Here is a 144,179-nt window from a genome sequence, read left to right on the forward strand (position 1 = left end):
CGCTTTCATCATCAGACTCTTCTTGAACGCTATCGGAAGCGACGACACTGACGATGTCGTCATCTGTGATTGCAGAGAAGGGATCCTCATTGCCGACCTTCTCAGTCTGAAATGACCAGACTGCTCAGTGGACTACTTTTGTGTAACATGCAAAGTGGGAAAGGGAGAAAAATCTTCCTAGCAACAGCCTCTTTGTGTTAGTGAAAAGGAGGTCACAACCAGGGTTCTCGACCTCGCTTGACTTGGTGTGGGCCAAGCGTCCTTCCTGGACAATGACCAGATAGCTGAAGCAGATTGTTGCGTATTAGTCACTTCTGCTCCCTGGAATTCACGTCCGAGTCCGGAAGCTGAAGTCTGGATAAACGAGGGCGAAATACATGGGGAGAAATCCCATCGCATGCTTTTTTATCCGGATAGTGCAGGATCCAGATAAATCAAGTCCGGATAAACGCGAGTCGACTGTATTTGTTTGTGTGTTGTGCGTGACGAGGATTACGTGATTAGAATTGTAGACTCCACCTGCACGTCATGCTTCTAAACTCTCCCATTTGCATCCCAGCATTTGGATAATAAGTTCCTTTCAACATATATTGTCAAAAGATGTTATAGACATTCTTCCCAAAAGATTAGTGTTCCTGTTTTATAAACAAAGATTGATGTATCATGCCTTTCACTTTCAATCACATAATTGTACCGATTCTTCTTCGTGAATTCTATCCTTCGGATGTTGAAGTTGTAAAGATCATGCTTCTCAGCATTCTATTGTTGACAGGAGAGAGAGAGAGAAATAGTTTATTGGTAGTCAGGTAAAATCTATTCAGCTCTGATTTCATGCGAGAATTCTTGCACATAGTGTGCCATATTCGTTTCCTTAGCAATGATTGTTCTGAATCTAACCATGCTAACAACAATCGCAATCAATCTGGTTTCGTTGCGATGCATAGAATTCATTATAGTGATGAAAAAGAAATTACATTTATAATTTCAGTTATACACTTGTTTATTTTGATAAAGTACAGTTATCCATTCAAAACTCTGAAGTTTTCGTTTGTTGTCTTGTTTGATGAATTGAGAATGCATCATATAGTAGTGTCTTATTACGGATCGCTTCAATCCAGCGTTGCTTAGTGGAATCGATACGATGTCGCCGTATTGGTATCGCTTCAGTAAAGTGCATTTAGTTGCCACAAACTTCCACAATCTCTTATTGATGTTTTCTGTCTTTATATGGGATTCTTGAATGGCGTACAAGAGAGTGTTAGATGAAAATCGTCTGGTGGTCCACCGCAGTTGAGTCGTCGCAGGTGGTCGTTGAGTTTCAATAAGTGATGATACATCAGACCTTGTACAACAATATTGCGACATCATTGCAAGAACAGGTAGAAGAAAATAATTGCGTAGCCATGGAATGGAACATATCACGTGACAGGATTTTTTATGTACTTTCCATGTCAATAGTTAGGTGTAATTTAAACAAATCTGTAATGTATCATGCGATATAGACCGCTTGTATATGATATGATATGGTACGATTTGATCTCACTGCTTTCTCGATAAATGCAGTACCCTTTGCAACAATTACGATTACATCTGGAGTCGAGTACTTTGATTCTTTGTTAGCCGACCTCAAAAACTCCACCATCAATCCCAGTGGTCCTTCTGATGTTTATGTGCAGATATTTTTGTAACCATTGCAGATTCGGCATACAAATTCTTGCAACTTCAATTCTGTAATTTCTACCATATCTCCGAATACGACCATGTCTATGATGTATCGAAATGCAGTAATATCGAATTCATTTCGAGGCTCTTCTTTTTCGAAGCAGTTTTTTTATCACATCCTTTCATGACTTATGGTAACGAGCACAAAATCTGTCCAACTCTTAGATGTGGAGCAGTTGTGCATTGTGCATTCAAGTGTGTGTCTACACTTACTTAAAAGCATATCTGTGCTCATTTTATTGTTTAAAAATTCGTTATGCTATTGGGTTTAGAATGTTATTAATATACCGCTCGTGTAGGCATGAGAATTATGGAAATTGATTTACAAAAATATGTAATTTGTAACAAAAAACATATGCTTTCAATGATTCTATGTACAAGACAGCGCGAGAATCCTCCCCTCCCTATGGGCATAACATTGACTTGGGTGTGGGGGAAGTTTATGGTCTACGGCTTTCACCTCTTACTTTATTGTTTGAATCCACTAGTTGACCCTGTTTGATCATTGAAGAAGACAAGTTTCTGTACTGATTCTGTGGTGTATTCACTCTGCTTGCTTAGAAATGATTTGTCAGAATTAATTATTGTTTAGACTTTGTGTTTCAAGTGTTCACTCGATTGATATTAAAAATAATCTGTGAGTTGGGAATTATGTATGCAAGATGTATCAGTTATGTCTGTTGATTTCCTCTGTAGGAAACTTTTAAATATTTCTCGCTTGCCTAGAAAATGACTGCCTGAAATAATTATTGTCTAGTATTTCTTTCAGCTGTTTACTCGATTGACATTAATTAAAATAATGATCTTGAGTTGAATATTCTCTGAGCTGGGAAAGCCGCATACTTCTGAGTTGCATTTCACATGTGTTGTTTCTGTCTAATTCATCTGTGTAGAACTTTCTGCAAGAACTATAGCAAGTTGGTATAAAAACTTGAAATACATTAATTAAATTTGCAACATTTCTCGTTTTGACTGAGTATTGCTTCGCTGGTGTTATCACAATATTTCTCGTTTGCTTATAAAATGTTTGTCTAAAACCGGTGTATTCTGATATTGATGTCTGTTCTTAGTTTTTGCTGGTTATTGATTGTTTTGATAGAATTCTTGTTGTGTTCTTTAGAATCGAATAATGTTAATATCTATTTGCGATAATTGTACAATAAAATATATCGCCTTTGTACTAACTTCGCGGTAGCAATCGGCCTTGAGAACATCATGTTTGCTGAAAGAAAGGAAAGGAATGTGTGATAGAGTGAGCCCCCACCCCTTAGAGTGACAAATCATACACAATTTCTTCGCTTTGGTTTTATAGATAAAGATTAGGTCTCTCCGCTTTGACGAAAAGGATAAAAAACCGAGAGCCTTGGATGTTTCTCATTGTACCATGTCTATTCTAAACAGGACACATATTTTCTGTGTGTTAGATTCATAAAACAAAGTAAGGTTTGTAGTGCTCCCCACTCTATATATCTACTTTTATATTTTACTATTGTATTGGCAGGGCGACAGAGAAAAAGTTGCCAGATGAAAACATGAAGAAGCCCTTGCCTTATTGTGCAAAAAAAAAAACGTGCTAGAAACCCCGCTTTCGCCGTTGTCGTTTTGCATTCCTGTACATCCTATTCTTTTTGTATTCAAGAAATGTTGTAGTTGATGTAGGATATATTAAAAAAAAAAAAAACTATGGAACCTTGGACGCATATTAAAGGGACGGTCTCGTACAGCCGGGGCGATCCGAAACTTACCCAAAACTATATTCACGAGTGCTCTACAAATACAACCGTGAAAGTTTCATTCGGAATAACGCAGTCGTTTTCGAGGAATTTGTCGAAACACATCGTAATAGCAGACGACGGAATTTGCGCTTCACTCTCATGCAACGTCACGTATGACGTCGGCCTGCGGGTGGCTCTCGTAGTGCGCCCATTGGCTGAGCAGAAAGGAAAGCAACTGTGTGCATTCGGCGCGGTTGCCATGGCAGTTGTAGGTTGCTGGGGTCGTAGGTTGCTGACGCGCGACGTAGTCATGTCTGACAGCGAATTTAGCAACAGCGACGAATCCCTGTCGCTCAGCGGTGACGAGAATGATTTCATTGACATCGATCGGCTGAATTACGAGGATATCGACGATCCTTACGAGGCTGACCCTTTGCCACAACAAGGTGGTCAACAAGTGGAAGTTGTAGACGATATTCAACCGATTGACTTTAGGTACGTAAGACTGTTACACAGTAAATGTGGGCGATTTTGCGCACATTGAGTCGTTTCGTGACCACTTCTAACTTGCACAATCATTACAGGTGCATGTGTAGCCACTGCTCGCCGCAGGAGGTTGACGAATATGTGTGTTGCATGGCTGTTGATCTCGTGGTGCCGGTTGTTAACGGCGCCGGCGTTCGCTGCATCACGCAACGGATGTAGTTCCGTAGCCGGGCTAATGGCTTTTTTAAACAAACGGAAGTAGACATCAAATAACGGATGATTTTACTAGAAAGATGAGAAAATTACGGATGAAATGGAACAAAAATCAACGTCCTATAACGTACCAAACATACAAAAATTAAATTTTATCGCTCGTTTATTTGAGGCAATCCGCCATCTTGGATGAGGACTTTCTGACCTAACACGAGGCACAGTCTCGACGCCCGCACCGCCTAGTGCGTGCCTGAAGTGGGGGGGGGGGGCGGCGCCCCCCCAGACCCCCCTACCCCAATCTGTAGAACCTAACTTAACCTAACCTCACTAAAGTGAGGTGGTTTAGCCCCCTACCTTTCGAAATGTGACAAGTTTCGAATCCGTTAGGCTTAGCACTCCCGTGTTTCTCCAGCGCTACAACTGCGTCAGATGGGGTTGTTCAAATGCATATAAAATAACTTCTAGACCAGAAATTCTTGTAATTCTTGTTTTTTTTATATTCGCTATATCGTCTTCTCTCACTTCAGTGCATTATTTCTCTTCTGAACTCTCCGGCTAATTAGAAAAAAAACCATAAGCCCGTCTACGGAACTACACCCCACGCAACATGTGTTGTTCCCCGACTTCTGTACACGCCGGGAACTTTTGATAGTCAACGGTGCTCCGTATCGGCGACACAGCCGTGATCTACGGCCACTGTATCCGAACGACAACAGGTATGTTGTATCCATTTTCCATTATTGGGAATGGGAAGGCATACGGGATATGTGGATGAAACAAAGGCACAAGAGTTACAGGGATTGTTTAACAGACCGTCACGCGACATTTGTTCTGACACACATATAAAAAAAAAACGTAGGATTGACTTGCATTTCAATTACTTTTGACAGGTGCATCAGATATGCAGCATATGCATGTTTCACCAATTGGATATGGGGGCACCTTGGCCCAAGGAACAGGCGTCAGATTCCAGGCTGTGTTGTGCGCACTATTTGGAACCTGTTCCCATCTGCCACATACACAGACTACTTCCCGTGAAAGGTAATGTATTGTTTTTGTTACACAACTTTTTATTTGCATTCAAGAATGTTATGTTCCACGGTCCTTAGATAACATTTCAGCATTTTGGCTCTTCATCCTAAGAATCACATGCGCCTGTCACCATTTAATTGGTACCGAATGGTTACAGGGATAAAAAATTGTTGCCGTCACTACTGCAGGAAGAACATAGTCTTGGATGGACTTCTGAAAGATGCTGTTCTCGGCATCCACCACAGGAAGCATTGGAAGGTTGTCAACCTGGTGGGCAGAGGCATTCCATTCATCGTCATTGTGCCAGGAGGAGATGACAGACACAAAGATCCACATAAGCTGATCTGCGTCGGGATCTTCACTTACCCTTCGTCTAAGGAAAAAAAGGCCCTTTTCAGGGCCATCCTACATGTCTGTAGCAAAGACCGTGCCTCTGCATAGAACAAGCCCTTATCTTCATTATTTTGCATCAATATTTCTAGGAGAACATGGTGGAAATTCCCACAAATAGAGAAAGCTTCAATAGAATACCAGTATGACAAATAGACAGCTTTACGCAAACACGCAATGCCATAAGATTGGAGCTACTGACTCTGCTGATGAACATAGCAAATTTCCAAATCTTTCTCTCACACGCTTTTTTGCATTTATCTACTACACATGCATTGTTTCTTGCAGGTATCACCTATGCAAAAGTGCGTAGTTTGTCAAATGAATATATGAGCAACTTATCTGAAGGTAGGACATTTTCACGGCTTACAGTGTTAGGAACCTTTGTAGTCTGGTGTCAATATAGGTTGCTTTCTATGGTTGTACCCAGAAGGGGGCAAGGACGGTTGTGGCCCCTCCCTAGAGCTTCAGTATCATTTCTGAAATTTGTTTACTTGTTATCCATACAGGGTGCCCCAGAAAAAAGTGTCATTGAATTATAATTTAAAAAATACGCCACCTAGAATCATGCGGTCAACGGCATTTGTTCTTACTAGGTTTTCGCCAAACCCTGATGTGAGCGTCATGTATCGTAAGTTTAATTGTGTAAATATTTGCGAAATGAACTCGGAAATTTGCCAAGTAAAGGTCACTTTTTTACCCCACCAATATGAAGAGCGTGCCGAATTCACTCAATTTCATGATAATTGACAGTGATATTCGCGAGCTATCCCATTGCAAAAAATATCCGAACATCGTGCTTTTCGTAGCACAGAACCATAACGCCAGACGACTTTTCGAGCGCAATCGCTCTCAGTCCGACGAAAGGAGGTTCCAAGCCCAGCCCACAGAGTGATAGTAGAAAAAGTGACAGTTCCTGAAATTGGAAGAGGGAAAGTGCGATCCCAACGAAAGTCGGACGCGATGCGCAATACCTGTGTTCTCTTTCTACGTTGCAAGATGTGAGCTGGGTTTCCAACCTCCTTTCGTCAGACTGACAAAGATTGCGCTGAAAAATTTGTCGCGCGCTAGCTCCGTAGAGCATGATGTTTGGCTATTTTTTTGATGGGATACTGTTAGATCCGAGTTTCCGTGAGTTCCTGATGGCTTATAAGCATAAGCGAACACCGATGTCCATGGATTACCTTTTATTAGTAGTCCCCTGCGTACAGACAGTACCGGCTTGGCCAGCGCACTATTCTCTTTGTCGCGCGCCCATCGTCGTCGTCTTCGGACCGCGCTTACATAACCCATGTGATAACAAAGAACTTGACACATAAACAACCCAATACATAACACTTTCTTCCCCTTAGGTTAAAACCCAAACCACAATGAATCTATTCCGAAACAAAGTCTCCATATCGATCTGGTTTCCTTCTGACTCTCTTAGGCCGTCCTTCCAAAGGAGGTGGAACGGACGACGTTTCCTCGTTCCTGGTAACTTGATCCTCAGTATCGCCTATGTCCCAAGCCAGAAGAGGCGAAGTGCCAGTGTCCAACAGTTGTGCCTTACGTCGGAGTAGCCTAATGTGATCGATATGACGTCGGCACTCGCCGTCCTCTGTGCGCACCATCCACGAACGGCGACCCACTCTTCTGGTCACGTCTCCTTGCACCCATGTTGGCTTGCTCCTGAAGTTTCTGATGAGGACCACGTCACCTTCATGGAGTGTCCTTGATTCTGGTAGCTTATCGAGCTGGCTGGTGTGACGTTTCGGTAGGAGACCATCCAGAGCCGAGGGTAATTCTCGCCCGAACATCAGTCTTGCGGGGGTCTTCCCCGTTGTCGCGTGACACGTTGTGTGTTGCTTAAACAATATCCTTGAAACTTGCGTAGCCAGCGTTCCCGATGTTTCTTTCGACAGTGCCCGTTTAAAATAACCGACCATTCTTTCGGCTTGCCCATTGGTAGCAGGGTGATAAGGTGCTGCCGTGACGCACTTAACCCCGTTTCTCCGGTAGAATTCCTTCATCTCCTCGGACACAAAAGCAGTTCCATTATCCGACACTGCTTTTTGCGGAATTCCAAATGTCGCAAAGAGGCCGCGGAGCACTCGTATCACAGTAGCTGAGTTTGGACTTTCCACTTGCCGAACCTCCATCCACTTGCTATAGGCATCCACTATTACTAGCAATGTGATACCTCGAATAGGTCCAGCAAAGTCTAGATGAATGGTGTGCCATGGGCTGCTGGGTCGAGTCCACTCTGGCTGTACCACCTTCGCGGGAGACTTCTGATTCTTCCCGCAAATGATGCACGTCTTGGCCATCTCCTCTATGTCGTTGTCGATACCGCACCACCACATGTAACTCCGGGCACAGGCTTTCATAGCCACGATGCCACGGTGACCAGCGTGCACCAACTCTAGCGCCTGCTTCTTTTTGCTTTGTGGAATGACCACTCTTGATCCACGCAGAATACAGCCTCTGTGGAAGGAAAATTCCGTGGCTCTTGCCCGAAACTGGCGAAACTGTGCGTCTCGTAACTTGTACAACGTCCCTGCTTTAATAGCGGTGTACACTTCGGAAAGAACTGGATCGCTCTGCGTTGCTGACGAGATTTCTTCCGCAGTTAGGGGAGGACGGCTTAATGCTTCGAACATTAGCACATCCGCTGGGTGGCACGGCTCATCATCTGTAGACGGCAACGGCAGCCTGCTCAAAACGTCGGCATTCGAGTTCAGCTTTCCCGGACGATAGCTTAGATCGTAGCTATAGGCAGCAAGCTTAACGCACCATCTCAGCATTCGGGGCGACGTCAACTGTGGCACAGGTTTCGTAGTTCCGAGGATCCCGAGTAACGGCTTGTGGTCAGTGTATATTTGCACGTGTCGACCCGCTAAGTACATGTGGAAATGTACAACCGCATACACGATTGCCAGGCCTTCTTTGTCTAGTTGAGAGTAATTTCTCTCTGCTGGTCCCAAGGTCCTGGATGCGAAAGCGACAGGTCTTTCGTTGCCTTCATTGTCTTCTTGCGCGAGTACCGCACCCACGCCGTACGGCGAAGCGTCGCATGATAGTATCAGTGGTCTGTGTGGGTCGTAGTGGGCCAGCACAGGAGCATGGCAAATCTGTTCCTTGAGCGCCTCAAATGCAGTCTTGTGTTCCGTGGTCCACTTCCACGTTGCGTTTTTCGCAAGCAGTTTATAGAGTGGTGCTGCCGTAGTTGCTCTGCCTTTCAAAAAACGATCATAGAAGGCTAACATTCCGAGGAATGACTGTAAGGTCTCTTTCGACGTTGGCTCAGGAGCTTTCAGTAGTGCCCGTATTTTTGCATCTGTCGGCCGCACGCCCGAACCTGTGATGTTATGTCCTAAGAATTCCACTTCGGTACATGCAAATTTGCACTTTGTTTTCTTAAGTCTCAGTCCGGACTGTTCCAGTCTTGCCAGTACTGTTTCCAGACGTCGATTGTGCTGTTGTTGGTCTGCTCCACTGATAATGATGTCGTCTAGGTAGACTGCGATGCCGTCAATGCCAGCTAGAAGCTTCTCGACAAACCTCTGAAATATAGCAGGAGCTGCTGCTATTCCAAATGGTAACCGCTTGACTTTGTACAGGCCTTTCACGGTATTGATGGTCAACTGCTGTGCGGTTGTCTCTGTCACTCTCAACTGTTGATAGGCCTGTGTCATGTCCAACGTGGAAAAGAGCGTGCCTCCTTGCAGTTTGCTCATCACCTCGTCTGGCGTAGGCAGTGGATAATCCGCCTTCATCGCTGCTGCATTAATTGTGCTCCGATAGTCCCCACATAGTCGTATGGTGTTGTCCTTCTTCCGAACGCACACCACCGGAGTTGCCCACTCGGAATGCTGCACCGGCTCGATGATCCCCTGCTGTTCTAGGCATTGTAGTTCTGCGCATACGGCTTCCCGTAGGGCAAATGGCACAGGCCTTGCCCTGCAGAATTTCGGCGTTGCTCTATCCTGAAGCTGGATGTCTACCCGATCGCCTCTGTGGCCTTGGATGTCCTTTCCAAAGACCTCTTTGTGTTCCTCGAGTATTCGTTCTAGGCAGTCGCCGTTGACATAGTTGATTCCGCTTACTTCGATCTGTAGTGGTCGAAACCAATTTCTGCCAAGCAGACTTGCTCCTGATCCCCTTATTACTAGTAGCGGCAACATGCACTTCTTCCTCCTGGACTGGACCACGACAGTTGTGGATCCCAAGATGTCGAGCCCTTCACCCGACCATGTTTTGAGCTGTACTGTTCCCGGAGCTAGTGGGGGCGGCTTCTCTGGCCACGTGTTTTTGTACATTTCCTCGGCAATGAGTGAGCAAGCCGCGCCAGAGTCCACTTCGAACTGTACTGGCTTGTCGTTAACGAGTAACGTTGTTAAGAACTTGGAGTTCGATACCTTCTGCGCGACATGGTACAGATCATCCAGTGATGTTGCTCCATCCTCGTCTTCTGTCAACAGGTTGGTGTCGCTTTTGCCAGCTGCTTTTTTCTTACGACACGCGGCTTCAATGTGGCCCACCTTCTTGCAGAATCTACATCGGGCATTCTTGTACTTGCAGTCTCTTGCAAAGTGTGCCCCTTCACAACGGTAGCAACTAACTTTGCGTTGGTTTTTCCTTGTCCTATTGCCGTCTTTCTGTTGGAGCTTTATCTTGTGTACTTCTTCCTGAGATGCTTTCACGCCATCTTGCTCAGCCGCTGCACTTTCTGCCCGCAACGCAAAATCCAGTGCTTTGCTGAACGTTAGGTCCCTTTCCGCAAATAGTCGTTGTTGCAGATTGCTATCCTTTATGCCACAGACAAATCTATCTCTGAGCATAATATCAAGCGGAAGCATCGTGGACGAAGTCGCCGGTGACGTAGCGGTGCCAGCACCTGTTGATGACGCCGCTGTTTCCACCGCTGTTCCTGTCGGAGTGGACGCAGCACCGAAGTTACAGTCAGCTGCAAGTTTACGCAGTGCTGTTACGTAGGTATTAATGGATTCCCCAGCTTGTTGATCTCTCCTTTGGAATTTGCATCTGCTGAAAACCTCGGAGGGTTGCGGGTCGTAGTGCTTCCGGAGCAGTTCCACAATCTCCTGGTACGTGGCGTCATACAAGCTCCGAGGAGCGAGCAAAGCTCGAATCGTCGCAAACGTCTGGGGTCCGCATCTTGTAAGCAGTTGGGCCCTTTTTTTAATAGGGTCTGTGATTCCTTGCGCTTCGAAGAAGAACGTCAAGCGTTCCGCCCATGTGGCCCAGTCGGTACCTTGAAACTGTTCTGAATATGCCTCAGTCGCTGCCATCCTGCTTCCGTCTCGTCGCCAGTGTTAGATCCGAGTTTCCGTGAGTTCCTGATGGCTTATAAGCATAAGCGAACACCGATGTCCATGGATTACCTTTTATTAGTAGTCCCCTGCGTACAGACAGTACCGGCTTGGCCAGCGCACTATTCTCTTTGTCGCGCGCCCATCGTCGTCGTCTTCGGACCGCGCTTACATAACCCATGTGATAACAAAGAACTTGACACATAAACAACCCAATACATAACAGATACCCCTGAATATCACTGTCACTTATCATTAATTTGAATAAATTAGACACGCTTTTCACATTGCTGGGGTAAAAAAGTGACCTTGGCAAATTTCCGACTTCAGTTCGCGAAAACTTACATTATTAAACTTACTTTACACGACCTTCACATCAGGAGGTGGCAAAAACCTAGAAGAACAAATGCCGTTGACCGCATGATTCTAGGTGGTGTAGTTTTTTTATTATAATTCAATGACACGTTTTCTGGGACACCCTGTATACCGATATATATTTTTCTCAGATATCATAATATGAACCTATGAGCAACCACATGTCACCACCGTCCGTCTCCAGGAAAACAGACGGATGAGCTTTGCGCACTGCCCCCAGAAGCACTTTGCTCCACTTGTAAAAAATCCTGATTACGCCCATGTTGCTTTCATGAAAATTGGTAGAGGCGCAGACATGCCCCAGGCAGCACAATGTACCGCAAGTCGAGTGCAATAGGGGTGGATGGTATGTGTCTTATCAATGTTCTTTAGTTGCAAGAGCGTGTTCAAGGCCTTCCACCTACCCGTCCACCCCTATTGCACTCGACTTTCAGTACATTGTGCTGCTTGGGGCACATAGGTCATGCAGTTGCTGTACTTTGTGATTACGGAGAGGGTTACCATTTGCCATGCTGGTCAGTGACGTAGTGAGTATTGCTGTCACTGTGACTGGTAATGCACATTTCGGTGGAAAATGTCAACGGAGGACACGGTGCAGCGACACAAATTATGTGAAAATAATTGTGGAAATGATAAAATGCCCACATGACTCTGTACCACATACACACATCACCACGCACACATACCACACCACATACACACATCACAGAGCTGGATGCGCAGAAAAAATATACAAATGGCCAATAAACGACACACTAGCCGCTGGGTGGGCTCTTACCTACACATGTTGGGACATAAAATCCCAGCTGCCACTTGATAAGGACAGTGGGAATGTTGGTAATCCACACACAGTTGAGCACAGCAACTGCATTTCTCATTAGCAAGGGTTTACGACGCAGCGCTGGGCTCTGTTGAAGACATTTGGGTGGCCCTGATAAGGGCCGTTTTTTTTCTTGTCTTCTTTGAAGAGAGGTAACAAATGAGGACTTTCTAAGAAGACTGGGGCCGGCTTCAGAGTCATCACGGGGTCCCTCAAATGTTGAACCTATTTACAGAAGAGGTAACAATGTACTCAGCATTGCAGACAGCGCTGTAAACTTAGTAAAATGCTGAGTAGATACACGAGTATAATCATCTGCAGTATAAATACCTGGCTCTGTGTTGCTTAACAGCATCGGCAAAGGTGGGATTCTCACCATATATGACCACATATATCCCATTCTTCCCACCATATATGACGCTCAACAACGTATACGTTGTTGAGCGGGCCAGCTGAGCCTTGAACACTAGTGCCTTTTTTGCCAATTCAACGGTTGGGTACTGTTGCATGCGGCTCAAAACTGCATTAGTTAGTGTCACTGTGTAGTCTGCACAAAAGGAGAAAAATCCGTAATTATATAATTCCAAGGCCACAGTGTTCTGTGCAGTTATTACATCTTTTGCTAAGTCACAATGTTTCTCATTGCATGCCTAATGTTTGTATAGCTTACTGTGTGTGGCATTTTCTTTCAGTGGGACGGCAAGCCACGTCTTCTTCACCTTGGATGGTTTCAGGCGGTACTGCTTTGCGCCATCTTCCACCAGCTGGACGCGGTCTGCATTTTCGTTATAATGCAAGATTGCTAGTTGTGTTCTGACAAGAAACAATGCATCTTGCTTGTGATTTCACCTTGCTAGCTTCTTTCTCTATAACATCAGAACCTTCAAGTGCTACTATTACCTTGCACGCATTCCAGCATCTGAGAAGCCATGTGTTTTTGGCAGAAAATGAAGGAGAACGCTATGAAATGCTTCCAGGCCAAATGTCTGATTTGTAGATGACAGCATCGGAATGTCTTTCAGAAGTGTAGGAGCCATCAGTATATCATGCACGCGCATGTAGGTCTCACTTTCTGGAATTATGCGTCATGAAATTTTATTACACATCATTCTTTATAGATTTTCAATTGCTCACCTTCCTTCAGCCATTCCCTTGGTGGGGACACTGGCCCGTGGTAGCAGACAGGGTACCAGGGGTCTTCGTGTTGATGGACATCAACGATATGGTTCATCAAGGACACCCATTTAGCCCGGCACAGTTCACCATCATCCCCACTGGTTTTGGGGCACCAATAGGCATGCCGAACTATACTCTCGATCCACAGCTGCACCACCTGATGCTTTGCTGCGCGACCGAGAGCAAGAAGTTTCTTCTTGATACCTGTTATAAGCACACATGTAAAATTTTTCTGTAAGCTTCATTTTCACTGTGATTTCACCTTTGGCAACATGCCACACAACAAATCGATGCTTAATGTGGGGGCACAAGTCTCTCATCATGGCTTTGATGCCTGTGTGCCGATCCGTGACAAGCATGTCTACTACTATGTCATGCACCTCGGGAAATGCAAGACACCTTTGTAGCCCATGATTCTCCATGGCGTTGCTGCTTGTCACCTCTGTGACCTAGTAGTTAGAAAGAAATCCAGTGAATTCATCAATGTATACTGCTAACAATCTGTGAGGTATTAAAGCGTTTACAGGGCCGACTGCCACGTGGATTGGTCCTCAGTCTGCTGCTTTATAGGTGCATGTGACATAATGTGGTAGCCAGACTGTGTTTGCAGGTTTATATTTTGTAGTCAGAAATAATCAATAAAAATATAACAGCATTTCAAAAAGAGTTCTACCAGGAATTTGCTACCACTGATGGCCCCATAAAGTTTCTGCATTGCAATGTACTTGGCATAGCACGCACAGATACACGTTTACATTGACTAACTCGAAGTGTACAATGCGATTGGCAGTGGTCTCCAGTAATGTATACGTGCCATAGAGCAGTGTTTCCCAAAGTGTGGTCCGCGGACCCCTGGGGGTCCGCGAGAGTGTCCGTGGGGGTCCGCGACCGTCTCTCACATTTCAGTGAGGATTTTCGTCCCCACAAACACGCGCTCGTACATGCTGCCCGATTTCCAAACACCCAGAACTTCCAAAATTGCTACAAGCATGCTTCAACGGCTAGCTTCTAATTTCTGATACAAAAGTCCTGCAATGCACGTTTGTCCGCGTCATATATATACAAACAAGAGGAAGAAACCAGCCCGGAATCGTTTCTGAAGCTGTATCGAAAGCACGCAGCAGCTGACGAGGTTGCTGGTTATGCACTGGCTGTGATGGTGTGTGTGTGCGTGTGTGTGTGTGTGTGGGGGGGGTCCGTGAATTGGTTCTCATCGCTTCCGGGGGTCCGTCACCGCCAAAAGTTTGGGAAACACTGCCATAGAGAGCTGTGTGACCCGGAGAGTCACACCTCCCATCACCAGCAAGTGTTAAAGGCACTGGGCGCAGCTCCTCCAGCAGTTTTTGTTGCTTCGTCTCGTATACCTGTAAATGAACAGCGCTTATATTAATGTATGCTTTATGCACTGCATATGATTTTGCGCTCTCTGACTTTGCACTTGTAGTAAGACATATTGCATGAAAGCACTGACCGATGTCATTTATAAGTCACACAGTCAGCTTATCCTAAATGTAAGAGATACTCACATTGTTTACTGCAGGAAACAAATAACATTGCTGCGTTTTGTAGAACTGAGACCTCCTGAGTGCTGGGACTCCCATAATTTTCAGCATTCGGAGGGCTTTGGCAATGTTTGTACCAGAGAAAAGTATCCTGCAGCACAGCAAAACATTCCCCAGTGGCCCATTGCCCGCCCATGGCTGGCTGTACCACAGCCTTTCTTTTTGGCAACCGCAAGTCATCTTTGCTGTTACACAGGTGCCCTTGAGAGTGATATCAGCTTCAACATCCTCTCGCTGACATGAAGGACACACTGATAGCAGCTCTCTTAAACAAGGTTCCGCTACAATAAACAGCCTCTCATCTGCTGCACACCTAAAAGATATATAAAACATGATTTTCAAAATTCAAAATGCTTCATTGTGGCACAATGCAAGTGTTGTATTATTGACGGAGAGTGGGCAATTGCTCACCAATCCATGCTGAGTCCGGACATTTGCTCACTCGTTCTATTTTTCACCTTTTATGCTGTGTGACACAGTGAATGATAATCAGCGTTGTATTTTTAAAATCGCAATTCTATTTTTCGAACCTCTTAGAAACCGTGTCGGCATCTGTGTGGTAATTATTTTACAAGAAACAAGGAAATAAGGGGTGTGGTAAAAAGTCTTCCAGTGCTCGTTATCTGTACAGGGGATATTTGACGAAGGAACACAACCTCACATACACAAAGCTGGACTGCCCTGTGAGATATGAAGTACAAAAAGACCTTTCTGAGGTTCATCTTTACTCGTCGTCATAAAAGCTACTCGTCGAAGCATGAAAAGAGAACAGCTAATTTTGTAGCCTCGACTTTTCATGACACAATAACAGAGAGCGTATTTGTATGCGTACGCACTGCATTCCGCGAGGTCAGGGTTAAAATTTGTGATCGGATTAGTTTATGTAGCACTAATCCCAGTATAACCCTCACAGTATTACGAAAAGGTGGCATTGATCGGTACACATTATTTTTATACGGTTTTAGACTTGCCAGGCACGCAGCATTTTTGCTAGTTATATCAGTCCGCTTCATAGCTATTAAAGATATGTTTTGAAAGTAAATGAACAACAGATATGTGTCCTTAATAATGGTACACCCATGCTCCGCCCTTATCAACATACCCTACTGCCATGTGAGTCCTACAGTGCTTCTGTGTTTGTGCGCATGTATGAAGTATTTATACTAATAAGAGGCTGTTGTCATAGGTGCGGTTGCCAACATGACCCACAAATTTGATGTTTCCCAGCAGTCATCTCCCCCCACCCCCACCCCGATGCCTAACGAAGTATACTTGTGAAATATACTTTTTCTATTCCACTTGCACGAACCACCAAACACGACACATAACTTGCACAAACAACAAGCACGTCAGAAACCTTGGTGAGTATTTGTCCGCGTTTAGCTTTCAGTCGGTGGGCAATTGTCCGGGGAGCAAATGTCCTGGATCCATTATTGACCTCTGATGAGATACAATAAACACAATGAAATGTTTCACACTTACGTTTTATGAGTATAGGATGTATGCTGCGACCTGAACGGCTCCTCGTTCTCAAACCTGAAAGCATCAGTAGATTATTTGCATTCATAATTTGCAAGCAAATCGACAAATAAACTGCACTGATTTTAGTCATGTTAGCTTACTCGTCAGAGTCTGTGCCTTCTGAGACACTGGAGAGCTGAAATGTCGTGTCATGCGGATCACGTGGGCTGCAGAAAGAAAAAAAAAAAGAAATATTTCATGGAAACTGCGTTCAATAAGCAAAGCAACAGGACTGTTCACAGATTACTTTGCCCAGTTTGTTATATGTGGTCTCTTCTGTTAATACGTATTTTGACGTAAATAATCTCTATGCGCAGTTTTCTGTCCAATTTTTTCCCCCGTTTAGAGTGCATACTGTTTGTCTGTACTAAGCTACGTACTGTTCAGACTCAACAGTTATGTTGAGCTCCTTTGGTATCGGAGTGGAGCTCCTTAGCAACGGTTGGCTGGTGTCGAGAGTCAAGGCAGGAACGTGTTTCGTGGTGTCATCTCAAAGTGGCTGCCCATGCCGCTGTCGCCACACTCGGGCATGCAACTGCTGCTGCTTGCTGAATCCAGTGACACCTTACTGGCAGGATTTACAGAAGCCTGTGAAGCCTGTGTAGACACTCTAGGACGGTGCAGATGAGTCTGTGTTCCTAAAAGGCATGTACAGTTTGTAATATCCACAAACAAATCTAGATGAAGAAACCATATAATACAGAATTTAGGAACATAGATGTGCATACTAAGAGTGCAAGTTGGAACAGCTGTCTGTGTGGCCTTGTCGGTAGCTCCTGCGCCTTCGTCTGGGTTGTATGGCACAAGTGTATACTTGAACCCGTATTGGCTTACAGTTTGGTAGGGTATCAGGGGTTGTAAGGGCAACCCGTCAAGCACCAGCACGTTGACTGTAAAAGACGTTGAAATCAAGAGCTATGCTATAGGGAGCTTTCACCTACGGCACATTGTGACGTGGCAATGACGTGGCATTGTCGTAAGCTCCTCCCACTGATGGTCATTTTTCGTGCTAGCGGCGTTGAAAGATGACGAGCTGTGCTATTTTTCGATGCGACAACCATAGATTTCATAAAAGAACAATGTGAGAACGAGAATGGCGAAGCGTCTTTGGGATAAAAGAAGGGTATGGACGCGTTCCTCATTTCAAAACACCATTGAAGGCTTCGTTTTCGAGCAAATGCTAGCTAAGCGCGGCAGCTAAGCCGAAAAAGTGACCACCACCATGGAGGACTAACAGGTTCGCTTGACTTCATGTGAAAACATCCTATAGTTAGCCACCACATAATTACACCCTGTATTTTCTATATTTGATGTGCAATGTGTTCATAGCAGTGATGTATTGACATGTTGGGAGAAGTCACAAAGTAGAAAAGTAGAAGATAAAGTAGAAAATAAATCAGACAACATAAAAAGGAAAAAAATTAAAATGTGGTATTTATGCTAGTGTTAAACTAATTTCTCAAAGTGAGTTTAATCATTGTTGCAGTTGAAGCTAACTTTGTCACGACATGTTAATGAGCTAGATATAATATTCTATATAGATGTTCGCATCAATGAAGGAGAAAAGGTAAGAAGATATGTGACTGAGTAGCTATACATGTCTGCTGGTGACATACCATCATCAGATATTGACTGTGGCACAGGAAGGAAAGTCCCTCTGCTCTCGCATCTTGCTCTCTCTGAATTGTCTGTCACTAAAAGGGTAAAAAACGATCAAGTGAGATGAAAGATACAGCTGTTGCAAGATATGTGCAATAAGTAAAACGCAATATAATAAAATCCAGTCCTCGTTTTGTGACCCTAGAATGCAGCCAAAATACAAGGATACGTATATTAGCGTGTGAATCGTAACATTTCGATCTTGCGCGTTGTGCCAAGTGAAACAGCTGTTGTTGCAATCCCACCAGCATACTATTGAACCAGGGACGGGGTCTAGGGGAGGGGATCCGGATGTCGTGACCCCCCTCCTCTCAATTTCAGTCGTTACAGAGAGTTTCAGTTGACTCTGGTAGCGGAATAGCACGCTATCCAGGGCAGCCCCCCCCCCCCTCAAAAAAAAATATCTTGGATCAACAGCAGTCAAACGTTGGTTATTTTTCGCATGTGCGACGTCAAGACATAGCATGGAACTCACAATGTTCGGCAATACACGATTCCGTTTGGGACAGCACCTGGCAGGCCTGGAAAGGCGATGTACGCAACAATTACGGCATGCGGTTGGTTCAGTACTCATTCGCGTTACGCTCGCGGCACACGTTTCGGGGTTTCGCGGGCTCAAATAAAATATACTGACCTCGGAATTATGCACATCAGATTCGTTACTGATGTTAAGACCATTGTCGCCAGAAGTTGCTCCGAAGATCGTTGGGACGGCTCCTACATCGAGCCGCATCTTCTTTGGAGCCATCCCGAACCGCGCTTGCAGAAGATCCCTGACCATATATGCGTCATCAGCGAAATGTGCGGAACACACTCGTTTCACATTCAGGACTTTCGTTGAAGACGCTTCGAGTGTGTGATTCTCGATGGTTGCTTCCCATTTACGCTTCGTCGCTTCGTCCTTCGGGGCATAAAAACTCAGATTGCCATTGACAACAGACCTGTTGTTACACCCAGGCACGCTGCAATAGTTTCCACCATTCGGCATGTTCCGTAGGTGTAACGATGAGAAATTCACGAAGCACAGAACGATAGTGTACTAGGCAAGCTCAAGGCGCCAAGCGATTTTATTTAGGTCGAGTCATCCCAGCTTCCCTTTGCTCTCGAAATGGGGACGCAAAGGTGGATTGACACCGTTTCTCTAAACCAGCAAGTAGGCCGCTTCTTACAATATGCGTCTTTCTCTTGGCAACTGAAAGAAAATGTACGAGAGTTCCACGGTCTCCAGTCACTTCTCAAAGTCGTCTGCTAGCGCGCGCGAAAGCAGACGATTTCTGCATCCAATCACGGAGTTTCTCGCAGTACCCGCAGGCCGACGTAGCGGTTGTTGTTGTTGTTGCCAACACAAATCGCGGTATGCTGTGCAATCCTTATCGATTTAATTCGTTTATTTAATAACCGTGACGTGCTTTGTCGGGTAAATTCGCACTATTCCATTTCCAACACAGGGCGATCGAATGGTGCACTTTATGAGGGGGCCAGGGGGTACGAGACCATCCCTTTAAAACACAGAGCAAACGCTGTCAGACAACTATATTTTCCTTCCATAGGTGGAGTCGCCATGCCGGGTATTAATCTTTGCTTAACCCGTTCCATGCATTGCCCAGCTGCTCTCGAGCGCCTAGTGTTAATGCTCATACGCACATCATTCACAGCATAGAATGCATTCGAACAAAAAAAAAAAAGAGAACGGTGGTCGACAATACCACATACTTTAGATGGAGTACAAGACAAAGCGCAGACTGAATTGAAATACGGCAGCCATCGAAAAAGCCAGATGGCGGCATGCTACCTGTTTGTACATGTGGAAGGAATACTCTCAGACGGAGCCGTTCCGAGGGGGGAGGAGGGCATCCATCCCAGGAGTCCTCTCCAGAGGTTGCGAAGGACATAAAATCCTGGGGGTTCAGTTGGGTAATAAAGAAAGCCCCAAGGTATTGTTCGATATCTGAATATAAGCTATTTAGGGCATATTGTTGTAGCCATTTTTAGACCGTAGCCCTAGAACGCGGGGGCGGGGAGGGGGAGAGGGGTGCCGAGGGAGATGTTAGCGTTACCTATAATGAATTCAACATGGCAAATGGGTAGATATACAGAGCCCGATGTATTTGTAGGAATTAGCATAAGAGAGAGCATTGTTTTCGAGAAAGTAAGGGAAAGGAGGAAGGCTCGTCGAGTTACGGCGATTAAATGTCATGCAACTGCACTTCTTAAGGTTGAGAGGCATCTTCCACGTTAAGCACCAAGAGTGGATTAGTGATAGGTCCTGTTCGAGAATTAGTTTATCAGAGATAGATGAAACCCTGCGATAAATAACGCAGTCCTTGGCAAAGAGGCGCGCAGTAGAGGAAAGGTCGCTGGGGAGCTCAATAACATCGATTAGGAATAGATAAGACCTAGTGCAGAATCCTGTGGGATTCCGGAAGTTACAGCCACAGTGTCGGATAGGTTGTTATTACACGACAAATCAAAGACCTGTAGGAGAGAAACTCTCGTATCTAGCTCAAGATGGGTCAATGTTTAGGGGAGGCAGCTTTTGGAAGAGATACTCGTGAGAGACCTTCTCAAAGGCCTTTCGAAAGTCGAAAAATATCGCGTCGGTCTGGTGTAACTAGTCTAGGTTAGAAAAAAAGGTCGTGTAAAAAGCCGACGAGTTGAGTTTCGCGAGATTAGTTCCGACGAAAACCATGCTGTAGAGAGAAAAGTGTATGACTTAAAGCTATATTTTCTTTTCTTACGTGGCGTCGCAATGCCGGGTATTAATCTCTGCTTAACCCGAGCCATTCAATGCACAGCTGTTCTCTAGCGCCTAGTTTCAGTGCTTAGAATGCATTCGAAAAAACAGTGGTCGTCGACAATACCACATATTTTAGATGGAGAATAGACATGGCGCAGGCTGAATTGAAATACGGCAGTCATCGAAAAAGACAGATGGCGGCATGCTACCTGGTTGTGCATGTGGAAGGAATACTCTCAGACAGAGCGCCGCTCCGGGGGGGGGGGGGGGGGGGGGGAGAGCCATCCCAGGAGTCCTCTCCAGAAGGGGCGAAGGACGTATGATCCCGGGGGCTCAGTTGGGTAATAAAGAAAGCCCAAGGTTTTGTTCGAGATCTGAAGATAAGCTTTTTGGGGAATGTTGTAACATTTTGTAAGCGGGGAGTGGGGCAAGGGTGGGGTGCGTTTCGCGCTTTTCCTGCCCCACGGTCGGCACTAACCCTGAGAACAAGAACACAGCGCAACACAACCTTCTAATGTCTTCCACCACGTATTTTCTCGGAGCGCCCTCGCTGCTTGGCAGTACTTCGGTGCTTGCGTCAAGTGAGACTCTTGACCTCACTCCACATGCGTGCCAGCTCAAGCTAGAATAACCGAGGACACACCGTAAATGATGTCATACAAGTCTCCACAGTGTTATTTGCTAAGGTGCTTTGCTGCTGTTATAGAGGGTGTTTATTTTTATTGTTTACAGGATTTTTATGAAAACGCCATCAAAGCAGCAGAGAGGTCGTTATTGCAGTTGCGTTATACGGCCTATGTACCGACGACTTTCGGTTTCACGACTTGCTAGAAATGGAATGGCCTTCAACAAGGTCTCTCATTCTGCTATCTCCCCTTTGCCCAAAATTAACGGACCTTAACTAATTAGTCATCTTGTAGTTGCATACTTTCTTCGAGAGGATACCCGCCTGGACGAATAACTCAACTGCAAAAACGATTGATTGATTGATTTTAAAAGAAAAAAATGGAGACGACATAAACGACAAAAACGACATCTGTCCTGCTCTCATAGCTTTTTCTACAAATTCCATAAAGGACAAGAATAAACAGCATGCATTATTATCTTGATATTGACACAGTAGCAATGCCTTGCTTTCCGCCTGCATTGCAACCAGTAGCTGCCATTTCAAGGAGCAAGTTTAAATGTCATCGGTGCACCCTTTTTTCATTCAAAACACCCCAATGGCATTAAATGAGGGGTGGGATAAGGAAGGCATTACAACAGAACAACTAATTATAAAAGAATTGTACATACAGAAAACAAAATTACAACAATTGCTGCGACCACAACGAGCCATGAGCACAATCTTGACAGCGGGAAGATAAACGATTGACTGTGAGAGTGGGGTGATTATGAAAGATGGGGTAAGCGTCCGACAAATTTAGGATGATCCATGATATCGGCTCGTTGTGAAGGTTAGTTAGTCCTGTCAAGGGCTGTCCTGCGGAAGAACGATCTAGAAAAAAACGTCTGTGTCGAAATCGAGGCGTTTGACTTTGTATTGATGATAGCGACGGGGTAAGATTTTTGAGGAACGAGATATGTGCGAGTGGATAACGTGAACTAACTTATGGAAAAGGGATAACCTTGAGAAAAAGGGACGATTCGCTAATAAAGGAGGGCCAAGTTGGTCCTTTTTGCATGAAGTAGAGGAAAAAACGAGAGCTGTCGCTAACAATAAACGTAGCTGCACAGATTAAATTGCTCTAGATATACAGGGTGTCAAAACCAAACGCGGACAGACGTTTTTAAAAATATATAATCACTTTTTTCGATATGAAGCCAGTTGCAATGTAACATATGCTGAAGGGCACTTCTTAAGAGGGCACAAGCAAACTCCTAAGGCAATGCTCTAGTTAACTTTCAATAATTAGCTTTTTATTTATAAGAGCTCCGAAGTTGTCCCAATCAGAAGATCTGGTCTCTTCGGTCACCTGATACCGAGCCGCTGTCAGAACAAAAATCCGTCCGATAGATCGTCCGCAAAAAAATTCGAGAAGGGAGACCAGTTTTTTCTTTATTTTGTTCATTGGGCGCATCTCCAGAGACGCGTCTCCCCTTTACTCCCAATGTGAGAGGGTGAAGGAGCACAGTGCCGCCTCATGCGTCGAAGGTGAGCTTTAACATGCGGATGCAAAACAGAAACAAATGTATTGGGTGACGCTATCGGAACTGCCCTTTCCTTGGGTTGCATTTTCTGTTTTCTTTTAATCTTTTTCCAGGGCGCAGGAGGCGATAGGGGGGGGGGGGGGGTGAAGGAAAGACGCGTCTCCGAAGATGCGCAATGAACAAAATAAAGAAAAACTGATGTTCCTTCACGAATTTTTGGCGGACGATCTACCGTACGGATTTTTGTTCTGAAAACGGCTACGGTATCAGTCGACCGAAGGGATCCGATGTTCTCATTTGGAGAACTTCGTCGTTTTGATAATTGAAAAGTTAATTAAGACATTGCCTTAGGAGTTTGCTAATGCCCTCCAAAGGAGTGCCCTTCAGCATAAGCTATATTGCAGTTAATTCAATCTCGGTAAAAATAAAACAAATATATTTTAAAAAAAATATGCTCGCACTTAGCTGGCACACCCTGTATACTGTTGAGAGGGATCCCACAATGCGGTTCATGATGACGAATAGCAGCAAGAAGAATGTTCCTATCGTGCCACAATGCGGGAGCATAAGAGCGGGAACGGGAGCGGGAGCATGTGTTCTTGTACGCTGATGATACTACCTTACCTATCACAGGCCAGAATTCAGAAGAACTGATGGATAGACTACAGGTTGATTTAGATAGTTTGGAACAATGGTGTGGCAGCAATCACTTGAAGTTAAACTCTGATAAAACTGTTTGTATGCTATTTCTTTCCCCGCAGCGTCGCGTAACTCTTCCGTCCCGACTATCTATCACCAGTACGCTACTTAGTTTTAGTAATGAAGCAAAATTTCTTGGTGTTGTGCTCGATAAGCACCTCCGCTTTCAGTCGCATATTAGACATATCTCTAACAAAATTTCTTATGGCATTAGTGCACTTGTCAGGACACGACAATGCTTTTCTCGTTCAGTTCTCCTAAGCTTATATTATTCTTTTGTCCATTCCCATATCGCTTACTGTGCCCCAGTCTGGGGCCTTACTTATAACTCTCACTTACGGGCACTGCAGGTGTTGCAGAATCGTGCTATAAAAATTATATTTAGCTTACCATATCAGTTGACTGTTTCTCCTGTGATGACTAATTACAGAATATTAAGTATTCAACAAATAATTTCCCATAACGTCCTACTCATCGCGCGGTCGTATATTATCGGCTGTTTAGAATCAGAAACGCTTAGTTATAACCATATGAAGGCAAAACATCAAAGCAAGGCTGGAGCGGAGGGTCTGCTCAATTTACCACTAACAAAAACTAATTACCGTAAGCACTCATTTATTTTCCGCAGTGTATGCGAGTGGAATTATTTACCACCTGAATTAAGGAGGATTGCTAGCCCCAGAGCGTTTAAACTCCAAACTAAAAACTTCTGACTATCCTCTTTACCTATGTAATGAGTTGTTATACGGATCTCTCTTTTGTGTACATTTAGCTGTCTTACTGCTACTGTTAGTGTCTTCTAACCAGTTTTCAGAAGCCTTCTAGAAGTGTAATGCCGAATTAATGTATGTGAATGCTTGGTGAACTGTCTTTGGTGTATTTGTTAATCACTATGGAGAACACTTTAACAGGGATTTATTTTCTTTCCTACTGGGTTCTCCACCTGTATGTAAATATGTATCTATTTTCGAATAGAGTTGACTAATAAATATATTGAAATATAAGTCGTTTAGGTCGTAGGAGTCATAGCAGTTTAGGTCGTACAAAGGTGGAGTAGGCAAGCTTTCGAAGGTGTCGTGGCGCCATTCTTAGGTTACATGTTATGAAACCGAGGTAGCTGTTGGAGTTAGCTATAATGAATTCAACATGGTTAGTTCCAATACAAGTCGGTAGATATACACAGCCCGACGTATTTGTAGGAATCAGCATGAAAGATAGGGCATTGGTTATCGAGAGGGTAAGGGGAAGGAGGAAAGCTCGTCGAGTTACGGCGATTAAATGTCATGGAACTGCACTTCTTAAGGTTGAGAGGCATATTCCAGGTCAAGCACCAAGAATGGATTATTGATAGGTCCTGTTCGAGAATTAGTTTATCAGAGATAGATGAAACCCTGCGATAAATAACGCAGTCCTTGGCAAAGAGGCGCGCAGTAGAAGAAAGGTCGCTGGGGAGCTCAATAACATCGATTAGAAATAGATAAGACCTAGTGCAGAATCCTGTGGGATTCCGGAAGTTACAGCCCCAGTGTCGGATAGATTGTTATTACACGACAAATCGAAGACCTGTATAGGAGAGAAACTCTCGTATCCAGCTCAAAATCAGATGGGTCAAGGTTTAGGGGAGGCAGCTTTTTGAAGAGATACTCGTGAAAGGCCTTCTCAAAGTCCTTTCGAAAGTCTAAAAATATCGCATCGATCTCGCGTAAAGAGTCTTGGTTAGAAAAAAGGTCGTCTAAGGAGCCGACGTGTCGTGTTTCGCGAGATTAGTTCCGACGAAAGCCACGCTGTAGAGGGAAAAGTGTATGACTTAAAACCACATTTGCTTTTCTTACGTGGCGTCGCAACGCCGGGAATTAATTTTTGCCTATCTCGAGCCATTCATTGCACAGCCGCTCACGAGCGCCTAGCTCTACTACTCATACGCACATCATTCACAGCACAGAACGCGTTCGAAAAAACGACGGTCTTCGACAATACCACATACTTTAGATGGAGAATAGACAAAGCGCAGATTGAATTGAAATACGGTAGTCATCGAAAAAAGCCAGATGGCGGCATGCTACCTGGATGTACATGTGGAAGGAATACTCTCAGACAGAGCCGTTCCGAAGGGGGAGGGAGGCGAGGAGGGCAGCCATGCTGGGAGTCCACCTGAGAAAGGACGAAGGACGTAAGATTCCGGGAGCTCAGTTGGGTAATAAAGAAAGCCCCAAGGTATTGTTCGGGAAGGATAGGGTAGGAAAACTATTTTGTTCCAGGAATTTAACATTACGAGAATAAATAATATGCTCAAGGATCTTGCGACAGACGCTGGTAAGAGAGATTGGACGGTAGTTAGCAGCCAGTTGTGTACTACCTGTCTTGAAAATAGGGACAGCCCTTCCCACTTTCCAGTCGGCGGAATTACTCCCCATTTTTGTCCCCTAACACCCAAACTTACTCCACGCAGGACTTCAAATAGTCGCTAAACTTCGCAAATGGTCTTCTGAACGCAACAGCAACAACAAATAAGTAATGGTGATGGGATGTTTCGCCGGTGAGGCAGCTCCCTATCCCATTGCTTGAGGGGGAGGAGATGGTCGATGATGTTCAGAGTTGACGGAGGGTTCCTCAACGCAACAGTCTACGTAAATACGTGCTTTTCGGGAACTTGCTAGAACATGACTGTTTAGATAACTGGCACTTAGCAATTTTCCAACCGCACAGAGGAATTAGGGTTTCTTCCTCGCGAAATTGTGCCCTATGTTTGTCGGAACATTTTATATCGCTCGACATACCACGGTTGACGTTTTAAAGTAGCACAGAAGTCATTTTTAACACCCCGTTTTCTTTGTATAAAACTGCTAAGCAGGCCATTAAGAAGCACCATTAGAATTAGAATTAATTCGCCCCATGCAGTCATAATTATCGCGGAAATTGAATTTAAAGTAGGCCGCAAAAAGCGACAGTGCGCCACGGCGGCGGAGAGCAGTACCAGCCAGTGGTCTGCCTGGGACCTCGCGCTGACGCTACAGGGGCCATGCTCGCCGATTGGTAAAGAGAAACGTTGCCTGCTACTTCGCTGTCGTCTGCTAGTCGGCAGTTTGGGGCTCTGAAAAAGCATTGCTCCTGACTCGGTCATGATTCGACCGCTCCTCCTATCCACGGCCATCTCTATAATATTATGAAAAAAAAAAAAAAATAGCCGGAGCCCTTTGGCTGCACGTATAGCATATGTTTGTAACTCAAGCGTCGCCATGCCAGTCCTGGACAGACTGACATGTCCAGGACTGGCATTGCGACGCTTGAGTTACAAATCTATAATATTATGTATTATAGATGTATTATACAGACGGTCGTGCTCCTGTCCTCCAATTTTCCGGGGGAACTGGCAAAGCTGGTTTACGGCGGCAAAGGGAAAAGGCGATGACCCCCACCGACCAGTGAACCAGAACGAGTTGCCCCTGTAACGTCATCCGTGACGTGGCATCATACCTTCTCCTCCTCGTTATACCGGGAGTGGCGAGTTTAGGGTGAAGGCGCGGAGCCATGTTTATCTGAGCTTCTTTTTTCTGGGAAACAAATTACACACATCAAAACCCTTCGCGCTATTCAGTAAAATGACACACACACTTTCATCAAACGTCAAATTTTTTGGATGGCCCTCTTAACTGCTTCAATGCAGAGTATTTTGATTAATGCACATTGCATGCACTAGTATTGCGTATCGTACTTTAAGCGCTTTTAGGTAGGATTTTGCACATGTCTGCCACACGGAGGCCACAAATTATACTGGTGTGGCCTCTGTATAGGAAGCGTGAAATACGAGCCTATTGAGAGCTTTCTATATAAAGAGAAAGCACTAGGCCTCCGGCGCAGTCCTCGCTGTGCATTTGCCAAAAGAGCAGGAATCATGTCTTTCGTGCAAAAGTTGCCTGCAATGTCTCCCGAAGTTGTGAAATGCATGATGCGCATTCACAGGCAACACGGCCTTCACGTCTATTATGACGTAAGCATACTTCATTCTGTCCTAGAGCTACATGTTAAAAACATTTCTTAAGCGCATATCTGTCAATCTTTCAATGAGGATGGGCTAGATGGGCTACAATGATTGAGATCACTGATAGAGAGATCACCAGGACAGAACTATACTTTTGTTTTGACCGACATTAAAATGAGTTAAAGGTACTACGAGGAAGTAGAGCTGTAACCTTAAAGGGACCGAAAAGTGAATATAAACCTATCGAAACTTTATGTTCAGCGAAAAGCTTGAACCTTCAAAAGCTCAAATGTCAAAGAACTCCGCTGAAATCGCTGTAGTTTTTCTGTAATCGAATTTTCCATAATCGCATGTCCAGGGACCTGTAGGAAACCGAGCAGTCTGTCAACAATGGCATGACCGCGCGCCATCTGTCGAGGACGCATGTAATACGCGCACTTCCGGGCGCTAATCCGGCGAAAACGAAAATGGTAGTGGGCGTTTGTGACCGCTTTCTACGTCGAGAATGTCGAGCCTCTTGGAATAAGTGCGCTGGAATTCCGCATTCGAGAACTGTCACTCACACAGAACTGTTGTTCGTGCGTTAGCGTGGTGGAAAGTGTGTTCTTCGCAGCAGAAGATTCCTCGTCCATAGATTAATCGGAGTCACATTCGTCCTCAGGAGTAGCTCACCGTGCCGTGAACATGGACTGCTTTGTGAAATTTCCATGTATCAGGGAGAAGCACTTATGTAAGCCGAAACAAGCGCTGTTCTTTCGTCGTGCAGGTGTTCATGTGTGAAATGCAAGCCGACGGATACTACGGTGGATACTACGGTTTTTGCTGCCGAGAGGTAGAGAATGCGTGTGAAAAGCAGACAGACGATTGCATCAGAACTAACGAATATTTCGAAATACTGTGCCTTGACACCGAAGTACTGCCAGTGTCTTTTACATACATCCGAGAAACCGAAGAGCATGGCAACGTACACGGCAGCGCCATGTGGTCTTTACGCGCTACTTGAACGGCAAACTGGACGGAAAACCCTTATTTCTGCAGGAAATTCAGTTTTACCACCTGTTGGCGATTCACAAGGATATGGGGTGCTCCGTGAAAATACAATAGAAAATACTCCACTGGATCTCGATCTGCGTCATGCATGCTATTAGGGATGCTGACCTGTAGAAATGTTGTCAGCACATTTTCCTTTCTTGTTTGCTGCAAGTTTTTCTCATTGCTTTTTCTTCGCTGTCACAGCATATTATGATTACTAGTTTGTACCTGGAGGGTTAAGTAACCTGTGGGCATAGATGTATTTGTAGGCTATATTCATGTCTCACTTGTATATGTGAGGAGTAAGTAATACAATTTTCATCAGTGTCATTCAGCTGAATTGTGTTCATAACCTTTTAGTATACTTCTTAGTGACCACGTTTCCAATTGTCAACTAATAATTGAACCAAGATTGGGATTTAACACTTAATTAACTCTGCTTTGCTAAACGGAGTACTTGTAACTGATTCATTATCACGTCGCCAACTAACATTTGTAAAGAAGGACTTGAGGGCTGACTTCAACTATTATTAACCCTTGATCTGGGTTCAAAGTTAACAATGCACCATTGGTGTGCATAGTACTCCAAAATGGCTAAATAATTTATTGCATAAGTTCTCTGTTACTGTAATTGAGATGTACTTTTGTAAAGTACTTTTGACAGCCCTGCAAATCGAAACTGGCTTCAGCGTACACTATAAATGCATTGTAACATTTAATTGAAATATAATATAAGAGCAGAAGCAACGTTTTGTCCCAATTCAAACTATATCTTTCTTTTTTATTGTCCAGGGATTTAGGAAATAGAGTAGGACTTCCTGCCCTGTGATGTTTTGACGTACTTGAACGTACAGTTGTAAAACCTACAACAAAAAATAAACAAGAGAAGTATAAACAGTTTTGTCTTTCCCTTTTGACTTTAACAAGCTAGTTATATTTTACCATTTGTTCACTTTTGTATTCTCTGTCGGTGAAAAGATTACAGGGAAAATGATGCTGCAGATCAAACAATGACCTGTCATCTTGATGAAGATCAGAACATTTCTTCAGGCATGCTAAGTGAGACAAAAGAAATGTACAATGAAGGTTGTACAAAAACAGCAAATCTCCGTCGACTAAAACTTTATATATGTGGATGTTACCACATTGTGTAGTTTCCACCCAAAAGTAGGACTAGGCAAGGTTGTTTGGAAGGTTGTTGGGATGTGGATGTGCTATACTGTTAGAGCACATCAATATAGATGAGGGGCAACCACAGTAGACTGCATAATGGCTGCAAACTCAAGTGAAGATTTATTCAACAGAATAACAAACCGAAAGCATGAGCAGAGAAAGGCAGTGCCCATGCAGTGTATGGTGAACCATATTCATTTCTGAGAAGGTAGGATCGGAAGAGCAATAAAGAGAAATGACAGCTGCGTCCGAGAAAGGGGAACTCTGCAAATTTTGGGACCAATATGATGTGGTAACCTTGCATGGCTCACTGCAGCTCTGACACACATTGAACAATTCCAGTAGTTGCGGCTTCAAAGACAATGAACGTTTGCTGTTGCACTGGGTATTCAAGTGTAGAGGATGCATCTCTAGAAAATTAATTAGTGTTCCTTAGTCATAAAGTCATAACTCCATCTCAACAGGAACTATTCTCGTACCCTTCAAACATGCTAGTAGTTCTCATCGGTTTCTTCTCCTCTTGTTGACGTCATACTAATGTTCTGCACCTGTCCAAATACTAAAAAAAAAAAAAAAAAAAGTCACAAAGTCTGCAACACGTAACAAATCTAGTGCTTCCATCTGTCGACTTTGCATACCTGCTTTCAGTTATTTCTGTCATGTCAACTTGAGTGCCTGGATCACACATACGAAGCAGTCTTGCGCCACTTCAACACTGGAAGGCCCCTAAAATTAAATTTGTTGATGTTGACAAAGTTGAGTACGGGACAAGAAGGATAACATAAGTTAAATGGAATACGTCGTCGCTATATTGTAACTTATACGTGTGTGACGCCTGTACATACCTAAGACGTTGTGTTGAACTCGTCACCTCGGTGAAGCAAAATCACTGGGTACTGAGCATTAGTGTGCTTCGGACGTCTTCGCAATTCGCCTTCTACGGCATCTTCGTAGTCATCGGCAGCAAAATGAGCTCAGCACATACCACACGACTGCTACATCTAATAACCGAGTGCTTTGAACCACATTCGTTTTCGCGCACTCTCCTGTTGAATCTTGTGGTAGAAACGCCTGCCGCCGATGGTGAACGAACATGATTTTTGCATCCCCGAACGCCAAAACCACACCACTCATATGTAGGACTCTCGAATAGTTGACACAACAACCACGAACATGTCATTCACTTCTCTTCGCACGACCAACACGACCGCCCACGACGTAAACAATAAACGCGATAACACAGACGACCTTGCAGATGGCGCGGCGGATCGTAGCTCGTAGCGGCGAAGTAGCTGAATGCTTTATTAACGTAAAAGCTATGGAAGTCAGCGTCATTTTTAAAATAGTGTTTAGCTGTAAGATAATGTGCGCCAGCTTCGTTCTCTACAAAATTAGCTCTCACGTGGTACGGGTTGACCAATCCTGGGAGCCCTGGACCTGAAACCCAAGTTGCTCTTTTTCGCCGTTCGCTGGCAGCACCGTCCATGTTCCGGCAATCTTCAAAATATTTATACGTAAAAAATATGCCGAATTGAGAAGTAATGCGTTCTGTGTCTTACCAAACAACGATGTTGTGCACGACAGTGGTAAAAAATATGGGGGTTATTTTTCACTTTTCGGTCCCTTTAAAAAATTTATCGGTTCGACTGTCCATATATCTATTTATTAATTCACCAATTTACAATCAGTTACGATCAGTTAAAATCAATCAGTACAGTCAGTTACAATATGTTACCATAGATGGCAACCAATTTAAAATCAATCTACGGGATGAATTTGGCAAGAGTTACGCACTGTTATTGACTCGTTAAAGGTCAGATATGCCGATTTTGAAGTGCCGCAGAACTGAGCGATACTCGCGCTGTGTGTTCATTACCTAACACTGAATATGTGTGCGAAATATCTTGCTCCAACTGTTCGTAGTTTTTTAGAAAACAGTTTTTTTAGTTCCCACGCCCGGCCGTCAGACCGTCGGCAAACCCTGCGCACGGGCGCACCGACGTCACTGCTCTCGGTTTATCTGTCTTTGGCTTGGCATGGACTCTTGGCTTGGCTGCTTGGCTTGTTTCGTTTCCTCCTCTGTGCATCGTACCACGACCTAGTCATGACCTACTACTATACTAGTATAGAGTAGGTCGTGGACCTAGTATAGTAGTAGGTCATGCATCGTACATAAGCGAACAGCTGTTATGTTGTTGCTAAGCCGGAAACAAAGCATGTGTATGTTTTTTTTTTGGCACAGCGTCGTTTGGAAAGTGCACTTCCTTGTTCTGACCTTGCCTTTTATGGGTTGGAGCGATACGATTCGTGAATATGCCACGGCGAAGTTGTCGAAGATGCGACAGTGCTACGCTGTTAGAACAATTCATCGGAGCATTCAAGTGTTACCTATTATAAGCTGCCAAAAGACCAAGCAGTGCGAAGCTCTTGGCTGACAGTGGTGCCTGCTAATTTCCACTGCAAGGATTTCGTCAACGAATGTTATCATAGGTTACGCGCGACTCCAGAGGCAATTTGGAATATCGGCACGAAATCGTCGGATGAAAATCTGAGGTGCCCGACGCACAACATTTTGAACGTGCCACGGAGGATCAAGGCAAAAAACGAGATCAAAAAAGGTAAGTCGAGGTTCAGATACAAAAAATAGCAAGCCTAATGAATCGATTGTGCAGCTGTCCTACTGCGCTTACTCTGATATAACCACGATTAACAACACAATAGTATTGATAATCTAACTTCTGAATTGTCACAGGTGCACGCTGAAGGCGGAAATGAAGCATGATCTGGCTTGCATCTGGTGCATGAAGAAATTGCTGGCACGTTAGTTGCAGTCTACCTCCACCAACAGGTACGACAGTGTGATGTTATAATTTGAGTATTCACCTATGTTCAACTTTTCATGTGCACTCGCATGCAGACATCTTGACACCACTTTTAACTCTGCCCTCAAAGTTACAGCCTGTGCTTTCAGGGTGGAAAACAAAGGTCGCCATTCCGATTAGCTGCTATCTCCCAAGTTCAAGCACTTTTGCTGTCTGGACACTGGTTCCTGTGGATGGGCTGTTACAAGCTTCACTGTCTGATATAGAAGGTACGTTACATTAGTCCAGTTAATTTGTCTTTTGCACATTTTTGTTACTGTTAGTTGGATTACTGTTGGACATACAATCCTTTGACACACAGAAGCTGATGTCGCCTCTGATAACGTTTTAGAATTTTCAGTGTCATCAACGTCCATTGAGGAAGGTGCCTTTACTATCTGTGAACCTTTAATTGAAGAAAAGCCCAGAATTCATGTTAACATTGTCTACTCTTATTAATTCACTGTCTGTGTTCTGAGAGCTTAGAAAAATCGAAACTATTTATTTGTCACAACTTCACACTGGATGTGGTACTGGCTTGACATGTAAGCTAAAATACCTGGATTCTACAATAATTGTGTTGAACTTGGTGCATTACCGTGGGCAATGCCACATTCACTACATTTTTAGTGGGTCTGGTACACAAATACTGTGTGCATACTGCATACATACATACTGTTTGATAGGCAAAAATACCTGAGCAGTGCTGTGTAGTCTTTTTACCCAAAGTCCATACTCTTACTGCAAAGTCACAGTACGTAGAACAGCAATGTGCAGGTATGCTGCGATAGAGATTCACAACAGAAAGAAGACTGTTGAGAGCATCTAAATTTTAATGGGACGAGACTTTCGTGCACAAGGCTGCTCTTGTTAATGTGTAGCATGAAGTTACTAACTCCCAGAATATATAAAACATGTTGTAATGTAGAGAGCGAGGGTTGCTACAGACATAAAAATAATTACACAATCATATATAATAAAATAAAAAGGGGGTACAACTCCCCCCTCAACTCAACTCGACAACTCAATAACTCTACTTATTCTCTACCTTACAACATGTCATATATTCTGGAATTTTGTAACTTGACGTTAGACCTCAAGAAGTACAGCCTTCTGTGCGAAAGTCTTCTTTCTGTTGTGCACAATCATTATACAGTAAATACGACTATCCATTTCTTGTCATTAAATGCTTTTTCTTTCTTTTTTTCTGCAGTGATTAGCATCCATAAGGACACATGGCAGAAAGGGAGTCTCTTTGAGATGACAAACCCTCATCACCTCATGAGGATACAATGGTTGACGAATGGTTCTCAAGTACATCGAAACTTCAACAAATAATTCATGAAAAAGCCAGTCAATGCTAGCACCAGGAATTGAACGTGGACCGTCCTGCTACCGCAGTCAGAGATGTTACATTTCAGGCGCTCATTGACTTTTGGTGAATTACTTGTTGACTTTGTCCCAAGGTGGGGCTCGCCACAGCTCATTTGTCTATCTGTTAATGTTGTGGCGTGTGTTGCGTTTTTCTCTTTGTGTGTTCCAGACTCAGAACGGTTAATTTGGATCAGGTCAGGTACGTTTCATTTAGACATGGCAAACATAAAGTGGTGTTTCTCAACACAACTTAGCAGTGGCCTTCATGCATTACTGCCACGGCCATTAAGCGTGAATGGAAGGCTGCACATTATGCATGATGTAAAACCCCAAGACTAGGGAACACGAAGGGACAAACACAAACATGTCCCTTTGTGTTCCCTAGTCTCGGGGTTTTACATATGCATCACCTTCACCAGCTCACTTGCTTCCTAGCCATTTTTTCTGCACATTATGTTCACTCTACTTCTATCGTGTGCTATGTAATCTTGTTCAAGTTCTGTCAAACGACGTGTAATGCTATAAAAAAATTCAGTACACTGTTTATGTGGGTTGAATGGTAGCGCATAAATGCAGAAAGGGAACTGTCATGTTGTGGAAAGTGTTTACGTATTGTACATTTAACTAATAATTTTATTGGTTAGCTTTCGCCGGCGTATGATGTCAAGCCATGTTATATTAATTTGGAACATGTTCTTCTTAGTAGCGAGAGCAGCTGACACACATTGAGAACATAGCCCGTGTGTGTTTGTCTTTTCCACCGCAGCCCTTGGGTTTCCTCCCTGATGGCTACACATGTCGGGGATAGGTTTCAGAACCGGTAGTTCCCGCCAAGTGTGAATTACTTTTCAGGGGATCATCGCGCTGGCAGATGAAACATATCGTTTAAATTATTTGCAGGACAGGAATTGCGTAGCTTCACACAAATACTACTACTACGACGTAAGAGTCGTTTCAAATCTAGCTTTTTTGTGTTCCTGACATTATCGCACGAGATGTAGTATCCACTATGATCCTTTATATGAGGGGTATGTACAGTGCAATCAACAGATGCTATTTACAAATCTGTGTTTTCTACTGTGTTGAAATGGGGTAGTTTGTATCTGAGACATATAGTGAAACACAGGCAGCCAAGGACAGACTTTTGATGCCCTCGAGAAACATGGCAACACATTGCAGGGATTCTGGATGCTGCATAAATTTCCAGAACACACAGCTCAAGGCAGCGGTTAAATAACAAGTGGTTAGAGAAATACAAGACAGTTGCACGTGTAAGCAGTCTGCTGTTGGATTTGCTTCTGTCTGAGATACGTTATCTCAAAGGGAACCCACGGACACACTTCGAATGATACTAGGGCTGCCTGTGAAATAGAATGAGGAGAGGGGAAGATATATAACCCTTTTTTTCTTGTCTGTTATTCTATTGGTTAACTTGTCATTTGCTTAGCAGCATATATGTGTATATTCCAGAGTCTGCTAATAAATATATCAGTTGAGAGCTAGCAGTCGCATTGCAGATGTCTCATCCTGTCCCTGGCTGCTTGTGTTTCACTATGGCCATGCTTGCTATTGCAAAAACAGAAAACAAAAAAAGACAATAGAAAAACACGAAAAGAGCGACCTAAAAAGCTGCCTGTGCTAGTGCTCACATGGAGGGAATGCAATGAGGTAGCATGTTCCATTCATGAACTGTGCATAGTAGTACATATCACAACAACAACCGATTATTCAGATTTTTTTGAAGTACTTTGTTTTTTCTAGCTTTGTTCGCACAGTCTATTATTGGAGCTTTATGTGACTTCCCTCTTGAGATACTTTAAGATTGCTGATGCTGTGCAGTTTGTTAATTTTGAAACTGTACTGTGCTGAGGTACAAAAACAGAATTGTCATATCTGCATTTGAGCACATAGGAATAATTTGTAAGTACTTTCCTTGTTGACATTAATATTTGCACCAGGTCACAACATTGTTGATTGATGGAAAATGTAAATAAATATATTTATTTGCTTGCCAAACAATGCACAAATGTCTTCTTTTCTAGTGAGATATTCCCTGTTGACCAGAAATAAACGTGGAAAAGTTAAAGGGGCACAATGATGGTAGAGTCTAGCATTGCTTTTTGCCACTTCACATATATTCACTGTTGTTCGTGTGCACATGTAGGAATAGGAAGGTAGAGCATGCGCATAAAAAATTTCGTATGCAGCCACACATATGGTTCAGAAGATTAATTAGATGATGTCCAAGCATATATAATTGGGCTTCATGTGCAATGGGTATGCTAATGGATTGCTTCCATGAAGCCTTTTCATTTATTTTTTATAAATTATTTTTATAAATGTTATTTTTATTTTATATAAATTTCATATTACATATTGTATACTTATATTTTTATAAATTAAAAACTCAAATTACACGGCCCCTGTAAGTGTGCCCTTTTTAAATGGTTTGGTAACGTGTCTCAAACTGTAAAGGTAAGAGGCCATCGAGAATGCTGCAGACAAGGTTGCAACTTACATATTGCTTATCATGTCCTACATACAAAGTGATTTGTACAATAATTCCTGAGCACGGAATTAATTCCGAGGATGGCCAGTGATGTCACCCGGGACGACAAGTCACATAATTGCCTCTAACACTTTTACACCCCATGGGCTGAGTTGTGAATTGAAAGAGCACTCTACAGAAGGATAAGGTGCACCTGACTTCTAGTATATATGCTATGCTCTAACTCTTCAGACACCACATTTCTAAAAACACAATTTCTAAGTGGCGATATGTGCTCTGGTACTTCTTTTGCGTCTGCATAGTGTGCAACCACATGGCTACTGGAGCTTTCGTGTGCATGTTTTTGTGCGACGGTGTTCATTACAAACAATATCCAGATGTTAGACATAAAATGCAGTAGTTTGTAGCGTGCCACACAACGCAGCATGGGGGTGTGATTCAAAGATAGCTTCTGGAAAATGCACAGAATCCCACAAAAAGTTTAAAATGTGATTTGTATTTCGTTTTACGTCTCTCGTCGTTACATACCATCGTCGACGCTGTTGCACATTGATAAATCGTACGTAAAACTTGTCCCATAGTAGTATGCGGTTTCTCAAATACATAGCACAATTTTTTCCTGCAGGAATAAAACGCTGTCGGCATTTTCTTGCTAACACGGCTGTCGAAACGTCAGTCTCTACAATGGGCAAGTGCTGTAAAGGGGCTAACGCAGACGAGACTTGATACAAATTGTACATGCTCACAAAACACAAACGACGAATTCCAGTCACAACATCGCACAGAGGTTGGTTCGCGAATGAGTTCGCAGCTGCTGCACTGTTTACTTATCGCGGAACGGTGAAACCCAGCTGACCGCCATCTTCAAGCACAGATACGTGAAGCCGGGAGAAGCCGTAGCTGGAATCCACTGGTAAGTACGAAGGCGCGTACACGTCACAATGCCCGTTCGGGTGCATCTACGTCATAAAAATGGCTGCGCCCATGTGTGTTTCGGAATGAATTATCTATTTTTTTGACATGGTACTCTACCGAACTGAGAGAATGAAGGTGCATTTTGGGGAGAGCTGGATGTGGGCTTTCAGAATATCACAACCGTTTCGACTATTTGGGATATCGGCATAGCTGACCTTTAAAACACATGGTAACATCTGTGGCGCTTCAAACTTTGCAGGCTGACAGTCATTTGTCTAAAGTTTTATCGTTATTTTTTCTGAAATGCTATCACTGTGTAAAAAAAAATATGTTAGAAGCAAAGCAAATTCCCACCACATGCATAGCCTATTGTCAATACCGCCTGCAAACCGCAATGTTTCCCTCTGTCTGCTTCACGTATTCGTGGTGTTGCCTTGAAACCCTGCACACCCTGCTTATGGTCCATCTTGTTTTTGCTTCGTCTGCAGGAAGCGCCACCTATACGTTTTCATGTGAACGTGAAGCAGACAGCGGGGGAAAAAAAAATGGCGGTTTGCGGCCGGTATAGGTCATACATAATGCATGGAGTGGGAATTTGCTTCGCTTCAAACCTTTTTTTCCAACAAAGTGAAAAAGAAAAGGCAAAAGAAATACACAACCTCAGGCAAACCACTATCGGTACGCAAAGTTTGAAACGCCAGAGACGTTACCTTGTATTTTTACGACCCGATCGAAATGTTTAACCTTCGCTATATTCGCTCTGTATTTATGCATTATATTTATCTATAAGCATTCATACAGTGCTCCTAAGCCAATTTTCGTCCCAACAGCGCTCGTAGTTTTTTTTTAGAAAACTAATATAGGAAATTACGGGCAACAGCGTGTCGAAGTTGCCACCGACTGCTGATTGCTCGCCAGTATATGGCGGCGAAACTACATTCCATGCGCACAACACTGGGTCTAGAAGGAGAGAAGTCAGCTACGTAGTCATCGTGAGCAGCAAGCCGATCGGGAACATAGATCACTGTCTCTTGACACATTGGCCCGCCAGACGTCGCACGGGTGTTTTACCGCAATTTTACTGGCAAATTTAAAATATTTAGCGTGTTTACAGGCAAGGTGAATAAGCAATATTACAAGGTTAATGAGCAATGGTACAAGCAAAGTTTAGAAGCAACGCGTCGTTAGAGTACGCCACCAACATAACCCGCCTGTCTTCAACTGAGCTGGCACACTGTCGGTCCCTGCTCTCCGTACCATGTTGGAAGACATTCGGCAGATGTCACGAGGAGCACGGGGTGGCATAAGCCCGTCATTTTCCTTACTACCTTCAAAGGGATGCTTTTTCGCAAAACCGCCATCTTGCCGTGGTCACACGTCAAAGGCTACGTCATTTTAAGGTCACTACGTTTCAGCGCTCGACGACATATTCCCTAGAGCATAGAACCTGGGATGAGTTTTTTTTTTACCAGCGTAAACTATGTACGGTGCTTCTTCAGCGACATGGTAGTCCATTCCTCCGAATTTTAAGTATATCGCATCGGCTCAGTGCGTCTTGAAGTGCGACTACGGACTAAATCTCGTGTCTTGATATCCTACCAAAGTTATGTAACTGAAATCTTCTTGTCTCGCTTTACAGTCCTGGCAAATATTTTGGCTCCACGTGAAGCGGAAGTTAGAGAAAATTAATTTTTAGTTTCGATAACTGTGACGTCATGTTAGGCTCTGATGGAGCGTACGGCTCTCATCTATTGATTTTGTATCTGCTTCCCCTTGGTTGACCGCACAAATCGGTCGAGTCGTATTGACAGCGGTTTATCTGCGAATGCGGCTTATCTGCGGTGCGACTTATGCACATGATAATAAGTGTATGATAATATAATAACAATAATAATAATAATAATAATAACTTTATTGTACTGGCTTTATACATTGAAAAGAAAACAGGGTGGTCTATGCCTTTTGGCATGTGGGCCGTCTTTGCTTGACGGAGACAGTCACTAATACCAGTATCTATCCACTTAAATAGCCCTGAAGGAAGAGAAAAAAGGAACAGAACAATTAAGGAATAAAAGAGAGAACCCATTACAGTAATATGTGTAGCAAAGAACAATACAATTAATGAAATACATATTCAGAATACCGTATTTTCCAGACTATAAGTCGCCCCTTTGTATAAGTCGCAGTCACCAGGCAAGTAATTCAATACAAGATGGAAATTGCAACGTACATGTGTTATTAGTGCCATGCCTGTACTCACCGACGTTTCAGGAACAAACATTTTCTGATTAGTTTCCTCGCACCACGTTTTGTTTTTTCGGTAAGTACATACATAGGTACTGAAGCAGTACCTGTACCTAAGAAGCAGAAAAGAAGCATAAGAGAAGGAATTAGAAGCAAGTCGAACGTCTAATGCTAACGCGTTGCCATCGCATTAATTATATTAATCGCACTCATTTTTTCTTCGAATCATCGTTAGCAAGAAATTTCCAAGCGTATCCTATCCCTGTTCTATAATCTATCCTGTCTTCTTACGCTGTTCCTGCGGTAACAGGTCCCGACCAAGGAAGTAATCGGAGAATTGCCCGCCCACTTGTTCGTTGGAGCATCGGTGGCTCTTTTCTTCTTCACATACGTCACTCCAGTCAGGTATGTACAATTGGCCTAATATTAAAGTGCCGCCACGTACTAAAGCTACGTCCTCCCATCCCACTATCGGGCGAGCACCCGCAACGGCTGTCGTAACGGCAGAAAGGTCGCTTACACGTAACGAGAGGGACGTTTTTCGGCGCCGTCCAAACAGTCCCTCCTCGCGCGACTGACCACCTCTGGACGGCATTGCCCAACCAATCAAAGGAAAGAAGATGAGGGTAATTAATGGTCTGAGGCTGGAACACATAGAAAGGACAAATGCATACAAAGCCTCCAGGCCTAAGACATTAAAGGTACTATAAATCAGTCTAGGTGCAACCTCATGTTTTGTGAGCCCTGAATTGTGTAGGTCCTCAGGAGTAAAATGCCGCAAAATTTTCTCACGCAGACATTACAACTCCCGAAAAATGCAAATTTAGATATACTGGCAACACTGTGACGAAGCAGATCTACGAAACGCCCACTCCGCCAAGTACGGCGGCGAAAATGTCTCATGCGCATGACTCTGGGCCAAACAGAGCGACGTACGATAGCAGGGCCACGGTGCTGAAACAAGGCCCAGGTATAGACGTTTAGCTACTGAATGCAAGATTCGGCTTTTGTTTATTTTCTTTCACGCAAATTACATTTTCTCAAAAAGTAGTATTGCAAATCCCAGCAGGAAAGCCATGTGTTTATCGGTCTCCTTGTTTACAGGGTTGCTTGACAAATTGAAGACTTCTTCCCACCAGGCGTCGCCCCGACATTCTTGACTGCGTTTTTATTTACCAATTAAAAATACTTAGAGTAAACTCCTGCGCATATTACTTGTTGTGCTGAACCTTTGAATCCAGCACTCTCACGTCAGGTTGATTGCATAGGTTCGACCTCGACTGCTTTATAGTACCTTTAAAGGCCCAAGACAAGAGGGTACGCTTCCATTTCTGACCGCGCTGTTTATTTTCCGCTTCGCTATCCACGTGCTAACCACAGCTGGCGCGTGCGGAAGTCTCGCTTATCTCGCTCTCGTCGGTATATTTCGAGACTATGGCGAACGTTGGTGTGGACACTCTCGCCACCCTGTGTTCGGCGTCCCCCAGAGCTGTATACTAAAAGGGAATCTAGACACTGGGAGGAACACAACCTTCTACCTTGGTGCACTGGGAGGAGTCACAAAAAGATGCTCGACCTGTCAGTCACAGTTACGGTCCTCTGATTAGTTTACTTTTTACCAAAGGGGCCGCAATGACACCTTACTGCCATCCAATATGGCGACGAAAACAGAAGCAGTGAAGCGGCGTTTTCGTGACAAAAAATTTTCACAGACTATTCTGATTTCATACTGCAAATGTATATCCTCATATACGTTTCTCGGAAATCACTTTCAACTTATGCTCATCCATCGACATCTAACTGAAAATAATACGTCTTGTCGCCGGTGTTAGGCATAGTGAACACGGCGCTCACAACGAAATCAGAACAAAACGGCACTGTGCTGTGCAATCTTACATTTAATTGCCTGACTTCATGGATATAAACATTTTTGCCTTTATATTCCAATTATTAATGTAGATTTGTTTAAAAATCGTACCGGCAACGGAACGTGTCCCAGCAGGTGGTTCTGTCGGCAGCGGTACAACGACAGAAGCAGACGATAATTCCCCACGTGCCTTACGCTCCCTAGGTGGCGTTTATCAAATTTGTACGAAAAATCCACTAGTTTTGCAGATTGCGAGAAGTATCAATTGCAATCCCACCCAATACAGTTGCCACCCAAAATGGCGCTGCCGAAGTTGGATACGGGGACGAATGGTCAGGATAGGTTGACCGATAGCGCCCTATATTTCAAGACCTCATTGGTCGGAAAGCTGAAAAAGTGGGTGGAGCTTCAGTGCTTCTACCTTGGTGCTTTCTGTGTCACCTAATTGGTCGCCAGCTGTCGTTCTCGGCCGCTCTCGCCGACGTCGTGAAAGAAGGTCGGCATGGCAGTTTTTTTTCCCTCGACGTCTCTCCTCTCCAGACTCCGGAAATACGCGTCTATTTCCGCCGCCCGCTCACGACTCCGCTTCGGGCGTCGCCAAGTGATAACTGGCCCTTAAATCTAGTGTAATCGGAATCCTACGGGATTTATGACACAGCCAATCAGCGTGCGCATCGTGCTGTATTCGACTGACACTGCGTTTCTGTCTGTGACGCGCCAGAAATTAATTTATAGTTTTGTATGACGTGCGAGGCCCAATCTATCTGGCAACGTTAATCTAGTTAACGTAAACGTTAAATGTTAGTAAACGTTACCGTTAAAATCTAGTGTATTCGGAATCCTACGGGATTTATGACACAGCCAATCAGCGTGCGCATCACGCTGTATTCGACTGAAACTGCGTTTCTGTCTGTGATGCGCCAGGAATTAATTTATAGTTTTGTATGACGTGCGACGGCCCAATCTATCTGGCAACGTTAGTTTTCCCAAGTTCAATTTGTGAGTCTCAACCTTCCAATGGGGTGCCGAGACGCGCTGTTTCAAAGTGAGCAGCTTCAGAAGCGCCAGAGCTCCCGACGACACCATCTATTCTTTGTGAACCCGAAACTATCAAGTTTTGCGTGTTCCTTCGAAGATTCCTGGAAGCGCGTGGTATTCACAGATGACATTCACATTTTGCGTGGGGAATCTTTGAGCGAGGCTGACTTATGATATAAATAAGTAATGCAACTGGTGAAACGTGAGGAGAAGTGACTCCGACACAGAGGAAACGCACAAACAACGAGAAATTCTCTCTTCTGTTCTTTCATAAGCAAGTAGCGGTGCATTAAAACCAACCTCCGTGGAGCGAATGTACAGCGAAAACGCTGCGAACTTCGCTCAGCGTCGGACGTCCCGCGCGAGGCGTCAATAATATAAGCGCCTGCCGGTGATCTGCCCATGACAGATATTTTCGATCAGCGTCCGCGTCTACGGAAGCGTGGTGGTGGTGGTGCTGTCGAAAGGGCTCGCCGTTTTAGGCCTCACAGAGGTGGAAACGGTGGGTGGGTGGGTGGGTTAGGTGGGTACCCGGGCTCGAATCCCGGGGCCGGCTGGGGTCTGAGGTTTTTTCTGGGTTTTCCTCAGACGTTTTCAGACATATGTCGGCACATTCCCCCAGAGCGACAGTCGTGGTTCCGGAAGCGTCAACTGTGAATGAACACAAGACCACTACCACGACCTTATTTCAGACGCAGAAGAGCGGACAGAGCTTGGTTGAGAGTTCCACAACTTTTATTTCGTGTGAGCGCCGCGAAGCAGCTGTGGCTATGAGCGTGTACAGACGAGGACAGATGGAGAGAGGACAGCAGGAAGAGGGGGGAGAAGCAGGGGGTTAGTATGCGTTCTGAGCCGACTTCAGAAGGAACTGTGCCGACATTGGTCTGAAACATCAGCCGGAAAACCCAGGGATAACCTGAGGGAGCCTTTGCGGGAATTGGAAGCGGCGTTACATCTCGGTCTCAGTGTGGAGGGCGGTCATTCCTACCACTACGCCACGCGAGCTCTTTTTAATGCGTTAACATTAGAGTCCTCGCTACGAAAGAATCGCGGCGTGGTCGGTCTGTGGCCAGGGAAGTGGAGAGAGCCGCTCCAAGGGGAGACAAGGAGTACAGGTGAAGCGTTCGCGGAAGTAGGTCAGGGGGAGAGGAGGACGGCACGGCGCGCATACGTGGTGAGTGGAGAGGGATGGAGGAACGTGTTGATCCAGGGACATGAAATAGACCCCTTTCAAAAGTCAGTCTGGCCACCTTCCTGCAGATGACATTCGGCCATATCTTTGACACATCGTACATATGGTGCCGTGTATGGTAAGCGAACGCGCGATGGCGAACGACAATATTCAGTGGTCGAGAGACTTGACGAACATACCAGATGGGTTTTCCTAAAGACTTGTGGACGCCTTTTGTGAACATATGAGTGCATCTGGCACGGCTGGCCGCGCTGGCGGGAACAGCTATTGTGCGTGTCATATACGAATTCAACTTCCATTCGCGTTGCCTTGTCGACTTTGAGATACGGTACACCACATTTATGCATGCTGTGTTGTTTCCTATGCACATTTCAAGACGAGTCGTGTGTTTTGAATGTGTGACCTTACTGTGTTGCTCACCATAACCTCAGTTCGTTCTGTCGTATGTTGCAGGTTCCGCGTAGCAGTCATGCATGTGTTGCATGCTTTCGCCGATGCTTCCTACTGTCCTACTATACATGGTGTTCAAAATTAAGCTTTCATTGGCACTTTATAAATAGGCGAGCAAAAGAAAACTGGTGCTATTTTTCTGTCCCTTGAGTAAGAAACAGGTGCTACATAGTTAGCAGTACCTGTTTCTTACACAAGTAGCGTAAAGTTATCATCCGGTTTCCTCTCATCGCTGTGTTTGCGTAGCGCTCGTGAAAGCTTAATTTTGAACACCCTGTACGTGGTCTATGATTTTGCCTGCGAGGTATTTATACCTCGTCCGTTTAGAATGGCAACAGAACGCTTCTGACGATAGTTATTGGGAAAGCCATGTATCATGTGAACTTCAGCCGCCAAACAGTTTGTGCACACGCCTCGTTTCCTTTGGCGTCTCTCACGTCACGTTGGCTGCAGAAGGGCACGCAACAACAGACTGATATTACATATATGGACGTTCCACTCATGAAAAGAGCGATGCTTCGATGAGAAAGCAGACCAAGTCCCAGGCTGCAGACGACAAAAGACCACCCCAGACGCGCGGTTATAACAGAGCCATACTGTCCGCGTGCGGGCAACGCTTCCATCCCTGCCCAAAATATGGCGGACGCGCGCTGCCAGAGCGTAGTTGGCCCGCCTTAAACTAGATGGCGCCGCAGGTGACCGAAGACGCGCTCAAGGAGCTGATAACACAGCAATTTCGTCGGCTCGCAGGAACTAAAAAAAACGGCTCCTGCAGTTCGCTTTTATTTAGGCAGCTTATAAAGAAGAAGAGAAAAAAACGAAACTATGCGAACGGTTGACAACGTGCAACCAACAGAAAGGAGAGGGCACATGGAGAGCGCCACGTGGCCCGCCGGCGGTCAGCTGTGGTGGTCGACAGGTTCAGACGTGCGTGGCGTGGGGGCACCATGGGTTATAAAGGTTTGGCGGGGGAGCGGCGGCGAAAGAAGGATGAGGCTGCGCCAACCTAAATCAGAGGAAGCCCGGAAGGCTGGTTTGGCTGTGAGCGCAATCATGTGTTAGCGCTGTGAAGGGTTGTGTAGCGTTTGGGAAGGGTCGTCGAAGGGTTGTGGAGGAGTGCTTTAAAGTGCTTTAAATTTCCGTCGGATCCACCAACAGATCGTTTATACATTTAATTTGCAGTAATAGGACATGTATACATACACTATAGAAGCGTAATGACAGAGTGTGAAAGATATGTACATAATGAAAACTGGTCGATGACAGACTAAAACATGCTAGTTTATGTCGTACTATAAAAGAACCTGGCTCAAAGACTGAGTATATGTAAAATATATATGAACATCACAACCTTGCACGAATTTTCCCAAGAAGTGCAAGGACTCGGATTGGCCTGGAATAGATGACGTCATCTAGAGTAGGCACGCGTCTTTCTCCTAGCACCAGCGCAAGCGTCTCCACCCTTTTCTAAGCGTTGGAAATTGCCAGCAGCTGTGGGAAAGAGGCGGAAATGGACTCTCGAGGAGCAGTATTGCCAGACGCATGGCTAGGTTGGGCACATCATGGCGTCACAGTTGGCAAAAGTAGCAATTTTATGCTACTTCACGTAGCGGAAGAATATCTTATGCAGTATCGGGCACGTGGATTCCAATGACATAAATTTAGTAGGATCCCGGAAAACACAAGGTTTTTGTCTTTAGTAGCACCTTAAAGGCTCATGGAAAGACTCGAGAACAAATATATCGGGAGAACTAGAAATTATCGTTACAAGCCCTGAGACACACACGACAGATTTCAATTTCGCGGGTAAGAAAACACTGGCTGACAGGCTGCAACGTCATGTGACCGCCAATACTGAGGTGATCGCCTTCGTTCTTTCTTTCTTTTTGCAGCGCCCTTCACGAATTTCGACTGGTAGCTACGTGCTAGCAGACGATTCTCGGTGGCCAATGAAAAACACTCTGACTCCCGACGTCACGAGACGCGAGGAGCCGCTGGGTGAGGTCGTTGCCGCTGCGCCCTCGCTTGCAATGCAATTATCTCAGTAAATTCGCACCTCCCCAATGAAATATTTTGCGTGACGGTTCCTGAATGAAGTCTGCTCATATGACGCATCTAGATCATATGATCATATGACGCAGTAAAAAGATACATGTTCCAAGTGCTTTCCATTCTTCTTTAAGGATATCATTTGCTGTCCCTTTTTTGAAGCTTCCCCCCCCCTTACTAGCCTGCGACCCATCAAGAATGTGAAATGTAGCGGCTGGGATCCCCTCCCTCCCCCGTGTTTTTGCGACTTCAATCGCATCCTTAGATTTCAGTGCGAGAAGCGTATCACGTTACATTAGTGCTGAAATTTGGTTTGACACTTAAGTTCGAGTGAGTCAAGTAGAAACCATCGCAAAAAAAAAAAAGCCAGTAGGAATGACAGTTCATAAGCTTTAAAAATAGAACTTCGCTGCATAGCACCCTGTGCGCCAACCACTGCCACGAATGATAGGGCTACCACTTCTGATTTGATAAGAGATGGAGGTGTACGCCTTTTTGTGGCAATTTAGACATATGAAAATTGTCCTCCTGTCACAAGCGATAACCCTATCATTCGCGGCAATAATTGGCACACAGTGTGCTTTGAGGTGAAATTCTGTTTTTAGAGTAAAGTGAGTTTTTCCGTTAGAGCAGACACTCTTAAAAATGGATTCCATCGCACAGCACCGCTCCTAGCCAACCATCATCTGGAATGATATCGTTATCTGGAAACGGGACGCGTACGCCACTTTTTGACATTCAGTTTTGTTGTGACATTTATGCTGTTCATAACTGTCACAAAAGGTCTCGTTCTGTCGGATGCTGCAGGTTCCGCGTAGCAGTCATGCATGCTGGCGAAAATCACTATGTCGAGATGGGCCTGTTTGAAAATGAGTTTGGGAAGGAGAAGCTCCACTACAAGTACGCTGAGCGTTTGGGAAAAGTGGCGATCAAAACACAAGAAGGGTATTCCTCGGACTCTGAACCCGTTCCTCACTACGACGTAGCAATCGATGGGACAAAGCCTGATGTACATCACTGCATGGAGTATCGCTTTACTGATGTAAAAACTACAGAGGTAAGGATGCAATGTTTTCAATTCAAGGGAGAGTAACGGACGTATTTTCGTTACCGTTTCCAGCTTCGTCACTGCCATATTTTCGTTTCTGTTACTGTTTCTGGTGATGGAACGGCTGTTACAGAGCTGCGGGAGGCAGACTTGTACAAAATACTGCGCAAAAGTATTTAAAATACAGTACAAAATACTCAAAACTGAAAGTAATTTGAGTAGAGTACTAAATACTCTAAGAAGTATTTAAGATACTCTTTAAAGTACTTTAGTAGTAGCAGTAAGTGAAACGCGTATTCTGAACATGACCTTACAAATGAAAGAAATAAACTTCATCAGCCATGCTTAAGCATATCTTTCATTTGCAACGTCTTGGGTCAAGTATGTTTGGTGTACTTTGGTGAACCCAAGTAAACTTTGTTGATATGTTCTGACCCAAAACTTCATAATCCCTCCTGTATGTCCATTCGGGTCTTTCAACGACTGGCACGTGTTTATTGCTTTTGTGACCAAGGAAATAAATGCCGGGATTCTCTTGTACCTAATCCCCTGGTGATTCACCTGGCAAAATGAATAGGAACGGGTTTCTGACGAAGTTGGCTATTGACAAGCAAGGCCAAGCGTGGGACCAGCCTATTGTACAAGAGGATAAATGACAGATTCGCGAATTCCCGAAAAAAGAAAGAAAAAAAGGTGCTAAATTCCAGTTAGCTGAAAATCTCGGCACGGCGGGAAGTGTGCTGGATATGGCTTGACGAGGATGGAAAGTATTTTGAGTAGCGAGTAGAAAATACCGAAAAAAGTATTTTAAATAGATTAAAAATACCTGTCGCAAAAAGTATTGAGTAGAGTACCAAAATATCGGCAAAAGTATTTAAAGTACCGTATTTTGAGTACGCACTCAAGATACGTACAAGTCTGGCGTGAGGACAGCCCGTCCGGCTCTGTCAGCACCCTGTTTTGCTCAAGTGCAGCTTGGGTGTCACGCGTGCACGCTAAACAAGTAATTTTACGACGTTGGGGTGCGCACAGCTTGAAAGATTTCGTAAAGACATATAAGAACTTGTCTTCAGTCACGAAGTCATGAAGATAGAACTCAGACTTCTATCTTCAGTCACTCTGAGTCCAGCAACCTAAGATGGGCGTATCCTTCATCTTATAACGCATTCATAGGCGGACGCTCTCAGTAGTAAACAATACTGCCACAGCCACGGTGAAATGAAAAAAAAAAAGTAAAGAAAGTCGTAGGTTGTCATCCTCGTGCTATGGTGGAGTAGAGTGCGTGGAGTCTGATGTTGTATAAATCTCATGTGTTGATGTCATGGAGTTATGAAGACTGGGACGAGTAGGTAAGGGAAGGATGCACCCTTGAGATCCAATATTGCGCTTTGTTTTCATGCTCTCGTGTAGTATTTAGAGCATTACTGGGAATGGAGTCATCAAAATACCAAAATAAAATGAAAATATAGTCAAATGTCATCACACAACCGGAATAGCCATTAGCCGAATTCAATACCGGACGATAATTTTCGTTTCCCTTTCTGTTTCCGGTAATGGAGGACAGTGGTATGCGTTTCCGTTAGCGTTATCATCTCCAATTTCGGTAATATACCGTTTCTGTTTCTGTTACCATTACCGTTACCCTTCTCTGGTTTTTATTTCCAAGGTACATGTGCTCTCTGTTTTCCCTTCTTGCAAAAATCTCACCCATAAAGTTGAACACTTGCAAAATAACATTTCGCGATATTTTTCGCCACCAGCGTCTCGTGATGACAAAGCTGTGAGCAGAATAACAATGAGAGGCCACGTGACTTGCACCCCGCTTAGGCGGTTATATTGTGAGACCAGCGGGGGTCATCGGTCGGCTTCTTTAATTGTTATATCTTGTAACCGGTGATCTTGTGTGCTATAACCGGTATGTCCAAAATCGTCCTGAAATGTCATAATGACACAGAGTAGTCATCAATCCTTGCAATACACTGTCTTAAGGAAGTCTGGTCGTGGAAAGTCGAGTTATGACCCATATATGCAAAACAATATTGAAATGTCATAATGACAAGCAGTAGTCATAAATCATCGCTTGGCACTGCTTGAAGCAGCTGTAGGGTCGCAAAGTCGAGCTATGACCTGTATGTCCAAATTCGTCCTGAAATGTCATAATGAGATGTGGTAGTCATCAATCCTCGCAATACACTGTTTTAATGAGCTGTAGCCATGGAAAGTCGAGTTATGACGCGTATATGTAAAATAGTCATGAAATGTCATAATGACAAGCAGTAGTCATAAATCATTGCTTGGCACTGCTTAAAGCAGCTGTAGTGGCGTAAAGTCGAGCTAGGACCCGTATGTCTAAAATCGTCCTGAAATGCTATAATGACACGCTGTAGTCAACAATCCTCGCAATACACTGTTTTAAGCAGCTGTGGTCGTGGAAAGTCGAGTTATGACCCATATATGCAAAACAGTATTGAAATGTCATAATGACAAGCACTAGTCATAAATCATCGCTTGGCACTGCCTGAAGAAGCTGTAGTGGCGCATAGGGGAGCTATGACCGGTATTCCAAAATCGTCCTGAAATGTCATAATGACACGCAGTAGTCATCATTCCTCGCAAGACACTGTTTTAAGGAGCTGTGATCGTGGAAAGTCGAGTTATGACCCATATATGCAAAACAGTCTTGAAATGTCATAATGAAAGCAGTAGTCATAAATCATCGCTTGGCACTGTTGGAGTAGCTGTAGTGGCGCAAAGTTGAGCTATGACACGTACGTTCAAAATCGGCCTGAAATGTCATAGTGACACACAGTAGTCATCAATCGTCCCAATAAACTGTGTTATGGAGCTGTAGTCGTGGAAAGTCGAGTTATGACTTGTATATGCAAAATAGTCATGAAACGTCTTAATGACAAGTAGTAGTCATAAATCATCGCTTGGCACTGCTTGAAGCAGCTGTAGTGGCGCAGAGTCGACAGACAGTAATGACAGACAGCACCCTGGAAGTCGCTGAGGAGGTGTGTTAGCTTGGCTCAATTGGCAGAGCCCTGGACCGGTAATCCAGAAGATGTGGGTTCGAGTCCTACAGCTGGCTAACCTTCTCAGTGACTTTCATCTTTCATAGTAGTCATCAATCCTCGCAATACACTGTTTCAAAGAGCTGTAGTCGTGGAAAGTCGAGTTATGACTGGTATATGAAAAATATTCATGAAATGTCATAATGACAGGCAGTTGTCATACATCATCGCTTGGCACTGCTTGAAGCAGCTGTAGTGGCGCAAAGTCGAGCTATGAGCGGTATGTCCAAAATCGTCCTGAGATGTCATAATAACACACAATAGTCACAGAACCTAGCAATACACTGTTTGAAGCAGCTATAGTGGTAGAAAGTCGAGTTATGACCCGTAAGTGCGAAATAGTCATTAAATGTCATCATGACAAACAGTAGTCATAAATCATCACTTCGCACCAGACTTGTACAAAATACTGCGCAAAAGTATTTAAAATCAGATACTAAATACTCTACGGAAAAAGTATTTAAAATAGAGTACAAAATACTCAAAACTGAAAGTAATTTGAGTAGAGTACTAAATACTCTAAGAAGTATTTAAGATACTCTTTAAAGTACTTTAGTATTAGCAGTAAGTGAAACGCGTATTCTGAACGTGGCCTTACAAATGACGGGAATAAACTTGATCAGCCATTCATATCTTTCATTTGCAACGTCTTGGTGTCAAGTATTGTTTGGTGAACTTTGGTGAACCCAAGTAAACTTTGTTGATATGTTCTGACCCAAAACTTCGTAATCCCTCCTGTATGTCGGTTCGGGTCTTTCAACCTCTGGCACATGTTTATTGCTTTGATGACCAATGAAATAAATGCCGGGATTATCTTGTACCTAATCCCCTGGTGATTCACCTGGCAATATGAATAGGAACGGTTTTCTGACGAAGTTGGCTATTGACAAGCAAGGCCAGGCTTGGGATCAGCCTATTGTACAAGAGGATAAATGACAGATTCGCGAATTCCCGAAAAAGGAAAAAGAAGAAAAAGGGGGTTAAATTGCAGTGAGCTGAAAATCTCAGCACGGCGGGAAGCGTGCTGGATATGGCTTGACGAGGAAGGAAAGTATTTTGAGTACTGAGTAGCAAATACCGAAAAAAGTATTTTAAATACATTAAAAATACTTGTCGCAAAAAAGTATTGAGTAGAGTACTAAAATACCGGAAAAAGTATTTAAAATACTGTATTTTGAGTACGTACTCAAGATACGTACAAGTCTGCTTCGCACTGCTTGAAGCAGCTGTGGGGTCGCAAAGTCGAGCCATAACCCGTATGTCAAAATTCGTCCGGAAATGTCATAATGAGACGCGGTAGTCATCAATCCTCGGAATACACTGTTTGAAGCGGCTGTAGCCATGGAAAGTCGAGTTATGACGCGTATATGTAAAATAGTCATGAAATGTCATAATGACACAGGGTGGTCATAAATCCTCGCAATGCACTGTTTCAAGGAGCTGTAGTCGTGGAGGTCGAGCTATGACCCATATATGCAAAATAGCCAGAAAATGTCATAATGAGAAGCAGTAGTCATAAATAATTGCTTGGCACTGCTTGAAGCAGTGCCAAGCAATTATTTATGACTATAACACTGCTTGAAGCAGCTGTAGTGTCGCAAAGTCAAGCTAGAACGCAAATGTCCAAAATCGTCCAGAGATGTAGTAATGACACGCAGTAGTCATGAATCCTCGCAATAAACTGTTTGAAGCAGCTGTAGTCGTGGAATGTTGAGTTAGGACTCATATATATGCAAAATTGTCATGAAATGTCATAATGACAAGCAGCAGTCATAAATCATCGCTAGGCACAGCTTGAAGTAGCTGTAGTATCGCAAAGTCGAGCTAGGACCCATATGTCTAAAATCGTCCTGAAATGTCATAATGACATGCAGTAGTCATGAATCTTCGCAATGCACTGTTTGAAGCAGCTGTAGTCGCGGAAATTCGAGTTATGACCCGTATATGCAAAATAGCCATGATATGTCATAATGACAAGTAGTAGTGATGAATACTCGTGTAGAATATGGCAGATAGCAGTAGTCATCGAATTTGTAGTCATGATAAGAATCCCAAAAATGTTAGTGCAAATTTCAGTTTGACACACTGCATTATGAATACTGTTGCTTGGATTAAATTGGGTAGCGGTTGGATTAGACTGGTTGGCGTTTGGATTAATTTGGTTGACAACTGGATTAAATTAGGTAGCGCTTGGACTAAATTGAGTGACCAATGGATTAAAATGAGCGAGAAAACCTGTAGTCCTCGTTTCGTATCTCTATAGTGCAAGCAATAACGTCTGTATTTCTCATCACTCACGGATGTGTATTATAACGCTTTGGAAGTAGAGCTCTATCTGCAGGCTGTCCTCGTACTAAAATCGTTCCGGATGTAATTTTGTCTCGCGCTTTCGCGGTGTTAAACTACCAGGTCTTGTATATGGTTATGATGGTTGTGGCGTTGTCTTCTCTTACGTATAAGTTTGTTTTATAAGCGCTAGACACGCGTAAGTCACAGCAGGAAATGGGAGACCGGGCTGTATTCGCTGAGTAATCGGGCTGGGCCAGGCCACATATACACAGGAAGGCCCGGGCCAGGCCCGTGTCGAGCTACCTCTCAATGCACTCGGGCCGGCCTGGGCCCAGAATAGTCGGCCCGTGTGCAGCTGTAAACTTTAATCCTAGTGCAGACCACGATCTCAAGAGACTTGCAGAAAAAACAACAAACAACACCCTTATTTTAAGTTGATGAATGGGGAGTTTCATTGCCAGGGGCGATACTCTACTGCTGGTGGTGATGCGGGGAATGAAATAATGAACCCCTTCACAATGAAGATTGAAGTCCTATGGTGTCCAAAAGGTCAAAAGAGCTTTGAGGGCAGAGCGTTGGTCGGCTGGATTTGGCCAGGGATCGAGCCATTTTGAGAGGGCGAGAGTCCAACTGATTAGGAGACCTGGAGAGTGTCGTTCAGGAAGGCTGGTCGTGTGGGCAATGAAGAAGGATTTGCTCTTCTAGATCTTCTAGAGCACACTCAGTGACACCGTAATGGAGAGTCAACTTGTCTCAAGCGGTAACGCCATTGAGCTGTAAAAGCCCCATCGCTATGTAAAAGTCACATCCACTTTGTGTTGTTGTCACATCCACTCGCATCCGATGAATTAATGCTGGACGTTGACGAGAGGTGTTTCGTGGCATGCGGAAAGCGAGCGTTGGATCAACTCTTCTCAGCATAGATGGGGAGAGAATGTCAGTTGTCCATTGGCGGGAAGCCAGAAGTGTCACGAGGAGTCGAAGAATGGAACGGCGCTCTCCTCTCAGCAGCGCAATAGTCGTCCGTCTCAAAGACGGGAGAGCTGCTTCTGCGTCGCTGTGTGCCTGTTCGTTCCCCATGACACCACAATAGGCTGGAACCCACTGGAGAACCAGCCTGTGACCTGCTTCGTACACAGTGTGGTAAGCCATTAAGACATCCGTCACTAGGGGAGCAGAGGAGTCTCGTACGCCGGAATGTTCAATAGCTTGCAGTGCAGATTTTGAGTCAGTGAAGAGTGCCCAAGTCAGCGGGGTAAAATCAACAATGTGCCGCAGAAAGAAAAGGATGGCATAGAGCTCCGCAGCTGTTGATGAGGTTATATAATCGAATTTTCTGCATGCATACAACTTTGGCCATTTGATTCCATCTGCTTATGTTACGGGATTAACAGCTCATATCGGTGGATGTCTGTGTACGAAGAAGCGGTTCCGCCGCTCTCCCGGTCAATCAGTTTTGCCAGCAACCATTTCTGCTACATTTCTGCAGCTCCGAGTCTTCCCGACATTTCTCTCTCCATGCAGATGGCTTTGATAAAAGTGGCTGCAAAATCCATCGATTTGCATCAGAGATATCCGTTTCAACCCAAACCAATCCAGTTTCCCCAACATGGTGGCACCTTGTAAATAAGAGTGAGGTACAACTACTGGATAGCCTGTAATAACAGGGAGCTGTATTTCGGCCTGTGATTTGAGACCTCAAAAAGTGGGCGGAGCTTCAGGTATATGCAGGTCCAACGAATGGCCAGACTCCCCTTTAATACACTGCACTGGTGACGGTAACTTGTTGACCGTGGGCAGAGGTGTTGTCAACTGTGTGTGAACTTTGGTGGCTTCATACCACCATCATGGTCTGTTGTTGTGTTGCGTTCCACTTGTAAGTTCACTTCTTACAAGTAATGCTCAGTTTGTAACGTGTTCGCCTTGTGATTCCAAGGTTGCGGGTTCGAATCCTGCTGAGTACGGCAGCAGCTTGATGGCAGGGAGCAAATTGCTATGACACGCCGTTCTCCGCGAGGGACGTTAGATACGGTGTGCGGTATGTTGACATTTCGGCGCACGGTGGCGTCGCTCATGATCATAGTTATCTCGCGACGTAATGCCACTAATGATTAATTAATTAATTAAGTAATGCTCATTGGAGCTTCTTTTGTTTATTTAGCCCTCGTACACGCTCTGGCCCTTCGGCACTGATTCCCTTCAGCGTATTCCTAATGTGCGTCCTAATTCCCCGTGACTGTTTGCATAATATCGATCATTGTCACGTGGTTTAGACCAAGTTGTTTTTCTGCAGATGTAGGATAAATAGGTGCACTCAGCTTCAATAAGGCATAAAATCATGCTGACCACTAATCCATCGTGCCTTTCAATTTATTTTCAGTTTTTTTTTGACGGTGTCAAGCTTGGAGAGGAAAAGAAGCTGGCAGCTGCCCTTTTTCACAAGATCTTCAATTACGTTCCAGTAGAGGGTGAAATTTACAATAACGTGATGTTCACAGAGTTGCATGTCACTTGTCCAAAGAACATGACGTTAACGCTCTTACCAGAGGTGAGTGTCGTGAAGACGTTCGCGATACATATCTCCGCACAGTCATTACTGTAGCGAAGATTAAATAAAAGGGGAAGGGGGGACACTCTTACCCATGAACGCCTAGAACGGAGTGGGAGTATACATCTCGAGAGGGCTGCGAAGACCCGGCGTTTGGCCAGTGTAAACATTATGGCACCTACATTATATTTTATACTATTGAGACATACTGCCAGCCACCAGTTGGGGCCAGGGCAAGAGTGTACACGTGTACACAAAACGTGTACAACAACAACAAAAGTGCAACGTGACCTAATTGAACGCACACACAAAGGGAAGGCACCAGCACTGACAACACTAACCGCCCTCCAATGTATCGCTCCATAGACGAAAGCGTGACATGCTGCATGACCGAGCACCTAGATACAGAAAGCCTGCGCGCTCGTCGACGTGACGTAGCAATTAAGAGTCAGCCAATCAGGACTGTGTTTTCAATAGCCGTAGCCAATCACGAACGTGCTTTCAGCGGTCGTGGCCATGGAGAAGAACCGCTGTCGTCTGCGAGTAGTGACTGAACGTCCCCGCATAATAAATGAAAAAAAACTTGGAAGTAAAGCGCAAAATGATCTCAATCTTTCTCAAAACTAATTGCACTTGCACTTTTACCGTGAATATTTAGGTGTGCAGGTTCCAAAAGAGCTGCAATCATTTGCTGGTTCTTGAATTCGCAGAACGGTGAATCGCAGTTGCAAACGAATTCTGACTTTATATGTCCACGTAGCGAAGTAGGGAGAGGAGGCAATGCGCAGGCTTTCTCTATCTTGGTGGCGTTGGTTAAGGCCGCAAAACGTGAACACTATGTGGAACTCAAAGGGCCTGTCTGCACAGTGCTTATAGAATAGCGTTTTCGTGATGTGGTGGCGTAAGGCCGCTTGCTTGAGTCCGTCGCTTGCAGCCCAGTTGCGCCTCGGAATCACGACTTAAGCGAGAGTAGAAAACCAAAAACACAGAGGAATCACTCTTTCGAAGCAGGCTTGGTTGTTCATAATAAAAAAATATGCTATCGCGAGGCAGTCTAATGCGGATGTCCCAGCGGCATAAACACTTCCTGTGACACTGCACGAATGACACGAAATATTAAGACATTAAACAGTCACTGTCTTTTTGCGCACCCGCTTAGCAGTTGCGCTTGCGTGTTACATCCGCTGATAGCGAATCATTGCAACGGAACATCGTTCAGGATGGAGCGAAGGGATACGCAATACGCTGTACGCAGCCGTATAAGCGCGGTAAGGTGAATCAGTCTTTCCCGTACACCAATAGACCTTTTTCTCTGTGCCAGGTGGTGCGAACGTCAGCGGCCCAAAATATGCAACGAGCGGTAGTTTTGCAGACGGCGTGGCACTTTCAAATACATGGCCTCGGGTTGTTTGCACTTGGCAAGACGCACCGCTTTTCCTGTGGATTTCCCTCTTGCTCTGTAACTCTCCTATAGACGCATACCGTTCGAAAAACCAAGCAGAACCCGCCGATGAAACTCCCCACTGTCTGTATCCGTGGCCGCTAGGGCCTGCAACGGCGTTGTAGAAACTTTGCTGCCAGTGCCGTGTATTAAAGGGGAGTCTGGCCATTAATGGGACCTGCCTATACCTGGAGCTCCACCCACTTTGTGAGCTCTCTGGTCAATCACAGGTCGAAGTACTGTTCTCTGTTATTACATCCATCCAGTACTTACCCTTATTTACTGGGTGCCACCATTTTGGAGAAACTGGGTGGATTTGGATTGAAACGGATATCGCTGGTGACAGACCAAAACGACGGATTTTGCGCCCGCTTTTATCAACGCATCTGCATGGAGAGAGGCATTTTGGGAAGACTCAAAATTCAGAAAGGAATGCTAGCAGAAGTGATTGGCCACGAGAGCGGTACAACCGCTTCCTCGTAGCAGACGACTGCCGGTATGAACTTTTAAATAACGTAACCTAAGTTACGCAAAAATGCGCAAAGATTGATGTATCAATAAAATTCAACGATGTGATGTAAAGCCTTACCGATCACGTACACTTGCTATTTTCTTGGGATAACGGCCTTAACTAGGCCTAACGTTAGCGACGGAACATATCATTTTCGCGTAAATAATGATGGCAGAGCGAAAGTTGAAGTTGACTTTGCAGATGCGTACATGACGATATAAACTCACAGTATGAAATTAAAGTTGTCTGTGCAAATTTTGTTGTCACGAAATCTTCGCTTGGACGTTCCAAGCAGCATTCTCCATTTTGGAGAAATTTTAGTGTCATAGCCGCCCCTATGGAGTACGACAACCAATGAAATGCGCCCAAGTTTGATTGACAGGTCGAGCCTCTTTCTTAGGCTCCTCCTAATGTCCAGACTCCCTTTTAATACAGTGCACTGTTTGCTGCAACAGCCCTATAAGCGGATACGGTTCGACCGCGCTGCCTGCTAGCTACGGCGCGACTACTAATATAATATATATATATTATCTTTCTCTCGTAGGATGCCTACATACACGTGGACAATCTGGTCTTCATCGGTACGGGTGGTTCCATAACTATCACTGGGGAATTCAAGAAATCAGGGGACACCAGGTTGGTAGCTGATATCACATTTTAGAGAACGAGTGATTCATTGATTGTGATGCATACCTTGGCTATCGTTCCAGGAGCGACTAACGAACATTGATTTTACACGTGGAGGTTAATGCCAACCTTCATCCCGACCGACATCGGCCTCTCCCCTGATTTGTTGAAAACGCGAGGGGTTAGCCGTTTTCTTTTCTTTTTTTGATACTGCTTATGCAGTACATAATTGGTACAAAAAGCGTCCTGTTTTCAACAAATGTCTCTAGGGATGATAGTTGGCTAGGGATAGTTGGTCTCTAGGCATGATAGGGATGATAGTCGGCTAGGAGCGTGCTATGCGGTGAAGTTCATTTTTAAGGGTCGGGTGGTGGTGTTTTCCCCGTCAGCTAACGCTAACGAATGGTCTCATTTGCTGCGACAGCACTTCCATTGTTTTACGGTATCTCCAACCCTTCGAGCTGAACCAGAAAGCACGCGTCCATTACTAAACTAGACCATTAGAAGGGCTGTTCAAAATCGTAGGAATTCCACTGGTTAACTCCGGACACCTTGCGAGTTCCTGGAAATGGCACGGGGTCGTCTCACGGCGTGTGCTTTTCTTTACCCTCAGTGTAACTATCGAGTCAAAACATGGGTACACTGTGAAACCGCCGAAGACGTTTTCGAAACCTGATGGTGCTGACGGAGAAGTGTTCCTCGTGATTTTCAACCGAGGACATCTCCTGACATGCCTTATCGGCGGAAAGGAAAAAGAGGTTGCTTCGCTCACTACGTCATGTGACGTGCCTGCAGTCAAAGTAAAAAACTTTGACACCTACAACGTGGAATTTGTGAGTGATTCATTTTTAATCATCGTGTAGCGGCTTCTAATGGAGGGTGTTTCACGAAAAATGAGCCACAGGTTAAAAAAAGGGGCTTATCACACACCAAAAGACGGGCTGCATAGTGTTTCCAGTGGTGTGAGGGTACTCAAACTATTTTTGTTTTGTAATTCATAACTCATTAATTACATGAAATTTACGTTCTCAAAGAGGGGCAGGGCCTGTCCAGAGAAGCTGATCTTCAACTTCGCCGTTGTCGTTAAGGTAACAGAGCGCGCGTTTACACAAGCCTCCATGGAGCGAATGTAGAGCGAAAAAAGCTGCGAACTTCGCTGAGCGTCGGACGCCCTGTGCGAGGCTTAAAAAATGTGAGCGTCCACCGGCGATCCGCCCATGCCAGATATTTTCGCCGAGCGTCCGCGATTCCGGAAGCGTCAACTGCGGATGACACGAGGCCTGTCAATGAAAGCGTCTTCCGCTACGAATCTGCCCCAACTGGGCTGCCTTGTCACCTACACGTAGTCGTCCGCTCTCGTGAATCGCCTTCTTCTTCTTGGTATGGGGTGCTGCCGTCTGCTTGCCTACTGAACCGCTAGAGCGCCTGGCATTCTCTGCCAAGAAAGATGTTTTCCTTTAGCAGTGTTGAATATGCCTTTTCGTACATTACTGCGCACAATTCTTTTGTTACAGTCGTTGGATTTAGTTGCAAAATTTGTTACATTAAGTGCATTTTTTTTTCTCGAGCAACTGATTCCACTACGCTTTCACCTTGTAGTGTGGCAACAGTGACATCAGAGCTTGATTTTCTGACTCAGTCCGCTGGTTTCTCGTCCCATGAAGCTGGTGCCGGTGAAGTTCGTTGCAAGAAATTCGCCCTATGGAGGTTGGCTTTTATAGTAGCAGGGCACACATTAGGCACTCACGTTAGGTACGTACGTAGGTACGTAGGTTAGGTACGTTAGGTTATTCTTCCAGGGCGTCAGTCATGACGTTGCCGACATATGTGAGGCCGACTATTGCGAGCCTCGGTCTCGCGAACCTCGGGAGGAGTCTCCCTTTCAAAGGCAGTCTGGCCATTCGTGGGACCTGCCCATATCCGAAGCTCCACTCACTTTTTGAGGCATCTGGCCAGTCAATGTTCGAAATACACTTAGATACTATTCGAGACTACCTAAAGTGGATGGGGAAACAGGATTGAATTGCATTGTTGCATTGAAACGGATTTCCTTAACGACCTTTCAATACAACGGCCCTCGCAACCCCTATTATCAATGCCATGAGGGCGGAGAGAGGCCTGTTGAACTTCGCATGAAGATGCGGAGTGGCAGATTCGCTTGCTGCGAACACTGATGGGCGTGCAGAAAGGCTGTACCGCTTGTTGGTAAAGACACCGATGCCGGAACGATCCTATGGGTACAAAACATAAGCAGATGTAATCAAAAATGGACCGGGGGATTATGTAAACAGTAAAGTTGGGTAATGCAAGACAAAATTTTACCGTTTTTTTTTCTTGCGGTATTCTTGGCATCACTGTCTTCACCAGGTGTAACAGCAGCGAGGAAAGTCGTGATGTTCACGTAAGTTAGGATAGCCTCGGTATGCCCATGTCTCCCGGTGTGGCAAGCGCGTGCGAGAGAGACGGAAATATAGGGGTACGCGTACCTTGCGGGCAGTCTATCTCGCGACCGTGTGAAGTTAGAGCGCCGATCGATGTGTCGTTGGAAAGCGCTTGAGAGGTCCTACCTGCACCTTAAGCGATATCAGCTCCAACAACAATAACCAATATTTTGTAAAGTTGCAAAGTTGAAATGCAATGCAGAATGTCGGCATACTATAGGAAGCTAAAATTGTGCCCGCCATACTAAAATAAGATCAGAATTGAAGTAAACGGCAATCAGGAGAAAGGGCGGCTCGAGAGGAACCCGGAAGGCCCTCAAAGTCTAGGACCGAGCGATCGAGAGAGCTAGAGGAGCGCCAAAGACAAAATAACGGCCGAGGCAAATTTGACTGGCGGCGCTCTCTCTTTCTGCTGTTGACGAATGGCTAATGAATAAAATGAATAAAGACTCGTATTTCTTTCACTAAAATCCCACAAAGGAATTGGAGATTATGATACTCGTAACTTCATGGAAAAGGCTATGGCTCGGACACGCACGACTGAGCCCACACCAACCTTTTTTAGGTTCAAAGTAAATGATGGATAGCTAGCCTTTAGTTGCTCGTTTTGTAGCTACACTCTGTGCTTTCTCTATGAGACGCGTTGTCAAAAGAACTCGTGTTTCCTTTCCTTAGGAAAGCATGAGCTGCGTTCAAAACTGTCACTAGCTAAAGGAGGCGACCTTCTGACGAAAATAGTCTTGTGAGTTCCTTAGGAAAGGAATGAAAGCAGCTGAACAAAAGTCATATTCTGAAATTACAAGAGGATATGCATTCACAGACTAAAATTCAAGTACTTTATGAAATACTTTTGTCATTAAATCCCGGCTTCGGAGCTACGCGTGTTCGAAGCTACGCCTCCATTTTGGGAGAGTGCAGCAGCTGTTATTGCGACCCCAAGAAAAATAGTAACCAATGAAAAACCCTCTCTCCCTTCCCTTTTAACAGACGGCTCTGATGACAGGGGACATGATTCTGATTTCGGTCAAGGTCCCATTGCGGTTAATGTCTCATTACGTTAAAAAACAAAACGAAAAACAAAAACAAAGCTCTCATTTAGACTAAGTAAAGCATCATGTGAAAGCGCTCAGCTACTTAACTCCGTTATGGGTCGGTGACACAAGAAGTTCAGTGACATGTGAAGGCGTTTTAACGTAGTGAGCCAACGTTGACCGAAGTGATGTTGAACGTAATAAGAAGACAATGAGACAGTTATCGTAACGTGATTTTGACAGAAATGAGATGCTACCGAGATGAATGTCCTCCTGTGCTGACTTCTGAGTAACACATACAGAGAATACCCCAAGAACACGCTGACATCCCTCACTCATCCTGAGGATGTCATTGCGGGACAGCAGTGACATTCTTGGAATATCCCCACATGATCCTCAATTTGTTAGAAAAGTGTTAGAATGAGACCCCAGAGATGGTCCTAGGGACAACATCTGGGGACAAAACTGGGATACTCTCAGGAGCACTATAGGATCATGAAAAATCCTCCAGTAAATCTGCTTTCATTTCTCACTTTTAGAAGTGAGCAGACGTTTACAGTGAAAACGAACTCTCTCTCTTGCAGTTTTCAACCTTGGCCATCAGCTTGTCATTTTCCGTCTCTCATTTTTGATTGTTTTTCGATGACGAACAATAGATGCCGTGGTATAAAAAGCAAAAAAATATAAAAGGCCATGTGTCACTAAGTGTAAGACTAAGGCAGCCGACTTTGAAAGGAATATCCAACAGTGGCACTTTCTTTCTTTAGAAAAAATCTTCCCGGAAACAACACCGCAAGCGATGTTGCCCCGACGACCGTTTTACGGGCCGCGCATTCCAAGACACGGCCCAGCCGGGGGCGGACCGTGTACTCCATGCACTGGGTTCAATGTGCGATAAAATATAGCTTGCTAGACCTTTCATTGTGATCTTATTGCCATGAACATCCCTGCAACGTCCCTGATGGGATGCTGCACGGAGCATTTCCGTGGAAGATGCAGAAAAGTGATGGCATATTACAGCGCGTGCTTGACTTTCGTTGGATGTTTTAAATCAACTAAGTAGGAAACACGGACGTTACCTTGGTTGTATCCATATCATCCAAGGAATTCGTCACTGATTTGTTGCTTATACATGAAATTGAATTAAACTTAGGTACTTCACCCTTGATTTTGACTGCGATGCTAGGAGGACTCTCGCACATGCGGGAGTTTGCAAGATAGGCAATACATGATATATGTTTTATCTGCAAAAGGCACTGCCTTTTGCAGATAAAACATATATCATGTATTGTCAAGTAATGTCAAGCACGCGATGTAATATGCCATCACTTTTCTGCATCTTCCACGGAAATGCTCCGTGCAGCATCCCATCAGGGACGTTGCAGGGATGTTCATGGCAACAAGATCACAATGAAAGGTCTAGCAAGCTATATTTTATCGCACATTGAACCCAGTGCATGGAGTATCCGTTGAAATCATTTAATTTGTATTTGTACCACAGTTTTTTTGCATTTTCTCTTTGTAGTATTTTTGTAGTTTATAAATGATCACTGCTTATTTGGTTGAATTTGATAATGACAAACAAACCGAAACACTAATTAATTGGCGCAGACATACAAATGCACATCGCATTATTAAACTAATTTACTTCTCCTATATACAGGGTGTTTCAAAAAACGTGTCATTCGGACTTTATAAAAAAACGGGGCGACGGAAAAATACGGGGTAAATGGCACTTGTGTGGCAACTGAATTTGCCATCTTGCAAAAATATTTTCATTTGATTTTAATTAAAAGAAATTGAATTTCTTTAATTGAACTTCAAAATTTCCCAAGTCAGCCTCACGTTTTTTTACAGAATTAGAGAGCCCGTAGCGAACTTAGTCAAAACCACCAAGAAATCCGCTCGATATTGCAAAGGGAACTGCCCAAAAAAGTCCCGAAGTTGAGGCTTCAGAGTTTCGGGTATTCAACAGCGCACCAAATCAGTCGCAAAGATGCGCGGAGGGCAGGACATGTTCCTGCCTACATGAAGCTAGAAGAGTTTATCGCCGGACCGGCGTGCAGCACAAGACGCGCCGATAACAAGGCGGGTGACATTCCACCATACGTTGATAAGCGGCAAATAAAAATGATTCCGCCTCTTTTTTCCCGCCCTGTTTTTTTTTTCGACCTTCTATCTTTCATGGGGGCAGGAGCAAGACCTCCTCTCCACGAATCTTTGCGTCTGATTTCGTGCGCCGTTGAATACCCGAAACTTTGAAGCCTCAATTTCGGGAATTTTTTTGGCAGTTCCATTTGCAATATCGAGCGGATTTCTTGGCGGATCTGACTAAGTTCGCTACGGGCTCTGTAATTCTGTAAAAAAACGTTAGGTTGACTTGGGAAATTTTGGAGTTCAATTAAAGAAATTCAATTTCTTTTAGTTAAAATCAAATGAAAATATTTTTGCAAGATGGCAAATTGAGTGCCACACAAATGCCGTTTACCCCATATTTTTCCGTCGCCCTGTTTTTTTATAAAGTCCGAATGACACGCTTTTGAAACACCCTGTATGTCCTCCGGCTGGCGGCCGCTGGATGTACGCAAATGACTATCACTGGAAGGTCCTTAACACTCTCTCCATAACACTCTCTTGATCTCCTCCGGACATCTCATCACGGACGAGGACGCGATGACACTTTGAGGACGTCCTGAGGATCGCGAGTGTTCTTGGGGTAGCTTTTGTAGTCGCACATGCTTAAAATTAACATAACACTGTATGCTCTTGATTCACCTTTCAGAAGACAGGCCTCAGTGACAGCGGTCTGGTGCCAATTGTAAAGACCCCGTGAGTCTGGAGGACAGGATCCCCTTCCTTCCATTTAGTTTCGTTTTTTCTTTCTTCTCGCGTGGTTGATGTGAAATAAAAGAGTGCAATCACATGTGGCGTAAGTGCAAGGTTCTTCTAGTGAGCACATCCAAGTGTAGAATGAACAGTTTGTGGCAGTTGGCTCCAGTGTTCTGGTCGTTGCGCGACGTATCACTGATATCACGTCGCACGTTGACAACGCTGCCGCAGAAATGACGACGCGAAATAATTTGAAGCTCGATGAGACATACGAAGCCAAACTACTTGTAGGGAGAAAGGTAATCAGTAGTGCCCGCGACTTTATGCAGAAAAACCTTCCAAACTATGCATGCAAATACACAACGCGAAACGCCCAAGCATGAACACGATATCTAGAAATATTACGATGTCCTAAACCTTTCGCGTACCTGGAACTATTAAATACCAAAATTGTCTACATGAATGTTCTAAAGAGCGATATTAAACGGTAGGAGCAACTTATTTATTTACATATGGTAAGCAAGACTTTCGTGCAGAAGACTGCACTTCTTCAGGGTACAAAAATATGAACATGGTACAGGCACGTAAGTAGTATATGATCAGCTCAAGTAGTCGGCAACTCACATAGTGGCCTAGACGCGCCATTAATTAGAAATTAGAGTAATTTGGGATCCCCTAGAGTAATTAGGGTCATTCAGTGAGTCATTACACTAATTGAGGAGCATTTAAGATGTGTCCAGACCACTGTGTGAGTTGCCGACTACTTGAGCAGATAAAAATAAAAAAGAGATAGAAAATAAAATAAAAAGCTAGAAATTGATTGGAGAGAAACAATTTATTTGAAAATCAACGACGCCGTGTCGAAGAAATCGGGTGAAATCATGTTGCTTCTTGACCGCCGTGAGTTGCAGAGATTAATGACAAGTGACTACCTAGTTGCAAGGCATCACGCCAGATGCTGCCACAGTCATGGCTCTATGTGTGAAAGATAGGAAAAAACACAACAAAATACTAACGGAGGGTAAAAATTGCAACAAGAAAGACACTGCTACACAAGTCTAAACATGCGAGAATGTGTACAAAACAACGGCGAAAAGGCCTAACCGCTATGGCAAATGCTAAACATGCGACAACACGGAGAAAAGGCTTAAGACGCACAACGCTAAGAAGCTCAACGAAAGTCACTGCTAAATAAGTCCAGTCATGTGGGAAAAAGGCTTAACACGAGCGTGGTAAAGATGCGCAAACATCGGGAAAAACGCCTATGGCAAATCACTCACCTTTCCCCGCGGCAACGAACTGTCCGCTCCTGTAGACAGCCAGGGCTTAACTGACGCGGCGGCAGCGGAGCAACCAGCTGCATGTCCTCTCTCCATGAGAGCCACAGCCCGACTGATGCAAGCGTCGCTCTACAGGCGTACGCATGCGCGCGCTTCTAGCACCACTTTTCTGGTGACCACCAGTGAGAAGTAACACGACCGTTCCTGTGAGAAGCTAAGAGAGAAGTGAATTACTGCACTTACTGTGAACTACTGGGCCTTACTTCTTGGTCGTGACGTCATCCCATTGTCCCAAAACTACAGCACCTTTTTCACTAACGGTCATCACAACTTCTAGGGACCAGGTCCATCTGCAATGAGACCACAACATGACGTCATTATTTCCTGTCCCAGGCATGCAGCTGCATGGTTCAAGAACGCGTATGGCTGCACTCTAGACAGGAGACATATTATTTATTGAATCATTAGCCCAAGGTTCTTTTCTTTATCCCACTATAATGATTGCATAAAAACAGAAAAAGTATTGCAGAAAAGCACAAAACACCATGCATGAAATCTGATCATAGCAATTAAGCATTTTTATCCAAATGGCTTACTAAATGTGACTTACCAAAATCAAGAAAGGACAAAATATACTAAAAAGTAACACCATCGATAACTAATAACGAGGTCTAGGTACACAACAAATCAACCCAGAACATCGGTAACAAGGAGCGCAGAACGAATTGTCCGTTTCATCTGAAAGTCAGGCAGAGAACTGAATCGTAATGCTTTCTACCTCCAGAATATCACTCATGAATGTGACACATCCACCCCCCTGCAGTTACTCTCTGAACTAATTGAATCGCAAAATTATTAAGAATCATGCCAGTGCTACTCACGTCCAGATCAAAGGTGTGCAGCACTAGCGTCATCGTCAAGACAAGAATGATCAACAAGAATCTTTCTTGCCAAAAAAGGAAAAATACAGAGCTAGATGCATCAACAAAAAGAAAGCATGCATCATAAGACAGAACAGGTCCAGGCACGTCAGGAGATTGCTCAACGAGTACTGTCACACGAGGAAAAGCTGCATGACTGCCAGACAACAAAGGAAAGCAAGCACCGAGAAACCACTTGAATAAAGTGGAAAACACACTATCCAGCTTCAAGCTATTTCTAGACACATACACTCCACTTATTCAAAAAGTCCTCATCGTAAATCCGCTCTTCACAAAATCCAGGGAAGCGCACACCACCCACCAGTGATGACCCATATATCCGTACCCCGTGAGAGGTAAGCTGAATCATACTGAGGCTACACTTTTCCACAAATGGCCAACACAACAGCTACTGACAGAATCAATGCGTGCCATCTACCAGTAACACGCCCGTACCTGCGAGAGTCTAAAGAGAAGTGAATCCTTGCACCCTCTGATGGCCTTACTCATTGGTCGTGATGTCATTCTATTGTGTCAAGACTACACTGTTTCTTTTTTTTACTAACACCCAACACAACTACTAGGGACAAGGTCCACCTGAAACAATAGAGTCGCGGCATGACGTCTTCACCCAGGCGTGCAGCTGCATGGTACAAGGACGCGTACGACTGCGCTCTGGATAGGAGACCTGTTACTTATTGAATCACTATCCCAGGATTATTTCCTTAATGCTTCGAAGATGATTGCCTAAGAAACAGAAAAACTATTGCAGAAAAGCACAAGACACCATGCATGAAAGCTGATCGTAGTAATTAGGCATTTTAATCCCAAAGACTTACTAAATGAGACCTACCAAAAACAAGAAAGAACAAAATAACAAGAAACACCATCAATGGCTAAATACAAGGAGCTCAGTGAGACATGTTCGTTCCATCCGAGAGTCAGGCAGAGAACTGAATAATGGCGCTTTTTTCCTCCTGAATAAAGCCACACATCTGTCCCCCTTGCAGGAGCTGACATGAAGCAGGCTGACATCCAAAGTGATTAATTTACCAAATACCACTTTGGGAGGTGTGCTTCATAGGAATTTCTACCCTGCACTCAGATGCAAGCATTTCTGCACAAATACCTACAACTGCAAACATCTTACTTCATCAACATACCGAACACCCAACAACATCTAACAAACAAACAAACAAACCTACTTCTCATGATAGAACAATATTCAGCTTTAGAAAGCGGCTTTCTTCTGCGTAAAAGCAGTGCAATAAGGAAAGAGCAGCAAAAAATTGCATGCACTTGTGCTCGAATGGTTATGACTTCGCAAACCGAAGTATACGTTGATAAACTGAGAAAAACACACCCATTCCTGCTATCGGCAAATTATTGCCTAATGCGATACTCACAACTGCATTGTCCCTGCGTAAAGAAAGCACAGGACAAGGGTACACAAATTCCCTTAAGCGATGAGGGAAAATTACTGCTACTCGGGCAGCAAAACACGATATACGCTGAATTTTTACAGGTGAAAATTGCAATAAGAATGGCACTGCTAAGGAAGTCCACACGTACGACAGTGCATACAAAACACGACGGGGAAAAGGCTGAAAGACGGAGCGCTCAGGAATAATCGCAGCACCACCGCACATCGCTACGAAACTCAACGGCTAACACAAGACGACAACAACAAAATACTAGTGGCGGGTAAAAATTGCAACAAGAAAGACATTGCTAAACAAGTCCAGACATGCGACATCGCATACAAAACACTGCTCATCGGGGAAAGGGCATAAGCCTGCGATAGAAAATCATAGAGCATACACGAGTTCATTTTACTATTTTACGTTAACTAAACGCGGATCACTATTTCTTGACTGAAAAACGACGCATAAATTCTCTTAATTGAGCAGAGGAAAATAACTTCTACTTGAACCACACTCTGAATTTTTATCAAGAAACCAACAGGGTAATACGCGACAGCGAAGCAATAGAGATGCGGAGCAGATGTACTAATGGATATTGTCAGTTGACGTCACAAATCAGAAAAAAAAAAACACTACAGCTCAGGAATTTCTACTTCAGGCTCAGATACCAGCATTTCTACTGAAATACACATAACTGCAAAATTAAACACTTCTTACTTCATCAACATATCGTGCACCCAACAAAATCTAACAAACAAACAAACAAACCAATTTCCCCTGATAGAACACTCTTCAGCTTTACCAAGCGACTTCCTTCTGTATGAAAGCAGTGAAAGAAGAAAACAGCAGTGAAAAATTATGCGCACTTTTGCTCGAATGGCTATAACTGCAAAAAACCGAAGCACACGCTAATAAACTGAGAGAAAGACACCCATTTCTGCTATCAGATAAATCTCGCATAATGCTACATACACAATCGCGTTGTTCCTGTGTAAAGAAAGCACAGAGCAAGGGTACACAAATTCCCTTAAGCGAGCAGGGAAAGTAACTTCTTGTAGGACAGCATAATATGATAATGTCTTCATGACAATTCGCTGTTCGATGTGCGCGCTCACCTTGTTGTTGGCCATCTTGTCTAGCACGTGTCTCTGTTTTGCACAAACTTTGGACCACTATGTGGTGAACACAGAGGCCTGTCGCGTGTGAAAATGATGAAAAAGAAGTAGCGCGAGCCATTTGTACACTCAGGAGACAGGAAGTCCCGGTTTGACTTGAGCACCTCTCGTAGTATATACGTGTGCGCCGATGAAACAATAGAGCTTCACTCCGGATATAATAGGATATCGCCAGTCGACCGTCGCGAACAAAAAAAAAAAGAAAGCGGCTCAGGAATGCATGTTGGCTATACATCCAAGAAAAAATGGTGCCGTGCTTTTGTGCAGCAGTTATGATACTGAAGGGGATTCATTTAATTTTACTTTGGTTCGCTTACAGCCATATATTTTGTAAGAATACTATTGAGTAGAATGGGTAAATGAGAACATCATTGGCTACACGCTGTACCTCTCATCATTTTTAAACCAAACCAGTTTACAAATGTTCACAAGCACAGGACCCTTCACAAAATAGGTGAGTCGCTAATGACTCAAACAAAATAAAACAGAATAGTCATTCCAACATCATTAACTGCAAGCTTCAGAACCCAACACAGCAGTGCGTGGCCATCAACACGCATTGGGCTCACCTCACACACTCGAAGCCTTTCTGAATACATTTTACTGGCACTGGAATAAATGATTCATAGCAAGGATAATCATCTGCTGCACGTCGTATTTTTATAAGAGACTAAGTCAACCTCTCGTCGTGTTAACACTATGTAGGGATAATGATAACTACAACAACGATAGGGTATTTTTTTATTGATTTTGTCATTTTCAAGAGTTCATTAGTTTGTGTGAGTCATCGAAAAATTAAAATGTCAGCTCTGCTGCTGTTAAAGCTGCTGATGTCACCTATTTTGTGAAGGGTCGTGTGCTTGTGAATAAGGAAATAATCTTGCAATTCAATAAATAATAGGAGGGTTTGCCTCTGCCTTCTTCATGTGGCGCTCTAGTGCTTCAGGTGAACCTTGTCCCTAGTAGTTGCGTGGGGCGTTAGTGAAAAAAAACAGTGTAGTCTTGACACAGTGGCATGACGTCACGACCAATGAGTAAGGCCATCAGAGGGGTCCAGGACTCACTTCTCTTTTAGACTCTCGCAGGTACGGGCGTGTTACTGGTAGATGGCATGCGTTGATTCTGTCACTACCTCCTGTGTTGGCCGTTAGTGGAAAAATGTAGCCTCAGTACGATTCCGCTTACCTCTCACGGGGTTCGGACGTATGGTACTCACTGGTGGGTGGTGTGCGCTTCCCTGGATTTTTTGAAGAGCGGATTTACGATGAGGACTTTATGAATAAGTGGAGCATATGTGTCTAGAAATAGTTTGAAGCTGGATAGTGTGTTTTCCACTTCGTTCAAGTGGTTTCTCGGTGCTTGCTTTCCTTTGTTGTCTAGGAGTTATGCAATTTTTCCTCCTGTGACAGTGCTCGTTGAGCAATCTCCTGACGTGCCCGGACCTGTTCTGTCTTATGATGCATCGAGCTCTGTATTTTTTCTTTTTTGACAAGAAAGATTCTTGTTGATCATTCTTGCCTTGACGATGACACTAGTGCTGCCACACCCTTGATCTGAATTTGAGTAGCACTGGAATGATTCTTAATAATGTTGCGATTCAATTAGTTCAGAAAGTAACCGCAAGGGGGTGGATGTGCGGCTTCATTCAGGAGGAAGAAAGCATTACGATTCACTTCTCTGCCTGACTCTCGAATGGAACGAACACATGGTTCTGTGCTCCTCGTTACCGATGTTCTGGGTTGATTTGCCGTGTACCTAGACCTCGTTATTAGTGATTGATGATGTTCCTTTTGAGGATATTTTGTTGTTTCTTAGTTTTGGTAAGTCGCATTTGGTAAGTCATTTGGATAAAAATGCTTAATTGCTATGATCATATTTGATGCATGATGTGTTGCACTTTTCTGCAATAGTTTTTCTGTTTTTTATGCAATCATTATAGTGGGATAAAGCAAAAATCTTGCGATAGCTATTCAATAAATAATAGGTCTCCTGTTTAGAGCACAGCCGTACGCGTTCTTCAACCGTGCAGCTGCATGCCTGGGACAGGAAGTAATGACATCGTGTTGTGGTCCCATTGGAGATAGACCTTGTCCCTAGGAGTTGCGACGATTGTTAATGAAAAAAAAAAACGCTGTAACCTTGGGACAATGGGATGACATCACGACCAATGAGCAAGGCCCTCAGAGGGTGCAGGAATTCACTTCTCTTTTAGCCTCTCGCAGGTATGGTCGTGTTGCTTCACACTGGTGATCGCCGCAAGTGGCGATAGGAGCCCGCGCGCACGCGTAGTGCCCGTAGAGCGGCCCTTACTTCAGTCGGGCTCTGGCTCTCGTGGAGAGAGGAGGTAAGGTCGGTCGCTCCGTCGTCGCCACGTCAATTGAGCCCTGGCTGTCGACGGGAGCGGACGCTCCGTCGTAGTGGGGGAAAGGTGAGTGATTTGCCGTAGGCATTTTTTCTGATGTTTGCGCCTTTTTACCACGTTCGTGTTAAGCCTTTGCTCCACATAATTGGACTTGTTTGGCTGTGACTTCCATAGAGTTTCTTCGCGTTGTGCGTCTTGAGCCTTTTCTCTGTGTTGTCCCATGTTTAGCATTTGCCGTAGCGGTTAGGCCTTTTCACCGATGTTTTGTACGCGCTCTCGCATGGTTAGACTTGTATAGCAGTGTCCTTCTTGTTGCAATTATTACCCACCGATGGTATTTTGTTGTGTTTTTCTGTCTTTCATGCATACAGCCATGACTGTGGCACCATCTGGTGTGATGCCTTGCAACTAGGTAGCCACCTGTTGCCGATCTCTGCAACTACCGGCTGTCAAGAAGTAACATGGAGGACGCTGGTCACTCTGGACGGTTTTCTTCGACACGGCGTCATTGATTTTCAAATAAATTGTTTCTCTCCACTCAATTTCTACCTTTTTATTTTATTTTCTATCTCTTTTTTATTTTTTATCAGCTCAAGTAGCTGGCAACTCACACAGTGGTCTGGACGCATCCTAAATGCTCCCCAATTGGTGTAATGACTCACTGAATTATCCTAATTACAAGGGGGGTTTAGATTACTCTAACTGCTAATTAATGGCGTCCAGGCCACTGTGTGAATTGCCGACTACTTGAGCTGATCATACAGGGTGTCCCACCGAAAAAGGGCCAGGGGCTAATGAAAAAACAGAGTGATCTACACAAATGGAATCAACTGTACGTGCTTGGCAGTTGTGTGGTCTATCCACAAAAATTTTTTTCATCGCCCCTTGTCAATTAATTAGTGGTAATTGATTTTCCAACTTTTTAATTATCGGTTTTAGCTCTCAGATGTCAATGAGGAAGTTGTAGTACATTTCGAAAAAGACGCAACTGAAGTGGTTCGAGGTTGCTATGGCTTGTGGTTTAGTATTTCCCGGGTTTAAAAATTGTTTTCTGAAGCCGCGCGCACCACAGAGCGCTTCCCATAATTCGGCGCCCGCGTGCGACGATTGCAGTGCACTCTGATAGGTGTGCCATGAAACAGGCGAAATATCTTCCTCTTGTGTGAAGTGGCCTAAGGATGGTCTCCAAGTGCTAATATCAAAGTCAATGTACGCCGGAGGGCGCTGGAATCGTCGCGCGCGGGTGCCGGATTGCCGGACTTTTAAGCTCGGGAAAAACGAAACCACAAGCCATAGCGACCTCGAACCACTTCAGTTGTTTCTCTTTCGACATCTACTACAACCTCCTCATTGACATCTGAGAGCTAAAACCGATGATTAAAAAGTTGTAAAATTAATTACCGCTAATTAATTGACAAGGGGCGATGAAAAAAAAATTTGGATAGACCACACAACTGCCAAGCACGTACAGTTGGTTGCATTTGTGTAAAGCACTCCGTTTTTTTTTAGCCCCTGGCCCTCTTTCGGTGGGACACCCTGTATACTACTCACATATATATAGTTGACGGGAGAGTTTTGGCATGAGAGGGTAACAGTTGATGGAACGGATGCAAATACAGATAAAAAAAAACATGTATGCAAAAGCAGGGGTATCAGAAACGAAACATAAAGCGAGCCCAGGGGATTACACAGCAAGTGCGAACGCATGTAGGTTATGTTCCAGGAATTCAGGATAAAAAAAGGGGGAGGGTTGTGGCGACGGAATGAGGACAACAGGTGCGGAGTACAAAGGTGACCAGTGAACGTGAAGACGAAGGTAGCCTCAGGAGAGAGGCAAACGGAGAAAATATGGAAAGAAAAATGGAGAGTTCTTTTAGGGTTTGCCCCCCCCCCCCGTGTGTTTATCATTATTTTATTTTATATTATGCGAAAAATGATATTTACGGGTTAAATAATTCAAGTGGGCCTGCGTGCATGTTCAAACCGTGAGGCTTCAGGGACTGGAATTTTACGATTAAAAAGGAATCGCGATTTTTACGCTTCACGTCACTGTTATAGCCTGGTTCAACGGTAGCGATTTTGAGGTCTGTACCTAAAGCACCCGCATTTTGGATGGGCTGTCAGGAAAGTGGTGGTGGTACTGGTGAAAGGGCTCGCCGATGTCAGTCTCAGAGAGGTGGGCAACGTCACGACTGACGCCGTGGGGGAATGTGCGTTGTGGGCGGACTTCTAAGAAAACTCTGCCAACATATGCCTGAAAGCGTCTGAGGAAAACCCAGGAAAAAACCCCCAACAGACACGGCCGACACCGGGATTCGAACTCGAGTACATCACAGTCTCGACATGACTTGGCCAGCACGCTAACCACTGTGCCACGGGAGCTGGTCTGTCACGAAAGTTCACGCCCGTGTGTACTAAAGCCATGGGGATCATTCTTTCCTTTGCCACAACTAGAGTGTACTAGAAGAGGGAAAGTGCGCCAACCGAAGCCGCCGGCCGAAGCGTTCTCCTTGAGGCGCCGGGCGTGGAAAGCCATGAGGGCGCTGCGAGCGAACTGGCTTGGGCCAGCCGCACCGGCAGGCGGTTGTGTGCATGTGAAGCTGCCCGCGTTTCGGTTTTTGTGCTGGGAGCTACCCTGGGAAACATGCAGGTAGTTTCATTTATAATCGAATGATGCCCACCGGTCACATTTTTTATTTCTCTCGAAAAAAATATATGTTATCATACCCACAAAGAGATGCAAAAGGTGCCTGACCGCAGATCTCTGCGATATTTTCTTCTCCGTCCACTGCGCTTCGAAGCAACCGGCGCGATTTCGCGGCTTAAATTTTTTCCAACTTTGTGACCTTGTATCTCTTGAACGAGACGTCCCATTTGGACGCTTTTTTTTCCTCACAGGGTGGACGGTGTACGTTCCACCGTGGGCTATTAAATTTATATGGTCAAGAAAAAATATACAAAAAAAAAACGAAAACGCAACAGATAACCTTTTTACCGCACGTCTGGAAGGTCAGGGCTGAGGCCCTGGATCTCGGACTGTGATGTTCTTCGAATGAGCAGAAAAATCATTCTTTGCCCTTTCGTTTGACGTCAGATACATTGCTTTATCGTCGGTCATTATGCCGTAACAGTGGTGTGAACACGGAAGAGTAGGGGAAAATTTTCATTTTCGCTGCAGTTCCTACACAAAAAGGACATCTTCAAATTTTCCGATATTTAGTACTAACACAGCTGAGACGTAGCTCTTTCAGGATATGCAATAAAATGTTTGCTTATTTTGGTCCCACGGGGCGCGCAATTTTTTTCCCACCCCTATTGGGCAGCGCTTGCAGGGGTCAAGCACACGTACAAAAAGTGGACTTCTACCCCACCCCCTGTCTTGTTTTTTTTTTTTTTTGCTTTCGGTGAGGGTGCCGTCATGCCGAAGGCCGACTATAGTAATATGCACACATATCTGTGATGTCCGCAGACAAGTAAAAGTTCGTTGATTAGGCTTTCCCACCCGGTTAATCCCTTCAAGGGCAAAAAGAGAAAGGATACCAATTCGTTTGGGTGCGAAACGGGCGCATCTTTGTTCGACGCGCAGACGGAACAAAGGCCATTCAGATAACACACACTGAAGACCTCACGACGCTGTAGAGCGAAGCGGTACATCGTCCAATACTTCTTTGAGTTTGCTGTAATGTCTTACCTTTCATTAGATGACTTATCTAACGCTGTTTTTTCTCATCCTCTTTCGCTGCATCTTAATGTTCGCAGCCTTCCCAGACATTTAGATGACGTAGAAGCATTTATTTCTGGTTTAAAAAGTGACTTAAAATTTTTCGCAATGTCTGAAACATGGACTAAGAAAGAAAGCTCATGAACCATTCCTCGACATTGAAGGATTTAACGCTGAGTTTTGTCATCGAGACGGCTCTTATGGTGGCGTAGCGCTGTACGTTAAAAGTAACGTTAGTTACAGTGTTCGACGAGATTTATGTATTAACACACCTATGGTTGAATCTCTATTTGTGGAAACTACCACTTGTCCCACTGCTCTTTGCTGTTTCCCCCGCCACCCACTGGTTTTCGGCGTCGTTTATAGGTCACCAAGTGGTGATTTCAATTCGTTTCTAAGTGCATTTGAAGAGTTGTTGCATATGTTGTCATTTTCTAAGTTCAATTGTGTAATCGTTGGTGATTTCAATGTTGATTTGCTGAAGAAAGATTATGTGTGTACCTCTTATGTTGAAGTACTTAGTTCCTGTGGGTTCAATCAATTAATTTCAACTGTAACCCGCTTTCATTGTTCTGATGACAGTAGGGGTTCTTTACTTGACCATGTGATCACTAATTTAAATGAGTCGAAGTTGGCGTATGGTTCTGCAGCCTGCGACATATCTGATCACGAAGTAATTTAACTTGGCGGTCGTCCACTTGCACGTCTCACAGAACTACTTCCACCCCGTACGTTTACGGACTACAATGCTGTTGAAGCTTGCCTGTCACAAGTAACTTGGTGCTTTGACAGCTTTAGTACGTTTACGGACTACAATGCTGTTGAAGCTTGCCTGTCACAAGTAACTTGGTGCTTTGACAGCCTTAGTACGTTTACGGACTACAATGCTGTTGAAGCTTGCCTGTCACAAGTAACTTGGTGCTTTGACAGCTTTAGTACGTTTACGGACTACAATGCTGTTGAATCTTGCCTGTCACAAGTAACTTGGTGCTTTGACAGCTTTAGTACGTTTACGGACTACAATGCTGTTGAAGCTTGCCTGTCACAAGTAACTTGATGCTTTGACAGCTTTAGTACTGCCCAGGATAAATTTACTTATGTTCTTGCTACGCTTTCTAATATCAAAGAGTGATATTAAAAGAGTGATATTAACTCCCCCTTCAACTGTATATATGTGCCTGTACCATGTTTACATTTTTGTAACCTGAAGAAGTGCAGTCTCGTGCACGAAAGTCTTGTTTACCATGTGTAAATAAATAAGTTGTTCCTACCGTTTAATATCACTCTTTGATTTACTCACCACCGGCAACTTGACATCGCCTATTTTTTCTGCCTTCGTATCTTCTTTCTAATATCCTTCAAAGGTGTTCTCGTCCAGTCTTCCGCAGTAGGCGCGCAACGGTTAGGCAGCCTTGGATTACAAATGCAATCATGAAAAGCATTAAGCACAAGAATGACCTGTACAAGAAGACCCGGCTCAACCCCACGAATCGCGATCTCTGCGCCAGGTACACGAGATATAATAACATCCTAAGAGACATCCTTCGGCTTGCAAAGCGTAAATATGTCTCGTCTAGTCTGGAAACCTCCTCTGGAGATCCGAAGGCTATTTGGCGTACCATAAATAGCGTCCTGTCAAGGAATACAGAGAAAGCGGCACCTGGTGCGTGTCTACTCGCGCAGGATGGAGTTAAAACCAGCAGTCCAAAAGATATTGCAAACATATTTAATGATTACTTTTGCAACGTTGCTAGTCGTCTTAGTCCTCAGACTGATCCCCCTGCAGACGTCCCTCTTCCTATCTGTAACCCCAGATCCTTCTTTCTGACACCTACAAGTTGTTATGAAGTGATGTCTATTATTGATGGTCTAAAGCCACTAACGTCGTCTGGACACGATGGCATATCATCCACATTTCTCAAAAGGTTTCGTAACTACCTTTCTCAACCGCTAGCAGAATTGTTTAACGAATTTTTTCTGCACGGTGTTTTTCCCGAAGAACTGAAGATAACTAAAGTGTCACCCATTTATAAAGGAATCGATGTGACACTTCCAATTATCGTCCTATTTCCTTGCTTCCGACTGTTAGTAAAATGCTGGAGAAGATAATTCTGCAACGCTTGGAGAGTTTTTTTGATTCAAATCAGCTGCTAAGTTCATCCCAGTATGGATTCCGGAAAAAGAAATCAACCATGCTTGCGTTAATTCATGTAACGGAAAAAATTAGAATGAATATCGAAGAAAAAATATTGTCTCTGGGCATTTTCGTTGATCTAACCAAGGCCTTCGATTTAATTAACCATAATATTTTACTTCAGAAGCTATACAGATACGGCATTAGAGGCACCCCTTTAAAATTAATAGAAAGCTTTTTGACCCATCGGAAACAGTATGTCATTCAGTCTGGTTGCAGTTCCGAACTCGGAACGCTCTCTATGGGTGTCCCCCAGGGTTCAATATTAGGTCCCTTCTTATTCCTCGTCTACATAAATGATCTGCCTGGCTTTCTTTCAACTACTTGTTTTCTTTACGCAGACGACACCACTATTTTTGTCGAATCTAAAAACCTTACAACACGCATGGTTTGTCTATGGTTTGTCTATGGCTTGTCGTTGTCACTTCTTCGTCTTCTTTCTCGTCTTCACCTGCATCTTCTCGAGAATATCTCACAGCACTGATGTAACCACTGGTGTAAATACGATGAAAGGGGGAGCATGTCATTCTGTACACAGTCGTGAAGCAATACATGTTCGTTTCTGCAGAAATTCCGTTTCTGCAAATCTCCAAATGAAGATGTTTCACATTCTAACGAGTTGGTAGACCCACTCGTTAGGCAAACGATTTAATTCGATCGTGACTGGACCGAGAGATTACGCCCCTGTCACTTTAACGAAAAGAGCGCGTCATACACCACGTGCTCGAGCTCCCGAGTGCCTCGTTAGGTCATGAGCCATGTAGGCGATGAAGCCTGTGAGCACGTGAACACATTCGTTAGGCAGACGACACCGTCGGTCGTTACGCGAGCAAGAGATTACGCCTTTGTCCCGTTAACGAAAAACGCGCGTCACGCGGCACGTGAAACGTGTCACGTGTTCGTGTTAACGAGAGCTCCGCCCCTCGTTGGCTCGCGAACGATGGAAGTGATTAAGCCCCCAGAACGAGTTCTCCTTATAACGTCATCGGTGACGCGGCATTATACCTCCTCATCCTCGCTATAACTGGAGCAGTGAGTAAAGGGTGAACGCGCGGACCCATGTTATATGTGAGTTTTTTTCTGTGAAACAAATTGCACACATCAAAATCTTTCGCGCTATGGGGTAAAATGACACACACACTTTCATCAGACATCTTCATCTGAATTTTTTTTGATGGCCCTCTGTACTCCTGTAAGGGCTAGTGTCGTGGAGGTGGGGGCATTAGGGTAAACTAGTTATTTGGGACGGCATGTTTTGTTGTCTAATGGTCGCTATTTCGTGGGCACGCATGTCTCGACTTGGGGACGTGCGTAGTGCCTCTATCCTTTGTGCTGCTTTGTGACAAACTTCCAATTTTCAGAATCGAAGCAAGAAATGGATGACTACCTCGAGCGACGGCACATAGCCTTCGGGAGGCAAGTCTGCGAAAAGGAAGAAAGCTAAGGTAGGCAGCTGTATTCAACCACTATGGCCACGCAAGTGGTCCTTACCGAACATCGCTTGGAACACCTTTGAAACATCAAAATGGCAGAATGGGCCTGTTGGTACATGACTGAATTAAAACCCCTATTTAAGGATTGCTGCCATTAAAAAAATCTGTAGATAGTGGAGCAAGTGTCGTCTGTGTGTTCTTGTCCGTGTTCCGGTTTTAATTCATTCACCTTTGAAACACCCGAGCATGTACTTGTGCTTAGAAGAATTGTCACGCTTATTATTTTTTTTTTTTTGCTGTCTTCTGTTGTTCCCTACCTACCCTGGCTGTCTTTCGCTGTCATCTTCATAATGCACTGTGCGTTGTATCAATGCACCCATCAAACCACCGACTGCACACAGACGAGCGTAAGACGCCGCAACATAGATATTTAGATATCCAGTGGATTTTCGTGAGGGTCCAACTTACATCCACTGGACATCCATGGAAGCTGGACTTTACCCCTGTTTTTTGATCCTAGGAATCTCCAGACAATGTCTTTCATGGACATGTGGATATGAGGTGGATATTGTACGGTGCCAGTATAAAAACCCCGTAATTCAGTCGTTTTGATACTGTTTGTAGTTTGATCAGTAAGTATATTATAGTATCATAGCCCAAGGTTATTATTTAAGGTGTTATTGTTAAAAATGCACTCACCCCCCAAAAACGCTTAAAAAAAGCAGGCTCCCTTTTTGCCCCCTCCACAGCGAGCGCGGATTTGAAGGGAGACCAGATCATTCGCAGCTGCCTCCCTTGGCGAAATGGCCGGAGGCTGGAGCATATACTGAAGTACATGTTGTTGGGGCACGTTCATTCTAAGTGTATTGGGTGTAAAACGTTTGTTACGGTGAAAGGGGCTGTCTTTGCAGTAGCTCACGTAGCTGCAGAGTCAAGGTATAACCAATAATGTGACTCACATTCCTTCCTGCCAAATACTATGTTTTTAATTCAAGCTATCGTCTATAATGTGATTAGCTGCTTAGTGGAGCTGTAACAGTGATCGAATTCCACTGTTGCTTGACGAGCGTTACGCATAGATAAATACTTTCACGGCTTGCAGCACGTGAACGATAAAAATATATAACGATTTTACTTGTTCCTCCATATCCAGTTAGCGTTTACAGAAGTTTTTGCTTGCTTTCCAGCACAACAAAAATGTGGCTGTCGGAACAAGATGTCATAAACTTCACATGTATCCGTATATCTCCCTGCAAAGTCCTGGCGACGTTCTTGTGACGTTCGACCAGTGCCCAAAATCTCGTGTACTGGATCTTACATGGACATCCCAAGGCTGCTTCCTCCAGTCAAATATCCAAAATGCGATATCCTGCAGATGTACCTAGGACATCTGTTATTCACTCAGTAATACCGAAAGGCGAATGTCGTTCTGAGACATCCATTAGATATCGCATGGTTGTCCAGATATTCAGGATGTTCGCGACCTTATATGGATGGCCTATGGATATGAATGGTTTACTGGGCACTGTATCATGCACTGTCATGTGGATATGAATACCAAAATAACGTGTTTGAAAGCAGAATTTCGTGAATGTATTTTCTTTCAGCTCAGAAAGTGTGACAACTTTTTCATTAGTTCCTCCACGAGCTTGCTTGCATTCATGTCATACTTTTTGTGAAAACGTAATTACTGTGCGACTGCCATGTATCACATGAACAACTCTAGCCGTTCTTTTGCACAGGACATTGCTCGTGCACAGACCATGAGAAAAAAGCAGCAGCCAAGAGCAGTGGCGGCTTCTCAAGAGAAACGCTTGGTAGAAATCATCGACTCATCTGACGAACATGAACTCGTCCTCAAAAAAGAACTGATCGAATTGCAGCAAAAATACAAGCAAGTGCAGGAGGAAGACATGAAGCTGAGGATGCGGAACCTGGACCTTGAGAGAGCATTGTGTTTAAAATTATTTCAAACATGTGAACTGCCTCTGTTGCTGGGCCTGCTTCACTTGTTGCGTGTTTTGTTACGTACAGTTATTCACAGTGTGGCGTCCTGCACAGTGCGAAGTGTGTGTCAGATTTGATATGAACGGCATAGTCGTGTGCACGCCAGGAACAGCTAAAAATGAGACCGGACTAGGACCAGCACACACTCGCAACTGCCGTTTAATCAACAACCGAAAGGAAAATACACGGCTCTACAGGTGGTTTGTTCTACTACGGTTCCATGCTTGGTCAAGAGCAGAGCGGTTATTAAGGAAATTGGTGAAAATAATTACAGCTGTGCCCCTTTGGTCACTTCTGCAACGACATCGAGTCAATTACTGGTTGCCACATACACCCCTACGGCCTTACCTTGAACGAGCAGTCAATAGGACCTGATTCAATATGCAAGCTGGTCCAGATGTGTAAATTGATTGTGACTGCATTTTTTAGTGTGAAGCCATGTGGCCTCTAGGAACTCTCTTTTCATTTTTAGACGCCGCTCGCCAAGAGACACAGGGGACGTCTACACCTCCTCGCCCGGGTACGCAGCGCGGAGAACAGACATCGGCCCCACTTCACCGTGAGACCAGGGAAGACCCTGTGACGCAGCGCAGAGGGATAGGTCAGACATTAGCACCACCTGTGTCATACACTCTTAAAAATGAACTTCACCGCATAGCACGCTCCTATCCAACCATCATCACGAGTGACGTCGTTATCTGCCCTGATTTGTTGAAAACGGGAGGCGTACGCCTTTTTTGTGACAATTATGAACAGCATAAGTGTCACAAAAAAGGCGTACGCCTCCCGTTTTCAACAAATCAGGGTAGATAACGATATCATTCCAGATGGTCGTTGGATAGGAGCGTGCTATGCGGCGAAGTTCATTTTTAAGAGTGTAGCCTTACCCGTGTCACTGCTACACTCCTAAAAATGAACTTCACCACATAACACGCTCCTACCCAACCATCACCCCAAATGACAACGTTCTCGCCTTAGATTTTTTGAAAACGGGAGGAGGAGCCTATTTTGTGCCGTGCATAATGGCCACAAAATAGGCTCCTCCTCCCGTTTTCAGCAAATCAGGGGCGAGAACGTTGTCATTCGGGATGATGGTTGGCTAGGAGCGTGCTATGTGGTGAAGTTCATTTCTAAGAGTGTAGACAGTGGTGATGCTGATGAAGGATTAGTGCCCCTACCACCTTCGCCCTCTGTTTCAGGTAACTATTTATAATGTACAAGCAATGTAGGATGTCTAATGAGCCTTTGATATCCCACGTAAGTGATATTTCGTCACGCTAGTGACGTTCTATGTGTGGAGTCCTGTGGGGGTCGCTCTTTGTTCGCCCTCGCACCTGACCCACCACTCACGCTTCACATGAAAGCTGAACCCGCATGGCACCTGCACATTTTCTAAAAATCGAATCAGCACAATGTACACTTTCCCGCAGTAACACGGTACAGTTCAAGAAATGTGAGAAAATTACTATGCACTTTACTGGCGTTCCCATTTATTTGATACGATCATTGATGGAAAAACGATGACATGACAGAGCAAAGGATGCCGTCTGCGTTCATAACAGAGTACAACGGAAGTTTCGGTTTCGAAATTGCTATCTGTCTATGATGGACTAGCAGTCGCAGCCTGCGCTTGAAGCAATGATGATACCCCGCCACCCGCGCAGTGTCAAAAACAGGAACCCGCATCTGCAACGGAGTACGGATAACCCGTGGTTGGTGCAGGACTCCAACCACATGACATATCTGACATGCCACGTTGTAGAAGATAGAATTGCACATTGTTGTTTTGTTCTGTTCATTCACCTCTCTTCAATTACAATGGTCTTTTTTTTGCTTATTTCTCTCTGGAAGTTTGTGTCGGTTTTATAAGGTTTTCTCTTTGATTAGGCCATGGTTCAGGCAGTATGCAGTAAGTTGTCTCCCAGGAACCTCTGCCACCAGTAGGAACAGAAAGCAACTCAATGGTAAAAAACCTTTGCACATATTACATGTTGTCCGAAAAATTTGGAACGAAGTCATAATGCAGTTCCATAAGGTGACTACCGAAGTGTAGCTGCATAAACTGTTGTACTCTTCTGGCTTCAAGTGCATGTGTGCTGAGAGACCTGTGATTGTCGCTTTGAACCGCCAACAATGTCTATTCAGACAAATCGTACACTTATCAGGGGGAAATTCAAAGAAGCATCAAAGTGACCCCCCATCAATTCTTTGATTTGTTAGCTTGGCGGGCTGGGGGAGAATTTGAATATGATTCCCAAGACCCCGGGTTATGTGGGGTCTGCCACGGAATTTCGCGGAATTATGGAATTTTCTGTAATTTTTGTTAGAAACGGACAGACTTAATTGGTTTTGGGTCATTTCCAGTGGTGCACAAATATTAGATTTCCTACTGTTCCGTTGAATAGAAGAAAGCAGAACGCGGTCTTTCCGAAATGATTGTATTTTCCAATATTCTTCAAATATTCTCGCGGAAAATCGAGGAATTTAGGAACCACTGTCGCAGAATCTAAGATTTGCCACAACAGAAAACCAGGGGCCTTAATGATTCCACACAAAAGCCATGTTTCTATCTCTGCTGCAGCCGCTTTGAATCTGCGTGACGCCCTCATTCCGTTTAGAGCCTGTCTTCACCTCTCCTCTCTCTTACGCTTGTAACCGAGTACATATGTTTTACATCATTGTCATCATTGTGCTCCAACCAGGCATCTAATTAACTGAGATTTGTTAATTGGGAAGGACTGAGATAGCAAAATTGTAGCTGATTGTCAAAAGCATCCATACATTTGAAGATTCATTGCCGGAAACTTGCATGCAAATTACAAGCAGACTACGCTCGAAGGCGTGGCTTATCTTCACATCAGACTGGCCCATCCGTGCGTCTACTCCACTCGCTTTGTCGGATCAAGTGCGCCAGTCATCACATATGTTGTCTGTGCACCCTGCCTGGCGCTATTTTAATTCGCACCTTCTCTCTTTCTACCTCATTTTCATGTGATCTATGCATTCAATGACTGGTGGCACGCACAGCTTTTTCTTTTCTTTTTTCAGATGGATGCTTTTTGATGATGGGCTACAACTCTGCTACCTGTTATTCCCAGAGGCAAGCACACACCGGGCACACCGGTAGTTTCGAGATCGTAGAAGCTGTTCTCATCAAAACAAACTGGAAGTGGCAGAAACATGCACGTCTCGGGCTTTGTTGTGATCGCTTGCCTACCGCCTTCCGCAGGTGTTCATCAACACTGTGCAATGCGGAGATGGTGTGTACTTTAATATGGCTACTCGCGCCATTGCTCAAGTGACTTTGGGACCCGACCAGAGTGCCTTGCTGTTGTACCCTTGGAGCCTTTGCTTCCGTAACCTTCGTCTACTTAGTACAAGAGTCAAACTGACGGCCGGTCCTTGAAAGGTCCTAGAATTCCTATGTCAGACTTGAGTGGGAACCATTACCACCTGTCCGCATACACTGTCCATATCTGTGGCTGTTTAGCAGCTCGATCATGACATGTCCTAGTCTATATTCACCTGTTCATGTGATGTCACTAAGCTGAATCATGTCTTAATTAGCTGCTGCAACTTTATTGCTTTTTTACTTTTTCTCAGCACCATGCAGCAAATGATGTCTGGGTGGCCAAGGCAGCCTGGGACAGATTTTCTCCTATAAGGAGGATTCCATGTTCATTAAACAGGCTGCTTTGGCTATTTGTTCATCACCAACCTTGCTGGAGAGCACAGTTTCTGGGACTTTGTCTAACAGAGCCATCTCCCATGGACAGACCGAAGTGAAGCCCGCTCTGACACCGCACAAGCTAGACGCACGGTACTGTAAGTTTGGTTTTTCTTCATTCATTAATGCTGAATGCTGTTAGCCAAAAAAAAAAGCTGCATGGATCTTCAGAGGTGCAACAAATCATGTCGACAGCGGAATTGAGATTGGTCACCTAGTGTAAGCTCTTGCGTTGCATGCTACTTGCCAAGCTAAATTCATACTTTACCACAAAGAGCTAGTGGACCAATACCAGCAATTCAGGAAGCAATAGTGGCCACCAATTATGCTTGTGTGCCATGGCTTAGCCACCAGCTTAGGTATAAGTAGGTTGTTGCAGAATTCTGCGGAATACACTATATACATGAATCCCAGGAGACAGCACAATGTGGTGTACGCTGAGAGCTTTTTTGTTTCCCGTGTGTTCTCTTTGGTTCCCTGTGTCGGCCTATTCATCCGCCTGGCAAATCGCGTGAGGGTGAGGGCAACTGTGCTTTACAGCCTTCCTATTCTGCACAGGATATCAACAACTTCATTAAATACGCTTCGGTCCCTGTTTGCTCGAAGCCTTCGTCGATGCCTCGGAGTTCCACGAATGGCTGAAACACGACAAGTACTGGCTGAAGCTGGTGAGCTCCCGCTTGAAGTTCTCCGTGAACGGGAAACGGCTCGGCACTACCTCCGTTTGCGTGCTCACATTCCCCGCCACCCGCTACTCAGGAAAATTCGATACCGCCCTGGAAGCGACTTCTATCGAGTAGCGCAGAGGACACGCCAGACTCTCACTGGCTTCATAACTAAGGACACTATACCGCCGGAAGCCCCCTGGTCTCTCCCGGTACCGCCCACGTTTGTACGCCTCCCAAACCTTCTGCAAAGAAGAGATCAGGTCCCCCCTCAAGTCCTCCGAGCCCATTTTCATGCTCTGGTAGACGAGAAGTTTTCTACGTTTACGGCAGCATATACTGATGGCGCATCCCGAAACAACAAGTCCGCCTCAGCCTTCGTCATTCCATCCGAAGGCGTCGTGCACGGAAGACGCCTTTCACATCCAACCTCCTCCACAGCTGCGGAACTCTATGCCATCCTTTTCTTTCTACAACACATCGCTGATTTTCCACCCCGGAAATGGGCAGTCTTTACAGACTCCAAATCTGCACTTCAAGCAATTGAAACTTCCGGCATACGAGGCCCATCCGCACCCCTCGTCACCGACGTGTTAATGGCTTACCACACTATCTACGCCGCAGGCCACAGGCTCGTTCTCCAGTGGGTTCCAGCCCATTGTGGTGTCGTGGGGAACGAGCAGGCCGACAGCGCCGCAGAAGCAGCACTCTCGTCTCGGAACCGGACCCGTATTGTTCTGCTCAGAGGAGACCGCCGTTCAATTCTGCGACGTCTAGTGACACCCCTGGCTTCCCGCCAACGGACAACCGACATTCTTCCCCCCTCTATGTTGAACAGAGTTGATCCCATGCTCGCTTTCCGCATGCCACGAAACACATCTCGTCAGGATGCTGCATTAATCCACCGCATGCGCCTCGATGTGGCCTTTACAGCTCAGTGGCGTTACCGCTTGAGACAAATTGATTCTCCCACCTGTTGCCACTGTGGTGCTCTTGAGGATCTGGAGCACATTCTTCTTCATTGCCCTCACTACGAACCTTCCCGAATCACACTCTCCGAGTCTCTTCGTCAGCTGGACTCTCGCCCTTTCTCCCTACCGAAATTGCTTGGTCCCTGGCCCAATCCAGCCCAGCAACGCTCTGCGCTCAAACCTCTTCTGACATTTCTGGACACCATCGGACTTCGATCGTTATTGTAAAGGGGCTCGTTATTTTATTCCCCCCATTCCACCAAGCACTGGGGTAGAGTATCGCCTGTTGCGATGAAACTCCCCACTCTCCAAGGCCGAAAATAAAGTTGTTGTTGTTGTTCATCCGCCTGCACGCTTTTGCTGTTACTGGAAGAGTGTGGTAGTCCCATTACAGGAAGCTATCTTGATCAATACCCTGTGCCCTATTCAAAAACTAAAGCCCGGCGTACTGCAAGGGGCTTTATCCACGAACAAAGTGACTTGTGCACTGACGACCGGGATACTGGTTATTCAGATATGTTAGGATTTTATTATGCCTTTAAGTGCCTACTTGAAAATTTTAAATTGCTTCACTCCCCTAAACTGTTGTAAATTATTGTAAGTATGTGCTGTGCATGTGGATGAGCTTTGTCATTCACTTAGTGTCATGTTTTTTCTCTGCAGCCCTGTATGACCGTGGATGCACTCGTGGCAGTTCAGACCCACAGCAAGTGAAAGAACGAAGAAAGTCCGGTATTATGTATCCCAAAAGATATCTGATTTACGTAGAATTCATAAGCGGTCACCAAATCCATAAACAGGGTTGTTGGCAGGTTGTTACACGTATGTATGTCTCTATTCCTTCAGCAGGGGTCCTGGACCACTAGCACAGCGGGAGCTAAACCACTCCTCCAGTGGAGTTCCTGCTGGTGCGTCACGCTAGCAGAATTCCTGCTGGTCCATTAATCCAGTAGAATTTTCGCTGGTGCATTAATCCAATAGAATTTCTGCTGGCCCCCGTGGGGGTGGGGGTGGGTGTCGATGTAGCTTGCCGTTGCTGGCCGCACTCAAGTGGGCATCGTCACGACTATAGAAAAAAAAAAGGAAAAGTGGGAGAGGGGAGTTGAGGACTTCAAAGTGATGCATAGGCAGGATAACCGATACTGAGGGGACGGAGGCACACTGTAGATGAGAGGTGCACTAGAGTGGTCTTTCCGCTAGGCCCGTCCCAAATTACGTGCTTGATGGTCCAGCAGCCTACTGGCTTGCTGGAATTTTAAATTATATAATTTAAAATATATACAGGGCAAAATATATACAGGGTGTCCGGTGAGAAAGTGTAATTAAATTTATCAAAAAATAGGTTTAACTTCATAAAATTATGAAACTACTTTGAATACACACACACATACTTTTGCCACAGATTCGGACCGTTTGCATTCGCGTCACACATTACTTAAGCTAATTTTGCTAATTAAGGTTAGCCAACAAAAGTTAACGTTTTTCTTCATGAATTTAGAAGCCAACCAAAATCACATTTTTTTTCTGAAGATTTGTACAAAAATTTGACAGCCGCAAAACCGTCCCCGTTTGAGGTGCGCTTGCTGATATTTACGTTTGCGGAACTTTTCGCTCCATCAAAATACCCTCCCTCCTATGCGAACAAGAACATAATCACGCCTTCCGCCCTTATCAATGTGCATACCGTCAATCGACAGCCACTGATGACGTCGGTTACCGCGGTAATGCCCTCGATCGGGTGTGGCTGTTTCCACTTTGTCTCGATAAAGGCAGAGCCAGCATTTACGCAAACGCAAATCTCATGAAACACGCCTTGCCAAGTGACGGTTTTGCGGCTGCCAAATGTTTGCACAAATCATCATAAAAAAAAAACCCTGTGATTTCAGTTGGAATAGTGTGCTATGGCCATTGGCTTCCAAATTCATCAAGAAAAACGTTACCTGTTGTTGGATAATTTTCGAGTTCAATTAGCGAAATTAGCTTAAATAATGTGTGGCGCGAATGCAAACGGCCTGAATCTGTGGGAAAAGTATGTGTGCACTCTAAGAAAAAAAGGAGTACTTTTACTCCTTTTGGGGAGTAATTGCATTGCCACAAAAAATAGTCCCTTTCGGGAGTAAATGCACGGGAGTAAATGAATGTCACAGAGTGAAGACCGTATTTCACGCGCTGTTGTAAGAGTCCCAGGTACATAATTGGTGCGCATGCATGAAGATACTTTGAAGCAAACCATCAACCGTGATATATAGAGCGATATAAAATCTTGCGCCATACTAGGGCACAATCTGCGAAGAAAGATGCGCTAACTGTTTCTTACTCTTTATGGCTGGAAAATTGCTACGTTGTGTGAGTTATATAGCCTTATGTCGTTCAAATTGACCAAGGGCACATATTTGCGTAGACTTTTGCATTCGGGAGACCATTCGCGAAGTTTAGTGACAATGTGCAGTCCTGGGGAGTAAACGTCGGGACTAAATGTTGGGTTAGGGGACTAAAATGGGGAGTAATTGCAGACTAGGGGAGTAGAAGCTGCAGTTACTCCCCATTTTACTCCTTTTTTTCTTAGAGTGTGCGTGTATTCCAAGTAGTTTCATAATCTTCTGAAGTTAAAGGTCAGCTACGCCGATTTCCCGATGTGTTAAAACGGTTGTGATATTCAGAACGAGCACGCCCAACTGCACCCGAAACGCACATTCGTTTCTCAATTTTGTCTTTCTATTACGAAAATTAATTAATCAAAGAAACCAAAACAAGCCATGGGCGCAGCCATTTTTGTGACGTAGATTGGAAAAACCTGCTCCATATACGTAGATAGAGAATTCGTCCTTCTGATTCTATGAAAGCTGAGGCTTTCTCCGACTTCCCTGGCGGCTTCTCCCGTTTGCGAGGAAATCCAGTTATGGCGGCCGGTTACGATGAGCGTTTCGTCCGAGGTAATCCCGAGAACTATTGAACGATGGAAACAACAACTACGAATTCACCTCAACAACATTTTCGACGTGAAATTGTGATTATGTGCTTGAGAACTTCGCAGTTCAACCGTTCAGCTGCCATTCACGTCGACCCGTTTGCTGCTTTTACTGCACACTCTTAGAAATGATGGTGGTGGTGGTGATGGTGAAAGGGCTTGTCGTTGTCGGCCTCACGTATGTGGGCAACGTCACGACTGACGCCCTGGGAAATGTGCGTCCTGGGCCGACTTCTAGGGGAACTGTGCCGACATATGTCTGAAAGCGTCTTAGAGCGTATGTCTTAGAAATGAACTTCATCGCATAGCACGCTCCCAGCCAACCATCATCTCGAATGATATCGTTATTTACCCTGATTTGTTGAAGACGGGAGGCGTACGCCTTTTTTGTGACACTTATGCTGTTCGTAATTGTCACAAAAAAGGCGTACTCCTCCCGTTTTCAACGAATCAGGGCAAATAACGATATCATTCGAGATGATGGTTGGCTAGGAGCGTGCTGTGCGGTGAAGTTCATTTTTAAGAGTGCAAGTGCAGGTATGGGAGCGATTGAGCAACAACGTGAGGCTTGGTGGTCGTTTGAGCATATACCTGCAGAGGACTGGTCTTCAAAGAAAGAAGACCGTATTTCTGCCCGTGTGCACATCGTGCGATTGCCAGGCTTGTTACACGAGATACATAGTGTGCAGCATCATAGCGTGACCGCAATGAACGACGTAGGAATGTACCGTGACCATTCGAACTGCATCCGTTCAACCATTCGTCGGTTATATGAAAGTGGTCATTAGAGTTGCCCCGCACAAAAAGTGTTGGATGTAGTTTTGTAGTGTGTTGTTTATCTCGTAGAGCGCATCGCGGCATGTAGATCGAGAGCCCGTATACGTATTTTTGCATGTTTACTTGAGTGTGCGCATTGCTCTGTAACACACAGGCATTATATCATTCATAATAGTTTCGCAAATAAAGACGTACGGGTCGATCTGATACTGCTTTTGAGTTAGGCATAGTGTCTTCAAATCAGGGTATATGTATCCTGTTTGCTGTGCCCAACAGATGTTATTAAGGGTAGTGCAACATTTCCCACCTCTTGAACCCTGCTAACATTGCCAGAATAAAGAACATTACACTGTGCTATGTATTCCACACTCAGTTGTCTCGCGACGTAAACCCCCCATTTATTATATTGTGTACTCCACATGTTCAACCAGGCAGCACTTCCCATACCACATTTTTTTAAACATGTGCTTAAAATTGCACAACTGCCACTCAAGTAACTTTGCCACCAAATTAGTCAGTGACAAAAGGCATATGTACTTTATCACAAACTTAATAACCTTGGTGGAAATGGTTGATGCTGTCCTCTGCCTTGTACGGTGCATTTCGTAGCAAAATACACAGAGTCCAAATGTTTTCCTTTTCCAAAAATGCTCTGTCAAAGCTGAAAGACCCTTATCAAAATGGGGAAGCCCGGGCTTGCTTCTCCAGAGAAACAAATATGAAACTGCAGCGCTCAACGTAAATAACTGCATGCTCAGCAACTAAGGCTGGTGATGCCCAAGACCTAATATTTCTACGTTAAAAGAAGAAAAAAAAAAAAAGAGCACCGCGGCGTATTAATGTTGCTTCAAAAGTATAACACCACAAAATTTGTGAGAGTCAGTTGGTGTATTTAGTTATGTTGGTCACCTCCTGCACCAATTTTTAATAAGGATCAACTGCGTTGCTACCAACCAGGACCTAAGGCTGACCTATGATCTAATAATAATAATAATAGTATCTATCTATGACCTATATGGACCTTCAACACTAGTTTGGTCTAGGTTTCACACGTGGCTTTTAGTGAAATTCGAAGCTGCTCTGTAGAGCTGACAGGAGACTTGCAGAGTAGAGAATTTGTTTATTTATAGTTTCCAAAGAACATAAAACAATGTGCTGTACCAACTGTATTCAAACATATACAAATATACTTTGTTTTAGCTATGTGCATGTTAGCAGATTACAGGTGACCGATGACAGACAATCAAGGGTGAGAACAGAAGTATACTACCACTGCAGGCACTGTCCTGAAATTCGAAGTCACCATTTGTCAGAAAGCAATGACCAAGCACAGCCTAAGGACCATATTGCTCCTTCCATTATTCTTTTTATTGACAGCACGTTGGCTGCCATCCAGTTCATGAAAGTGACCTTTATCGTTGAAAGCACGGTTCAATAGTAAGCGAGCTGGTGATAGTGTCCATGATGGCGAGACCCGAAGAGGAGATACAAGAAGGGATATACACACACTATGTTGAGACATTGTGTATGTCCCTTCCTATCCCTCATCTCATGGTTTTTGCTATGGATCTTCATCATGTTTCCTTCCGGAAACTTTACATAGTTTATGTAGAATTGTGAAGGTACAGCCAGGCGCTGTTCGCAAATCACACAGTACTTTTCTTGAAACAAGAATCCATAGAAGGTACACAGTCATCTTCAGCATTGCACATATCTATGGGACATGTTAATCACTTTGGAATGTCACAGACATGTCATGGAGGCCGGCACATGATTAGTGGTGTTGAACAGACAACTATTTGTCATATTTTAGGCACAAAAAGCAGTTTTGCTACTTTATCATGGTTATTAGTCAACACTGCCAAGAATGTGGGAACACAGTCTTGTACCACCTACACTCTTCAAAATGACCTTCACACGCAACACATTGTAGGTCAACGAGAGTCCAGAATGATGTCCTCTCCTTCCCCATTGGCTGAAAACATTTTTCTACGACTTTGCATAAGGGGAAGTTAGTACAAGAAACGCACAACTTCCTTTTTTGAGCAAATCAGTATTCAGAGCGTTACCATACTGTGGTGGGCCTGCAGTGCATTACGTGGTACAGCACACACTGTAAAAAAATTCACCGTAAAACATGTCCCCCGTTCTAATGACAGTCTTCTCCAGTTTTTCAAACTGCCATTTCCCATGGTGGTTTATGGTATGACACAGTATTTCTAAATCTTTACTGTAGTTTGCCGGTTGTAGCAGAAAAAGATACCATTATTTCCGATCACAGGACGCAAGCCATTAGTGCTACACGGCAACAGTACATGCTTCTGTCTAGCAGTTGTTCGTGTTTGGACATGGTATGGCGCATGCAGAGTAAATTCCACGGTTAAAATATCCAAACGTGAACAACTGTTAGATTACATGATGTAGAATGCTGTATAGTATTTATGTCCCGTGTCATGTGACCAAAGACACTATGTGCTTTTGCTCATGCTGCACAGCACAGGCAAAATGAGCTGCATGTGAGGATAACATGAAACCCTAGGCGCAGGGGAAAAGGCATGACTTTACGATCTCTGTGCCAATTGTTTCATGTTGTAATTGCGTACCAGCTCGCCTGTACCTGAGAATAAGTTTGATGCATTGTACACGCACCTTAGACATGCAGCGTGTGGTGTGTTCTGATAGTAATGCCACTGTCAATTGAAAAATAATGCTCCAGGTGGATTGTTTCGGTACAATCTTGAACTAAGCATACCAAGGGAGTAGGGGATCTGCGTGACAGGTTTACCTGGAAGTAAGAACGTAAATGTTAGCTGAAGTCATTGAATAATTAACATTATCAATATACTGCTGCAGATCATACCAACAATAGCACACAAGATGCTCCGATATGTTCTGCAGGAATGTCTCTGTACTCACAATATTAGTACGGGATCACTCTGGTTTACACTTCGCAAAATAAACTTCGAGAATAAACTCCTCGAAATAAATCACGAAAAAATCCACGGTGTAAAGATAAAGCCGTAAAAATCAACTTTTGCGATACAAACGCTTCAGATTCAAACTTTCAAAATAAATCGTCTCTGATTGGTCGACAAGCACGGCAGCCTCAGAGCAGCGAAGGCTTTTGGCTCCCGCGTCTCAAAATAGTTCCCCGCAGGGTGAGGCTTTTTGCGGTGGGCTGGGAACGAGAGTACCGAGTCTGGACGAATCGTTTACTGTATTCTCCGCCGGCTATCAGGATTCTGTTGACACTGCAGTTAATGATTTGCTCTGCTGCTCGCCTGTCAAATTTGAGTATGTCGAACTCTGAATTCGTGTGGTGTCACCGAATGAGTTCCCGGTGTTGGTCCCAGCCGTCCCAGCTATGGTGGACACCTGCTATATTATGAACATTGTCGCGAACATCGCCATTCTCCTGCAGCTGCCTTGGTTGTGAAGTCGTAGAGTTGAAAAGTGACGATCGACGAAAAAGCCTGATTCCGATACCGTGTGGATGTGTTGTGTTTATCCGTCTGTATGTGTTTGTGTGTGTTCCAGCCTCAGAACCGTAGAATCGTGAAATCGGAACCTGCCTGTGGTTTTCCTTGTGAGCCTACGTTCTGATTTTCTGATTAACGCACGGAACAGGTACTGGACAGACTCTCGAAATGCATTTCTGCAAATAAGCTGCATATGAATGTGAAGAAATTGTGTGTTTGTTTGCAAGAAAAAAACTAGTTTCTCTCGAATGAATAACTTGAGTCAGCAGAGGTCCTAATTTTTTTGTAACCAGCATACGGTAATGTCAAAGTGTAACGAAATAAGATTCTAATTTCAGGAACATCCACATTGATTCGCGCACCTTCCTAGACAACGATTTGCCATGCAAAAGCTGCAAAAGATGTATCTAGACATAATACTTCAAGCACTTTGTTTTCACTGGTCTTTGAATACACTGGAACCGAAGAATGCCATTTTCAAGGTATTAAAAACCATGAAATTTTCTCACAGGAATTTTTGCATCTTTTTTATTCGCGTGGACATACAGTGTAAATTCTGGTTATCAGATGTCGGAACTGAAGAAAACTAAGAGCAATGAAGTAACTGAAATCAGAAGTGTGAGAAATGAATGGCACCCTCTGTTGTATTTGTTTGCCTTCCTTTCTCTCCTGTGATCTTCGCATTCAGAAATCCCCAAGTACGTTTATTAGCAGTCACTCTTTATGCCTAGCACCCACGCCAAGAAGAGGTCTAAAATTTACGGTACCAGCTACTTCACTGTATGGTACCCTTGCACCCATTTTTACAGCTTATAAATATTGTGCTGAAATATGAAATCGCTGTAAAACTTGCATCCTGTACGACATTACATTAAATGTGCTGCTTGCAGTTCTGCAGCGTTGTTTCTTCCTCACGTTCAAGTGAAAAGGCAAAAAGAACGCTCCGGGACTTACTCTCACACAGCCATTATTTCGGGGCCATGCCCTCGCACTAAATGGTCACGAGCATTCTTTGGAAAACTATAGCGGCACATAGGGAAACCGACATTGCATTTGCACCGACCTTCTATTTCTAATAATTAAACGAGACCTAATTAGTACATTCGCTTCGGATGTAGAACATGTTGTCATCCTTTATAACTGCAAAAATATTATTTCTCTAAGAATAAAATATCAGTCCATGGACATGCTATATGCACTGCACCTACTAGAAATTAACCAGTGCTTGCTGAAAATATACCGGTATTTGTGTCTTATGTGATGTATGGCCCACATTTTCTTTTTGACCAGCTATGCCAGTGTGAGAGCTCCTACGCCAGACTAGCTAATTCTCCTCTTTGTCCTCTATGTGGTCACATATATGTTACGCTACAAGGAAGCTACCTGATACCACAGTACCAAAGAGGTGAATTTACATGAAGACAATCACATAGCAGAGTGAATAACAACCACCATTATTGACTTAGTTTGCTTGGTCGATGACAACTGAAGGTGGCATATTTCTTTCCTCAGATTTTTTTTTATTGGTTTGTTCCAGCTAAAAACAGAAGCCATACACTGAGCAGCAGGGCATAATAAAACCCTCCATAAGCATCACTTTGCCTCTTTGGCTTTGGCAAGCGTGACTTTGCCTCCACAAGCATAACTTTGACATAATTGCTTTGTGCCGTGATATAGGGTACTATGACTGTGTTCGCAGTATGATTTAAAACGTTGGCACCTATAGGGCTAGATTGTAGCCCCTTATTGCGTGCAAATATTCTGATGCCTGCAGAGCTGTAAGCTGTTCTTCCGGGTGAAAGAAAGCTTGAAGACTGCATACGTTGTGGCTCACTGCCAAAGAGATGCGGTTGGAGAAGAAATTACTGGACATAAAGCACAGTGAGGCATGCTCCACCCAGGCCACAAGGAGGTACACAATTAATTTGAGCCACCTTCTGTTAATGCAGCAAAAACACCTATTTCCACTGAAAGAAAGAATGTTTTTTTTTTTTTCTGTTGTGGTTGAAGGGCACACGAGATCATAATAAATTGTTTCCAAAAGCTGTTACGTCGCATTCTGACATGATCTGAGGCAATATGGTCAGCTTATGCTATAAGACCTACAGAAAACACATGCCAGCAGATTCTGAACATGCTATAGGAGAGGGTATGCCCTTGAAATGATGAGATTTGTTCACTTTCCAGATGACTTCAGGTATGTGAAAACAATCATAAATGTTGACAAAGCTGTTATGAAGCAGCGACTGCAATTAATCTGTAGAACTGGGCAGAACGGTTGAATGCAGAATTTGTTCAAAGTGTGCTATAGCGTCATACAGATGGGATATGAATGAGCTAACGAAACATTTTTCTTGCGTAAGAGCAAATACACCTGTAGGTTCTCAAATTATTATTATTTTTTTGCTTCCTAGATGGCCTCAACTCACGAACAAGCTGCAGCACATTATGGTGACAATTTTTTAAAATTTTTCTTAAAGAAAAATAAACCTCTAGATTTTCAATATGTTGCAGGAGAGGACTAGTTATACAAATAAGGGAAGATTTCTTTTAGACGACCTATATGTGAATATACTATCTGAAAAAAACAGTAATTTTTTGCAAGTGCTTGTTATTCTCAAACACATGGTTAAACAATTAATATAGATCAGCTTGATATTTTTATGTGAAGCTAATCACAAGCAATCAGTTACAAGCATAAATAATCTGGGGCTCCTTCAAGAATGCTAATGTGTCAGAAATTTATTGTAAACTTGACTCCAAATGCGTTCCTTTCTCGAGTTCTCACCACGTCACCAGATTTATTCTACAGATTTATTCGTTCTACATACCCTTTGGGATGACAGAGCCATGGTTCCCCTCTAACACCAGGCAAGGAAAGCGCACAAATGATGCATATGTAGATGTTAGAAGGAAGCTCGTAAGGGACAACTTCATATTTCGGCACAGTTTAATGTGCCCCCGTTGTTCAAGAAAACAAAATGATGAGTTACATTCGATATATGCATCATCTAAAAAATGCACAAAATTTTTTTCAGTGATATTTAACAGAGTCAAGCTACATCTCTGGCTGGTTTTGGCTGGAATAGCCCAGGTTGACAGTTACACAAGCTGATGTATGTCAGCACTGAAAATATAAAGAAAAAAGGCAATTTAAAATGCCTCACTCAATTTACTACTTTTCATAGCTTACACCTTGACAGGTGTTTTTTATCCTAAAATGGTTTCATTGCCAAAATCAACGAGAATGACCGTCATCACATTAACAAGTTTCAACTGTATACCAAGTAATAACAAACATGTGCTTACTTTTTCTGCAATCAAGATGTAAATTACATCGTTGAGTTGCAGGCTTCAGTGAAAAATCACTGCTGAGTGAGTACGGCACTGCTAGTGACGCAACATGGGATTCCAGTGTCTTTCACCCCACCCCACGTTATTTCATGAGCAGTTGGCATCAGAATCAATCAGCTTGCATGATGCACTTATGAAGGGTAATTTCATGTGTGCCAATAAACATACTGCAGTGCTAATTTACAATGTAGTTTGTGGCTGTGGAGCACACTCATATTCAGTATGCCATGTGAACTAGGGGAGCATTTTCTGGCATAAACATTAGATGAGTGAAGACCCCAAAAAAATTTAACCACTGTTTACGTGCATTTGACAACCCGCATTTTTATTGCTGAGAGGCTCTCTTCGTAGCAAGAGGGAAAGGGTGCTGGCAATGTGGCGCATGTTCATAAGATGTAGAACCAGAGACACAGAAAAAAATTGACAGCATATCATGATCTCAATCATGTCATTGTGTCCATGTTTCTGTCTCCTGTTCTGCATTTGTTAATCTTTTTGTGTAGTTGCTGGATTTTAGCCCAACAGCAGGGGTCAGCAAATAGAGCACATCGAGAACATGCAAGGCATACATTTCCTCATTCTCCGCATTCCTCATTCAAGTAATGTTGAAGAAGTAACCATGCGAAGAAACAATACAACAGTGAAGCTGGCTTCAGTACACTACAACATGTAACAATATACAGTATGCCTCAGTGTTTCCCAAACCGTGTGTCAGGACCCCCATTGAGGCCACGATAGCCCAAACGGGGCCCAAGAGAAAGCAGATGAAGTGAGGGCAATATGCCACAAAACCAAGGAAACTATTTCTCTACGACTGCATTATATTGAAGTTGTTTTACAAAAATGCAAGTTCAGTTCAGCACACAATTAGTCGGGAAACAGGCTAACTCGCAGCAATGCTTTGAATCAAGTGTGCCGCAGTATCATGACGAGAGCGTGGACCTACATCAGACGCTACGTGCACGCACTAGTATAACATTCATATTTCTTTATTTATTTCGAGAACCCCAAGGATCCGGAGGACATTACATGGGGGGTGGGAACTGGAGCGTAAGATACATTTACAGCAACTTGATAGAAACAAACAAGTAAACAGGAAAATAAAGAAACGACGACAGTACAATCTTATATGAAAACAAGTATTAAAGCGTGAAACAGGGAGTTCGTTCACATAAGTACAGATAATTAACAAATATGATAAGGGGGAGGTGAAAAATTTCATAGCAACTGACATACAAGCGTGGTGGTCTTGTGGGTGGAGTGAACGGGAGAGGGTGTTACAAAATAGTGTATGGTAGATAATAGTTGCGAGAGGTGATGGGAGGTTGTTCCATTCGATGGCAGTTGAACAAATGAATGATCTGGATAATGCATTGGTATTACAATGAAAGCATGTGACCTTATTAGTGTGGTGGATGCGAGGAAAAATGACACTCAGGCAGGTGATGGGCGATTGGTGCGGTGGCAAGATGAAAAAGAACCAATGGAAGAGGGCTAACTTGGCAAGACGGCGACGATGTTCGAGTGAGTCGAGATTAAGGTTTGGTTTTAACGCGGTTACAAGGGATCGAATTTGTAGTCGTTGGAAATGAAACGGGCAGCCCGATTCTGGATGGCTTCTAGGGCGTCGCAGAGATACTTTTGGGGAGGGTCCCAAATAGGTGATGCATATTCCAGCTTGCTTCGTACAAGAGCCGTGAAGGTTAGGAGCTTAAGATGGAGCCCGCCAACCTGAGGGTGCGTCTAACAAAGCCTAGGGAGCGAGAAGCGTTAGTTATTATGTGGTTGATGTGCTCATTCCAAGTTAGGTTGGAGGAAAGGTGAATTCCAAGATATTTGTAAGAATCTGCTCGGGTTAATGTGATATCACTTAGAGTGTAGGGGAAGGGAGGAAGGCAGGAGACCCGTCTTCGAGAAAACGACAAAATGCGACACTGTGCAATGTTCAGAGGCATTTGCCACTCATTGCACCAACGCCGGATTAGTTAAAGGTCGCTTTGTAAGGTTAGTTGGTCAGAAGGAGAGAGGATTTGCCTGTACACTACACAGTCGTCAGCAAAGAGACAAATCGTGGAAGATATGCCTGAAGGAAGGTCATTTATATAGATAAGGAAAAGGAGAGGGCCGAGGACTGAACCCTGAGGGACACCAGAAAGCACAGGTACATCTGGGGATAGGTGGTTGGTGCAAGTAACAAATAACGTACGATTAGTCAGAAATTGAACTATCCAATGGACGACATACGGGTCGAGGTTAAGCAGATAGAGTTTGTATAGAAGCTTAGAGTGCGACACCATATCGAAGGCCTTGCGAAAGTCTAAGAAAGCGGCGTCAGTCTGATGATTATTGTCCGCGTGGAGAAAGATGTCGTGAACAAAACTGACTACTTGAGTTTCACATGAAAAGAGGTTTCGAAACCCGTGCTGCAAGTGATAGAAGAAGCATTTTTCTTCAAGGTACTTAGCTACGTTGGAGTATGCGTTCGAGAATTTTACATACTATAGATGTGAGTGAAATGGGGCGGTAGTTATTAACGATGTGGCAGCTGCCTGATTTGTGAATAGGGACAATCTTCGCCATCTTCCAGTCCTGCGGTATGGCAGAATCTTGGAGTGACTGAGCAAATATGCAACATAGAATCTTGCTGGAAATAGATCTCGTGTTGTATAGAACCTTCAGGTTAATAGAGTCCGGACCAGCACTCGACGACAGCTTAAGTGACTCAATGATTTTACACATACCATGAGTGCTGATATGAATGGGGACCATAGGTGACAAGGCGATTACTGATAATGGAGTTTGGGTGTACCCGTTATCGGTGTTGAAAACGGATGAAAACAAGGAAGTTAAAGCGTTGGCGCAGTCGCTGTCGGCGAGTGTCAGTTAGACTGATACGGTGGGATTTTGGTGGAATAAGATTTTCCAAAATTGTTTTGGTTTATTCGTCAAGAGAGACGGGAGGTCGATGGTAAAGAACTTATGTTTCGCTTCCTTGATCGAGCACCTGTATTCCCGTTCACAGTAGTGAAATTTAGCCCATGATACGTTGTCGCCAAGACGCTTTGCTTTCCTGAATAAGCGCTTTTGCTTGGTTAGCAAGATTTTAAGACTTTTCGTGAACCAAGGATTGTGATCATAAGATTTCACTCTTATCTTTGGAACATTGTACTCGGTAAGGTAGTTTATGTTGTCACGAAAGAGGGAGCAGTTATCCTCAATGGGGTGAGGCAAGGTGCCATGAAATGAATTTTCATACAGAGCTTCAAGACCCTCGTTGATGGCTTTGAAGTGAGCTTGGGCAAAGTCGTATATGGTTTTATCGTTGAATTTATGAACATTTGGACTACTTGAAGAGATATCTTAGAAAATGGTCACTGAGACCATCAGTGACATGCAAAGAAGTGATGTGCTCAGGATGGGAGGTTAAAACCAAGTCAAGGGTTGACTGCGTGGCATGAGTTATTCGGGTAGGTTGTGGAACGGCATGCGATAGATTAAATGTAAGGCATAAATCCACAAACAGTGTCTCTTGTGAACTCCGGGAAAGATTGCCGTGGAGCAAGTCCCAATTTATTGACCGTATATGTATCAGCGTATATTGAAGGTGTATATTACTGTATATGTATCAGGGCAGATTTCAAGCTTCCTGAGCGAGCACAGACGGTGATCTCAGTTGTCTCGCGACGTAACAGACGGAGAACAGACATCCCGAAGGCTATGCCCATCTTTGTTGATGCACCCACGAATCCACAGGACGACTGCCGAAGCTCTCCCACTCGTATTAAGTACCTGTAGCTTGAACTACAAACAGTTTAGTGCACACTCCACGAAACGAGAACAGCTGATTACTGCTTTCATGGGCGCGGCCATGCGAGCGGCCATGCGAGCCGAGAAGGACCGTTCAACAGAGGAGCAATTTTAGGTAAGTTCGAGCGTGGCGCCAGTCGTCGGTGGAACAATTTCCAGAGTGAACCGAGTTCGATCAGCTCAGATAACGCTTTATTCATTCTTTTTCTTTCTAGTAATATTTATCATTCTTTTTGATTCATTTCCAATTCTAATTCCAATTCCAGCTCAACCGCTCAGCGCGCTGACACTAGTGCAACGTAGAGTCAATAAATCTTTCGCTTCCTCGCTTCCCTAAGGAGAAGAGTACTTGAAGTATATTCGTGTTGTGTGATTCCTTTTTCCCTCTCTACGTTCCAGAAAGATACGGTTTCTGGGCCAAGACAATATAGTTGCGAGCGCAGTTGACTTACAGAAGTATCCCAAACAGATCCCGTATCGTGAAGACCACCACCCCAAACGTGGTTGCCACGGTTTCGGTTTTGGCCATTTGCATGTCAAAATTCAGGGATTGATATTTTAATACACGTACGCGTTTCAGAATTTTCAAACGTGGATTTTAACTAGGACAGTCTCTGATATCGGTATCTGGCTGTTGTTCAAGACGACCTTATTAGAGTTAATTAATGAATTTAATTGATTAGTCATCCTTATTAGTCATTACAGTCTCTCTTGGAAAAGATACGCGCCCGTAGAACTCAACTGTGAAAATGACGTGCTCTCGTGACTTTTTTATAAAAGTTTGTTCCCCCCCCCAAGCTGAAACACACACACACACACAAAATAAACAGGGTGCCACAAACGCATACTTTTGTGGTCGTAGCCATATTTTAATGGAGATTTTTTTTAAATAAAACAACTAGGACTATGTGTACATTAGTTTCGCACGTACGCGTACGCGAGTGGAGGAAAACCTTATCTGCAAGGTATTTTGGCATTCTAATTTGCATAATTCACTAAGATGTTTTTTTTGTGTGTGTGTGTGTGAAGCGCTCTTTTTCTTTCTTCGAGAAACAGAAAGAGCAGAATTGCTGGCAATCGGTTTAGATATGAGATGAATCCTTCATCTATATGCTTCAAATTATTATCCCCAGAGGTGACATTTGTTTTTAGTGCACCGTTTCAGATTTTCCATTATCGAGATACTTTCGCTCGCACTAACTCGGAAGTCGGCAAGGGGGAGCGAGCTCTAACCTAACCTAACCCAACCTAACCTAACCTGAAGGAGAGCACTGCTGGACATGGAGTTAAAGATTGAGAAGTACGGCATTTTCAAAGAGGCCCCTCGGAGGGAAAATTCGAGGGTGGGGGGGGGGGGGGGCAGAGCCATCACTGTGAAAACTCGAGGAGCGGTGGACTGTTCCCCCTCCCCCCACATTCCGATTTATACCGAAACTAAACAGGAGCAGCTTTCCAAGCTAGGGCTCCGGAACGAACCGACAACAGTAAAAAACAATAAAAGAAAAAGAAAAACAAGAAAGAAAAAAAGAGGAAGGAAGCACAAAAAAGATATATTCGCTTGAACCGCAACGGGTCAAAAAACATTGTCTATCTTGTTTATCTCTTGCAAACTCGTTTTTCTTGTGCCAGTCATCGGCATTTTTAGCAGCTTTTCTGAACCGTGATATGGATTACAGGCCCAACTAATCACAAATGAGCAAGCACGCATCCTCGTTGCTTAATTTTTGGTCACTTTACGTCCTTTACGTCGTTTGAAGTGCAAATTGTTGCGCCTACCACTAGCGCCACATTCGCGTTCAAATTGCTCCTCTGTTGAACTGTCCTTGTCGGCTCGCATGGCCGCGCCCATGAAATCGGCAATCAGCTGTTCTCGTTTTCTGGAGTGTACACCAAACTGTTCACAGTTCAAGGTAGAGATACTTAATCCGAGTGGGAAAGCCTCGGCGGTCTTCCTGTGGATTCGTGGGTGCATCAACGAAGATGGGCATAGTTTTCGGGATGGCTGTGTGTTCGACAGCTGATATCTGTGCGCTGAACTAACTTCTATTTTTTAAAAACAACTTCAATATATTGCAGTTGTAGCTTGATAGTTTCCTTGGTTTTGTCGCATATTGCGTTCATTTCATCTGCTTTTTCTTTTCGCCAACTGGTGTAACCCCTGCTTTGCTATTGCGGCCTCCCTATGGTTTATGTGTCAGTTTTGGAAACACTGATATTGTTACATGTGACACATTGTAGTGTACTGCAGCCAGCTTCACTGTTTGACTCATAATTTGCACGGTTACTTCTTTAATATTATTTGGATTACTTTCATCTGATACTGTACCATTAAATAGGATAGAAATTCATTATGGTTCAGAATTATTTTTCCTTTGCAATGTTCCCACACTGATCTTGATGACAAGTTGTCTCTCATTAAATTCCTTTTGGGTTGTATTTCACACTGCTTACAGCATAATGTGAGAATGAGAAAATGTATGCTTCACATGTTCTCAGCATCCTCTACAGCAACTGCTCCTGGGCTTAAAATCCAGAAACTACACACGAAAAAAAAAACAAAAAAAAACTGTAGAACAGACGACACATCAAAAAGGACACGACAAAATGATTGGGACTGTGTTATGCTATACTTTTTTTTTGTGTGTGTGTGTCTCTGGTTCTGCATTTTTGTGAACATGTGCCATGTTGCCGGCACCCTTGCCCTCTTGTCACAAAAACACCCTCAGACATAAAAATGCAGACAAAAAAGTAGAGAACTCCAACTTAACATAACAAGAGAGAACAAAGATGGGGACACAGGAAGCTTCTAGAGTCTCGGAACATACGCAGTGACCCCTCGGTTTTTAAGAAAAACCGTGGCCCTTCCCCGAACAATACTCCCATCTCCTTAAATAATGACCGGTTGTGCAATCGCTCATTCAGTTTGGCACTGATGATGTCTGTCGCATGACGGATGAAACGTCTGAGTAAACCTTGTTATTTTGTTATGTTAAGTTGGAGTTCTCTACTTTTTTGTCTAGTTATGTCGTCTCCCGGCTTTTGGAGTACTTTTGCATAAAGATGCAGGTTGTGAGAGGCACATAAACACTGCTTACATTGCTAACCTGTCTATCACAAGACATGTGAAAGGATTGCCAAATTAAAATTCAGTAATACAAAAATGATTCTGAAATACATAATTCCAATAGAAGGGAGAGTAAACATTGGAATAACAGGTAAACGTAAAGCACTGAAGTGTTGGCATTCTCCTGATGTGTATGATATACTGCTCTATTTAACCCATGACATATATGTTGTCAAACATTAACTTCTTGCATTCAACATCAAGATGCTGTACCTATTCCATCTAAGCGACTCGTCTTTACACGGATACGTGGCACACCATTTTGGCACAAAGATTTGATATCTCTGCTTGTTGGACATATCAAGCAAATACTGTGCCAAAATTGTGTTACCTACATGACATACTGCTTTGCTGAGATATGTTACGGAAGAAATACTCCTGAAGCGATTAAAGGAAGTGCATACGAGTACATATGCTTTGCAAAGTTGTTCCAAAGTTCCAAGTGTTGAATTGGCAAAGCGTTAGTCATCTCATAACAAAGTGATGAAAGAAACTAGTGAGAAATGCGGAGCCGCAAGCACTGTTGCATGGCCATGTTCACAATGGGCAATGACGCTTTTCACTTTGTGTACCACGGACTGACTATGCTCAATGAGTGGTTTGCAGTATCTATGATTGATGTAGGCCATGGCAACTACCGATGCACTTTGCAGAGTGTGCAATGATGTCTTTTGTGAATGAGACAAACCTCAATATATTTCCACGTAATTTTGATCCTACAATTAATTGAGTTGAGGGTTTCAGGTATTTAAGTGTGCAGCTCTCTTCTGATATTTAGTGGGAATCACGCATTAGTTACGCATCCTCTAAGCCTCTTAAAAAAATTGTCTTCTTGAAGTGGACACGGAAACTACCTTTCGCAGACAGTACACTGCTGGCATACAAAACCCTTGTACAAAGTGCCTTAGAAACGGTACAAATGACATCACACTGTCCATCATAAAAACAAATGACATCATACTGTTCAACAGTGCCACCAATTTGGTACAGTTGAGCTACGCTCAAAGCTAGGGGGGACGAGTTCGCATCAAAAAGGCACGGTCTTGAGGGGATTATGGTGGTCTTTGACAGTGAACAAGTGCCCATTCGTGGAACCCAGCCCTCCCCTTCCGATTTGTTTCGGTATCAGTCTGTCTACCAATGTCATGATGACATTTCTATTCTGTTGAGTTTCTTACATGCTGTCCAGGACATATATGTAGGTGGGTAGGTAGGTATGCCAAGAATTTTTTTTATTACTACCCTTTTTTTATAGTTTGAATCCCTCCAAAAACCATTGCACAGCACCAGAACACAAAGGCTACATAATGACCCAGTTTCACCAACCTTTTCAGCATCTGAACTAAGATGAACGGTCATTAAACTATCTGCTTCACCACATCACCGATGGAAAAAAAGAAGTGTCTGTTATGTGTCTGTTCGAGGATTGGCAACCCTTGATATTGGTTCAGTTAACCAGAGTTGGTGAAACCGGGCCTATGGAAGTCACCGAAACATTCATCACATCACAAACCAAAGTTTGTAAAAAGAATTGAGTGCTAGCATGAAGTTTTGGCAATTCTGAGTAGCATTTTAACTGCTGCCTATGTAGCTGCTGCATAATTACAAGTAATTCAGAAAAAGTAGTACAAAATTTGAGGGTACTCTACTCATCTTCCTCTGCATGGTATTGAAAACTGTGATTATTCCAAGTGCTCATCGTCTTGGCCCAGATTCTGTAGCAGATTTATCAGCCATTTGTGTTCCTATTTGTGGTACTGTGGCAAACTAGTCACTCCACCCACATACCAGCATTCCTAGGTTACACATACCATGTGGTTGATATACGAAGAGGGGAGTCAAGTCCTGTAGATCGCATAAACAAAATACAGAAACCGACACTGAAGATTTTTGTTTAAGTTTAATTTGTACACGGTTTCGCATGGAGGTCCACGCTTCCTTAGGTCCTACCTGAGGAAGTGTCGGTTTCTGTATTTTGTCTGTATGATGTAGTTATAAGAGTGGTTTAAACCACCTCACAGAAGTTGCAGATGCTGTTCATCAACTTTATTTTGAGATGGACAGAGAGTTTCATTGCCTGGGGCGGTACTCTACCCCATAGCTGCTTGTGGTGTGAGGAAGGAAATAATGTCCCATGGAGTCCAAAATTGCCAAAAGAGCTTCGAGAGCAGGCATTCGTGGGCTCGATTTAGCTATAGGCCAAGAAATTTTAGAGAGAGGGGCAGGAGTTCAGATTATTGAGATCTCAAAATGGCAGTTTGGAAAGCTCAGTAGTGTGGGCAATGACAAAGAATATACTCTGGATCTTCTACAGCACCTGAGAGAGCCAACTTGCCTCATGTGGTAATGACACTGAGCTGTAAATGCCCCATTGAGTCACAGTGCACCACATTGGCGAGAAGTGTTTTGTGGCATCCAGAAACCAAGCTCTGGGCCAACATTTCTCAGTATAGACGGGACGAAAACGTCAGTTGTCCATTGACAGGAACACTATTTAAACAATCCATTGATATGTTGGTGAACGAGATCTGCTTTCTACATGACCAGTAACATTCCTTTGCTATCTTTCACTGTGATTTAATTAAACACATCCCTCATGTGACGGCGTTCCCGGCACAGTTTTACCTTGCTAAACCACTTTTCGCGGCGCTTATCAAACATAACATTAGCGGTTCTTCGTAGGCCGAGGCCGAGGAAAGCAAGGGACGTTTTCATGATGTTTATCGTGATGTACGTGATTACCGTCGTGACAAATGGTCGACACAGCAGTTTTGCGGTACGTTTTATATGTTGCCTATCGTGGACATTTTTCGCTACCAGATTGCCTGTCCAAAACAGCTACGACTGCATCAATGTCACTTCACCAATGAATTCCTTCATAAGTTACACGCGCGTCTTAGCACACCAAGTCGTTACACGTCTGAAAAATACCTGACGAAATCGGCAGAAGAAACATATGCTTTATTAGAGCTTGCAGTGATTATCCTTTTCATGCAGCACATCACGCAACACCATACAGCTCCGTCGTTACTCCATTTTCTCTACTAGCCTCGTCCCCAATAGTAGCCGAACGCCGAACGGCCGAACCTCTGAAGCGTTGTTTTCCTAGTATTCATACGCGTAGTTATTTACGCCTCTAACTTCATTAAATTAATGAATAATTGAGAGGTACATGCTGAATACCACACAGAATTGCATAAAGACTCGTTATTCTGGAGTGTGACCTTCTTAAACACTGAATTTCTCACGTAAAACCATGCTTAACACTGGACTGCATAGACCCATTGTGATTTATTTTGACAGTTTGAATATGAAAGGATTGAAATTTGAAGGGTGGATTTCTTAGCGTGGATTTCAAAAGTTTTATTAATTAGAGTGGGTAACAGGGTACACCCATTAGTACAGCAGCTACAGAGAGGCATAAAACAAGTTTTTGTATGCATGATACCACTTGAATGCAACACAAGCTTCTGTTGCATTGCCAGAACACAACAGCGGACAGATTTACCTTACTTGAACCTGAGAAAAAGAATGCACTGTTGCACACATGATGCTGTTTGAATGTAATCCTGAAACGTCTCAAAAAACATAATTTATGACCGAAACACATCAACTGCAAGATTTCGATGTACCTTACTCAAAACTGAGAAAAGGTATGCGCTGTTGCGCACATGAAACTGCTTGAATGTAACCCTTGAGGGCTCTGGAAGAACACCTTATTTGTGACCAAAATACAACAGCTGAGCCAACATTCAAATTTATATACCTTACTCAAAATACACAAGATGTGCTGCCGTGCATATGATACGATGATACTGCTTAAATGTACTCTGAAAGCGCTGGAGTAAGAACACAAACACCTCAGGCATGGTTGCTCTAAGCTAGCGAGCAACAGCAACGAATAAAGGAAGTCGAGCACAAGTGATGCAATGCACTTGATTAATCAGAAAATGAATTGTCTCAGTACCAGGTTTCACTGTTCCGTCAACAAAAACAGATGAACTTTGAAGGGGCGTCTGGTTGGCACTGGTGACAGCCTTCAGCTTGAAACACAGAAGGTGATAGTTGAGACGTGGAGCGCGAGCTTTTGGTGGTGTCAGAATGCATGCAAAATCATTTAACAAATAAGGCAATTCCAAATCTGTACTGAGAATACACCCGCTGGGGCCTAATCTCTAAAAGATGAAGCAGTAACTGACAGATAGGCGTATTTTTCTTTTCTATGTGATGACATTTGCACCGCTTGACAGACTTGTCTAACATTACGCGTCTTACCTTTATCTGATGCCTAGTCCTGCCTCAGCAATATCCTGCTGCAGATAAGGTTGGCACAGCATCCCGGACGAGATATCTTCGGCTTCGTGTGAAAAAAGTTGCGCATTGCTTCCGTAACATTCGTATGAGCGAAATGAACAGATCAAATCGCTGCTTTCGAAGGTGGCACCCAGTCGGAGTTGTAACCGATTGTTGCAGTCAATAGCTTTTTCTTTCGCCTTTCGGAAAGTTGTGGTTTGAAACATTGGAACTGCATGTTGAAGGGTTCTTGCAGACGGGAGCAAAACGCTCACGCATTCTCGGCACGCAGCACAGAACACGAAACACACCAGGAAGTCTGTACTGGCATAGCAAATGCTTTGCAGTCGAAGGAAGCAAAACTCACGTTCCTCGTGGGTTCAGTGAAGTCCAGAAATATATTGGCTCCCTAATAGCGAACTGTTTATCACTTCCCCAATGTCAATCTGCGCAGCAGACGGCTCGGCAGAAGAAACCAATCCAAATGTCATGCCAAGCCGGAGCAAGGGCAGACCACGAATGTGTCGTCGACACAGGGTTTGCTGGCCACAACACGGAATGTCAGTAAAACTAAAAATTCACTTTTTCGAAAAACCGCGAGGATTTTGGGTTAACTATTTTGCACACATAATCAGTGTTCCCTTATGAACACATCGTGTGAGTACCATTCCATTCTGTAACACTCGAAAATCGGCGTAGCTGAGCTTTAAACCTATTTTTAGAAATTTAATGACACTTTCTCAGCGGATACCCTGTATATCCCCTCGTACAGTGTTGTCTGCAACAAAGGTTTTCTCCAACCTGTATCTTTTGCATAGCTACTGATTTAATATTGTCTATTTTACTATTATTGTCCATTATTTACTTCGGTACACCACAAGGGCCCGTGAGGGCGTTTCGTTGAGAGAAGTGGCAAGGGGTCACACACACAAAGAAGCGTCATATACAAAAATAAATCAAACAAAGTAATGGAACTACAGGAAACTATTCATCAAAGCACATCAAGGGGATACACACACACAAAAAAAATTGAGGCTGACTTCCGCGTCTGAATATTTCACCGTAACGAAACAATGCGACACCTAGCAATCATGTTGGCACCGTACACGTCTAACGCCGACAAGTTTGTTTTCGAAAAGTCATTAATTGCGGAAGGCTGAGGGTAAATAATTAGCGGATGCTTCCACTTCAATCACGCCAGTGCGCGCGGCCCTTTCCAACGGGAGTTTCATTACAGAGAGTTAAGGTCGAAGCTGTCCCAACAATCATAAGCATCTGTCGAATTCTTGGATCTAGAAAACTTAGAAAGAAGAGCGCGTAGTTCAACGACCTAAAGCACATTCTTGTTTCCAACAGGAAATTTATTGTTGCATATTAAAGGAATCGCTACGGAAACGACATTCAGACGGTTTTAATTAGTAAAACATCGCTGTAAGTGCCGTAAACAGGCGGCTACAGAAAGGACAAACTCAGCTGCGGAATGAACTGACATACACGGTTGCAACTGCGTCAAACAGCTCCCTTCTTTCGTACGCGAATTCCAGGAACTGAATTGAAGGTGGGGTATATTTGTTCAAGACATTTCTCCCGCTCGCATGAGTGAATATTATAGAAGACAAAATGTCGGGTATTATTTTTCTCGTGCTGCTGTCGACTCTCACCGGTAAGGAATGCTTTGATTTTCTATCTTTTGCTGTGCAAAATGCGCTACGAGATTATACAGGGTGTTTCACCTAAGATGATAAAAATTTCTAACTGGCTACGTACTCGCCGGAGGTTTGTCGGACTTTCGACAATTACCTTCTGGAAGCTTTTGCCACCATTGAGGAAGGTCTTATAGTCAATTTTTAAATGCGGGAAATTAATTTTTTTCAATTGAACTTTGAAAATTGCCAAGCGAACCTCTTTATTAACAGAAATATGAAGCACTCCACGGATAACTACACACCCCGTACGGAAATTCCTGAATAACCTGAATCACGCCTGAATCACCCCTGAATCACGCCTGAATCCGGGAATAATACGGCGGAATCCGGTCGCAATCAGCCGACATCAGGAAATTCCGGGTGGCATCCGGCCGGATTCCGGTTGATGCCGGCCAGAATCCGCCTGAATGTCGCCGGAATCAACGCGGATTCCTCCGCCTGACTTCCGTGAACAGGCGGGAGATACACGACATTTGCGACATTTTTCCAAGTTAGTGCGGTACTTAATTTTATGACGTAATGCAACTGAACACTGCAAGACATGTGCATATTTGCACATATTCGATGCATGTTTTGTTTGCTGTGAATCGTTGATTGGGGAATTGATTCTAGTCGAGTAACAAACAACTCACAGCAATATTGCTGTGATATATGTCTGTGGTTCGGAATTTCCTGGTATCGGCTGATTGCGACCGGATCCGGCCGTATTATTCCCGGATTCAGGCCTGATTCAGGTTGTTCAGGAATTTTTGTATTTTCATAAAAATAAAACCACTGGCTTACAGTACTATAAGCCACTGGTTTTATTTTTAGCATAGCCTTAAAGACCCGTGATATTCCTATCAGAACAAGCAGGGCAGACAAATTCTGAAGTAAGATTACGGCATGTCATTCATTTGGGTATTCAATTGTTGAAACTTTCTACTCTTGTACTTTCCGTGTACTACTATGACTTGGGCTTCGAAATTCATCTTGGAATGCATGAAAGTATGTGCTTCAAAGTGCACATTCGAGTGAAATTGGTCATTGTAATTCAGTGTAACGCAATTACTTTTGTGAGGTAATAGCCCCTTTATTGAATTACTGTCCATATAATGTAATTGTCAATGTAATTTGACTACTTTTCTCACCATTTAGTTGTAATCAATTCAATTATACCAGAAACGTAATTTTTACAGGTCTGGTACTGATACAAGGAATCAAAAAGGCTTCACAGATTATTTTTTACTCTTGTTTCTGACATAATGTACATAACCAGATTTACACCAGCTGTCTTGCAACTCCTCTCTTCGCAATGGTCATCTGGGGAGCTTTGCTTAGATGGTACCAGGGCATTACTGTTGGCAGGGTCAGTCTAACACTAGCAGCATGCATGTAATGAACTTGCAATGTACGTTGGATCATTTTGAGCAGTGAAATGTTTCCGCCACTGCCACTTGTGAAATCGGAGGTAAACTGACTGATTAATTTGTGTTATTTGTCGAGGATGAGCATACCAGTTTGCGTCAAGGCCTGTCGCAGCTTTTTTTGCTGCACCCTTAGCTGCATGTGTTTAGTATGTGCAAGAATTGGCTAATTCGTTCCAATGTACAAAACTTCCTGCTGCTCTTTCCATATTGAACACAAGCAATTTAGTAATGTTCATCATGGAGGTGAACTGAAAGGCACGGACAAAAAGAGTAACACAGACAGAGATCCTCAAACACACAGTGATGTTCAGTTACTTTATTGCGATCAGTATATTAATCACAAAGGGCAGGCTGCTCATGTGCACTTACAAATTCATCTCGACATTGTTTGGTGGCACACAAATAAAATCTAGGACACGTACACACTTCTTCAGCAGTGCTGTTATCGGCACAACCACTTTTACCCTGCCACCAGCGTATGCTTTTAATATGTGGTGTGCCGTATGACCAGTCCCCGCATGAGTTAACCACGAGCCGTCATCAACTTTAATTTCTTCTATGATAGCATACGCAAGTCCCTCTTTTTTGACGAAACATTCAATGTCTCCATAATTAGTCACGTCCAACCTTTTATACATTACAGTGTAATCACAGTGTCGAAGTGAGCCTTTGTACAACATCGATGTGAATGCAGTTAAGCCCACTGTTGCACGGGCATACACAGCCACTGGGGACGACCCAAAGTACGATTCGAAACTCACGCTGCGATGCAATGACTGTCCGTGCAAAACAAACTCACCACTCCGTACACTGCACTTCGTGAAGTGAACGGACTGCAGCCTGTCCACAACAACAGCACAAAGTAGGGCATTTTTTGCATATGCTTCGAGGGCTGACAGAGAGTTTCCAATTAATGCAACAACAACAACAACAATAAATGAAGAAGTGATGATGACATGGGATGTTTCCCCGTGGTAGTCACAGGACCCTACCCCACTTCACAGTGGTTAATATGAGAGGATGAATTATGGTGAGATTGAAGCGACGACAGGTCGGAGTTCTGTTTAGAGCTCTTCGAGGAGTCCTGTGGCTTGCATGAAAGCAAAAAGGGAGCGAAGAGCCCGGCACTGGTGCGCAGGGGAGCTCCATGGGCCAGGTACTTTGGACAGGCTGAATGGTCTATGGTCGAGGAGATCAAGTTGGCGTCGAAGTACCCGGCGTTCACACGTGTACCGCTCACAGTCCTCGATGATATGGGGTATCGTAGCTGGGGTGCGGCAGGCTAGGCACAGCGCCGTGTTACTGTAACCCAGCTTAACACGGAACACAGGGGTGAAGGCGACGTTGAGTCGTAGACGCCGCAGGAGTGTCGTAAAGCTGCGAGGGAGGCCACCTGGCATCCTAAATGATAATGACGGGTCCACTGCATGGAGGAGCGACCATGCAGCCATTGCTGGCGGGCCAAGGGTGACACCAACGCAGCCAAGTAGGAGCGCCTATCTCCGTTGGAGAAGATAATGGGCACGGCTCTGAAGATACGGTGAGCCGCAGCAGCCGCCAAATCTGCCTCTTCGTTGCCCTGAATGCCGGTGTGGCCGGGGACCCACTGTAGGGTCACCCGGTGTCCCTGTTCGCCGAGAACCTTGAGCGCCGTCAGGATACTAACAACCACCGGGGCCAACGAGCCGCGGATGCCCATGGCTCCTACACATTGCAGGGCTGATTTTGAGTCAGTGTATATCACCCAGGAGCGGGGAAGGTATTTGGAGACAGACTTTAGAGATAACAAGATGGCATACAGCTCCGCAGAGGTCGACTAATTGCGATGTGACAGGCGGAAGCCACATGATAGTGACTCCTCCGGTATGACAAAGGCAGCGGAGAAGCCATCCGACGTAGACGAACCATCTGTGAACACAGCCGTGCGGCCTCTGTACTTTGTATCCATCATTTCCAAAGTAGATTGCTTGAGAACCGAAACGGGGATCTGGCTCTTCGGCCCCAGGAGGCCAGGGATGTGTGTCGAGAGGGATGGGCTCGGCAGTGTCCATGGTGCCACTGAAGGGGCCGTCGGGGCAACAGTGAAGCCAGGGATGTTTCCAGATGTTGCTGTAACACATAGCGAGAGTTTACTGTTCTTCCGCCTGCGTAGCTTTTGAACCAGAGGATGACGCCGGTGGTGAGCGAGCAACCGTAGGTAGTGTCGGATGGTTTCTCTTCGGTGGAGGACATCGATGGGTATTTCCCCGGCGTCGGCGATCACCATCCGTGTCTCAGCGCTGCGCGGGACACCAAGGCACGTCCGCAGGCTGCGTGCCAGTGTACACCGAAGCTTGTGTTCAGACGTGGCTGATATACCGTGCAATACGGGCAAGCTGTATAGCAGGGAGCCGCGAACCAGAGTTTTGTGGAGCACAAGAAGATCCCGCTCAGTGCAGCCCCAGCGCACGCCGGCAAAGTGGCGAATCACATTCCCCCAGCGCTGAGCCTTTGAGATGATGAAGTCAATGTGCCTTCGCCACGACAGGTTGCGGTCCAGGATAACACCCAGGAACCTGTGAAACTTGACTTGTATGAGGGGGCAACCCCTAATCCGCAGTTGGAACCTCCGCATCTCTCTTCGAGTAAAAGGAAGGACAGCGCTTTTTTCGGTGGAGATATCCATCCCCGCGTTCAAGAAGAAGTTGTTGATGGCATACAGTGCTCTTTGCAACCGATGTTGAATTGCCGGCCGGGACTTTCCGACAGTCCAGATACACACATCGTCCGCATATATGGAGAGATTTACTCTCCTCGGTAGACATTCCTTGAGATCAACCATGACAATATTAAATAGTAACGGGCTTAGGACACTTCCTTGCGGGGCACCCTGCGGAACAGCAGTCTTTTCTGTGTCACCCTCGCCTGTCCTGACAAAAATTTTCCTTTGGCTCAGGAAGTCGGAAAGCCATGCAAGCGCTTTCCCAGGCACTTGCGACCGGAGTAACGCATGAAGAACACCGGAGTGAGTTACGGTGTCATACGCACGCTTGACGTCCAGAAAGACAGCCATCACGATTTGCCTCCTGGCTTTCGCTTCCTCAACAGCAGGGACCAAATCCATCACCGAATCCATTGAACTACGATGCCTCCGGAAGCCTGACATTTCCTGGGGGAAAACACATCTCCTCTCAAGCCACCACTCGAGCCTGTGCAGCACCATGCGCTCCAGGACTTTGCCTAGGCAGCTGGTAAGGCTGACAGGCCGAAAAGACGCCAGGTCCAAGGGGTGTTTTCCATGTCTCAGTATGGGAACCACTAGGGCCTCCTTCCACTGAGCAGGGACTTGTCCATCCCTCCATAATTTAATGTAGATCTCTAAGAGGACCAGAAGGCAGGTGTCATTCAGGTTACGGAGCGCGGCATAGGTGACCAAGTCCGGACCAGGTGACGACTTTTTCCGAGAAAACGCCAGGGCCGCCTTGAGTTCTGCAATCGTGAAGGCTGCATCCATGTCGGGGTCCGATGATGGAGAAGCTTGGCTAATAGCGCGCTGTAGCTGCACAACATGTTCCTGAAAGCCTGAACATTTCGCTGCCTCGGAGCTCGCTGCTATGGTCTTGCAAAATTCGTATGGAACTTCCTTCTCGGGCTTGGAAATCGAGAGAGACAGAGATCGCAGGGGGTTCTTCGCCGGAGGAGCTTCCCGGAGACATCGAGCAACGCGCCATGCCTTCGCAGTACTGGTAAAAGGGGTCAAAGACGCACAGAACTGCCGCCATCTACGTACGTCTACGGCCTTCAGGGCCTTTGTACCATTACGTTCGCACGACGTGCATCCTGAACATCCGTGAGTTGGCCAGATCGCCGAGCCTTTCGCTCCGCCCGTCTCCTATAAGCACGCAAACGCTCCACTACTGGATCCGTACCTGCATGACCAGCAGCGACCTTAGCAGTCGTGGTGGACGACGTTATGCACCGCACAATGAGATCAGTAATTTCCTCTGCTGTCATTCCCGCCTGCACATCTTTCTTGCTCAGGTTGCGAAAGGACTGCCAATTGGTCAACCGAGCGATCCTGTGGCCTGCTCCGGGCGCGTACTTGGAATACGAGAGGAATATGGGGAGATGATTGCTGCCTCTGCCGTCCAAATCCGTACTCCAAGTGACATGTGGAAAAAGATCCCTGGAACAGAGCGAAACGTCTAGTGCGTCCGTCGAGAAGTCTCGACGCAAGAATGTTGGAGACCCACCATTCAAGACACAGAGGTCAAGATCTTCAATGACGTCGCACCACAGAGATCCCTTGCCATCGCGCTTACGGCTTCCCCACATAAGATGGTGCGCATTGATGTCACCAACTACAAGCGAGGGAGCACCCAATCCACCAAGAGCCTACCGCAAGTCATGCATTGTCACCGGGACGGATGGCGGAGCATACATACTTAGAACAGACAATGTAGTTCTTCCAAGCTGGCTCTGCAATGCACAAGGTCGAACGGCAGTGGCCCCACCGGGTGTATCTGCGTTGCAGTCAAGTCACGCCGCACACAGAGCACTGTTATCCACACTGACACGCCGGGTTTACCAAAAACATTGTAGCCACTAAGACGAAAGTCCGACTTCACATATGCTTCACTTATGGCCAGAAGGGGAGTCTGATATTTCAACAGAAACAAATTGAGGTCCGGTAGCTTCGTGCGCAGACCACGCGCATTCCATTGGAGGAGGGTAGCACGCCTATACAGATGTTCCATGCCTCGCTGTTAGCAGCCTTTCGGTCGCAAGCAAGGGCTGCACCTCTGGTAGACCCGCAGCACCCGGAAAAGCAAACAAAAGTGCCTTGAGAACCGCTATGACCAAGGGAAGTAGCACCGCTGCCGAGTCATCACGACTCGTTGCCATTCGACTTGGTTGCTGTCGCTGGGTCGGCGTCACTCGACTCCTACGTGTACTCATCTGGGGGACCGCGGCCCACTCTGCGACAGCAGCATAGGGCTCACGCAAAGGAGACGACGACGGGAGAGGAGTCCTGGCATCCAGCTCCAGCATGGGCTCTTGTTTGCGGTTCAGAGACCGCTGAGTCCGACCTGGGCGAGGCTTTCGCTTACGGGGCTTTGCCGCAACAGTCGTTTGTTGTTTGCAGGGCGCTGTTTCCACCGGGGCATCGTTGCTACTACGGACCACAGGTCGGCCTACACTGCGGAGTACATCCGTCTGGAAGCGCTGGATCGCCGATCTCTTCCGAGGACACAGAGAATGTGAGGCCGCATGTGGTCCGCAATTAATGCAAGCGAAGCAAGCTGCTTCTCAATAGCCTGTGATCCATGGATCATCCGAATAAGATCCCCATTGCGACTTTCAAAAACGAACGTTGACGAAGCCCACATAGGTCCCCACCTTCTGACGGAAGTTACTAAATGGCTCAGTTGGTGAACATTGAATGTACAGAACTTAGGTGTATACAAGGTGGGCACTTGTGTGACAAAGCTATCCAGCATTTTCTGAGCAGTCTCGAGCTCGGTTGTGCTTTTCGCCTCCCGATCAAAATGTAGATTGCGGCGACTAGCAACAGGAAGTGCTGAAGATGGGTATGATTCAGTATGCCATTGAGAACAGGGAGTGCATAAAACAACAGCCATGCTCTGTACTCAGATGCCTTCCAGTAGAATCTGTCCTTGACAGATCGAGGAACTCTGTTGACATAATCGGGAGGACAAATCTTCTCCAGCTTCCTGTCTATCTCCTCGACCTTTTTCCCCAAGTACCAGGCCTCTCTTCTGTTCTTTGAATCGAGCCATGAAAGCAAAAAGTAACTGACGACACCAAGGAGCACTGAGTGCATGTATTCTGCTGGGAAACTGCATGCGGCGTCAAAGCCAGGTATCATGCTGACAACAGTGGGACCCTTCAGACCCCTTACTGGTTCACCTTCTTTCACAGCTCTAATAGCTTGAACACTTATCCTTGAGGCATTTCGAAGAGTATAATTCTTCCCAGGAGGATACACATGAACAGGCTTGGATTGAGCGTCAATCCTGTAGCTTTCTCCTGGGTGCTCACACAACGAACACCCCCACATTCCATTGAACTGCTTTAGGTTTGCTATCATAGCCCGTGCTACTGCGTCCACTGCGCAGACTAGTGCCGATATGTGGGAGGTAATTTCTCTTCCAGTTATGGGGTGGATCCATGAAAGACCGTTTCTAAAGAGGACTTCCTTGGACTTCCTTGCAGAATGGTCACAAGAACGTATTCATAGTCGGTTTCACACCAAACCATAGGCCAGTCAATATTTGAAATCGCTTTCTCATTGATGGTGCCAACTCTGGAATGACGCAAAGGATGGGCCACAGTGATCGCTTAGAGCTCTTGAATACCTGGACACCGTCAGTGTTCCAAAACAGTGTGAAATGTACTCCCTCGCTTGGTAACGTCGACCTCACTTTCTTGTACAATTCACCATCAACCATATCTTCCAGAGCATTAGACGACATCCGGGTCCTGGTTTCGGGGTACGTGGGATACCTATACATGTGTTCATTCTCCAGGAAGGAACGAAGGACGTCAAATAAAAGAATTTGAAGAAAAATGTCTTTGTCTGATGCTTCTTTCCCGCAGCAAGGGCAAGACCTCATATTTTGATCCAGGTACTGGTGACACGAATTGCAAAAGTAGTGTTCGACAGCACCTCTGCCCTTTCTAACGATGAACTTGAACAGGGTGTAGCAACTTCTTTCTTGGCAGGGAATTTGGCGTAGGCAGCAGGCTGCTCATTATGAAGAGAAGTTCCTGCAGGCGCTCTCTTGTCAACGCAAACTTTGTGAAGAAGGTCATTAATATTAGATACGCTTGGATGACTGTCATTTCAGAACCCTCATATAGGGGCGAGTCAGAGACAGGTTGCGGAGAATCACTCTGTGTTTCTTCTTCGGCACTGCTGCTCAAGTAAGCATCATCCTCAACTTCAGACACATCACTTGCATCGGACAGCTCGGAAGAAGATGAAGACAAGTCAGGGGCCAAGCTCGCTGCAGCATTGTGAAGCACTTCTGAAGTGGCAACGTTGGACATCAGCTCCTAATGGAGAGAGCACGGATATGAGTACAAAATTGAAAATGTTATGTTTCAAATATAAAGGACTACAAAAGTAATATGTTAATGACATAAAGAAAATGCCTTTCTAAGTGTATCAGTTTAAATTTGGCATACAAATTGACAAAATTTTCAAGAGAGAAACAAAAATACATCAATTTTCAGGGGCAAAATTAGTTATCAAGACATCGTTGTTACAAAGTTATAACGATAGCAATCCAATGTGCCACGGAGCAGAACATACGTATATTCGCTACGAAGGAAAAGAAAAAAAGAAAAGAAAACACAGCCACATCAAAAAAATAATTCTTATTACTTATCTTATTACAATCATTAGCTATGTGCTATCCTTCTACAAACTCTGATTGTAGGTTAAACTATACTTAAAAAAGTCGTCCGTTATTCACAGGGCTGAAAACCTCACAATGGAGTCGGCACCTTGAAGTCTCCATACTGTCAAAAGAAATTTTATTGGAATATACCTGAGGCTCACTGCTGCCTAACTGTGTACCCCTGGCGTGTTCAATATCATTGCCATGATATTGTTGCTGCTCTTGGATGGATCACCGTTTTCGAGTCTGACGAGGCACCTATTAAGGGAGGAAAAAAACTAATACCCTCGGGATCCTAGCATAATAGGGGTTATAGTATATCATCTTCCAAATGTTTGCATTTGCGTACGGTTCAATGAAATAACCTACAAGCACAGGCATTGTTACGACTGGACGCCGTAGGTTGCACCGCGTTGAAAGAGACAAGCCTGATGTCATCGCTAGTGTACATGGCGCGGCCGTTCCTAACCCATTACATCTCTCTATTTCCTTGATAACTCGCCTGGTCGTCCTTATCTCGCTAGCACCCCACCAATGCACGTACTACCTTGTGCGAAATATCGCGCATTGCCAACTATAAACAAGGGAAAACTGCACCACCAGTTGGTTCTAACGTAGGTTTAGTGTCCCGCTGCACGTAAAATGTTAGGTGCATGCGAACACTTCAACGAAACTTCTCTCATCTACATAAGACAATCCATAGTAAACACGGACTCACCTCGTGGTTGGAGTCGCTTAAGTAGCATTTGTACGGCCCTCTCTTGCGATTCCTGTTCATTTCGCTGGTTTCTTGTTCAATGCTATACGCTTCAAACGGTTGAAATCTCTTAAGCGTACAGAAAAAAGTCATTCAGTCACTCTCAGAACGTTGCAAAGCGCCCCCAACACCATCACCACACAGCACGGTGAAGCGCCCAATGTTTGCTGACGGGCTCCGGGAATCCACTAGGAAGCAAGAATTCTCATTTGTTTTGTGAGAGCAGTACTATAGCGACGTAGCCGAAGTGGAATCAGAACATCTAACCAATCAACCAATAAAGCAATAAAAGGGAAGCTGATGCTACTCAGTGGTACTTGTGCTTGAAACAGGCGCAAAACAGATTTGCCAAGGTCTACAATTACGATAAAACTGCCAAAGAGAGGAGTAGGAGACAGAACTCTAAATTGGGAGACATCATTTGTCCAAAGGTTCAGGTGGTGATTTCACTTTTGCCCTGGTGTTCGTAGAGAGATTTTTAAAAATGAGCCCCGCCTTAACCTACGCTATATGCTAAATCAAGCTCTACGAATCTGGTGTATATTCCAGCGCTGCGTTCGCCTCATCGATGCTTGCTGGTTGGAGCAATACGCGTAAGATTTACCCCCTAATAATTAAACAAATATGGATTGGCCATTAAAAATATGGGACAAAATTACATATTTCCGTGTACAGTTTAATGTTCCACGTTTCGTTTGGCCGTTTTATGGTCATTGCGAAACCAGGACTATCTTCGCCACCGCTGTGCAAGAGACGGACCCAGGGAGGAGCGACACACACACAAGGCACGCTGCTAGTGTGTGTATGTCTCCTCCTTCCTATCGTCCTTTTACCCTGTTTATAGACATGTATTCGGTATTGTGAGGCGAAAATTCAACATTGTTTAAGTGACGCAAGAAACGAATTTTTACGTATATATACAGTCTGTCACGTGTTGGTTGGCCACGTTTTGACGTATCATGTAGCCTAAGACCATTTAATGCTTCGCGTTCTTCGACTTCCGTGCGAATTGGGCACAAGGGTGTCTACGCATTTCATCGAACCCATTTCATTGAAAGCCGAATGGCCGCCATATAAAGAAAAGTAGAAAAAGAAGTTGACATAGGTAATTTAGGATAACTTTCGACAGTTCTTCTGGCGGCGGGCTGTATCCCAAAGACCATTGCACATTCGACGAAGCATCTATATTTTTGAGGGACCGTCGTTGAATAAGTCTCGGAACCGGAATCCCGAAATCTCGGGATCCCGGTTAATTTTTGACGTCCCGAAGTCCCGGGATTCTTTCCGGAAGATCCCGGGATTTCGTGAGGGCAAATATGATAGGAAAATCAAACACCCGCGGGCCATCAGGCACAGACTCTCTCTTATCATATATCATTATCATAACAAAAATAAATAAATAAATAAATAAAATGTAACCATTTCGCCGTCACTATTTTACCAATGTAATTGCACTGCGAATTTTGGAGTGCTTTCCTTCGGGAAAAGGTAGAATTGACAAAGCGCACACGAACTGCGCGCAGCACGCCGATATAATGACTTGGAGTGAATGGACTTCGAAGTAGAGTCCTGCACGGCACGCTGGACCTGCGGATAGCGGGCCCGGTGCGGTCGTTGCATTTTACCAAAACACTATCAGAAAGTACACGGAGTTGCTCAATATTTTACGCGTCTGTACTGCAGTCGCTCGAATTATGACGTAAAACGTCGCTGGCAAGGGCGGAACAAACGCTCACACCGTTAGGGTGCAACAGGGCCCGCGTGTTCTTCCTTGTCCATGTCACGCACGGTTCGGGTGCGGGTCAGATAATCCCGACCCGCGCAGGACTATACTTGAAAGCACCATCTAAATTCGTCACAATCCCGAAATCCCGTCCTGGGATCCCTGCATTGACAGCACAAAATCCCGAAATCCCGGGAGAGCAAAAATGGCTCGGGATTGACAACCCTAGGCAGAAGAGGTACATTCACGTCTACGAATCCTGGCCGAACGAAGCCGAACTTGCCATGAGCTGGACTTGTTCTGAGATTATTTATTAAAACAGCATCGATGAGAATGAGAATGATCCCTGGCCTGTTTCCTGTTTTCGGGAAAGTATCCCACCTTCTTTAGCGGTTCATATGTTAACATTTTTATTGCTAAGTATAAGAACACAAATGAGCACGTCCCGATTCAGAGGAATGATACTTTTCATTTGCTAGATTATACTCGGAACCTTCGCAAGGTAGTTCTTCAGTTTACAAATTCGCGAAAAATATATGAGTCAGCGAACAGAAGCAGCTTCTCCTGAATATAAGTTTGCAACTCGTGACACGAACAGCCAAAGTGCTCTAAAAAGTATTAAAATCAGAAAAAGCATGTGGGATGTCTTCTGACCATAAACAGTAAATCTAAGAGAGCGACATGAAGGCTGTATATTTTAATTTTTAACTAATTCATTAGTACTTATACCACGTGATAAATCTGTTTCAGTATAGGGGACAAACTAACTTATGACTTGTGAAATTATCATCATACTTGCAAGGGCATTTGTCACGCCTTTGGAGTACAACAACCATCCGTCCCGAGAAAGGTGGGATCACTACCACTTCGTGCCAGGGACATTTTTCCGGGGACGTTTTTCTTTTTCCTTGTTTTTTTTTGGGGGGGGGGGGAATGACGTTCTTTCATACATTTTTTCATACCATTTTGCATACCATTTTTGATATCTACACCGCGCCTGCACGTTGCATGGCATGACACCCAATTGGCTTCCTCTTCTGTTCGCTATTTCTTTCTTGCAGTCATCACAAAAACACACGCAGCCAGCCCCGCGCACTATTGTTAAACAGATGGTGACGACTCCAGCCGGTTCAGTCAGCTCGAAATTCCTAAAGTAGAAAGGAAAAGAAACAGTGACCCATCTCTCCCTCCGACAGCACTGTTACAGGAAACATCCCTTTCTTCGGATTCGGTGACGAGAATGAGTGACCCTAATAGTTTTCTTCGCTGCCATACGTTTTTAACGGGAGTTCTTCCGGAGAGGCTAGCTTGGGTGCGGCGTGGTCATTGTTCGAACCTGTTGACTTCAGTAAGTGACCTGGATAGTTGCCCCTATCGCTACGTGCTTTGACAGTTGCTTGCTAGGTTCGTCCGTGGCGTGTTCACCCGACACTAAGGATGGCGTATGCGTTGGTGCATTTCCAAAAAGAAAATCAGTTTCCCGTATGCCCAACATCGGACATAAAGAATTTTGGCGCTGAAACTGCTGTTTGAAGCAAGGTGAAAGTACGTTGGAATGTAAAGAAGCATTACCCTGCTACGTTGAAACAGGTCTCCGGTGAGTACCCACCTACCTAGCGACGCATTTTTTATGAATGACGTACTCTACGAACCCCCATAAAACCAATGTCCGTTGTTGCAAATGGCTTAATGATGTTCTTTACAGATGACGAGGCTGCACGTAACCCCACCCGTTTTCCCGTTTCCGTTCCCGTTCCGTTTCCGTTCCCGTTTCCGTTAACCCGTTTTCACCACGTAACCACTAACCTCCTTATCTTTCGCTATGCTTGCCAATTCTTGCCTGTTGTCCCGTTTCGTCCACGTGTTCGTGAACCTTCCATTTTTCTGTGACCGGTCTGTAGCCTAGATCACTACGTTCACATAATCCCCTCCACACTCTAACAAAGCAGCCATTCACTCCCGCCGTAGAAGCCCGTACGGAACCTTTCTTCCTTCCGGGCTGTTGACCCACAATTCGCACGAACCTTTAAACGCGTCACACCTAACCCTTTAAATACCATGCAAATGATGAGGACGGTGCCCAGAAGAAGAACAGTCTCTGTTCGAAATATCGGCGGCTTCTGTCCTGAGGCAACTCCCTTCCTATAAGGGCTATAGACATGCTGTATTCACTTCTATCATCTCTGCACCGGCGCATGTTCTTGGCCAAATGTTGCTCGACCTTCAAATGACTAATTACCTAAAAATCGTTAATTGACTTTTGAATTATAAAAGATACGAAGTTGTCCCAATGAGAACATATGTTCCTTTCGGTGACCTGATATCGTAGCCGTTTTCAGAACAAAAATCCGTTCGTTAGATCGTCCGCAAAAAATTCGTGAAGGAACACCTTTTTTTTTTCTTTATTTTGTTCATTGCGCATCTTCGGAGACCCGTCTTTCCTTCACCCCCAATGTGAGAAGGGGGAAACAGCACACTGTCGCCTCTTGCGTCCTGGAAAAAGATTAGCCGAAAATGCATCCGAAGAAAAGGGCAGTTTCGATAGCATCGCATGATACATGTGTATTTGTTTTGTTTCCGCAAGTTAAAGCTCTTCTTCGACGCATGAGGCGGCACTGTGGCGGCATCTTCGACGCATCAGGCTCCTTCACCATCTCACATTGGGGGTGAAGGAAAGACGGATCTCGCAAGATGCGCAATGAACAAAATAAAGAAAAAAAAAGGTGTTCCTTCACGAATTTTTTGTGGACGATCTACCGAACGGATTTTTGTTCTGAAAACGCGTACGATATCAGGTCACCGGAACAGATGTTCTCATTGGGACAACTTCGTAGCTTTTATAATTAAAAGGTTTATTAACCATTTTTAGGTAATTAGTGATTTGACGGTTGAGCAACATATGGCCAAGGACATCCGCCGGCCCAGAGATGATAGAAGTGAAAACAGCATGTCTATAGCCCTTATAGTTTTTTAATGAAAAATCTGTATCGCCTAAAAAAAGACACCGTGTAGAGCTGCTCCCTGGCCAATATGGGGTGTGCATTGGAAATACTGGAGCTAAATATCAACAGCCAATATTAGGCCTTGCTTGGGCAAGGTTACATTTGTAAAATTGGGCTAACATTGCAAATACGAGATTTAGCCTAGATTTCTCCAGTCTGGAACCAACATTAGGGTGCTGCCTGAGCACCTGCATGGTTTATGACCTGTTATGACTATTTCAATGTTTACAGCTGTTAATTGATTTTTATGACCATGACTATTCTGTGCTCCACTATGGTATAGTGTGACAACTACCTGCATGGTTTATGTTGTGTTATGTCTATTTTTTCTTGTTTACGGCTATAAATTGGCGTTTCATGACTATGATTATCCTATGAACTACTATGGTATAGTATGAGTCTAGATGCATGATTTATTACCTGTTATGGCTATTTCCTTATTTACAGCTGCTAATTGTTTTTTTTATGACCATGGGGACTCTATACACTACTATGGTATAGTATGGGACTACCTGCATGGTTTATGACCTGCCATTGCTATTTCCTTGTTTACAACTTTTTTTTTTTCTTAGTGCCCACCAAGAGAAGAAATCCTTGTCCTCCTATAAATAAACTTTTCATAATTATGAGTACTCCTTGCACCACAATGGGATAATATAGGGCTCAATGCTATATTTCTCAACATTCGTTGCTCTGGACGTGTAAATATACATTGCCATCTTGCGCGCTCGTGATAAATACTCAACGCGTGATTAAGAGTTAAACCTTTGCTACTAACAGCGATACTATCCTGTAACGTGTGATAAGCCGAAGTTCAGCGACTGATCCCAGCAGTAGAATTGAACGCACCTTGCGATATGCGGCTGTCCAATTATGCCGCTAAATAATCAGTGATAAACAGAAGGGATCAGGGGCCCGATCTTAAATTTCTTGTTATCCCGTAGCGTGCGTTAATTGCACCAATCCGCCCGTGATTCCCCACGAGCTGTCGTGCGAAGGCCAATCGCAAATTGTAAGTCTCGGCCCATTAAAATGGTTTTCACGTGCTGCCGCGTGACGTTTGGAGCGTGCTAACTTCACGCGTAACGATAACGCATGCTATGTGAGAATTCAAGATCGGGGCCCAGGTGATTTTAACATAGAAGACCTGTGACGCGCAAAGAGATTAATGAAGTGATAAACTCCAGGAGACATGAAGAGCATTTATAAAGAACCAATGAACCGAAGGCTTGCACTAGTGCGACCTACGTTGTCGTTTTTTTCCTTTATGTTTCTATTGTATTCTGTGATTCTGTGTCTGTTACTGCTGACCAACCTCTAAGGCTGACCGACTTACATTTGGAAACAGGTGTGAAAAAGAAGGGGGTGTGATATTCCTTTTAACGTACTTTGAGTTCATCGACACGATCTGTCGTGGTGAATGGTGGATACGGGTTGAAGCCCTTAGGCAAATATATGGTAACCAATTAGCGGGCTGACTTTCTGCAGTCGCTCTACTGCGACCATGGATATGTGGTTGCAACACTGGACACATTCGGCCAAATGATAAGGAGGTCAGGACAGTCCCTGTGTCGACTGATATAGCTCAGAAGAAAACTAGGGTTAAGAAATAATGTTGCCACAGTGGGCAGTCACACCTTATGTGTAATATCATCCTTATTAGTATTAGTATTATTATTTTAAGCTACAATGTTGTAATTTCAAGAATATTCCTTTCGTTAAATAATGAGCGCAAAGCGAGCTGAGAATTGGGGCCATTCGTAAGTGATTGCCGACTATTAACATTGCAAGATGATAAGGCATTCAATAAAAAGAGGCGACACTTTGACCACTAAACTGTTTTTGCTGTAGTATACAAATATACTTTCCCAATGTCTTACATGTGACGGCCGTTCACAGCGTTGTCTAGGTACTTGATGTGATTGCGGTCGTAGTCCGCACAGTCCGAACGTTGAATTTTCCTCATTATTTCTTCCGTAACCCGAACCAATATGTTGCAATAGTATTCACTTACACTCACATCATGCATCCTTGCGAGAGTGCTCATAGCCACATTTGCTTCGGGGCGCTAACACAGGAAAAAAAAAAAAGCAAGAATTTCGTTCTCTCTTTCAGTGACGGGGAACTGCAGACGACAGTAAACCAGGTCCCAGGGAACCAGGAAACCAGGTCCCCGTACGCGCAGACGTCAGACGTATAGCATCGCAGCGCGGTCTGCTACTATGCAGCCGGCTGTTACCTCGTTGCTGAGTGTCGTCTGCGTGCTTACAGGAGGCACAAAACTGAAAGTCGACCAGTACCAGTTGCTTTTGCATGAGACAGCTGTATATTCACTTTTTCTAGTAAAATGTGCACCGCAAACTGAGCGTATATGTGAGCGACATGCAGACGAGCAAGCAGCGAACCATACCGTCCGTGCTGCATTTCACATTGATATCAATCAGGGCAGAACCTGGTAGCGGAATGAATGCTTGAATGCACCAAGTAGCAATGCACGAGGGCCTCCACGAAAGCGCAAAGGAAACACCAGAAGAAGAAGAAGAAGAAAAAAAAAAAGAAAACGCGTGTCGCAACAATATTCATGGAGGATCATTGACTGCAAAAGGTACGGTTGTGATCTACTTTAGCATGCCGAAATGCTCGAAGTGGATGTGAAGACCGCCGGGTGAATGGTGGTAATGAAGAGGAAACAAAGAGGAAACAGAGAGGAAACAAAGAAGAGAGTTGGGGCAATTACTAGGTATCGATATGAGATAGTGCGCAAGTTGAAGTAAATTGTAGACGAGAATGCAAGCTTTACCTTGGAACAGATCTGCGGCGTCATAACGCAACGCAGCAATTCCCCGGAGTTCACCATCAGCACATCATCTGTGAACAGACTCCTAGATGGTCATGGCTACACCATAAAACTACTCTCGTGTCAAACTGTCAACCGAAACCATCCTGACGTCAAAGAATAAAGGAAACAATATGGAGCAAAGATAGAGTCCGCAGCTGCTCCGTTACTATGTGGATGAAACACACTTTAACATACGGTGTAGCAGAAGCTATGGGAGCTCGCAACGGCGAACAAAAGCTGTGCGCTTATAAGTAGGCTCGAAAGGTGCGAACATTAACTTGATTGCCTGTATGTCATGGGGCGGTCTCCTGCACTGGCAAATTGTGGACAAAGTTTCGGGGAAGACATATGACGAATTTGTAGCAGAGGCGTCGTGCCTTGCGGAAGTGTACGAGACGAATCAAGAAGCTGTCTTTCTGATGAACAACGCGCCTGCACACAAACGCGTCCACGACGCGAGCTTAAGCACACGACACTCTAGGAAGTACCTGCCCCCTTACAGTCCGTTTCTCAACCTATTGAGGAAATGTTTTCCAAATTATCCGAGTAAAGTTGCTCCTCACTGAAAGGCAGGACGAAATTCTCGCAACGCCGCAAGATGTGAGTATGAGAGAAGACCGTTGCAACATATTTCTTCAGGTCGCGGAAGAAGCAGTGGGGAAAATTCAGACTGTGTGACCTACGACAGCAATCACTTCAAGTAAATAGACGATGCTGTGAATGGAGGTGACATGTGAAATGCCGGGACAGTCTGCTTAATACTAAAGGGAAATGAACAACAAGGAAACAGCCATAACAGTTCAGAAATCATGAAGGTAGTCCCACACTATTCATTGTAGTGCATAGAGTGTGCATAGCGTGGGTTCCCTTTCGCAGGCGCTCTTCCACAAATTTTATTACACGAGTGGCTACTTTGCAAAATTGTTATTTACCGTTGAATTACCGTATTACCGTAACGCTCCCGATTCTTTAGTACTACAATGAACCCTCTATAGTAATCTGACATGCTCGCTTTATGTCCGATTCTCTTGGGAACCGTATCACCGCTATGTAAATCTACCTCGTTAGGAACGCAATTCACTTGCCCCACGTATATTTGTGTCACGAGTAGGGTCAAACATATGTATTCTTTTCTCGTTATTATGACAACGGCACTTGACCCCCAGACTGACCCCAAGGAGAGACTACGTCAGGTAGGATATTCATGCTAAAGTACGAGTAGTAGTAAACTTTTGGGATGACTCCTGATGTCGTTGACTTCCGTGTAACGTATAGCGCTTTTCGAACCGCGAAAGCGCTGAAGTGCTGCCCAGTGACCACAGCCACACAGTGCCGCTGACTGCTTCCCGAGAGTAACATATTGAGTCTGCCCGGACGTCGCCCGATAACGTCACGGAAGGAGTGCCTGCTGGTGAGCAGAGTAGGCCCCCACACGTCACTGCGACTGCGGCAAGCGAAGCACTAAAGATTGCACAGTTCTTCCTTGAGGAATAGATGGACATTCGTGGAGTCCAAATTTGATGGAGCTATTGTCCATTTAGAAAACTGTGCCTTGTTCTTCAAGAAAAAGGCCACAAAGTGAAGTACATGCTGAGTCCTGCTGACTGTCCGGCTGTCAAAGGACAAACTTTTACTTTAGCCCACCCTTTTATAGTTCTGCTTGAGCAAAAGAAAACAATCAGAGATTCCTCTCCTAAAACAATTGAAAAGGGAATAACATTCAGCGTCGCTGCTCAATGCATTCGGGAGGAAGAAGATATCAGATATCAATAGGTGTCCAACTCTGGACATATTCGGAAACTTTTAGTTTTAATTATGAAACACGCTGTTAACAAGAACATCAAGCTGCGGACGATGAGTTGCACAGGGAGGAGGAAGCAACTTCTCAGAAACAAAACATAAAGCCCTACAAGACGAATACTAATAGTGCTATTTGACCAGAGCGTTCTACGGGCGCCATTCATAACGTAGTCAATCTTGCATCCAAAGATATATGTATCTGGAATTGTACGCCTCAAAGCACTTTTCACAGGTAACTTTTGCGCGTAATTCTGCTCACAGACCGTTCTAGAAGTGTTCCGGACGAAGTATTAAAAGTTATACACGCGAAACGAGTAGTAAATCTGTTACAACTCACCTTTATTCGTGCTTTCGTATGCTCGTAACAGAAGAAGCTGTAACTTAGCAGGCTTACCGCTCTGTACGCAATTATTCCGTAAGTTACGGGCACAAACACTCCACTAGGATCCCATTCTTTGGAAGTCCACGCTTGTTCGCTGTTTCACATCGAGAACACAACCACAGCGAGCGGACGCCATGTTGCCCCCCCTGACGGACGGCATAGGGTGACGTCACAAAGCTGTGGAGGGGTTTGTGAATCTAAGTGGTGTTTGCCCAACCCGGTTCGTCGGATTCATCGCGAAGAAAAGATCGATCGAAAAAGCTATCGTAGAGAAAAGTGACCAGGGTAAGGACACGCAGGAGGAAGCGCAACAGAAAGTTACCATTGAGTGTCCAACCCGGTTTGTAGGATTCATCGCGAAGAACAGATGGATAGAAAAAAGCGATTCTAACGAAAAGTGAACAGGGTAAGGACGAGCAGGAGGAAGCACAACAGAAAGTTCCCACTGAGTTTGTGGGATTCATCGCGAAGAGCAGGTCGATAGAAAAAACCTAACGTGCTGAAAAGTGACCAGGGTAAGGACGAGCAGGACGAGGCATAACAGAAAGTTGCCTCTTAGTGTGCAACCCGGTTTGTGGGATTTATCGCGATGAAAAGATCAATAGAAAAAATGATGGTAACGAAAAGTGGCCAGGATAATTACGAGCAGGAGAAATCACAAACAGAAAGTTACCACTGAGTGTCCAACCCGGTTTCTGGGATTCATCGCGAAGAAAAAATCGATAGGAAAAAGCTATTGTAGCGAAAATTGTCCAGGGTAATTACGAGCAGGAAGTTGCCTCTGAGTGTGCAACCCAGTTTCTGGGATTCATCGCGAAGAAAAGATCGATAGAAAAAAGCTATCGTACCGAAAGGTGAGCCGAGTATGGACGAGCGAAAAGTGACAAGTGAGAGTTCAACCTGGTTTGTGGGATGAATCGCGATGAAAAGATCGATGGAAAAAGCTATCGAAGCAAAAATTGACCAGGGTAAGGACGAGCAGGAGGAATCACAAGAGTAAGTCGCCTCTCAGTGTGCAACCCGGTTTGTGGGATTCATCGCGAAGAGAAGAGCGATAGAAAAAACGATCGTAGCGAAAAGTGACAAGGTTAAGGACGAACAAGAGGAATCACAACAGAAAGTTCCCACTGAGAGCCCAACCTCGTTTGTGGGATTCATCGGGAAGAGATGATCGATAGAAAAAGCTCACGCATCGAAAAGTGACCAGGGTAAGGACGAGCAGGAGGAAGCATAACAGAAAGTTGCCACTGAGTGTCTAACCCGGTTTGTGGGATTCATCGCGAAGAAAAGATCTATAGAAAAAAGCAATCGTAGCGAAAAGTGACTAGGGTAAGGACGAGCAGGAAGAAGCACAACAGAAAGTGGCCACTGAGTGTGCAACCCAGTTTGTCGGATTCATCGCGAAGACAAGATCGATAGAAAAAACGATCGTAGCCAAAAGTGACCAGCGTAAGGAAGAGCAGGAGGAAGCACAACAGAATGTTGCCACTGATTGTCCAACCAGGTTTGTAGGATTCATCGCGAAGAAAAGATCGATAGAAAAGCTATCGTAACAAAAATTAACCAGGGTAAGGACAAGCAGTGAGAAGCACAACAGAAAGTTGCCACTGAGAGTCAACGCGGTTGGTGGGATTCATCGTGAAGAGATAATCGATCGAAAACAGCTGTCGTACGAAAAGTGACTTAGGGTACGACAAGCAGGATGAAGTACAACAGAAAGCTTTTTTTCGTCTCCTCAAAGTATTTGCAACACGTACGCTGGACATGTTGCAATTCAATTTTCCGTAAAAAAACGTCTCTATTACGTTTCTATAGCACTACCCTCAGAAAAGATATCGTGTAGCGAGCGATAATGGGCATTGAGTGACCTACCACTGCTGCAACACCGTTGCCCTTAACATTCTGTGATTGAATTCCAGTTGGAAAGTGCAGCACGCTCTGATAAAGTTGGAACATCTGTCAAACCTTAAATTATCGTTGCTATTGATTTCTTCTAACAAGTACACGCTGCCGACATGATTCCTAGCCATTGTTTGGTTGCAGTATAATTCGGACGCAAAAGTCAACATTATATATTTCTTTCCTTGCCTTGCTTGCACTTTGATAATTAGTTCCCTGCAGTTTCATTACTATGTGTTTGGCATACGTACATGCAGTACAAGTGCATTTTGTTCTGTGTACCCTTGCCTTCTCACGGGCCCCTGATATGTTCCGTTCCCAGTGAACCACAAACATCTATCGGACATACCAGAAAAATCCAAACGTCTACATCCAAAAGCAACATCTCTTCGCTGTCCATCGTACGTACAGAAAGTACGTTAGAAAAGGTGGATGTATAAGGAACGTACACTGCACCCTGATTTCAGACGTCTAGTGTGCATCCATTGTTATGTGCATTGAACGTCTGATACATGTTGTACACATATGTGTTGTAAACATAAAGATGTCTGGCGTCGAGAAGGTGAATGGGAAAGGTTGTTTCTAGTTTGATCGGCAGTGCGAAAACGAGCGCTCACACACTAAATCCTGTGACGGACACGTGCCGGTTCGAAAAGTTCCCTCAGACAGTACAGCCGGTACACAGCCGTAACCGTCCTGAAATAGCCGTAACAGTTTTGAAATAGCAGGCACAAAGCTCCCGATCGACAAATTTGAGCAGGTACACAAAGCCGTCACATCGGCATCCAACAGCTTTGTGTCCGCTGAATAATATGTGTGCCTCATGACTCGTGTACTTGTTGAAGAATCCGTGTGCCGGCTAATTACGCGTGGTTTCGTTCCAGCGAACTATGTTGCTCCGCGCACCGCCGATGAGGAGTGACACGGCATCGCGTATTCTTCCAAAGTGCATTCTTTGCTTTGTCAAGAAACGTAGGTCAACCTATTTGTGATGCATCGTACAACGCCTGTGTTTTACTTTTGTTTAACTGTCATAGTATTTTCTGTTGCAGACGGTGGACGCATTACAAATGGTGGCGGGAGAGATCGGGTACATGGGTGAAGCGACGTTGTGCATTACAAGTGAGGCTAATTGTATTGTTTCATTCTAGGTGACTGTGGGACTGTGTCCACTGCAAGAAAGTGAGTTACAAAACGATTAGCGGTTAAAAACGGCCAACCTGCTGCTACTCACTTCGGTTTCTTTACAGGTTATTTGCAGTCTCAACGGTCACACATAGCAACATTGCAACTGCTTCTTACATCGAAGGGTGACTGGTGGAACGTTTTGCTTGGACTATTGTTCGTCGGCCATTTCGTTTCAGGGACAATCGTGTTCGTCACTAAGGATGACCTTGACTGAGTTTTGCAGTGCCTGGTGCATCAGATGGGTTGTGTGTCCGTGCAACGTGTATTTATTGGAATCAGTGAACTGTGCATGGATGCAATTTAAAGGTACGTACACGCCAATAAATTTAGTGTTTCAAGTTCGATGTCCTTGGAAGTAGTATGGGATCAGCTCAAGAAGCCGGCAAGTCACACAGTCATCTGGACGCCATTAATTAGCAATTAGAGCAATTTGGAACCCCCACAATAATTAGGATCATTCAGGGAGTCATTACACTAATTGGGGAACGGCCGGTTGCCGGCTTCTCGAGCTGATAAAAAATAAAAAATAGATAGAAATAGAGTGGAGAGAAGGAGTTTAGTTGAAGATGAACGACGACATCTTGAAGAAAGCGGTCCGGAACGGCCGCTGACCGTCGCTGGGCGACGGAGCACAGAGGCAGGTTGCAAAGCATCTCAGCTATAACCACCAGTTCCGGACATCCTGTGACGTCAGCTGTGACATCATCCTGGCATGTCTGGGCAAGTTAGGACAGCTCTGGACATGCAAGGAGAAAAACACTCGTAATACAGAGGCTGGGAAAGCAAGAGTATGCAAACCATCAATAGCTAACAAGAAAATAGAATTAGTTACACAACGAATGATTCCACCACAACAGGAGCGCAGAACGATGCAACTGCTCCATCCGAGAGGCAGGCAGAGAACTGACTCGTAATGTTTTTTTTCTCCTGTATAAAGCCCCGCAGCTGCATCCCCTAGCGGGTACTTACTCAACTAATCTCACAACAAAATTATTAAGAATCACGCCAGCGCTACTCCCGTTCCCAAGGCAGAAGATGATAGAAAATGCCGAGGATACCCGGACAACAGCAATCAGCACCCGACGTGCACTGGCACGAAAATCGCAAACAAAGCGGGAAGAAAGTTGGCGAAAGCATTAGTTACACAACAAATCACCTCACCACAGCAGGAGCGCAGACCGATGCGACTGGTCTCCGTGACAGCCAGCCAGAAACTGAGCGAGCGCGGGGAGCGCACGTCTGCTTTCCGCGACAGCCGGAGAAAAACTGACTGGGGCGCCGCTCCGCGGCCGCTACGCATACGCGCTCCTAGCGCCCTCTGGGGCGACCACCTCCGAGAGGCTAAGGGTGAAGAGCATTCCTGCGCCCCCTGCTGGCCGTTCTCATTGGTCATGAGGCTAAGAGAGAAGAGCATTCCTGCGCCCCCTGCTGGCCGTTCTCATTGGTCGTGACGTCATCCTATTGTCTCAGGGCTACCCTGTTTTTTTCCACTAATGCTCCTTTGGTCAATCTACAATGAAGCCACAGTATGACATCATCATGCACCTGCGTGGCTCAAGGACGCGTACGCTCTAGACAGGGGACCTATTATTTATTGAATCACTATCCCATGATTATTTCCTTTATTCTTCTATAACGATTGAATGGGAAACTATTGCAGAAGAGCACCATGCATGAAAGCTGATCGTAGGAATTCCAAAGTCTTACTAAATGAGACTTGCAAAAGAACAAAATATCCTAACACGTAACTCCATCAACGACAAATAAGAGAACTAGGCACTCAACAAATCAACACAGAGTACGGGTAACCAGGAGCGCAGAACTCAGGGCAGCACTATCGTCAAGACAACAATGTTCCTTGTCAAAAGAGAAAAAAATACTAAGCGTCAACAAAGGAAAGCATGCATATTGAGGCATGTCAGGACACGTCAGGACAAATCGTACGACTGCTGGGCAACAGAGGAAAACAAACACTTGAACAGAGTGAACCGTTCACAGCATTCCCTCATTGTAAATCCGCTCGTCACAAAATCCACCTGCATCGTCGAACACCATTCACCAGTGACGAATCACACATCCGCACCCCATCAGAGGCAGACAGAACCCCACCGAAGCTACGCTCTTCCACTGACGGCCAACGCAATTACCAGGAGCAGAATTTGCGTGTCGAGACCCGTCAGTGTCCAAGAGAGAAGTGAATCCTTGCGCCCCCTGCAGGCCGTTCTCATTGGTCGTGACGTCATCCTATTGTCTCAGGGCTACACAGTTTTTTTCCACTAATGCTCCTCTAGACAAGGTCAACCTGAAACAATAGTCTCTCGGTATGACGTCATCATGAAGCTGCGTGGCTCAAGGACGCATATGCTCTGGACAGGGCACCTGTTATTTATTGAATCACTATCTCTAGATTATTTCCTTTATTCTACTATAATGATTGCATAGAGAACTATTGCAGAAAAACACCATAGACAAGAGGAGATTGTAGCATTTCATTCCCAAAGTCTTACTGTACAGGAAAAAAAAAAGGTTCAGCAAGACATAAAGTCACACACCTGTCCCCCTCGCGGTTACTCTCTGAACTAAATGAATCGCAAAATTATTAAGAATAGCTCTACTCCCATTCAAGGCAGCACTATCGTCAAGAATATTCCTTGTACAAAAAGAAAAAAACTACATGTAGAAGGAAAGCATGTCAGAACAAGCCCAGGCATGTCAGCACATGTTTGTCAGACAAGGGGGAAAAAGCGAAAAGAAACAAAGAAGGAAACCAGCATCAAACTATTTCTAAGCACACGCACTCCTTTTATTCAAAAACAGTGCTCATCATAAATCTGCCCAGGACAATACACACTATTTTTCTATTGCCACACTTTTTTCCAGTAACGGTCAATGCATTGCTACAGACTGCGTGACGTCATCACATCCTGTCTGAAGAAGACACCAGCAAAGACTCCTATTATTTATTGAATCGCAAGATTATTTCCTTTGTCCTACTCTTAATGACATTGATTCTCTCATTAAAATTCAACAAAAAAGCACCCCGCATATTAACGATTTTCACCCCAAAGGCTCATCATGGTCATTAGAATTACAGTAAACTGCCACTGCTCTTTTAAAATAATAAGTGAGACCACTCAACATCACCTCCAGGCTTATGTAATACATGACCCTTTCTATGCTCATACATTCGTTGTCTGAGGCTACACCTGCGAGCAAAAAGGCGCGAAAGCCGGAGGCAAAGTTCCATTCGCGCACTGCGAGCAAAAAGGCGCGAAAGCACAAGACAGAACGCCTTTACGGGAACACTATGGCATTCCTATACTATATTAATGATTATTGCATTGCAGTTTAGAAAAACTACAAGTAAACTATAATTTTAGGAGTCCATTAAAATTCTACTTTCTATGGAAACTATAATTGCCCTATTACTTGGATCGCTATTAATGAAGCGCTCCAATTTTTTCTCTCTTCCCATTTCAGCCTTGTCATGCAGGGAAGCAGACTCACATCCAAAATAATTAATTTACACTGAGGGTGCCGTGCTTCAGGAATTCCTATCCTGCGCTCAGATGCAAGCATTTCTTCACGGATACCTTTAACAGCTGACTTCCTCAACATATCGAACACCCAACAAAATCAAACAAACAACCCCACTTCCACTGTAGAACACTATTTAGCTTTTACGCAGGAGGCTTTCTTCCACATAAAAAGTAGAGAAAATCAGAAAAGAGCAGCGAAAAATTGCGTGCACTTTTGCTTGACTTAAAAAACCTGAAGCATATGCTAATAAACCAAGAAAAAGACACTAATGTCTGGTATCTGATAGTGCCACATACACAGACGCATTGCCCTTGCGTAAAGAAAGCACAGGACAGGGATACACAAATATCGTTAGGTGAGCAGGGAAAAGGCTTAAGACATCAGGTCACCACACATCGCCACGCGGCTAGCACAACATGACACCAACAACATACTAGCGGCGGGAAGAACTGCAACACTGCTAAACAAGTCCAGACATGCCACGATGACGTCACAAATCAGGGGGAAAAAAGCACACGCATGCACGCACAGAAGACAACGCATTAAACACACGGAGCGCTCAGGAATAATCGTAGCGTTACCGCACATTGCTACGAAGCTCAACGTCTAACACAAGACGGCAGCAACAAGATATTAAAGGATAAAAATTGCAACACTACTGAACAAGTGCAGACATGCGACATCGCATACAAAACACTGCTCATCGAGGAAAAGGCCTAAGCCCGCGGCGGATCATCATAGAGCATACACAACTTCATTTTTCTATTTCGCGTAAACTAAACGTGGTCTGCTTGGAAAACGACGTAAAAATTTTCTTAAGGAGCAGAGAAATATATCTACTCCGTGCTCAGATACCAGCATTTCTGCTCAAAAATCTGCAAAATTAAGCACTGCTTACTTCGTCAAGATATCGAACAAAATCAAACAAACAACCCCACTTCCACTGGTACAACACTATTCAGCTTTTACGCAGGAGGCTTTGTTCTGCATAAAAAGTAGAGAAAATGAGAAAAGAGCAGCGAAAAATTACACGCACATTTGCTTGACTTAAAAAACCTGAAGCATATGCCAATAAACCAAGAAAAAGACACTCATGTCTGGTATCTGAGAGTGCCACATACACAGACGCATTGCCCTTGCGTAAAGAAAGCACAGGACAGGGATACACAAATATCCTTAGGTGAGCAGGGAAAAGGCTTAAGACCTCAGGTCACCACACATCGCCACGCGCCTAGCACCACATGACACCAACAAGATACTAGCAGCGGGTAAAATTGCAACACTGCTAAACAAGCCCCAACATGCCATGATGACGTCGCAAACCAGGAAAAAAAGCACGCGCGCGCACACAGCAGCTTAAGAATGCACAAGGAGAGGTGCTTTATTGGAATTTCTCCTCCACGCTCCTATACCAGCATTTCTACACAAATACTTATAACTGCATACAGCTTACTCCATCATCATATCGAGTAAAGTGAATACTAGAGGTGTGAGAATAGTGAAATTCTCGAATACGAATAGTAAACGATTACCTGAGGAACGTTCCTCCGAATATCGAATCGAATATCGAATATCTCGGCCCGGCAAAAATGCCTACTGCAGCCTTGACACTGAATTGTCAGGTCCAATAACCTCGCATAAACACTACAAATATGGCACTGTTGCTTGTCAAACATAAGAATGATAAATAAATAGGGCCCTCAGTTTCCTGGGCATATTTCTATGGGAATCGAGGGTAAAAATCAGAATAGAATTGAAGATCCACTAAACTGATCAAAAATAGACAAAGGAACTCGAGTCTGTATTATCTTTAAAGAAAAGATAACGAAAGCGCACATAAAAAATATGAAATCGGCTAGGTAGCCTACCAGACGTTATGCCTTAAAGTTGGCTGCGCGCAATGCGCGGAAGCATGCTGTGAAGCAAACTTGCGGTTTTGCTGGATGCACATGAAGTCCGATTTCAATTGGAAATCGCGCTAAGGACGTGCCAAACGTGGAATTTTCGCAAAATTAATCCCAATACCTGGAATTCTGTTCATTTTAGTGGGAATGCTGGCGCTTGTGCTCCATTATTCGAAATTTTCGAATATTCGAATTTCTCGATTATCAAATTTTCGAATACGAATAGGGTTCGAATATCAACAATATTCCAAGGATATCCGAAATTTCGAATATTCGTACACCTCTAGTGAATACTGACACTCATCAACATATAACAAAAAACAAACAAACAAATCCCATTTTGTTGAACTCTCCTCTGCCGAGCGGCTTTCTCCTGCTCTACCTGGATGCTGACTTTTTCCCCTCACCTACATTCTGAGTAAAAGCAGTGAAAGAAGAAAAGAACCGCGAAAAATTACACGCATTTGTGTCACAGGACAGGGATACACAAATTTCCTTAAGTGAGCAGAGAAAAGGCTTAAGTCGTACCGCTCAGGAATAATCGGAGAATCACCGCTTATCGCTACGCGGCTAGCACAACATGACAGCAACAAGATATTAGCGAAGGGTAAAAATTGCAGCAAGAAAGACACTACTGTACAAGTCTAGACATGTGACATCGAATGCGAAAACACTGGTGATCGGGGAAAAGGGCTAAGCCAGCGGCGGATCATCATAGAGCATACATAAGTTCATTTTTCTATTTCGCGTAAACTAAACGCGGTCTGCTTGGAAAACGACGTACAAAGTTTCTTAGGGAGAAGAGAAATATAGGAATTTCTACTCCGTGCTCAGATACCAGCATTTCTGCTCAAAAACCTGCAAAATTAAGCACTGCTTACTTCATCAAGATATCGAACACCCAACAAAATCAAACAAACAACCCAACTTCCACTGATAGAACACTATTCAGCTTTTACCAGGAGGCTTTCTTCTGCGTAAAAGTAGAGAAAATAAGAAAAGAGCAGCGAAAAATTACACGCACTTTTGCTCGCATAGCGATAAGAGAAAAAAATAAAATAACGAGGCACACGCTAATAAACTGTGACAAAGACACCCATTTCTGCTATCAGATAATTATTGCATAATGCTAAATACCCAATTGCATTGTTCCTGCGTGAAGAAAGCACAGAAAAAGGACACTCAATTTATCTTAAGCGACCAGGAAAAGTCAATTCTACTCGGACAGCTTAATACCATAAAGTCTGAATTTGTGCAAAGAAAACAAAGCTTGAACAGCGCTACGAACGTGACAGATACATACTAACAAACAAACAACAGCAGGAGCGGCGTCGGGCACTCATAAAATACCCTGCCCAAAACAAAGACTTCACCAGGTTCGCTAGGCAACTCCATTAAAAACGCTCGTCCTATCCTACAGATAGCAATGGAAACGCGACTGCCCTTATTTTTTAAACCACTATTTCACGCAATGGTACATAAATGTATCACTCGTGTCACACGAAAAGGCAAACACTTACTTGTCAAGTGGGGTCCCAGCGCGTGCGCGCGCGCACACACAGACACACACACTCACATTTTCACACTCACAAACACCAAGTCTATTTTCACAACCACATAAATCCATATTATTCCTCAGGTCAATAATTATCCTACCATCGCCAAAAGACGGCACAGACATGTATGCTTACGCAAGATAATCGGTCCTCGTTCCGGATGTAATAGGATATCGCCACTCGGCCGGTGCGAACCAATAAAGAAAGAAAGGAATGCATGTTCGCTACGAAGAAAACGGTGCCGTGCTTCTACGCAGCGATCATTATACAGACGCGTAAAGCGAGGCCCGCATGGAGCGCTTTTTGTCGGCGAAAACGCAGCGCGCGTCAAACGCTGACGCCCACGCCGGCGACGGCACACCCGCAAGGAGCGACTGTCTCGGCGCGGAATTCACGGCTGAGCTTTCACAGTGTTGCTTGGGGCTGGGCGCAGTCAGCACGCAGGTGGTTTTCATTGGGGCATAAATAAACATGTTGTACCTAGGTTATCGAAGATAACACTAGCATATGCCTTCTTTAGTCAAGATGTTTCTCCTTCAGTTTTATGTCCCCACTTTGCGCTGTCAATTCGGCAAACCGGTCTAGTGTACGAAACAGGCATGCTGAATGAGCCGACACGATGACAACGCCGGCCCCGATTGGTGGAGAGCTGGCATCACCTCCGGCGCTGTCGCCACGCCGGGCGCATTTTTCTAGTCTGCCGAGAAACCTCCCAATCGCTGGAAAATGACGCGCGCTCGTCAAAATAGACGTCGCGCCAACGCCGACGCGAGCTAGTCGCGAGGAAAAACGCTGCATGCGGGCCTCGCTTAAATGTGAACATCATTCGCTACACACTGTAGCTCTCATCATTTTAAACCAAACCACTTAACATGTGTTCATAGGTCTTCACTAAATAGGTGAGCCGATAATGACTCCAAATAAAATAAAATAAAATAACCATTCCAGCATCGCTGGCTGCAAGCTTGCGTACCCAACAGAGCAGCGCGCTTCCATCAACACGCCTTGGGCTGACTTTACACAACCAAAGCCTTCTCTGAATACATTCTGCTGTCGCCGGAATAAAAGATTTATCGCGACGGTACTACAATGTCAGGTCTGTTGCTAAAACAGTGCGCCCGAACCGCGCCCCACGCGAGCCGCACGCGGGCCCGTTCTCGCGGTTTGGACTCGCGACGCGCGCGATTCCCCGCGCGAGCGCAATGCGGGCCTGTTCTCGCGGTTTGGACGCGCGCGATCCGTTACTCCGAGTGAGCGCACTGTTTTATCACTTAAACAGCAACAGAGCTGACATTGTAGTACCGTCGCGATAAATCTTTTATTCCGGCGACAGCAGAATGTATTCAGAGAAGGCTTTGGTTGTGTAAAGTCAGCCCAAGGCGTGTTGATGGAAGCGCGCTGCTCTGTTGGGTACGCAAGCTTGCAGCCAGCGATGCTGGAATGGTTATTTTACTTTATTTTATTTGGAGTCATTATCGGCTCACCTATTTAGTGAAGACCTATGAACACATGTTAAGTGGTTTGGTTTAAAAATGATGAGAGCTACAGTGTGTAGCGAATGATGTTCACATTTACGCGTCTGTATAATGATCGCTGCGTAGAAGCACGGCACCTTTTTCTTCGTAGCGAACATGCATTCCTTTCTTTCTTTATTGGTTCGCACCGGCCGAGTGGCGATATCCTATTACATCCGGAACGAGGACCGATTATCTTGCGTAAGCATACATGTCTGTGCCGTCTTTTGGCGATGGTAGGATAATTATTGACCTGAGGAATAATATGGATTTATGTGGTTGTGAAAATAGACTTGGTGTTTGTGAGTGTGAAAATGTGAGTGTGTGTGTCTGTGTGTGCGCGCGCGCACGCGCTGGGACCCCACTTGACAAGTAAGTGTTTGCCTTTTCATGTGACACGAGTGATACATTTATGTACCAGTGCGTGAAATAGTGGTTTAAAAAATAAGGGCAGTCGCGTTTCCATTGCTATCTGTAGGATAGGACGAGCGTTTTTAATGGAATTGCCTAGCGAACCTGGTGAAGTCTTTGTTTTGGGCAGGGTATTTTATGAGTGCCCGACGCCGCTCCTGCTGTTGTTTGTTTGTTAGTATGTATCTGTCACGTTCGTAGCGCTGTTCAAGCTTTGTTTTCTTTGCACAAATTCAGACTTTATGGTATTAAGCTGTCCGAGTAGAATTGACTTTTCCTGGTCGCTTAAGATAAATTGAGTGTCCTTTTTCTGTGCTTTCTTCACGCAGGAACAATGCAATTGGGTATTTAGCATTATGCAATAATTATCTGATAGCAGAAATGGGTGTCTTTGTCATAGTTTATTAGCGTGTGCCTCGTTATTTTATTTTTTTCTCTTATCGCTATGCGAGCAAAAGTGCGTGTAATTTTTCGCTGCTATTTTCTTATTTTCTCTACTTTTACGCAGAAGAAAGCCTCCTGGTAAAAGCTGAATAGTGTTCTATCAGTGGAAGTGGGGTTGCTTGTTTGATTTTATTGGGTGTTCGATATCTTGATGAAGTAAGCAGTGCTTAATTTTGCAGGTTTTTGAGCAGAAATGCTGGTATCTGAGCACGGAGTAGAAATTCCTATATTTCTCTTCTCCCTAAGAAACTTTGTACGTAGTTTTCCAAGCAGACCGCGTTTAGTTTACGCGAAATAGAAAAATGAACTTATGTATGCTCTATGATGATCCTACGCAGGCTTAGCCCTTTTCCCCGATCACCAGTGTTTTCGCATTCGATGCCGCATGTCTAGACTTGTACCGTAGTGTCTTTCTTGCTGCAATTTTTACCCTTCGCTAATATCTTGTTGCTGTCATGTTGTGCTAGCCGCGTAGCGATAAGAGGTGATTCTCCGATTATTTCTGAGCGGTACGACTTAAGTCTTTTCCCTGCTCGCTTAAGGAAATTTGTGTATCCCTGCCCTGTGACACAAATGCGTGTAATTTTTCGCGGTTCTTTTCTTCTTTCACTGCTTTTACTCAGAATGTAGGTGAGGGGAAAAAGTCAGCATCCAGGTGGAGCAGGAGAAAGCCGCTCGGCAGAGAAGAGTTTATGAGAATGGAATTTGTTTGTTTTTTGTTATATGTTGTTGAGTGTCAGTATTCACTTTACTGGATATGATGATGGAGTAAGCTGTATGCAGTTATAAGTATTTGTGCAGAAATGCTGGTATGTGAGCGTGGAGGAGAAATTCCAATAAAGCACCTCTCCTTGTGCATTCCTGAGCTGCTGTGTGCGCGCGCGTGCTTTTTTTTCCTGGTTTGCGACGTCATCATGGCATGTTGGGGCTTGTTTAGCAGTGTTGCAATTTTACCCGCCGCTATTATCTTGTTGTTGTTATCTTGTGTTAGCCGCGTAGCGATGACCTGTGACTCTGCTATTATTCCTGAGCGTTCCGTCTTAAGCCTTTTTCCTTCTCGCTTAAAGGAATTTGTGTGCCCTTGTCCTGTGCTTTCTTTACGAAGGGACAATGCGGCTGTGTATGTAGCATTATCTGATGCCAGACATGAGTGTCTTTTTCTTAGTTTATCAGCATATGCTTCAGTTTTTTGAAGACAAGCACAAGTGCGCGGAATTTTTGCTGCTCTTTCCTCAAATGACTGCTTTTGCGAAGAAGAAAGTCGCAAGGTAAAGCTGAGAAGTGGGTTTCTCTGCTTGTTTGTTAGATGTTGTTAGGAGCTCGGTATGTTGAAGAAGTAAGCTGTTATAGGTATCCGTGCAGAAATGCTGGTATGTGAGCGCAGGATAGGAATTCCTGAAGCACGGCAGCCTCAGTGTAAATTAATTATTTTGGATGTGAGTCTGCTTCACTGCATGACAAGGCTGAAATGGGAAGAGAGAAGAAATTGGAGCGCTTCATTAATAGCGATCCAAGTAATAGGGCAATTATAGTTTCCATAGAAAGTAGAATTTTAATAGGATCCTAAAATTATAGTTTTGTAGTAGCTTTTCTAAACTGCAATGCATTAATCATTAATATAGTATAGGAATGCCATCATGTTCCCGTAAAGGCATTCTGTCTAGTCCTCCGTCGAGCGCGAATAGAACTTTGCCCCCGGCTTTCGCGCCTTTTTGCTCGCAGGTGTAGCCTCAGACAATGAGTATACGAGCATAGAAAGGGTCATGTATTACATAAGCCTGGTGATGATGTTGAGTGGGCTCACTTATTATTTTAAAAGAGCAGTGGTAGTTTACTGTAATTCTAATGACCATGATGAGCCTTTGGGGTGAAAATCGCTAATATGCACGGTGCTTTTTTGTTGAATTTTATTGTAAAAGTGAACGTCATTAAGAATCGGACAAAGGAAATAATCTTGCGATTCAAAAAATAATAGGAGTCTTTGTCTTTGCCGCTGTCTTCTTCAGACAGGATGTGATGGCGTCACACAGTCTGTAGCAAAGCATTGACCGTTACTGGAAAAAAGTGTAGCAATAGAAAAATGGTCTGTATTGTCCTGGACGGATTTATGATGAGCACTGTTTTTGAATAAGAGGAGTGCGTGTGCTTAGAAATAATTTGATGTTGGTTTTCTTCTTTGTTTCTTTTCACTTTTTCCCCCTTGTGCGCTGACATGCTCTGGCCTGTTCTGACATGCTTTCCTTCTACATGTAGTTTTTTTTCTGTTGGGCCTTGAATGGGAGTAGAGCTATTCTTAATAATTTTGCGATTCAGGCAGGTGCATGGCTTTATCCAGTCGAGGAAAAAAGCGACATTATTCGTTAGCTGCCTGGCTCTCGGCTGGGATGGACATGTCTTGCTGAACCATTATTTTGTTTTTTCCTGTACAGTAAGACTGTGGAATTCCTACAATCTCCTCTCATGTATGGTGTTTTTCTGCAATAGTTCCCTATGCAATCATTATAGTAGAATAAAGGAAATAATCTTGGGATAGTGATTCAATAAGTAACAGGTCCCCTGTCTAGAGCGTAAGCGTCCTTGAGCCACGCACCTGCATGATGACGTCATACCGCAATACTATTGTTTCAGGTTGACCTTGTCTAGAGGAGCATTAGTGGAAAAAAACAGTGTAGCCGTGAGATAATAGGATGACGTCACGACCAATGAGAACGGCCTGCAGGGGGCGCTCCTTCTGCTCCTAGCAATTGCGTTGGCCGTTAGTGGAAGAGCTTAGTTTCACTGGGGTTCTGTCTGCCTCTGATGGGGTGCGGATGTGTGGTTCGTCACTGGTGAATGGTGTTCGACAATGCAGGGGGATTTTGTGACGAGCGGATTTACAATGCAGGAATGTAGTGTACGTGTCCGATGATAGTGAGTGTCTTTTCAC

General features: G+C 44.5%; 3 protein-coding genes and 1 long non-coding RNA gene across 5 annotated transcripts; 1 reads left to right on the forward strand and 3 right to left on the reverse strand.

The window, feature by feature from the left end:
- Nucleotides 1-6,934: 6,934 nt before the first annotated feature.
- Nucleotides 6,935-10,849, reverse strand: LOC135391568 (uncharacterized protein K02A2.6-like). The gene has a single exon (XM_064621866.1). It carries the CDS (start codon nt 10,847-10,849, stop codon nt 6,935-6,937), a length of 3,915 nt encoding a protein of 1,304 aa, XP_064477936.1.
- A 2,112-nt stretch (nt 10,850-12,961) lies between these two features.
- Nucleotides 12,962-18,731, reverse strand: LOC135391577 (uncharacterized). The gene is made up of 4 exons (XM_064621878.1): nt 18,618-18,731; nt 13,504-13,690; nt 13,200-13,445; nt 12,962-13,137 (listed from the first exon to the last, which is right to left on the reverse strand). The coding sequence occupies exons 1-4, from the start codon at nt 18,729-18,731 to the stop codon at nt 12,962-12,964; spliced, it is 723 nt and encodes a 240-aa protein (XP_064477948.1).
- Nucleotides 18,732-27,441: 8,710 nt separating this feature from the next.
- On the forward strand, nt 27,442-71,793 carry LOC135378865 (uncharacterized). 2 transcript variants are annotated; one of them, XR_010418594.1, is made up of 8 exons: nt 27,442-27,558; nt 39,968-40,062; nt 47,061-47,310; nt 55,045-55,212; nt 57,709-57,800; nt 58,405-58,624; nt 71,114-71,319; nt 71,625-71,793. XR_010418594.1 is itself a non-coding variant. In XM_064612015.1 (7 exons), exons 1-7 carry the CDS (start codon nt 27,463-27,465, stop codon nt 64,094-64,096), a joined length of 972 nt encoding a protein of 323 aa, XP_064468085.1. In that variant the 5' UTR covers nt 27,442-27,462; the 3' UTR covers nt 64,097-64,186. The 2 variants fall into 2 exon arrangements, 1 of the variants encoding a protein (XP_064468085.1); XM_064612015.1 differs by lacking the exons at nt 71,114-71,319; nt 71,625-71,793 and adding an exon at nt 64,046-64,186.
- LOC135373731 (uncharacterized) lies at nt 30,262-30,683 on the reverse strand. Its single transcript, XR_010416568.1, has 3 exons — nt 30,600-30,683; nt 30,393-30,480; nt 30,262-30,313 (listed from the first exon to the last, which is right to left on the reverse strand). It is a non-coding gene; the product is annotated as an uncharacterized LOC135373731 (long non-coding RNA).
- Nucleotides 71,794-144,179: the final 72,386 nt, after the last annotated feature.

The sequence above is a fragment of the Ornithodoros turicata genome, chromosome 1 (genome assembly GCF_037126465.1).
Source record: "Ornithodoros turicata isolate Travis chromosome 1, ASM3712646v1, whole genome shotgun sequence".
In the NCBI taxonomy this organism is placed as follows: domain Eukaryota; kingdom Metazoa; phylum Arthropoda; class Arachnida; order Ixodida; family Argasidae; genus Ornithodoros; species Ornithodoros turicata.

Bases quoted from the DNA above. Each gene is read 5' to 3' on its own strand.
- LOC135391568 (XM_064621866.1), bottom strand. From the start codon at position 10,849: ATGGCAGCGACTGAGGCATATTCAGAACAGTTTCAAGGTACCGACTGG.
- LOC135391577 (XM_064621878.1), bottom strand. From the start codon at position 18,731: ATGGCTCCAAAGAAGATGCGGCTCGATGTAGGAGCCGTCCCAACGATC. The intron at 13,691-18,617 runs GTCAGTATATTT...TCTAACTACTAG, and splicing joins CTGATGTGCATAATTCCGAG to GTCACAGAGGTGACAAGCAG. The intron at 13,138-13,199 runs GTGAGCAATTGA...GCATAATTCCAG, and splicing joins AAGGGAATGGCTGAAGGAAG to AAAGTGAGACCTACATGCGC.
- LOC135378865 (XM_064612015.1), top strand. From the start codon at position 27,463: ATGTCTTTCGTGCAAAAGTTGCCTGCAATGTCTCCCGAAGTTGTGAAA. The intron at 27,559-39,967 runs GTAAGCATACTT...CTGCGGTAACAG, and splicing joins GCCTTCACGTCTATTATGAC to GTCCCGACCAAGGAAGTAAT. The intron at 40,063-47,060 runs GTATGTACAATT...CGGATGCTGCAG, and splicing joins ACATACGTCACTCCAGTCAG to GTTCCGCGTAGCAGTCATGC.